At 27.8% G+C, this 144,179-nt stretch overlaps 2 protein-coding genes across 2 annotated transcripts; one reads left to right on the top strand and one right to left on the bottom strand.

Moving 5' to 3' along the window:
* Positions 1-12,719: 12,719 nt before the first annotated feature.
* On the bottom strand, positions 12,720-67,563 carry LOC107438484 (RNA polymerase II-associated protein 1). Its single transcript, XM_087167740.1, has 35 exons — positions 67,321-67,563; positions 61,944-62,109; positions 60,479-60,513; positions 58,385-58,565; positions 55,643-55,677; positions 54,398-54,496; positions 53,457-53,544; positions 51,687-51,818; positions 51,522-51,578; positions 50,230-50,436; positions 47,607-47,737; positions 44,928-45,029; positions 44,285-44,386; positions 43,157-43,324; positions 41,873-42,007; positions 38,932-39,066; positions 36,842-36,911; positions 36,434-36,540; positions 36,299-36,354; positions 35,990-36,091; positions 35,560-35,715; positions 34,426-34,522; positions 34,098-34,166; positions 33,882-33,991; positions 31,819-32,014; positions 30,610-30,747; positions 28,886-29,007; positions 25,037-25,141; positions 23,533-23,655; positions 20,941-21,092; positions 18,945-19,074; positions 18,397-18,562; positions 18,231-18,315; positions 16,815-16,954; positions 12,720-12,900 (listed from the first exon to the last, which is right to left on the bottom strand). Exons 1-35 carry the CDS (start codon positions 67,324-67,326, stop codon positions 12,766-12,768), a joined length of 4,038 nt encoding a protein of 1,345 aa, XP_087023866.1. The 5' UTR covers positions 67,327-67,563; the 3' UTR covers positions 12,720-12,765.
* A 3,406-nt stretch (positions 67,564-70,969) lies between these two features.
* Positions 70,970-106,654, top strand: LOC107438482 (periodic tryptophan protein 2 homolog). The gene is made up of 19 exons (XM_043048880.3): positions 70,970-71,121; positions 72,119-72,231; positions 72,849-72,943; positions 76,792-76,891; positions 78,475-78,621; positions 78,712-78,847; positions 79,761-79,899; positions 81,281-81,356; positions 82,238-82,393; positions 85,995-86,202; positions 86,346-86,494; positions 88,240-88,387; positions 89,237-89,387; positions 91,861-92,041; positions 92,768-92,915; positions 94,212-94,383; positions 96,944-97,162; positions 101,424-101,649; positions 106,438-106,654. Exons 1-19 carry the CDS (start codon positions 71,104-71,106, stop codon positions 106,601-106,603), a joined length of 2,748 nt encoding a protein of 915 aa, XP_042904814.2. The 5' UTR covers positions 70,970-71,103; the 3' UTR covers positions 106,604-106,654.
* Positions 106,655-144,179: the final 37,525 nt, after the last annotated feature.

Below are 144,179 nucleotides of genomic sequence, written 5' to 3' on the forward strand. Positions count from 1 at the left end.
GAATTGATTCACATTTTAATCCCTGTAAAAAAATCTTGCTTAGGCGAGAAAATAATATTTTATAAATAGATGTCTGATGTGTTTCATTTTTGAATCACCGAGTTTAGCGATTCTATAGATGGCCTATAAAGACTGATTACTAGCTTTAAAATATCCGGTGAATCAGCTTCTTATATATAAGTCCAACTTTGGATAAATAGTGACTGAAATATGGGTTGAATGGAACATTCAGTGAAGGGCTTACTTTGGCTATAAAAAAATCAAGTGAGTCTCATAATTCTACATTGGTTCTATTTTGTCTGAATAGTGGCTACAAATATAGGCTAAATGAGACAATTTTCAATAGGTTCTAAATCGTCTCAATAATGGCTGTAAAACATAGGATGAATCTGATAATTCTATGTAGAGCCGATGTCGGCAAAATAATTTCCTCTTAAATCCTTATTTAGCCAAGATTCGTGAATATTTGTTCAATGAGGGTCGTAATTATTTTGCTACTGGCAATGATATTCGAAGAGCATTGTTCATCAAGATTTTAATTTTTCAGTCATGATTTTTTACTAAAAAAATCTGTTTTGTTATGCTTAGTTAGTGGTACTTATATGCATGTCCCAGGAAATTTTACCTAAAATAATCTATGTTCGGTTTTGCATCATCTTTTTAATTTTACTATGGCAATCATTCGTTTTTTACTATTACTTAGTTTATCAAATGATGTTTTATTATGGTTCTCGATATAGTGAATCAATAAATAAAAGGAAGGAAAGAAGAAAAAAATCAGCGAATCAGTTTGCAAACGAATTTCAAAAGTGCAGAGGTAGGAATTTCACATAACTCTTTTGTAATCATTCTATCATCAGTGAATTTGAAACGATTATTAAAATTGCTTGAAGTATAAAATTTCGCTAGCTTACTCTTCGACTAAAAAAAACAAAAAAAAAGGAAAAGAATATCAGTAGTTTTGCTATTTCCCTTTGGTAAAAATGTTAGCAAAAACTGTACAAAAAAATCATGCATATTTACAAGCACTTAGCCAGAAGATTAACAATTTTTATTAGTCTAAAAACAAGAAGAGAAAACTTTCCCGCACTTACTAAACACAGAAAAGAAATTGCAATTGTAATCTGAATAAAAAAACAGAGAAAAAAAACTGAAAACATGCGTCACTTACAAAAAAAATTGTACTATTGTTTTATTCGGACTTCAGGAACAAAAAGCGAAAAGAAGACATCAGAGCAGAAATGTGGCAAACCCACAGGGCAGCAAAAAATAAATAAAAATTAAACATACAGAAAATCGCACTCTCTTCGTTTCGTCCTTATGGGACGGGGATTACTCGCTTTTTGTAATGGGTTTCTTTAGTATGCAAAGAAAAAAACAATTTTAAACACGAAAGACAATAAAGTTTCAATTAAGATGAAAAGTGGAGTAGAAAAGTTTTAGGGAGGAGTTAAATTACTAAATAAAAGCATAACTAAGGTTTTATTTTATAAAATTTGATAAAAAGAAATGAATAAATTGTCATTGGATTTCGAATTTGCATGCAAGTTCCACATTTGACTGTTGTCATTCATTTTTAGACAATTTTGAATGCAAATACGTTTGATAAAATACAAAAAATAATAATAATAAAGAAAAAAAGTTTCCAGCAGTTAACCTAATACATATCCTATTCACAATTGATGTAAACCCAATAATTAGATAAAACAAAATACTAATTCATTTGCGCAACTGAAATTTTTCACTTTGTTCAACTGAAGTTTTTCACATTATTCAACTGAGGATACAGATTTTTAACGGCATTTATAAAACGATGTTGATAAACAGTGTAAGCCATTGATGTTAGATGATTTTTTTAAAAAAACGTCTTCATTTCTTGGACTTTATGGAATTTTATGGACCAAAGGTCTTGAAACTTTATAATAGATTAGAAACAATAACAGAGGTTGATAGCTACTTGATAGAAGAAAAAAAATTTTATTCATGAAAAAGATTTAATAATTGATTTCATAACATTTCGAAAAACTCATTTTTATTAAATTAAGATCTGTCATAAAAACGTACATCCCATCCTGACCTTTACGTTATACATTTTTACAATCCTTAAGAATACCATGAAATAATTTTATCTTCCTTACTAGAATATATTTAAAACGTTAAATATTCATTATAAGAAATTCTACGTCATTGATTTTAGATACTGTCCTGAACTAGAACTCCTCTGTTGAAAAAGTAAACATTTCAAGTTCTAAAAAAAGTAAACAAGTAAAGTAAGAAGATGTTAATTCAGTAAAAAATATGTCGTTTGAATAAGAAATACCGTTGAAAGTAAATGCATTTACTAAAGTAAAGCAAAAAGAAAATTTAATGCATATTTTTTTCTCTTTCTGTAAAAATCAGTGAATTTTATACTTAATTAGAAATAAGATATGTTCTGTATTTTCTGCACTACAAATAATTTTATTTAGTAACTCAAAAGCTCTTTCATGCTTAATCGAACAGATATTTTTTCTCTTTTAATACCGTGACTACCTTTTTCAAAGCAAGTTTATTTCTGTTTTAGCAAACTTCTCAGCTAATTAAATAATTTCAATAAAAATAATGTATATAGTTTACTTATGTGTTATCTGCAATTAAATTTCTTCCATTGTAACTAAATTAAATTCCCATTTTTCACAAAAAAAATATTTTTAAATAAGTGTTCTAAAAGGCATTATTTTAAACAATCCATATTCATCAATAGGTAAAAATTAAATATATTACTTATGAAAGAAAGTTATTTAAAATTATGTTTACAGATAAGTAGCTGATTTCAAAAAGGAACACGGAATATAAACTTTTAAGTTAAGTACTTTTATTTCAGCAATTAAATAAGCAATTAACATTATTTTTAACTTTAACCCATTTAGTTACAACTCAACAGTTGAAAAAGTTTTTCGAGTTCTATCATTTGCAAACAGAAAGTTTTGTGCGAAATACATTTGTCAGTGGTAACAAACTGAAGCCGAAATTTTGAAAACAAATAGAATTTTTATAAGATCTTGATAAAGACTTAGGAACATGACCATTTCTCTATCTGACCTTTAATTTACTGTTAAAATTATTTATAAGCAATGGTGAAAAAAAAGTTCTTTTAATTTTAATTCATTAAAATATTAATACACTATCTTTACTACCATTGGATAAATAGTTTCTGAAATTAGGGCGAACCTGCTGCAGAACTCTTCTTAAAACAGCACAAATGCCTATAATACCAACAGTACAATACCAAAATTAAGCATCATCCGCAATGGCGACTTTCTACGGTCCTCTAAAAGAATTTCCCATCAACCTTTTCTTTATCATTAACATTGCTTTTTAGCACGGAGCTTTTTTTTAATTTTTTATTTCAATTAATACATATCACCTACATTAATTAAGCAATGTTTCAATAATAATATAGTGAATAATAATATCCCCAAAAATGACTAATCATCTTTTCTCTATTTACTTTGCTTTTTAGTAGATTAGATTACTTTTTATTTCAATTAATACTTATTACTAACGTAAGCTAAGTCTCATTGTCGTCAATAATAGTATGGCGATTTTTTACGTCTTCTAAACGAATTAGTACCATAATTTTGCTCTTAAATAAAATAAATTTTAAATTACGGTTGATTTTAAATTGTTTACTTTTAGAGAAACTCATTTTGAAATAACTACTATGAACAAAACATGATGCATCAGATAATTTCAGGAATATTAATTTGGTGACGTAATCACAAATGATACCATGTTAATGTTGTTCATTGAATTTATGTGACATCGCGAATAAAAAAAATAATTAATTATAAAGTATGTGCAATAAACATCTGTTGATCAAATACAGTTGTAAGAAAGAAAATATCACTGATGTTATCTTTAAAACATTTGAAAAACTGAATCACTTATAGAAAAATTTAAAACAATCACTAACTCTCCTCCCGCTCTAATGGGTCGTCGTAGAATATTCTAATGTCAACAGTGACTTTCCTCGTGCTTTGAACTGTCTGTATGCCAAACTTCATAACTTTCAATCGGTTGGTTTTAGGAGTCTATACAGGACGCAAAATTAAAGTACTTTTGAGCACTTTAGGCACGATTTGCATAAACACGACTTACTTCCATATTTTTTTGTTTCATCTATTACATGTCAAAATTGCTTTTTTAAGTACATATAACAAATATAATACAACGATTAAATATTATAATACGGAAATGCCGTGAAACAATTTTAATCTCGTAAGAATGCCGCAATTGAAAAAAAGTTTGCAAACAACCTATATCATTGCCTGCTGTGCATGATTTTTTTTCTTGGCTTGTAGGTTGTGAAAGTCTTGTAGGTTTTCTTATAGGCTGTATATTGCTTCTAATACCCTTCAGAATTTTTGCCTAATGCGCTTGTTACAGATGATATAAAGTTTTCTTCCTTTTATTTATTTTTTTCCCTCTAGACTGTTAGCTTTATGGAAATGTTTCAAATAATAGTCAATTTTTATGAATCTTTGAAATGCTATCCTGTGATTGTTTTTTTTAGAGGGAGAAAGAGAGCGTATGAAAGATGCTCAATAATCTTTTTTTTTTATGCGGTTGCGAGGAAATTTAAATAAAATCTAAAAAAAGATATTAGATTTTTCTTTAACTAGCTTGTTGTTGTTAATTTACGTCGCACTAGAGCTGCACAATAGGCTATTGGCGACGGTCTGGGAAACATCCCGGAGGATGATCCGAAGACATGCCATCACAATTTTGATCCTCTGCGGAGGGGATGGCACCCCCGCTTCGGTAGCCCTACGACCTGCGCGCGAAGTCGAGCACTTTACGGTAGCACAGTTTAACGAGGACCAATACCGCACACCCTCGGTCCCTACGCAGACTGATCCAAGTGGTCACCCACCCGCACACTGACCGTAGCCAGTGATGCTTGACTTCGGTGATCTGCTGGGAACCGTGTCTTAACGATCAGTCCACTGCGGGACCTTTAACTAGCTAACATTTAAGGCTGTTAAAGGTTAGTCATAAATATTTTATTTCCGTTAAGTTTTATCAACCACTAAGCTAAAATTAACTTAGTCCAATTTTATTTGTCTCATTTTTGATGAATTGGCAATTAATGGATATCTGTGATAATTGGCGTCTAATCTCGGATCCTTCGATGTTTTTTTGTTATAAAAAAGAATTTTTTAAAAAAATTAGTTACCAACCATTTATGAACTATCCTCAAAAGATTCCAACCATTCCTAAAATTATATGATCCAGCTATATCTAAAAGTTTTATTGCGATTATTTCATCGCTGATTTCTCAGATAATACTGACGTGCAACAACAAAAAAATATATACATGCTTCATTTATCTTTAGAAATATGCACATAATATATTTTGTGGCAAATAAAAAAAAATTAATTTTGCAATTCTAAGTGTAAGAATACCCGTTTAGGAAAAGCTACATTTTCCCGTTTAAGACATTTGCAGTACACTAAGCTATAGAAAAGAAACGAAGATTAAGATCATGGCGCCAAATCGATGTATCAAGCTTTCATGAGATGTTAACACTAAAAGGCTTCCAATCGCTTTGGTGGTTAAGTATTCATTAATCTTCACTATTGTGAGAAAAGTCCTAGAGCTACGTGGCATTTGTTATTTGGAAAGAAAATCTTTGGTGATCTTCCCTTTCAAGATAATTCCTACAGGGAAAGTTAAATTAAATCTTTTTTCCATCTTCCTCTGTGAAAATATTTGTTTGTGATTTCTTATAAAGAAAAACATTTTTGCAATCCTGTGCGTATGTCCATAAACGCAAGATAGCTGTAAAGATAGTTCAATTTTTATGGCTATATCACTATTTTCCTACCTTGTCATCGATGGAGAAATAGATATCATTCCAAAAAAAGAAATAAATAAACTGCTATTCCGCATAAGTTTGGTTTGATATCTCAACAAACACGGATATTTTTATGGCATTTGTTATTTTGTTTAAATTATTTCGGTACTGTGGGTACTTTTTCATTGAAACTGAAGTTTAAGCTCGGTTATTTTTACTTTTTTTTTACATCCAAATATATAAAAACGAAAAGTATTTAGTGTAAATCAAATCAATTCCATGATAGAAAGTTACAATCAATGTTAAAAAGCTAAATTAAAATAACTGCAGTTTTGCAACTTGTATGAATTTTAGAGTATTATTTTAGGAGCATATCTACAGCTTAGCTTGGCGCTATCCTTTTTTGGGTGATAAAATCTTGTTAAACTTTACTCACATATTGTAGAACATTAGAATTTGAAGGGAAAAGAACTCAAGATTCAGTTCACAGATAGAAATGGCCATTTCATCAAGTACAATTTCAAATTAGAAAGTTGCATTTTTCTGGAATGTAGATCGAACTACGTGGTATTTTTTACTACGTTTAACAGCTAATAATTCTCAAACTAATAATCAAATGTTGAAGTTTTTTATTTCATTGCACTGTTTGCACGTTTTTCCGTACACCTTTCATATTTTCAAGTGTAAGTCTGATATTTTTTGCGCAGCAAAACAAATGTAACGAAAAGTTTAACACTGAAGATAGCAGCAGAATGCGACAGCGCTTAAGATTTTATTATGTAGATTTTATAAATGAAAAAATAGGAAATTAGGATAATTATATCTACCATAAAATTAGTTACGAAAGTTATAGAATGGGTACTAAATGTATATTTTTTTTTACTCGCATTTAAATAATGTTTTTTATTGAACATTTTCTTAATAAGGAATGCTCTTTTTTTACTTAATCTGCAGTAATTTAAGGAATAAGTTTTACTAAATATATTTTTCTATTTACTAAAATTAGAATATTATAAAAAATAGGGAACAAAGAACAGGAAAATATTTTCTCTATAAAAGCTGCATTCTTATGGAAATTTTAATATAAATATCATTAATATATAGTATCATATGTATTTAAATTCGAGCTAAGATTCCAACACCATCGAATTGAACCGAATCTCTGAATATTGTGTCTGTGTTGTTGATTAAGATGTAGTTCAACTTTGTCAGAATTATGCTTAAGACCCGACTCTGCAAATCTTGGTGTGCAAAGTGTCTTTTCCGATTCCTGTTCTTTATATATTAAAAGAGCAATTATTTAAGTAAGCGAATAAATACATATATAATAATTCTACTTCTCAATGACAATTATAATTGACTATGACAAGTCTTTCCTTTTGCTCTTGGCTATGTGATGATGCAAATTCTGAACTTTGCACACAAACATAAAACTTCCGAAAAGAATGTTCAAAATTATAAACTATATATAAACAACACTGATTACAAAGTAACTTATAATAAAAATTACTCTTAAAGAAATTATTATATTATGTAAAATATAAATTGGATATTTTTTTAAACATATTCAACAATGTCATTTCATGTTGAATTCTCATTTGGAATCATTACTTACTAAAGATAAGAAGTGATCTGAGAATTTAATATTCAGTTTAAAATTTTTGAAACGGAATGCAACATTTTTAATTAAAGTTCTCCACAAATTTCAAATAAAACTAAACATTTACTATAAAAAAATTTATTTGTTAGCAACCTTTCTGTTAACCATTTTAAAAGTTCTATGATAATTTAATTAATGTTTGGATTAAAACCTTTTTATATAAATGCACAGAGATCAATTCATATCGTCGGAGTAACTAATCATGAGGCAAGATTTGATTTTATCTTTAAAAAATTGGAAATATGGGAGCCTCAGTTCACCCAGGGCTAAAGAGAGAATAGACTTTCTTCTCTTCAGCCCTGCAGTTCACCTTTATAAAAGTTCATGTTTAGAAAATAAAATATTTTTTGGTTTTAATATTACTTTATTCAGGAGTTCTGAAACAATAAATCGGGTTGAATAAATAAGGCACTTCAATCATTTTGTACAATTTGTGAAAGGTTATCCAGTAAAATGTATTAAACGTTGGTAACTTTGGATTCGTGAATTATTTTAATAGAAATGCGGTGAAAATACAGGAATACCTCGTAACCACGGCTAGTCTATTAACTGTTTGAACAAGTCGTTACCGAGACCGTGAAATTATGAAAGGGGCAAGAAAAGGGATGGTGCCGGCGGCAATGATCTTGTGAAGCAGCAGACAAGAACACTAGATTTCGAGAAATCGATGATGTTTTGAAGATGGTTACCTAGAAATGCCTAATGAAAGCATATATTTTCTCACCTTTTCACTTATTCTAAGAATAATAAATTACTCTGGATCCACTCTTCATTCTTTTTAAATAAATTTCGCACTATTGTTATACCAAATTAGTTTGTAAGCCATGAACGTTCTTTATTTGTTATGAGGGCCAGGAGACCCAGGTACCCTTATAATTCTAGGAGAAGACGTCAAAGTAACTTCTAAGAATAAAGACAATATCTTTGTATGTCCTGCCAAGCAAAATGTTTAAACCCTTCTTTGTTCGTCGTCGCATCTAATGCATTCGATATTTTTGTGCCCGTATGTGCATCGCATGTCATGCGACGAAGAGAAAAATTGCATCATTGAAACTGAATCTGTTACACGTCTCTTAAAATCCCACGATTATTTTCGAATATAGCTAAGAGATGGCGAAACCCACTTTCTTCACTATTTTCGCAGTAAGATTTCCCGCCTTGAATTAAAATCAAAATCACTTTGTACTTTCTGTAATTTCACTTTCAATAGTGCTACCGTTACATGTCAAAAAAGTTATGATGGATTCAAAAAGTGAAGTCGACTACAGTGAATTTATTATCTCTCAGTCTGAAGATGACAGTTCTAATTTATCAAGTGAAAAATATTTTCAAAAATATTTTTTACCTAATATTAATAATTATTTTATGTAGATATTTATCTTAAACACATTAAAGCAATAGAGTTAATAAATATGTTATCACGGTGTATTGTTTTAAAATACTTGAGTGCATTGCAAAAAAAAAAAAAAACTGGAAATCAGTGGACAGGACATCACATATTTCACCACCTGAAAGTCAAGCAAAAAACTGCTTCACAAAACTGTTATGTATCTGTAGAACATATATTAATTTTCAGTAATAAAAAAACTGCTTTTTTTGGGCTGGAAATTTCGGGGAAAAAAATCCGACAGAGAAAGGATTAAACGGTAAAAGAACATTTTTGTAAGCTTCATAAGGTTTCTCTAATTGTCAACTTCCTTTTGCATACTTACTTACACAAAGCGATTTTAGTGGTTTGCTAAACGTATCGTTCAAATGCTATTTTTTTTATTTTTCTGGGTGCTACATGTTTAGTTTATATTACTATTAAATAAATATAGAAAATCATTCAAAGATCCAGCAGCCGCTTATTAAGTTTTAGATGTAAGAATAAATGTGTTATAAATATTTATTATTTGTAGTCTTATTTTTTAAATATTATGTTAAACTAAATTGCATTAACATACCGTTACTTTTTGAATTAAAATATTTTGTCATTCACTGCTTAAAAAATTAGGTACAAGACTTTAAAAGAAAAACAAATATATTAAAATACTTAAGTGCAAAATTTATTTTATTAAAGCACATATAAATTATTTATTTTAAGAATATTTTTGGGCCATATAAAAAGAAATGATTAAAAGAAAAAAGAGCAATTTAAAAATTGCATGTTATTTATTTATGGCTTCATCAGAAGGGCCTTGAAATAAAAAATGATAAGTCGAATTTTAATTCCTACAATTTCTTTTTCTTTTATTTAAATATACATAGTTATGTATTAAGCTTTCAATTTTGTGTTTCAAATAATATATTTTTTAATTGTTTAATTAAAATTATTTCTCATAAATAATATTGAAATAAAATTTCAAAAAATAAATTATTTTATTGTTTGCAATTGTTTTATTGTCTTCAAGATTAGTTCAAACTGTAATTATTCATGAGCAAAAATGTAATAGTGTTCTATTGCTTATTTTATTTAAAATCTGATGTGTTTAAAAATAAAAAAAAGTTTTAGTTTTCTTTTGATTAATATTTTTTTTACTATTTTGTTACTGTATTGATGTATTTGCTTCGAAATTATTGTTTTGTGTACTATCTTTCTGGCCAAAAAAAAGCAGAAAATAGGTTTTTCCATTTTCATAACTTAATTATTAGTAAATAAAAATTTAAAAATTGTAGTGTTATGTAAAAATTCAATTCACACTTTTGTATGAAAAATTAAAGATATTCATTTTTAATACAAAAGTGTGAAGTTTTTGTCTGTTGAACTTACTACTTGATAACATTTGATATTTCGAGAAATAAAGAATGTGTTAACCTAACATAATTATGAAATTTAAATAAATTTCTACAAAAACAATTAATTATCTAAAAAGTAAAAAAAAAAATAATTAGGCTATTTTAGTTCAAAACCAATGTCAAGCATTTTTAAATTTTTCAGGAGAAGCAAAAAAATAACTTGTCAAATATTTAAAGTCACTGGAAAGAAATCCTGCCAAATTTACAGTCAAAGCACATGGTGCGCCTAATTTGTCATTACATTAAAATATCATCTTTAGTTCTCTTGGGGGGAAAATAATTTTTTTCTAATGTATCCGATCTCTTTATAATCCAAACTCATTATTCCTGTCCTAATTTAGTTTAACACTCACTATTTTATTCTTATTTATAAAAGTTATACTAAAAGCTACTCCATATACCTATTACTGCTCACCAAACATTTAATGAAAAATACGGGTCATGACCCCCCCCCCCAAATTGAAAAAGAAATAAAAACAATAATTTTTTTAATGCTTTACAAAAGTAATAAAATATTTTAAGAAATATTTAAGGGGGCATATACACCTAGGTAGGTCGGAAAAATCGTTTCAAAAAATTTTCTCCATCTAATTATGTTCTTCACAAATAACTCTGCCAGTTAGTGCAGCAACAACAGAACGTTCCTTTTCAACTCTTCGACGTCTCAAAGCTTGGCTTAGAGTAACTCAAAATCAAGAATGATTAAATGGACTCGCATTATTAAACATTCATCGAGAAGTCGATTTGGATGTTGAAAAAATCATTGACAGATTTGCCAAAGTTTCTGAAAAACGCATTACATCTATTATTTAAAGATTTTGAATACTTGAATTATTTATGTATTGTTCATTATGGAAAAAATAAATGCGAAGACTAGCATTAAAAACCCCATTTTTTTTTTCAAAAAAAGTATTAAAAAAAACTTTTTTTTATAAAAAAAATAAATTTTGTGGGGGAGGGGGGCAATCTGAGTCTATTACCCCCCCCCCCCCTCAGGAACAATTTCTAGATCCGCCCCTGAGATATATACATATATAAGTTTTGATTCAAATCTACAACAGTTATTATTATTATATATGTATATTTTTGCTTAACTCGGCACCATAAAATACTACTAAATTATATTCATATAGCATAAAAAATATGTTAAAAAACATCTCAAAAAACACCAAACCAAACAAAAAAAAATTCGTTAAAACAATTTAAATTATAATGAATGTAATAGAAAATGCAACATTTTTTAACATTTGAAATAAATATTAGATTTTATTTATTAATAAATAAACGTAAAGTTGCATTTAATGAGCAAATATGAGCATAAAATTGCCATTGATTTTCAAACATAGGCTTAAAAGAAAAAGTCTTCCAACAAAATTTGAATAGTCATATGAGTTAATAAATCACTAAACATTATATTTACCCTCTAAATGAATAAAAGCTGAATTTAAAATAAACACCTTTTAGAACAGAATACTATTCGATTCATTTTAAGTTCAGATGAATTATATAGCTCTTTAAGCTATTTTTTTTACCTGCTAATATTCGAAATAAACACACACACAATTTTTAGATATAAGTATTGTAAAAATATCGAGAAATGTTAAGATCAGTGTCAGACAAATTATTTACCACTAAAAAGTTCCTTGATAATACATAAAGATAATCAAAAGTGGAATAAAAAACATAGCAGTAGTTGTGAATAATACTGAAAAAAAAACTATGTTAGATTACAATAATATTCTCCGAAAACATGAAGAAAAAAAATCAGCCCACACTACAGGCAATTTATGTCTATATCTTGTTGTCAAGGTTAAATTTTTTTTCTTTTATTCTTTTTTTTATTTTTATTTTTAGAAAGACGTTACAACAAGTGGAGCTCTAATCCCGAGCTAAAATAAAATGTGTTTTATAATTTCTAGTTAGTATTGAATATCCATGACTACAAATTTCTCCTAATGCTGTTAAAGCCTTACACACTAATACACGTATGTGCAGTAAAGTTATGACGGCAATAATCGCGTCCAAAATTAAAGCTTTGAAAGAGAACTGTCTCCACCTTTGGCCACAACATAGTTGGATCCATCAGGTTTTACATACTCTATAATGAGTGTAAATAAGAGTAATGAAGACTTTGTTCCTTTATGCATGCCCTCTTCCATAAACAATGACTGAATATTTTGATAAGTAGTTTAATTTTTAGTTTTAAACAGCACAAATAGCATTAAAATAAATAAATGTAATAATATAAAAAATAGTAAAAAATATTTTATTTTTCAAAAAAATAATAAAAAATTTAATTCACAAAAATAAATATGCTAAAATTTTCCAAGCTTTTGTCCATTATTGGCCTCACAATTTAAAAATTTTAAAATATGGATATTCATTAAATTTTAGTTTCTTTTTTTAAAAAAAGTAAACAAAAATCATACATTTCCAGAAAATTAAAAAACAAACATATTTATTTACAAAAATACATTAATTACAGTTTTACAGTTTTATGGTTTGGCCGAGAATTTTATATAAATGCTGTGTTTCATTGTGTGTAAGTTCTTCTTTCAAACAAAAGCCAAATTCAGAAGTAATATCAACATCATGATACAACAATATATGACGTTTCACAATCTAAGGAAAAAATTAAAATGATATTACAACTCAGAACGATATTAGAAACTCAGAAACATCTTAAAATAAATAATTAAAATAAAACTTGTACATTTATTAGATATAATTCACAATGCATTTTAGCTCAGATACATAAAGCTTATTTATAAAATTTAATTCAGGTATCTTAAACTGAAGGGGAAAAAAATGTTTTAAGAAAAGGGAGTAGGAGGAAGGACTTTAAATTTAGGAAGAAAAAATTTAAAAATTTATAAACATGTTAAATATAATTTAGTTCAAATACATAAAAATAAAAAAAAGAAATTAATTTTAAATAAAACTAGGAGAGAAAAAAAGAAATTGCTTATTAGATAGTATTTAAATTGTTAAATTGCATTAGTTCAGCCACAAAAAATTTAAAAAACAAAAATACTACTAATATTTTAATTTCTGATATATATATATATATATATTGATTCCATTTGTAATCAAAACTTGAGCACAAAAGTTTTATATCTTAATTTATACATATGATGAGGTAAATGTTTATATGGCAAAAATTTGAAAAAGAATAAAAAATTATCTTATTTAAAATAAAATAACAATAAAAACTTTTGAATTTTTTCATACATCTATATTTTAACTAAATAAAGCATAATTTTTATATTTTAAAACTTTGATTCAAAAAAATTTATGCGTACAAAAATGTTAGGTTTAGCAACATCAAATAAATTATTGAAATTTAAAAAAATATATAATGTTAAACAAAAATATTTTTTGTCAAAATTAAGTAAATGGAGTAAGGCATTTTTCAGATAAGAAATAATTAGATTGTGTAATATTACATGCCTTCTCTTAAAAAAAATTAAGTCTTTTATGTGTTTTACTCATGTTCTTCATCTCAAACAATCTAAACTATATAATCTGTACAAGAAACCTAAACCTATTAATTTAGGGATTTGCGTTTTAAGTAAACAGCCTAGGGCTTGTGTTAAAAAAACGGTCTTTTTAATAATTTATTTATTTTAATGATTGCAGCATAAGTCAAAATACATCAATATAAGACATCAAAGATACATAGAATTGGTTTCTTGAACAAAATTATTTTCAAAGGGAATAAAAACTTGTGTCCCAAATAGGACTGGGCGATATAAGAAATTTTATATTGTGATGCATCGTTAGTTTTGCATCGCGATATAGCGATGTATCGCGATAGAGTATTTTTGAAATTCATTTACTTGCAAGGCGCAGAAAGTCGGATTTCTATCAAAACTTCATACTCAGATTGATTTAAATCAATTTATGAATTTGATGTATATGTTTTGCTTAAGAATAATATTAATGTTATATTTCCTAAAAATGATCGAAATAACGAAAGATTTCTTAGTTTAAAAATAAATAATAAAAAAATAAATAAAATTGAAATTTATCAATACATTTACCCAACAATATAGAAAGAGAATTTAAAAAATAAGTTCGTTAAAAATTATTTGTATGCTTAAAACAAAGTGCTAAATAAATTAAACAAAAAAAAAACACTTTTAAAACAACACTATTTTTTATCATTATTATTTCACATAAATAATAAAGTTAAATTGAATAATTACCGAATTCTGAACGAAAAAACAAAGTAAGGTTTAAGTTCTTAAAAATAAAAACAAAAGAATTATGATATTCGATAATATATTCAACTGACAATATTGAAAGAATATTAAAAAACACGATTATACTCTTTAATAAAACGAAGTGCTAAATGATTTTAAAAAAAGAAGTCGCAATTGCAAACATTACTAATTTTTTTGAATAAACAAAGTTGATTGACTTATGTCCAAATCCAAAAGAGGAAAAATAAGTTTTGTTATAATTTTATTTATAAAAAAGAAAACAACTAAAGATTTATAAATTCAAAATTAGTAATGAAAACCCAAATTATTATTAATTCATCCAAAAAGTTTTTAATAAATTAAAATAAGGTAAAAAATAGTCTAACAGATTCAATTACTTTTTAACTTAATTCTTTATGGGCACCTTAAATTAGATTTCCGTTTGTAATAAATTCAATAATGTAAAATAATACTTAAACATATAATATCAAAATTAATTTTCACATTTAAAAATAAAAAAGAAAGTTTTGTTTCAAAAAAAAAATTTACCTAATTAATTAAGAAACACTTCTTTTTATATTCTTTCAAATAATAAATTACGTTCATAACAAGGTAACGACAGCGATCACAAATTCAGTCCCACTGAAAATAATCTACAAGAAACGATATCAAGTCGCGACAAAGCAGAAGAAAAAAACTAAGAGGTGCGGAAACGAACATGCGAGATCACGATATATGTTCTCAAAACTGATTCTGATTCTACCGCTCATCAATCAAGGCCGTTTCAATATAACGATACGAACATCGTCTTCCCCAGCGCGAGTTGGCATCGGAACGTAAGAGATCCTTGCTTGTCTTGTATCGCTATATCGTATATTGTTCGTCTTCCTTACTCGACGGCTAATCAGATTTCTGATGCATCGCCTGGACGAAAGTCGCTGTATCGGCCTGTCGATACAGGCGTTAAATCGATATGTCGCGATATATCGATTTATAGCCCAGTCCTAGTCCCAACCAAACGAAAAGTAATACTGCCACTGATTTATCAGCAAGTGCTACTAAAAAATATTTCCAGAAAGAACGTAAGACCGTTTGTGGAAGCGAAACACACATACACACAGAGTTTATTCATATAGGTTTCACAGGGTGTCAAAGTTGATAGTATACTGATGTCAGAATAGTTATAGTCCTTAAATACTTAAAGGTTTTTATGAACAATCTTTATGAAAATAGTGCACATACATTATACTTAGTTTACAAAATTTTTCTTTAGAGCTTTTACAGCTGAACAATTCTCTTTCACTACCACAGGTGTTCACGCTATATATCACGACTGATTCTTTAAAAATAGATTGTGCTTGTTCTAGTGCTACTGGAATAATCTATAATTCAATGACTTGTGCAAAAAAGTCATTGAATATTCGGAAGAGCCGCCATCTCCCTTTCAGAAAATTGCAATCCTTAAAGGTTTTTGAAAAAAGAAGTTGGCTATGAAAGAATATATAATACTTTAACTTTATAAATTTTTTAAAAAATAATTAATTTTTTTTTCTTTTGATACTTTTTCTAAAAATACTTGCTCTTTTCCCCCAAAAAAGTAGCGAAATAATAAGTAAATGCACTAAATACTAGTACTAAAAGTAACAAAACTCAAGTAAAAATATTGCCATGTATGATAAAAAGAAATCATCAAATTATTAAACTGAAATAATCCCCAATGACCACTTTGTTTTATACCAATACAGACATCATCATAAAGAAATACATCAAGAAATTAATAATTACTCTTTCATGAAACAATGATGTGTTTCATGAAAGAGTAATTATTCTACAGTTAGGTAAATGTAGGGTAATTACATGCATATAAGTAAGATGTAAATTTTAAATAAGCTATTAATAAATAAATAATTCTGCAATAAAACAAAATTTAATGCCTGTTTTTTCTTTGTATATTCGTTCAATTTACTTAAACTGAAATACTGGAATGCAAAATGAACTAGATGAACTGGAATGCAAAATAAATGTTATTCAATTTAGTAGATTTATTATGCTAAATAAACATCTCAACAAGTTCAAAATTTAATTTTAATACAATATTAAATAATTAGTGGTTGTTCAGTATTAATTTTAAAATCAGCTATTTTACAGGGTGAATTACTCATAAAATGATAAAACTAGAGACCATTGTATTCAGGTTACATAATTTTAAACCTTGTATATAATGTTTCAGAACTAAAATCTTGACAAAAGAATATGAAATTTCAATAAAAGCAATATAAATAAAAAGAACAAAATATTATTAGTAAAAAGGACTACTGCTTAAAAACTTACTTCATTTCGTGTAAGAGCAATATTTTTAATAATTAGCTTTTGAGGTTTTTGAAATTTTTCATTTTCCATGAAAATAAAATTATGAATATGATGAATAGCCATTAAGTACAGTAGTGGACATCTTTGATGAGTAAGAGTTCCTGCATAAATTTTTTTAATAAACAATATTGCATTATAAATGTTGCACAAATTTATATATATATACAATGCACTAAAATACAAATGAGTAACCTTTAATTCATTGAACAGATTTCACGTATACAACATATATCTATATATATTTTTACCTGAATACAGAAACTTTCCATATTAAATTTCATAATGATTTATGTTACAGGTTATTTATGCTAAATGATCATTGCTAACTATTGATATGAGGTTCATTGTGATACTTACCTTAAAGAATTAAAGATTTGACTAAGATTTTTTGGTCTGATCTAGTAATAGGGATAGAGTGGTAAGGTTACCCCTTTAAACATATTAGAAACACAAAGTAATTGCACCTTAATAAAATTAACTTTGAATGTAAGATGAAATCTAGGGATCACATTTTCATTGCCTAAAAATTAAATATATAACTCAGGAATTCCAACTGCTCTACACACCGAGAAAAAAAAATATGAAGAGGTTGTAAAACTAAATCTTTCATAATTATGTTCAAATTTGCAAATACTTTAAGAGCTTCATCACGATGTAATTGAAACAAAGTAGCATTTTACACAAACATTTGAATTATTTATTAATCAAGGCAAGGTAATGTAAAATTACATTTATTAAATCTTTAATGATACATTGAAACATAAGTTTTGTAGTGATTAGAGATAATTTTACGTTAAAGAGGAGCAAGCTGGCATTTCTGAACTACCTAGGAAAATAAAGCTAATTACGGACATAAAGATAGAAAAAAAGCTGCATTTCTCAATAATTGATGACTTTCAAGTAGGTTTTAAACAGTATTTGTTAAATTCCTTAAAGATATGTTGATAGATTTCAATAAATATATTGTAAAGAGTTCATGAGAAAAATTAATTTTAAGTTATTTGAGTTCAATGTATTGTTAGAATAGAATTATAGAATTGTTAGAATAGAATATTTTTAGAATAGAAACACTATTAATCCTGTTAGTTAGCACTGTGTAATAACTCTTACCTTTTTAAATTATTGTACGATAAACTATACCAATGATTTAGAAATTTGAACAATTTATTATTGAACGTCAACTTTCATTCGAAGATTATAGCAAAATAATGTTTGAAAAAAAGTTAAAAAAACTTATTAAAAAGTTGGATATTATTTAATGAAGTCTTTAGCATATACACATTATTTTAGTTGGGTAGACATGATTTTTATGAATAACTTGTGAAACTAAGAACATTTCTACTGAATGCAAAATAAATAAAAACAAGGAAAATTTACCATTTAATATGAGTTTCAAATATTCTCTTAAAATTTCTGCATTCAATTCACAGGGTTCCAAATAGCTTTTTACTGGTACTAAAAGCTGGAAAAATGAAGAAAATTATTGTAAGTTAAAATGAATGATAATATTATCAGATCTTTCAAGAAAGATAAAAAATTTTACTTTTGAAAGAGGTACTCGGAGAAAAGGTATAGCATGGGAATGATCAGTCAAAAGTATTTTTCGCCACTTATTAGGATAACATTGTTGTATTGGAAACAGAATACAGTTTCCAAAAAGATGATCCCCATATGATACTGCTTCAAACTGATTTAATAAATCCAGATAACTAAAAGAAAGAAAAAAAAGAAACATATTAATCAATTTTAATAAGATCAAAGTTGAGTCAATTGCAAGCATATAACTTTAAAATGTGAAAGAATAATTTACACAAATAAATTAAATATTTTCTACAAGTTACAAGTTATGCTTCATTACACACCAAAAAGTTTAAAACTTCATATAGATCAAAGTTTCTTGTCCAACTTATCAGTTTAAAGTTTTCACAAATTGACATTACATTAAACAACTTTTTTAATTCAATCTAAAATTATTTTACAAAAATTCTGATTTAAAAATTAGAAATAAATTAAAAAAGACGAGCAAACAAATGGTTTTATTAGTAATCTCTTCATACAGAATACAATTAAAAAAATAGTACTTTTACTCACAAGTCATCAAAGCTGCTGATATTACTGCAATTTAATTGTGACAATTCAATGATGCCTCTATCCTTTAATAATTCAATGAAATTTGCCTCATGGAGGGGCTTTATTTTTGGATTTTGAAAATAATCTTCATCTAAAAGAGAGATGAAAATTATGGGATAAAAAGGAATTTTCAAAATTGAACATAAAATTTTAATTATTTAAATAAAAAGCAGGTTATTTTTGAAAAAAGGAGAAATTAAGTTAATAACAATAATTAGTACCACATAACAGAAACAGGCAAAAGTCAAGAAAAATGGATAAAATATAATATTAAAAAAATGCACAATAGATAAATATAACAGTTTTAGGAAGTGGTACTTAACTTAGCAAAAACATAAGTATCAAAAAGAATATCCCTGCTCTCAAGTATAAGAGAAAAATATTATAATAGAGTTTGCATTCAATCCACAGAATGTTTGATAGCAAATAGTATTTGATATAGTGCCTCCACCAAAGCATTCAAAAATAGTTGCTTCAGTATGTAAAGCTCAAAAATAGAAGTCTAAATTTTATCCTTAGAATTAATAAAAAAATATAATTGACTAAATTGATTTTATTGCAAAAAAAAACCCTTAAGAAGGTAAAGATAATACATAATAGGGTTTATTTCAAGCGGATTTTGATGGTGTATCCCTCTGTTTGACCTCTGAATAGAAATTTCTGATATACACACTCTTTAATAATGATGCACGATACATATTAAAAATGAAAGTATTATGTTAGTATGAAATATAATTTTGAATTCTAGAAATCGAAGGAAGTTGCTTTGAAGGGTCGTGATTGATAATTTAATTTAATGTGATTCACTAATTTGGCAATAATAAATTTTTATAATAGTTGCCTTTTCATAAAATTCACCAGTTTCCTGAAGAAAGTCCTTTTTTAGCTGTTTTTTTTTTCTTGTAATAATAGTAGCCAGAATTGTCAGCTTCGATTTTAGTATCAAAGAGGCAAAGAGTCTCCTTTTAATCGCAATAGAGGCCCTGTCTGCAGATAACATAATGAAATTCATTTGAAAAAAATGCAGAAATAATACTAATAATGATTTGAGTTATTGAGGCAGTTTTTACAGTTAAAATGCAATAGTTTAGCAAACAATTGGATGGCATACTATTATTTACAATGCATCAAGAAAATGTAAAATACTTAAAAAAATACACCAAATCTATATTTTAAATCTAGCGATTAGATTTTTACATACTATTTATGCAAATTACATAATTTTGACACATTTTGTCTGTACAGATGTCTATGTAAATATTATGTACCTATTCCATGGAAAAATATTATTGACTTTTTTATACAGATTTTAATTACCATGATTCAGAAAAAAAATCACAAAGTCTGTAAAATTTAAAAATAAATAAAAAAAGGGTTAAAACTGTTTCTTAATTTTTCAAATAATCACAATATCAGCCATAGTGAACCCTCCTCTTTTAAATAATTATTTAATTTGACACATTTAATGAACTATATTTTTGTATTAATATCATGCAAATCATTTAAGAGCATAATTACTATACATTTAGACCATATAAATAAAATTATTAATTTAAATATGAAAGTTTTTGTATCAAAACTGGCCAGACAAACTTCAGGTTTAACTTACAAAACTTTTTTCAAAATGAAGTAGTGTATTATTTCCTAATAAGCTACATTAAAAAATCTAAATACTTACCACCTGGTCTCAATCTTTATTAATTGATGGATTTTAAAATTTTATTTTTATATACCTAATACATAAGATTTTATGTACTTGAAAAGGTGCACAACATAAACTTTTGGACAGTAAGGTTATTTTTTAACATATTTTTTTAAAAAAATAACAACAAATTGGATTACAGCAATAAAAAAAATCGAAAAAAATTAAAATTGAAGAGAAATTGTAGATCCTATAAAAAAATGGAGATTTATTTAAGAATTTCATATTTGATCAGGTGGTAAAATTAATTAATACCTAAAAGAAAAACCATGGAAAAATAGCAAAATTCTTCTGATGCAGGGATGGATTTCAAGAAGCTTAATGACATTTTACGACTAAGTAAAATCCATTGCAGACAACCAGTAATTAGCAAAACATCTTCAGGAGCTAAAGATTCATTAGATTTTCTGAAATTAAAAAAATTTATTATTTTTCAAATTATTTTAAAAGGAAGAATAATATGAGAATTAAATATCATTGAATAAATAATGTAACAGCATTATATCATAGTTAATTGTTCATAGATAATATGCAGTTCCATATAACTTCAGAATTAAAGTATTCAGCAAAGTAAAGAGAATAATAGAAGTTTAAGCCGCAATAGCGCACTGGTTAAGGGACTGAGCTGTCATTTGAGAGGACTAATAATCAATATCTGTGGTTTCTTAAAGTCTGCCCAATTTCATATTGCTGGATACCAGCTTGTCTGTGAAACAAAGCCTGGTGGTATATAATGCTGACCACACTGCCACTATCAAGCTCTAAATCTCGAAATTGTAGAGCCTTATTGGCCAACAAAGAGATATTGCAACAGTGAATTACTTTCCTTTCCTAACCGGCTTGTATGGAGGTCAGGAAGCTGACCTTATGTCAAAAAGGTCCCAGGCTTGAATCCCAGACAAGGCATGGATGTTCTTGGTGCAACCGAAAGAGTGGTCAATAAATCTGTCTTTCTTATACTCGAATGACGGATGTCAATATCCGGGTGGGCATTGAAAGAATATCTTTTTTATAGAAGTTACATTTAATTGTTCCAAAATACCAACAAAAAAATCCCTTCTATTAGATAGGTTATGTACATTAAAATAATGAGACCATCAGTCTCAAACCGCCATCCCACGTCTCCGCTGTGGACACCTGAAATCACTGAGGTACTCTGGAGAAGAAAAGTGTTTTGCCCTCTGTACCAAGTGCTTTTCGGCCCAGGCATCCCCTGAACATCTACTGGAATGCCTCGGTCTTTTAAAACAAGACCTTATAGAAAGATCCTTACTTGTTTTAGACTTTTTGAAGGTGAACAAACTCATGAACCTTGTCTAGCTAGGCTAGATATGGGACTTTGAAATAAGAAGAAGAAGAAGAGAATAATGATAGACTTAGAGGTTGGGCAGCTCTAAGTCTAAGTCTATCATTATTCTCTTCTTCTTCTTCTTTCAAATTCCTGTTTCTAGCCTAGCAAGACAAGGTCAATGAGTTAGGCAAGAAATAATGATACATATCCAATGAAATAATGATACATATCCAACTAAAAAGTTAACTTCTTCAAGAATAGAGAGAAAACAGCAAGGAGAATTGACACCTACTAGAGTGCTGCATATTGTTATAAAATATCTGCAACAGATATGAGTGAACCAATAGAGAACCATCATGCCAAATAAGGGTAGGTAGTAAAAAATTTGAAGAGACAGCCTTGTCTTGTCATAGATTGTAGTGTTCAAGGGGAAGTTTTTTTTTTTTTCAAAATTATTATTGAAGAGAATATACTTTGAGAACTAATAAGCATTGTAACATAACTAACAGACAATAGATAAAAATTAGGTAATTTTCAACACATGCTAATTAGATGGTATCATGAAATAAATTATTGAAGGTTCAAATGATATATTATTAATTTTTTAAAAATATCAAATATAAATTCTTATAAATGTGATAACAGAAAATTAAAACAAATTATTGGATATAGAAGGTGATTTCTACAATAGAAAGTGTTGTTATATTTCCTTTATTAATTCTTTTAGATTATTGTACCCGATCTACTCTCTCATCATTTGGCTAGAGTGTTCTGTTGTTGACTGTTGGTGATATGTTATTCATTATCAGGGAAATTTTTACTTGATTCAACTGGTGATTGTTCTATTTTACTATATATAAATTTTGAAGTATATCAAGGTTTATGTATCATAATATTAAGAACATTAAACCTTAATTCAATTTAAAAAATTAAATATTAAGTTGAATATAAAAGAACATAGGATATGAGACAAATATTACCTATCAATAAATAAGCTTTCTTCCAATTTTGGCAACGCACACAAAATTATCACTAAAAAAACTTTGGTAAGATTAAATAACATTTGCTAGATCAGCATTACCAGTTAGTTACGCTATGTAAACAATTACAAAATAATTCAAAAATAAAAATATATCTAAATCAAGCCAACCTAGTCAGAAATTTCTTTGAAAGTTATGCATCCATGTCTCTTCTATTAAAAACCAAAATCGAATTTATTCTAAAAGATATTGCCTTACTACGCACAAGGAATAATAAGATCTTATGAATTGGAAAAAAAATTGCGCTCATACTCCAATTTACATTTATGTTCTGACGAAGAACCGGAAATTTTTATAACAGATTTCTGCATGATTGTTTTAGCTTTCTTCTTTATTGAAATCATCATCCATATTGCATGCATAGAAATAAACCACCTTTAAATGTCTAATTATGTTAGCATGTAGCCTAGTACTTGTGACAGATGGGATATCAACCAGACTCATTAATATTGTACAAAATAATCATAGAAAGTTGACAATCATAAAAGTGAATAATAAATAATAACTTATCTTAACCTTTTTGAGGTATCATGGTATAAATCAAAAATAGGAGCATAAAACCAATCATGTGGTAAAATGCACTTAGGATTACTTATGCAAGATAATGTGTCCAGTTCTATGCTCCCAAAGTAGAGATTTCTGAAATGAAAGTAAGGAAACCATCACTACATTTTATGGATAAGCAAAGAAAATTACAAAACAATATAACGAGGATTTTTTTGAGTCCAGAAAAAATATATTAATTGTTTGAGACTTTTTCTGCTACACGTTTATGTTCCTCAAAAAGTTAAAATATATAACAAGCTAACTCAATGGGAATAGAATATTTCATTCGTGAATAAACATTACAAAAAATTAATTTATTAAAATGATACAAATATTTTGAAAGGAAGAAATAGTACAACAATTTATATCTTTGCTAAATTTTAGATAAGCAGAAAAGTTTAAAAACCTAATTTTTTAATTTTGAATAACAATATTATAGTTAAAGGGTTATGATTAGAAAAAAATACAGCATAAGAAATAAATACTTTATGTTATGCAAAGATATGATGGGGAAAAAAACATTTGATGATAACATTATTAAAATATCTCCCAAATTCCACACAAGATTTGTGTTTTGCAGTATTTGAGTAATAAAAGTTTGCCAACCAAAAGACTAAAGACAGAAGAATGGCTGTCATTTAAGGGTCTTTATAAATGGAACACTACACAAAAAGTATTAAATTTTCATAGTTGAGCAATAAAAGCATTTTGGTAATGTGAATTCCCATTTTGGTGATCAGAATTGGTGGCCAGATCTCTTTTATGTCTATTGTTAAACAATAAACCTCTCATGCCTTACAGGAGGAAATTGAGAACTGTACTAACAAAATTCAGCCACATTTAAGAAAAATGGTCACTTAATATTTCATTACATTGAATATATAAAAAATGAGAATTAATAACTATGAGTTACCTTAATGTCACTTACATAAGATAACTGTTAAGGTATATGACTGAAAAATTGAACATTATAATTCCTATTTTATTAAAATCAGCAGTAAGTTTTATAATATGCTTCTAGCAACATGAAGCAAACATGAAGAAAGCTAAACAAAAAATAGCACAAATATCAGACATATTCCACTTCTGAAACTTCCTTCAATATTAAAACACAGAGTCAAAGAAGGAAACACAAAGACTGAGAAGAAAATTGTAAACATGTTACATTACATTATTAATTTGATAAATTGCTTATAACTTTCTTTTTGCAGATCAGTATTTCCTCATTTTATTCTGTGTTCGGACACAGACGCAGGTTCTCCATTATAGAATCAATATGATAAGTCAGTTTAAGTGGTACGATCAGGACATTTTTTTCGTAATTTAGCTTTATTGATAGAAAGCACAAATTTAGCCCTTTCTTTATTTGAATAGTTCCAATTAAAAAATATGCTAATGATTTAAATATTAAAAAAAAAATTTAACAGTAAACATTTCAAAAATGCTTGAATAAAAATAATAAAATATTTATTACCTAGAATGAACAACACATTTTTCATCTAAAAAGTATGATATATAACACCTAGCAATCACTGGAAGAATGGAGACTATATTTTGAACACCAGCAACATTCGAAGATCTGAATGAAAAATATTAAAAATCAATTTTTTGTTTTTAAATAATTGGTAGTAAAATAATATAGTTTGTTTTTGAAGTGATAATTAGTTCTCTTTAAAACATTGTATCTGTGGATATTTAGTGATCCAGTTGAAATTTGTGAAAAGCGTTTTTGTGATAATATTTAACATAAAAAAGAATTAAATGATTAGATGTAACAAAACTAATTATTCAAGATTAGATTCAAGCATGACTACTTGTCCAACACTCATGCCATCTACAATAATTCTAAAATGGATAATTAACAACTTTAAGAATTTTACATCCAAAAAAAAATTTGATGTTTTTGACGTCACAAAACTTTATTTGCAAATAGAAAAAGAAGAAAAATTTATTTTATAATTGCTCATTTAAAAGGACTTATCTTTCTTTTCATAATACGTGTTCTTTAAACAATATTTTTAAACAATAATGCCCAAAACTTTTCAGATAAATGGGTTTCAAATACAGGGTGTGCCAAAAAACCAGGAGTAAGTTATTAGAAGTTGATTAATTTCTTTTTAACAAGTGTGTTAATTTCGTTTTGTCTACCATTTTAATTATAAAATATATAATATTATATGCCTCTAAGATAATGTATAGTTTTTTAGATTTCTACTATCTACTCTTTTAGAGTTGTATAAGGTGGGAAAATGAGAGAGTGAATTCCTCTGTACAGAAAAGCTTGTACTCTCTTAAGTAATCGCTTTGGCTGGAAAAGGGTAGATTCAAAGTGAAAGACTCGAGGCCCATTGTTGAAAATATCAAAAAGCATTTAAGTCTCTGCATCGCTGCAAAAGGAGGCCACTTTGAAACAGCTACCGTAAAATAGGGATAAAACGCCCCCAACTCCAGAAAGCGACCCCTTTGTAGTTTTTCACGAATACTGATTGCCAATCAGTACCAAAAAGCGTCCCCTTCCTTACAACACAATTCAAAAGTTCTTATTTTAAAAATTTCTTTCTAAAAAATAGTTATCTTGATGTTTAGCATGTTTAGCATAGAGGATTAATGTATTAATGTTATACCCTAAATGAGCAAGTGCAGGTGTTTGTAAAGTACAGAGGGAAGAGAAGGGGAGAAGCAATCCTCCACACAAGTGGTCAACATTTCCTCCCTGCTGCATGTAGGTCAAGGACGCTTTGAATGGTGCATATGCTGCCTTCAAGAAAGAAGGAAATATTAAGGTGGGGTGGGAGATGAAAGAATTGAATGTAAAAGATTTAGTGAAAGGGAGAGGGCATTACTCTTAGAAGTGTCCAAAGGGGGGGAGAATATGAATAGAAAGGGGTGGAGATGAATGGAAGAAATATGGAGTAAAAGGGAGTGATTCTTTCTTCGAATTTTTCTTAAGGGGAAAGGAAAATTCAAACACTTAAGGAGAGGAAACTAAACACTTTATGTGTTCACGTAGATAAGAATCAGTCATTGAGATTTGCAACAAGCATGATGCCTAAAATAAGTTCTTACACTGTATCTAAAAAATTGAAAGTCATCTGATGGCATAAGGAAAATGGTTCCGTAATACACCAGACTTCATAGCATTTCAGCATTGACAGAAAAAGAATTTGAGAATGGATTACCAAAGCTAACAATCTATTGGTTAACAATCATGGAGAACAAAAAAAAGGGGTAAATTGATCAGTGGCAGAAAAACTTTACTTTAGGAGTCAGATAATACCCTCTTCGAATTTTTAAGAAAATAAAGGGAAAATGACTTTTCATATCTAACAGGATGCTGAAAGAAGAAACTTTAAATTAGCAGCAACTCTTGTGCTTTCAGATTTTAGAGTATTGTGGATGTACATAAAACAATGGGAAAAAAAGGTAAGGAATTTCAATGCAATGAGGAACTAATGAAAGCCAGAAGTTGCAAGCTGATCACGTTGAAGCAGCAGATAGCTTTATTCAAGCTATCTGCTTCTTGAGGATGAAAAATTATTACACGCCATACAATATAAGAAATATGGATCAAACTATGGTGAGGTTTGATGAACCATATGCTGGAACAAATGACATGGTTGAAAAAAGCACCATAACACTATAGCACTAACACCAGATGCAAAAAGAGAGGATTTATGGTTGCACTAAGCACAGCTGAATCTGGATAAAAACTCCCCACATTTCTGATTTAAAAAGAACCGACTGAACACATCTCCCCTTTGTGTGCTGAAGACCTAAAACTACAACACATTGCTAAGGTTCCCTACTCTGTCAATGGATGGATGATGGCTAACCTTATGGAAAGCTGGCTAACTAGGATTTGGGGTCCAAATGAGGATGATGTTCAGAGGTTAATTATCTTGGATCGAGGCTCTATCCATAGAACCTCAAGTCTCTCTGAAAAATTAATAAGCCTGGATACAGATTTAGTTTTTAATCCGGCAGGGTGCACAAGCCATCCGTAGCCAGCAGATGTTTTGTGGATAGCTCCCTTTAAAAGTACATTAACAAAAGAATGAGCGCTCTTCATTAGGAATAAACAAAAGATCCTTGCCGGGAATTTAAAAAGGCTGATTCGGCAAGATGTGATTGCTTTTGTGTCGGTGGCTTGGGGGGCCATCTCCGAAGAGAAGATCTGTAAGTCATTTAAAAGATATGGTATTTCCAAAGCATTAGATGAAAGTGAAGATGGTTTTTTTTATTCCCGATTAGCCGAGGTTAATGTCGGATCTATAGACAATATTACTCATTAACTGAATGAAGAATACGCTGAACTTATTTAGGACGATGACTCTGATGTTTTTTGATGGATTTTCGGATTCTGTTTAATGTAAATAAATAAATTATCATTCATTTTATGAAATATTTTGCCATCTAAATTTTTTTTAATTATTTGCATGTGCCGCAATCGTACTGAAATTTAAAAATAAAGGATTGCTGTAGAAGGTAAGTTGGATTTATCAATTAAAATTTATATTTACTTTCTTTTACTATAATTATTACAACTTCATTTTGTTTATTTCTTTGTGACAAATATTTAATTATGCCCAATGAATTTTGTTGAACTTTTTAAAATGATGCACTACATTTTCTTCAATACCATTTATTTGTTTCCCTTGACTTCACAGAGATTTTCTTCAAAATTAGGGTGACGCTTTATCGGCATTTCATGCTTCAGTTATTCATTAGTAAAAGTCTGCTATTATTCTTATTTGATATATTTTGTTATTTTTTTTAATAAGGTTGAATTAAAAATTGCTTCTCCAGGTTTTTTTGCCCCACCCCGTACATTCCATGTATTTTGCAAAAAGTGAAAAGGCGTAAATCTAAAAAATAAAACAAAACTCGTCCAAAAGCTTTAAGGAATTTAAAAGTTTATATGGTTCAAAATTTTAACAATGTTTTACAACTTGATAACAAAATATACAACTCTGAAAAATTTTGAAAATAGTCTGTGAAAAAAATAAATGGTAGGAAAGCCTTGGTCTAAGTGATAAAACAAATTAAATCCTCTTTTCATCATTACTTAATTTTTTTACTTAATGACTAAGCAAATCATCCACTCCGTCTCTAATAACATGTATATTTCGAGTTTCTGATAGCAATTTAAATGCAACTTTAAAAATAATAATTTGAAAAAGCAATATTAAGAAATTATAAAAATACTTAGATTTCTATAACAACCATTTTCACTTAAGAAATCGGTTTGATTATTAATATTTAAAATGAAAACTTAACTAATAAAATTTTTTAAATTACTTAAAAGTAATTAAGAAATACATACGGTAAGAACTTTTCATTAAAAATGATGTTTTCAAACAAGTCTTCAATTAAGCATTCATCTGAAATTCTTAAAGTAGGCAAAAGAGAAATCGCTGTTTTATGTAACTCCAAACATTTATGGGGCTGAAAATTTGGAGGTAAAATATCAATTAAATGTTACAAAGAAAATGAAAACAATCTTAAAATTATTATAAACATCGAATTGTGAATAATACTACTATACATTTTGAAATTTTAATTAAAGTAAAAAACTTCTTAAAGAAAATAATTTTAATGTAGTTTTGCTTCATTAATTTCATGAACTACAATCTGTTTGAAAGTTTTAAGAAAAGTTATTTCAGTTTACTACTTAAAAGACAGAAATAAAATTACATGAGATTGCAGTATTCATATAATCAATTTCATAAACTTGTTCAACTTTCTATTTTTTCTTTTTAATATTTAAAGTTAATTCTAAAAATAATATCAAAAGATAATTCATTAAATTTATTTTTAATGTGGGCATACAATACTATTTTTAATAATACTGTTTCTTGAATTCTAAAGTAGATCAAAAGTTCATTTTATAACCGTTGTTGAACAGTCAACCCAATTTTCAGGTTTACGACTACCAATGTTCAACACCGTAGCCAGTTCAGAAGACAAGGGAACTCCTGAATCAAGTATTGGGAGAAATTTGCCTTCGTGGAGGACTTTTTGATGGAACTAACCCGCATTTGCTTTACATGGCAAACCTCCCACGGTTAGCCAGGCAGCAAAAGGACTCTAACCAATCATCCATCTACCTCTGAAGATATTTTACGTTAGCACTGTGGTCGGTGCAAGCCGGGTGCGGATTCATATCGATCAGCCATTGCTGGGATTCGAACACGGTTAAACTCATTGAAAGGAGAACATTCTATATCCTGAACCATCGCGGCTCAGACCAGAAGTTTTGAATACATTTCGTTAAAAATTTCATTATTAATAAGTCAGTAAAACTAGAGTTTTGCATTTTCGAAGGTTATGCATCATTGTAACAGCCACCTGATTCTCAAGGCACTTAACTGATTGGTAAATAGAGGTTTATTTACCAAATATCACACTAGTAGTAGCATCACACATACTTATGTAAAGAATTATTTTCTTCAAATAGAAGAACATATATTAGTTTCATTTAAAACATTTCTTTTTTAAAAATGACATAATAACTTGCTTTCAAAGAAATTTGTTGAAAAATAGTTTATACAACAAATTGTACTTTTTTGTCAAATTAGATAAATTAATAAGAAAATATCTTATAAATAATTTTCTTTAGTTGATATATTTTCCAAAACAGATGTTTTTAAATTACTAAAAGTATTGATCAAAACCATATTTCAATTAGATCTTTAAATTCATTAGATTAGATTTGTAAAAAGCAGGTAAGTAAACTTTTACAAATTGTATGGTGGTTTACAAATTCAACTCCTTTTTTGAAACGTCATGTATTAACATACCGACTCCAACTTCTTTTTCAGATTCTTCTGAACCATTATAAAATTTTACATTTGAAATGAAGAGCTAATAAAATAATGAGGAGCTAATTTCAAGAATTGTCAACACAATCCAAAGAAATAAAAACAACCACTATAAAACTAAAAATACAATCCATATAATGAAACATTAATGCATTTATAAACAACTATAAGATTCGAGATCTCTAAGGGTTTCGCAAAATGAATAAATGCTTAATTTACTACTTACTACACAGGTGATTAGCTGGAGAAGCAAGGTAATAAGATGTGACTCATGTCTTACAAACCAGGTACATACGTTCAATTTTGGCAGGTTAATCTTTTGAAGGTATTCCATTAATATGGTGTTATATACCTCTTCATATAGCTAGAAAAACCACGAATAAATCAATATTAGGTTAAGGGTAATAAAAAACTAATAAATTGAAAATTAGCAACATTGAAACTAGAGCAGTCATGAAATAATCAATATTATGTTAAGAGGAATATAAAAATTCAATAAATTGAAAATTAGCAACAATGACTTAAAATGAATTAAAAAAAAGTGTTTCTAGGAAGTGTTTCTATTCAATTTGACATCAGCAGAATGGTATGGTCAGCTTTTTACTACTTCAACAATTTTAATTCTTATTATTTCTAATATAGTGATACAGCCTTGCAGTGGACTTAGGCTTACATAAAGACTTAGACCAATATATAAGACCTAAATTGATATTACTATTATTTTTCATGGGAAAGAATGGTTATACATAGTTTTTTTTTTAAAAAAAAGCAATAAAAATCGAACTTATCCTATCATTTTTTTTTTGCATCAAACTTTCTTCCAGTATTTTTCATAATTCAACACATCATTTAATAATTTCAAAAGATAAAAGTTCATTTAAAAATTTTAACGAAAAATAAACAACTATACTTAGCAATATATATAAATGTTAATTGAAAAAAATAACCTTAACCTTTAACCTTTAACTTATAACCTTTGTAACAACCAAACAAAATCATTTGTACTTGTTGTTGTATTTGTACTAAAATTCAGTTGGTTGTTGCAGTTGGATTGTATAAATATATTTACACAAAGAAGACAAACATATATCAATTAAACATGAGTTTTACTACAAATAAATCATTTAGAATGTGGATTTGATAAGCTTAAAATATTCATCATAAATAATTACAGACAAGAAAATCACAAATTGCAATATACTTAAAGAAAATTTAAATTTAAACTTCTTTTAATTGTTATCTAGAATAATCTGAAAAATACAACTGTTATTTTTAAGAAACATCCTTTTCACTGAACAAAACTTTGCTATTGTACACGTAAAATTCATTTTTGAAACATCATATTTCAATTGAGGGAGTATTTTAAATATAAACAATGCTTTCATTACAATAAAAGTTTTCAGAGAAAATTTACAAATTTTTTTAAACTACTTACACGATTGTCATTATCATCAGACAGATTTCTGTGAATAAGTATGAAATTAAAAATGGACAGTAATAAAGGAATAGGCGAGCCTTCCTTCAAAAGTGGAACAACATCTCCTTCCCATAAAACACTTCCTAAAGACACAAGAGTCTTACCATCACGTTTGTTACCACTTTCATAAGTGCTCAACAGAAGAGAACACGATCTAGGGGAAAAAATTATCTTAAAATACTTAATAATAAGACAATTAAATAATTTTTATTATTAAGAATGGAAAAAACAGCAAAAAACAACTATGCAATTAAATTATAATAATTCAAATCACATTTATGCAATTACTTGCAACCGTTTCTAAGGTTCCATGTTAAGCATTTGCCATCTCACCAAATGTGATAAAATCATAAATTCTGAGGAAAAAAAATGTGTTTTTGTGAATTGAAAAATGATTTTATCTATCGAAAAGAAATATACATATTCCCATCAACCCTAAAAAAAATCAAAGGAATTTTTCTGAAACAATCCAGTATTTTTTATTCGATTTGAGTAATTTTTGTTAGATATGTCACATAACTAATTAGAATTATATTAAGTCCAGCTAATGTAAGCTACAAGCAAGATTATGTAAGCATGAAACAAACAACCGTAAAATAGAGATTACTACGTTCACTGTTGGATCAGTCGATATCCCAAGATGAAAACTTCTTTTACAGTTTGTATATATATATATATATATATATATATATATATATACATATATATATATATATATATATATATATATATATATATATATATATATATATATATATAACAGATTAAGTACATATTATCATCCAACTATTTTTTGCAAAAAATATGCCTCCTCGTGACAATAACATAAATAGTAACACAATATTGCCTATATTTATCCTTATATTACTGTTCTAGTCTAAGAAATTATCAAATAATTAACTCCAGCCTATTGCTGTTTCTTTTTCTTAAAGACAATAAAACATCCACATTTTCTATCCTCTCTCCCGTTAATTGCTCCTTCACTTTAACTCAACTGCAAAATGAATCTATATTTGAAATTGCATTTTATAAAATAATTCAATTTATAGTAAATGTGTATTTCTATTTGAAGTTTTTTATGTGGAAAAAAAACAAAAAATCATAACAAATTGCTAAGATTTGCCTTTGGCTAATCATTTTGAAATTTGGTTAGTTTTTTTATAATTAGTTAATTTACAGACTAATAAGCCCTTAACGGGAGGCCCAGCATTCCCATAAGTATCTAGCAGAAGAGAACAAGGTATGTATGTATCTAAATATGTAGAATACGCTTTAAAGAAAAATTCAATGAAAGTTTGTGGAGTTATAAATAAAGAATATACCAATTGCACCAACTCAATTATTGACAAATATTTAAACTCAAGAAAATATTTAAATTTAATTTGGTGTATAATATCAATTGTATTAGCTTAAAGTAGATTTAAAGTAATAATAGAATTTTAACTAAATTTAACTTAAAGTGTTTTATCAAGTTTAATAGTACTTAATTAGCATTTACTAGTATTTAATTGTTCATATTAGCCTAGTTTGGTTCATTTTAATTATTTCTACATGCTTGTCATTATTGCTGACTTTGAAATCTTTATGTTTTTAATTTGACTTTTCAACAACATTTTTACATGTAGCTGTATACAACTACATTTTTTAAAAATTAATATAAAAAAGAATAATGCTAACGCCATATGAATAATGATTAAAAAATTAATGTAACAAAAGTAATAAATAAATACTTAAAACTTAACAAATATTTATGCATTGATTTATTTGTTTAAACACACATTTATTGAATGAATTATTACTATTATAAGTTATTGTTTAGGTAAATTTAAGGAAATAATTAAATTGTTCTATTTATAAAGACTCATTTCCTTGGAAATTTGAATTTAGAGATGATTTAAAATGTAACATATAATTTGAAAAACATAATGGGTGGTCATAAGGGGTAAACATAATTATTTTTATTAAAAGTAAATGCAAAAAGAATTGAAGATAATAAGAATTAAAATTTACCAAGAACTTACTCGATTTGATCAAGAAGGTTCTTAAATACTTTAGAGTGCAAACAAGGTAGAAGAAAGTTATTGAACATATCTTTAACAGCTGAGCAAGGCATCCAATCATCACAAATTAGCTATTAAAATAACAAAAAAATAGATTATGTAAAGAAATATACAATACTAGGTAAGAATTCTGAAATAAGATAAAAATAATTTTTAAAATAGTAATTCAATACTCACTCCTTTATGAGATTTTTTATAGTACATTGAAACAAAATTCATTGCAGAGGCAAGAAGTGTCAATGCCCTCTGAAAAAAAAAGCAGAAAAAGACATTAAAAGAATTGGACTTCATAAAAAAGAAAGATGTTTTTATTATTTTTTAAAATAAAGAGTGAAAAGATGATTAATCAAATCAATATAAAGATTAAAAAATGTCAAAAATTAACTTTAAAAATAAACTTTTTCATTATAATATTGCACCCCAAATTAAAGACAACTTAATTGAATTTTTATTTTTAAAAAAATTCTAACATTAAATAACTGAAATTATTAAGAAATTCACTTACATCTGTAGGCTTTTCTTGCTTCACTTGATAGAGCCATTTCTCTAAGCATACTAAAGCTTGGTTAAATATAATTCCCACTTCCTTTTTTCGGTGAAAACTAAAAATATTTTTTTGAATATAAACAAAGTTAATTTCAAATCTTTTTGGCTCTTTGTAAAAATGTTAAGTACTTCATAGTACACATATGGATCTAAAAGTTAAAAAGTTGTTTGTTCATATTTTACACTAAAAAAATAATAAAAGAAAATCTATAACTGTTTTGTTTTTAGATTTTAAGAGAGAACAGCATAATAAAAAGGAAGGCATAGGTAATAGCAAACTAATTCCATTAGTACAACCATGACATAAGTTTGATAATTTTCTATTCTTTAATTTTTCAATTTTGATAAAATTCTCACACATACTGATTTTACTTCTGAACATTAAATACATCTCTTAAGCAAGTTAATGCAAACATGATGTCTCAGTTTACTGAGCAATTGATAAAGACATAATTACAAGTTGAAAATGTTTAAAGATTGGTTCAATTTTGTACTTATACATTTACTAATTATAGATAGAATGACTTTCCATAGCTTTTCTCATTCCATCATATTCTCATCCTTTGCTTTCCCTCCCCCTTAAAAAAGAGTAAAGACTAATTTGAAATTATGAATTTTTTACTAACCCAGGAAAGCAGTTGAATTTTATTTTATTGAAAAAATGGTTATTTTTTTCTATGATCAAATTGAAGCTGCAAAACTAGTCAATGATCTAAGAGAACATATATATAAAATACAAAGATCTTTTATCAACTTATGAAAAACTATATGAAGATTACAATTAGCAAAGTGAATTTTTTTCTCGAGACTTTTTAGTAAGAAAAATAGTTCCAGGCACCCAAAAAATTATTTCAAAGTTTACACAAACAGTTTATTGAGAAAAAAATTGGGCTTTTAGGTAACTCAAACAAAAATTAAACCCTTTTCCTTCATTTTCGGATGTTTGCATTAAATTTCCAACTTATACTTATCACTGCACTCTTCAATTTTTCCATTATGAGGTCACTGTGTTATTACAGGTTATAGAAAATAAAGAAAAAAACTTAAAGTTATACATAGCACTTATAAACATAAAATTTAAAAAAAAAATTACCAGTCAGATTGTTCTGTAATAATGATTGCAATGGCTTCAAACATTTTGAAAAGGTGAGAGGCATATTCAAAGTCTTGACAATGCTCTTTTTCATTCGAATTTAAATTTAGACTTAGACAAAACTTCATTTGTCTCAGAAAAATTGAGTATAAATCACTGCAAAACAAGAAATTACTATAGCAATCATGCAATATTTCGAAAAAATATATGTACAACAAAAAATTAATGATATGATATGTCTTTAGAATACATATGAATATTTTTCTCATATAATTCAAATAATATTTTAAAGATAGTTTTTTTCAAAGAAATTAGTCAATTTTTTCTGATAAAATTAATCATTTCAAGTTATTTGAATATAAACACGCATTTAATTACATTTCAAAACTCAACATATAAATTTAGTTTTAACATTTAAATAAAATCTTACAAGTAGACTTGAAACCCATATCCATAGCGAAGTAATGTGTGTAAAGTTTTTAGAGTCTCAATCATAACATTTTGCACCTCCAAAGAAGCCATTTTTCCATCACTAAAGAAAAAGAATAAAAAACTTAAAAAATGAAAAATAAAAAATAAACTTTTATAATGATTTTACCCAATAATAATACACAATAGGCTGTTTATACCTTAAGAATTATTAGAAAACTAATGAATAAATGATTAATTTAATTCTAATTAATTCAAAAAAATCTGTTTAACTTACAAAATAATGTAAAATATCAAAATAATTACTTACTTAGGAGAAAGAGAAAGATATAAAGTCAAGATTTTCTCTAGCTCATATTTTTCTATCTAAAATAAATAAATAATAAATATATTTACCAGAAATTTAAATTTAAGACAATATCTGATATGCAGTGAATTAACATACTAAATACGAAGCATTAACTTTGCTAGATGAAGATAGAATTCTCATAAGTTTCATAGCTGACGACATAGGGCAACAATAATTAGCTGAATCAGTGAGCTTGCTTCCATCTAAAATAAATAAAACTTCAACATTGAAATCAAAATTGTTCAATCAAACTTATCCAATTCTTAGAACAACCATAGGTGTATCATGAAAACAGTACCACAAACACTCATTTTAGTGCTTTCAATCATAAAAGTTTATTTTTAATTTCAATTATATCAAAGTGAAATGAAATAGATGTGAAAGGTGAAAAAAAAAGAAGAAATAAATTTAGTTCCAAATAAAATTGTTTAACATCTTTAGTTAAAAATAAAAAAAATGGAATAATTCTGATTTCAACTATACTTTATCTTATTTATATCTTACCTATAAAGTGCCAGGAAAGAGGTAAAAATTTTTGAAAGATCAACTTCATCAAAGGTTGATATAAGGCAACCTAAAATATTAAATATAATTAAGTAACACTCTTCAAAAAAGCATAATTATGTTCAACACAATGGTTCATTTTTAAATTAATCAAAATAAAAGACCATGCATTCAAATATTTAACAGTCTTGAACAAAAATACAAGTTATAGGTATTGTGATGGCATGTGAAATAATTTTACAGTTTTTATAAGTCGAAAAATAGTTTCCTAGAGTACTCATTTATTTATTTTTTGAACAAAACACATCAAAACCTCATACACTCAAAAACTAGACTCAACTCCTTTTTGATAGTGCTAAAGTGAGGGAAACAATAAATCTTTATACATCTAGAATCAGAATTAAACTCTTTTTGACGAAACTGTAAATAACGTAAGAATATTTATGTCAATTTCAAATGTCATGGAAAATTGCACAGGTTGAAATTATACATGAAGAAGCATGTTTTAAAATAAAACTTTAGGTAAATAAAGTACTATTGAATACATACAAAAAATGTTACTATTTGAACGCACACAAAATATGTACTAAGTTTAGAAAATACAAGTTAGAAACTTAACTCTTTTGTAAATAACAAGTTTTTGAAAATACTTAATATTTCTCAAAATTTAATGACATTGGTAGTTTCATAAGCCAAATTACACCTTTTTTTTATCGTTTAGAATAAATTTGAGCATTTTCTAAAGACCCAAAGAATAATTTTTAACTTTTTTACCACAATTGTTGCAAATTTTATTTCGATTCAAATAACATCATGAGCTAGCATTTTAGGCCCATCAAATTTTTCATGGTACTTTAGATCAAATAGAAATTCTGTCTCCATAGAGATTGCAAAGTAATGATTCAAAACCTCCTTTAAAGAGTATATAATAAAAAATATCCATTACAGCTTGCTTGCAAGTTAATATAAACAATAGAATAAAAAGGTACAAAAACCACATACTCCACAAAAAAGGCAAATATTTTTGTTTACAAGCAAAGATAGTATGAAAGTTGTGATCATATTTAACTACATAGAATAATACAGATAGAATGAACAAAGAAATTTCAAAAATTTAAATTGTATCACTCACAAAGTAATAAGAATTAATAAAGAGGGAATCCTAGAATGCAACCTAAATCTTTTTACTCCAGAGTCATACCCGCTTCGATTATTTTTGAAAGAATTCCCATCAATTGTGCAGAAATTTTACCACCATTTTAAAAAGTGATCTCAGGGATCTGCAAATTTTTGAATTTAGCCAGGGAAATTTCTATTATTTAATAATTCAAGGTAGTAAGTATGCTTGCAAAATATTTATAAATAATTGTATTTTAAACAGATATTGTTGCTAGAACCAGAAATCCAAATAGAAATAAAATTTAAATTTTCAGAAAAATTTACTGATTTAATTTACTTAAAAGTTATTCCTCAACCCCAGTTGGGGATACTTTTTTTAGCTATTTTTGTAAGGATTTTAAAATTTTTTAATTGTAATGGAAAAAAATTTTTGTTTCTTCATTGATTATACTTTTTTACAAATTTGACCAATAGAAAAATTTGTCTCAGGGATCTGCAGATTTTTGAATTTTAGCCAGGGAAATTTCTACTATTTTATAATTCAAGGAAGCAGGTACGCTTGCAAAATATTTACAAATAATTGTATTTTAAGAAGATATTGTTGCTAGAACCAGAAATATAACTAGAAATAAAATTTTAATTTTCAGAAAAATTGAAAACATTAAAAGTTGTGTACTAAAGTGGTAGATAAAATAGCAAATGATTATAATAAGTAGTGGTAGAAATAATATATTTCCACATATTTCTTAAAATAGCAAATGAAATTATGTGAGAAAATGTAATTGAAATCAAAACAGGCAAAAATCAAATGGCAAAACCAATCAAAAATGGATTATTTTGAAGACATATCATCAATATTTGACTTTAAATTTTTAACTGAAAAACATTGAACTAACCAAGAATTTTTTTAGACTTTTACGACAATGATAAAATCATTTAATAAATCATTGTTGTACATAATATTTATTTACCTGATCAGAGGATTCCTTTGAATGTTGAGCAAGGTGACCACAAATTTCCATTACTAGTTTACAAACTAATGGTGGTGGTGGTAACTCTTGAAGAATATAATAAAATCTAGGAAGAATATCCATTCGAAGAAATCCCTAATAATAACACACAATATAATTGACAGATAAGACCATACAATATAAATTTAATAAAAAATAACAACAAAAAAAACATTTTTTTAAGTAGTATGATGAAACTGCTATCCATGAAATGAGTTTAGGGGTATTAATGGAAAGAATCCCAAGAAACAATTATGCTAACCAAACCAACAATATAATTGAAATTACAAGATGAAAAAATAAGGAGAAATATTATATAATTAGGGCTGCAAGTTTGTCGCGGAAAAAAAGACCCCAAATTTGCGGAAAAATCGCGGGAAATTTTGAAAATTACACAAATTCTAAACATAAGAAAATTTATTATATAAATGATGCATAAGACAGAAATTGCTCAAATAATAAAAAAAGCTTAAAAATACACAACAAAAGTATTTCTTTGAATTTCAAGCAAATATTAATATTTTTATTTAAATGAAAAGAATTTTGGTACAAAGTATTGTACATTGTCAGATTATTCTCATTTATCCTTCGTCTTTCATCACTTAATACATTTTTATACTTAGAAAACGATCTTTCTACGCCAACACTATTTTTAGGCACCAACAAACTTCGAATTGCCACTTTCGCCAATTTTGGAGCGTTCGGTCTTTGATTTCCAAAACTCGATCAATTTTCCTTCACCAACTCGCAATTCCTTGACCGTTGCTTTGTAAGAAGTAATTGCTGTGAAAACTCAAACATTTTACATTCAAACTACTAGTTACAAGTCCCTACTAACTACTAGTCCCCCCCCCTTCGTCTAAGAAACTGATTTATATTTAAGAAATCACAAGAAGCCGCCTAGGAAAAATTAATTGGATATTTGGAAAGGCAGTAGAAATTTCATTGCCCAGTGCAATAGCATGTATAACAATTTTTCTGTCAAAGATTTGATTTATAACATTTTCCTTCTTTTGTGATTCCAATTTCTTTTGTACTCTTACTGACTTCAGGAAGGTAATTACCCTCCTTAAGTATAGAAAAACCACCTTAGTTGACAAGATTGTGATTATCTCTTATCTCTGAACTATTTTCATGTCATTTTGCTGTTGATTCACTCCCCTAAATATCTAATCAATTTTACATGTTCAATTTAAGGTTCAGGAAAATAAAAAATTCTGGTTAATAAAAATAATTAATAAAAAATGAAAAAAAATCAAATTTTAAGCAATTTTCGTGCAGGTCAAGACATATTGAGAAATTCGCGGATTTTAGGAAAAAAGATGACAATTTCTTGGAAATTGGCGCCGCGACAAACCTGCAGCCCTAACTATAATTAATTTAAGAATTACACACAAAACTTAAAATAAAATATTTTTTGTAATAATGTTACAAAATTGCTACCAGTAAAATCAATGAAAATAAAAGTTTTAATGGAAATAATTACGCAACTCATGCTCTGGAAATCAAAGAGAGCTATGATTCAGACCTGCCAACCTTACAAAATAAAAATAAAAAGGAGACTCTTTCTTTATCACGACATAGCGCAATATTGAAAATTAAACCTGATTCACATTTCCTACAAGAAGTTTATTTCAAAATATATTATTTACGTTACATAAAATAGACCACAATAAGATTCTGACACTGACTAATAAAGATATGTGTTCTTACTATAAAATATAAGGTTCTATAGAATTATATTAAAACACATCTTGATTTTTTAGAATTTAGGAAGAGGTTCAAAATTAACAAAATATGTCAATAATGATTACAATACTTCATAAATGTATTTCTTCTTATTTTTTTTAAAACTGCTACTGTTTTAAAACTGCAGATGTTGCTGATGTAGCATTATTTAAAAAAACTGCCATCTATAGAAAGTGAAAAAACATTTTGCCTAATGGTATCCAAGATATATTTCCTCTCAAATTTTGCCATTTCATTTGTTATTGCTGTTGTTTTGGTTCGCGCACACCCATAATTTTTAGCGATGTTGCTATAGGGGAACATTTTTCTAAATAAATGCCTAGCATGATCTGAAGCACAAGTTGGGAGGTTATGCCCTATGATAAAAGCAGTAAAAAGGATTCGGCACGAATAACAGAAAAATCATCGTTTCTTTTACTTTTTTTGAAAAATTATTTTTTTGATTTGCTTTGAGAAATTTAGAAGCAGTTTGATGCTTTTCACGATTGATGTGGGCAACAATATCACTTGTAATAGAAAAATCTGTTTGGCACGCATAGCTTAATGCAAACGTATCTCCTTTCCTTGAACTTAGGATACAAGAAAAATCATCAGAATATTTTTTGTTAAAAGCTGTCTGCTACTTTTTTTTTATGTTAGTCAGACATTACTGCTTGCAACCCTCCCTCTTCCACTCTACGTCACACGATGCCATGGTATCATGATAATCACGAATCATGATATCATACAACGTGAAGAGGCAAAGGAAAAACGGGGGTGTATCCTAAGTGCGGATGATCGCTTGTTCTTTTTCCTCTATCGTGCACTAAATAGAAAAAAGCAGGAGAAAACACCCTGAAGGTGAAGATTTGAGGCAAAAGCAGTCTGTTATGATTGAAAAAAAAAACACACACACACTATTCAACCGTATAAAAATTTTGATATTGACTACAAAAATGATAAAGTGGAACTATTTACTCAATAATTGCAGAGAAATATTTAAATTCAAGAAATCAGACCACATACATCAACAACTTTCACCTTTCAAATTCATGATAATTATATTGATGATGTATAATGTACTTGATCCAACTCAAATCATGATAGAACTTGGTAACCATGAAAGAAATAATACTTATTATTCAAAAGAAAAAAATAAGAATTGGTAACTTACTTTAATAACATCCAACTTAATCAAGTCTGCATCAGTTAACTCTTCCATAACAACATTTGTTTCTTCTAAATCAGTAGGTTCCAAGTGAGGCAAAAGACTTCCATTTAACCAACAAAATGTTTTCATAAGACAAGCCTATATTTCAGATTGAAGTGAAGTGATTAAAATGCTTTATGCAGGATAACATTATGGGACAAGCCTATATTTCAGATTGAAGTGAAGTGATTAAAATGCTTTATGCAGGATAACATTATGCGACAAGCCTATATTTCAGATTGAAGTGAAGTGATTAAAATGCTTTATGCAGGATAACATTATGCGTGAAACTCTTATCTCTCAGAGATGAATGATATTATAATTAATTTATAATTATATTGACTTATTTAAATAATGCTAAATTTTTCTGAGTCCCAATTTATTTCCAAATACATTCAACAATTTTTATGGCGGTTTCTTATGTTTGATTTTATTTTATATTAAATAGTTCTTAAGACATTGAACACAGCTGTAATCTTTTCAATTAAGATTCGTAAACATGAAAAACAGTTTATTGTTCTAAGACAATACAAATGCAAAACATATTTTTCAAAATAAATTGTTCATGTTAAATGTAATTTGTAAAATAAAATTTAAAATATATATATAGATATATTAGAAAGACATAAGTCAGTATTCATTACTTAATATACTTGATATTTAAAATAATTAAGGGAAAAACAGTTTTATTTAGTCACATAAAGGATATTAACAACAAACTACATTTTGTCGCTAGCATATGTACCCGTCTTCTGCAGGCGTCGTACATAGAACAAAACCTCCCCCGTAACATCTACTACACATTCCAGTTGTTTAAAATTATTTCCACAGCCTTGACACATCACTGCGGCTGATGTCGAACTCCTTGACAACGTTTGTTATTTTTTGGCTTCTCCAATCTTTCCGATAATACGACTGCTCGTAAAAACATCTAGAAGTATACTTCCTGCGGCCTTATAAAGGATTGACAGATGGTTGTTTACTAAAAGGAATTTAAAATAATTCCCCACTGTAGTACTTTATGATGAAAGTTAAGCAAAGAGACATTTTCTTAGACTTACAAGAACAAGTTATAGTAAATGGAATCTAGAAAGTATAAAAATTTGATGGGTTCCCAATCATTATGATTCCTTAACCTAAAAACAATAGTTAATATTTTCCCTCGAAGGAATACAAATTATATAGTTTTTTAACTGTAGCAGACTAACATTTAAACTAATGTCATGATAAAAAAGAAGATATATATACTTCATCAGGTTTACTAATCAAAAGGCTGTGAATTGCTGTAATAGTAGCAGCAACAGATGTCACAGTGACATCATCTAAAGCCCATCGTAGCAATGGAACAATTCCAGCATCCAAGAGGGTGGGAAGAAGTGGGTTGTCAAAACAGCTATCAAACATTCCATACCAATACTAAAGATTAAATACAAATAGCATTAACTAATAACTAAAAAACAAAATAATAAGTAATTCAAAATATTGCAAATAAATCATAACAAATAAAGCAACATAATGATATTACTATGAACATCTATTAAGGGTTATTTTTAATGCAAGGAATTTTTCATAAAAAAAGCACAAGTCTAACCACCAAAGAGTCCCGACTTACAAATTTGATATTTTTACTATAAATGAAAAAGTAACTGCAAACAGATGAATTTTAATCTGTGACTGCAGTAAGACAATAACATTAGAGTATTTTATTTATTTATTAGAAATTTTTGAATTAAGAATTCAAATTTTATTAAAATTGCAGATTAGAACTAACTTCAAAATCCCTGACTAATTAAATAATAATAATAAAACAACAAATATTCAAACAATACTTACATTACAAAAATTGATCAATATACATAAAGGAAAAAAAAAAGAAATACATAAAAGAACAACTTGTTTGTTTATAGTTTTTAAACCATATTATAAGACAAATCACACAAAAAATTTCCACTAAATTTGTTTTCTTTTTTAATAAATAGATATGTGTTTACTTAATTAATGTATGTTTAAACTTTTACTTAAGAAGAAAAAGAAAAAAAATCACTTAAATACAAACTTAACACTTAAGTTGCAGTAGTTGTTGTAATTAATTTACGTCGCACTAGAGCTGCACGATGGGCTATTGGCACTTAACACTTAAAATAAATAATCATTTACACAAATATTAATTAGTTTAATTGATATTTGTTAAAAAAAAATTTCAAGGAGCAAAATAATACAAATAATTGAAACAGATATTAATTAAATAAGTATGTTAATTAAATAAATACAAATATTAAATAAATAAGTAAAAAATTGATAAATTGAAAAATATATTATAGATGCTTCCATTTAAATATATTAATTGTATCAATTCAAAAATTGAAATTATCTTACATTATCTAGAATGTGAGCTAAAGTATGAAAGGCTGTTATTCTTTGTGACTGCAAAGAACTTCTAGCTAATAAAAATAGTTCTTCCAATGAATACCCAGCAATCTGTATCAAATAAAGATAAAATACACATTTTTTAATTATTAAGAAGCAAAATTATCTAATTAAAACTTCATGTTTCAAAATAAAACAAAATAACTCTTACAAAAAAAATTAATTCTAATTTGGAGATCAAGAAATAAATTTTAAAAATATATAAGATGAAAAAATTTACAGTAATAAAATGAAAAGCAAGTGGGTCTCTTTTACAATTCCAGAACTGTTTGTCACATTGTCCTGAAATTTGGCCAGCATGTGAAAATGGCAATTTTAGACCTTAATCCGAGTTTTTTTTAAAAATTTTCAAAAACTTAAATTATATCCTTCAGGAGAGATATTTAAAAAATTGGAATTTTATTATTAATTGTCATTCTTACCATGCAAACTAGCCATTGTTTTAAACTAAACTATAGATAATTCTATAATATAACATCAGTGACTTCTGTTAGCTAATAACTTTCATTAATAAAAAAGGAAAATTCAGCAAACACAAAAATTTAATTAAAGCTGACAGTTTCTGTTAAATAAAAATTTCACATTTACTTACCTCAGGTTCTTTTCCATGATGATGTAGTCCTTTGTGTACAGGTATATCTGTATCATAAGCCAACAATTTGCCCATAAAATCAAATCGAGCTGTATAACCAGTCTAATGGACAAAGAAATGAATAATAGTCTATAACAGTCATAAATTTAAAGAAAACACCATGTAAGAAAAGGAAAACACCAACATTTTTCAAGGCGCCATTTTATAATATTCTTCAGGAATTTTCTCTTACTTGCAATTTATTGTATGAAAAAAGAAATTTAATTTTAAAAATATGAAGCTTTCTCTTTAGGAAAGGAAATATTTTTGGATGCACAATTTGCATCTTAAAAAAAAGAAGAAAAACACACACTATACGTTTATGTTACGGCCATCTATTTTCAAGCACAACATTTAAAAAGGAAGTAACACAGAGTTCAAATAACTTTTTTTTGTATTACCCTTTTAGCACAAGGAAACAATTTTCTATTAAAATATTTCTTACAGTTTTATAATTACTCCTAAAATATTAAAAGTTTCACATTAACAACAAGAAAAATTTTAACAAACTTAAAATTGTAAAATGATATATATATATAAAAAATCTGTCTTATAAATCAATTGAAATAACAAAGAATTACGCATATCTCTTTGCATGAGAGAGAGTTACAGCATGCTTTTAAAATGTAAAAGCCTTTTAAAGTTTCAGTGCTTTGAAAACACTGAAATATTATAAGGCATACCCAATAATTTCTTTCGCATAAGATTTTATATAATAAAAAGAATAATTTTGCAAAACATGTAATTTTAGCAACAATGAATGATTCTGAAAACTTGAATTAAATATAATGCTTGTTTACATATTGAGGTGTGAAATAGAAGCTTCTAACTAAAATAATAAAAGTAATAACTATGATATTGTTATCCCAATTGATGTAAGAGTCAAAATTGTTGACGACCCACCCATATCTTCTCTATCTCATGATTACTTGTCCTTAAATAAAAATATAAACAGGCAGCAGAGCAAAAGAACTGCAGATATGGGCAATATATGGATTTTTTCAAAAGCTTTTCAAAAAATTAGTTACAGCTTTCTCCAATTTGGTTTAAAGGTATCTTAAAACCACTTTTGTATTTTCTGTTACAAATTTTTTAATTTAGAAGAAACAGTTTGGAACTTTACTATAAAGTTTAATGATCACTTTATTTATTTCTTAATTTTTTTGATAATAAAAAAAATAAGGAAAAAAACGAAGCATTTTACAAGATTTATTTCTTAATAAGATTGTGATAAGAATTAAAATAAATATTTATAAAAGAGTAACAAATTTGAAAATCAATAGTGTATGAATTAGATAGAATAAAAGATTAAGCAACAATTAGTAACATTAGAATATGCTATTATTTGGATTATATATTCACACCATTTTAATAACATACATTGATAGTTGCATTTAGTTAATATAAAGTTATACAGAGAGAATTATACTTGTGTGATTAAAAATTTACATATTATGATTCAAATTCATGTCAAAAATCAAACATCATGAGTCATATTTATATGCTTTAAAAATCAAATGTTGTGACTCATATTCACGCAATTTAGAAAACCAATATTGCCACTCGCATTTACAAGTTTTTAAAATCTAATATTAAAATTAATAGTCCCGTATTATTAAAATTCGAATTCATGATTTGTATTCACAGGACCTATTATAATTAGCTTACAATTCTAATTTTATTGATAAAAAAAGAAATAATAGGTTTTGAAAGAATAATCTGTTTATAAAACAAAACATGTTTGTAATATTTAAATTTTATATGCACGCTAATAATTAAAAAGTAAAAGTAATAATTTCCAAAATTTTTTATCATTTTCTCGAAGTTTTTTATTATTATTCAAGAATGGTCCAAATCTATATTTAGAAATTGAAATTTCAATTAAGAGTTATGTTTTTATTTCTTAAAATGAAATGGCTTGAAATTTTGATGATATTTATTCAGTTATATTTAAACATGTCAGTATTAAAATTTCATGAAATAAGATTAAAAAGAAATATATCATTTTCATTCTCATTTATAAAAATTGCAATTAGAATTTATAATTTTCTAAATTCAAAATAAACATATACTTTGCATATACTTTTTCCCTAATAAAATTTTTAAGTATTTTTTCATGAAGCCCCAATCACCCCTGGATGAATTAATTTTTTAATTTATAAAAAAAGTTCAAAAAAATTTTTTTCACCTTGGTTTAATTTTTACTTTTCATTCTTATAATTCATGTTATATATAAGAAATACTATGATTTTGTAGATAAATTTGGATTATGTACGCAGATAGTTAATTTTACTTTACTCTGAATGGCAAATTAAAAAATCACTTTAAAAACTATATTGATCAAAGTGAAGTGAAAAATAATAAAAAAGTTTTAGAAATATTTAACTAATGAAGAAATAACTACATGTCAGTAAAGCTGAAATTTTAACACATTGTTATAAATAAACAAGTAAATTGTGATGTATAAAATTAGTACTGTCAACACAATAATAAAAAAATTTTAAACCTTTTCTGCAAATCGGAATCATTCATAAAACAGTGAAAGAATTTCAAAGCATTAGGCTGTGAGCTACAGTTAGTAGACAAAGGGCATCATTATTTTTATAATAAAGAGCATCTCAAAAAAATGAAAGTATATACCTTTAAATACAAAGGATTTGGTTTAGGTAAATCTGAAATCCATTCTAGTTTTTCTTTTTCAATTTTATTCATATTTTGCCACTTGCCTTTGTTACTTTCAGCTAATATTTTTTGAGTCGCTCCAGGTATTTCTAGAAAGGAAAAAAAAAAGAAATTTTTAAGCATTTTTAATAATTAGTTTTATGAAATTTTTTGCAATTTCATTACACTAATGTGCTTAAAAAACATAAAAAATTAAAAATTGTTTAAGGAAAAGGTTAGACTTTTAAAACTGTTGTTACTATTCAGGCAGTTTCATTATGATTATTGCAAGTAAAATTTGATATTTCAAACTTAGTTAGGAAATATAACGGAAATATAATCCAAAATATATCTCAAATATAAGCACATTGTAAAGATCTTGCATGCAGTTTAGAGTAATTATGAAAGCTAATGTTTCAGGCAAGTGTTTTTATATTATTATTTTCCTATGATGACTATTTAAAGACTGTTGATCAAAACATTCTTATTACCATATCTTTCAAAGAAGTAAACACTCGATGATTTGTATCCTCAAGTCATAAAAATGGCTACAGTAGAGTTATTGCTATGCTATTTTAAATTTTTTTAAAAAATTTTAACATACAGATTTTATTATTAAAAAATATGAAATATTATTTAAAAATATTATGACAGATTTCATTATTATTAAAATTACAACTTTATGTTATTGGTAAAATAATTCATTTTGTAGTTAAATTACATGCCACCAAGAAATTAACTTCAATTCTATGTGCGATTTTCCCACTTATTCACAAAATTTCCCAAGTTTTTCATTACCAGACAACTATTTATACTTTACAATTCTGAAATTGCTTAAATTTAAAATTATGCATTAGGGGACCATCCACAAAGTATTCAAAGTGAATGGAGTATCTTATCTATTACTTGATATGATGTTTCTGAATTTCAATGGCTCTTAAAAAATATTATATGATGCAAAAATATTTAAACAAAATGTCATGAAGTATATAATGGTGAATTGGAGATGATAAACCTAATTACAATTTTTAAAAGATGAAAACAAATTTCAAGTTGTTTAAAAAATTCCCTTTCCTTATTCTTTAGACAGTTTATTAAAAATGACTTTTATTGAAATAACAATCTTAACAATCAAATGTATAAAGAAAATTTTAAAAAATAGCAAACTAAAGTGACATTCAAAAATTAATTTTTTTACAAAAAAAAAAAAAAAAAAAAAATATTTTATTTACCTTTAGAATTTTTAACCCTATTTTATTATTTACTATTTTTCAAAGATGGAATCAAATCTTTATGACGGAAATTTTTAATCGATGGAAAAATTTGAATTGTTCTCTTTGTTTAGTTTATACAAAATGATATTTTTATGTTTGTTTGCACTCAAAATTCGCTAAACTCTTTATAAGTACTAAACCAAATTGCAGGTGTTAAATCTTAAGATTTTCTCTTAGCACAAAGTTATTCTAATTGAGATTATAATAAGTAATAAGACTTTTCAGCAACTAGCACAAGAATCTGATAATTTGAAGTAAATTAACTCAAAATGCTTACATTGGCTATTTTAAAAATGTTTATATTAACTTTTTTGCAAAATGTTTATATAAACTTTTTTGCAAAATGTTTATATTAGCTATTTTAAAAACCTTAAAGATTTTTGAAATTCATGTAAATGAATTTTAAGCACAAAGACTTAAGGGGGAAAAAAAGAAAAAAAAACTCCACAAATCCTGAAGCGTTTTTGCACCAAATTCTACAGCTTTTGTGAAGAAAATCTAAATGAATCTCCCTTAAGCTTTTTTAAAGGAAAAAAACAGTTAATTTAAGATGATTTTATTTACTTTTATGTTAATTTAAATGCAAAACTAGTGAAATACTTTTAAAAGTATTAGACAAAACTCAAATTATAAAATTGCAAAATTTGCTCACAGTAAGAAATAATACAGATTGAGATTTTTAACAAGTAATAACATTTTTAAGCAACTAATACAAGATTTAAAATAAACTAAAGTAATTTAAAGTGAATAAATTTAAAATGTTTAGATTAACTATTTTTCAAAATGCTTGAATCAACTATTCTTCATAATGTTTATTTTAACTATTTTAAAAATCTTTTGGAATTTTTGAAATTCATGTAACAAAATAATTTAGCTCCAAGATTTAATGAAAAATAAAAACACTAAAAAACCTTAAGCGTATTAACATAAAGTTTCACAGTTTTCATTAAGGCAAACTAAAGGAATTTTCCTAAAGCTTTTTCAAAGGGAAAAAAACTTAACAAAATCTTTACTTTTATTTAATAAAAACTGCAGAATTTTAAAACAAAATGCTTAATGATTTCTAGAATTTTTTTAAAATTTTGTGAAAGCTTTTTTACTTGGGAAGTACAAAATCTTAAATTTAATTTTATTAATAAAATTAGCTAGAAAAATAGGCAAATGTTACTCAGAAAACCGAGTTTCTATTTCATTACTCATATTTTTATTTATAGCTAAGTAATTTGCAAGTTGAAAAAAATAATAGGCACCAGAGATAGATAATACTTTTACTGAAATAATATAACAAAACGTAAAACAAAACAAAAATCGTTAATCGTAATACAAACCAATATCTTTATTTTTAAAGTTTTCAATTATGCCAGAGCTTTCAGGTATAACAGTATCTTTTAAAGCTCGTTCCAAAATTAGACCATCACATTCAGCATTTCCTTCTTCTCTTAGGACTTCATCACAGTTCACATCATGATCAGAAGTAGACTGTTGTACAAAAAACTTTTTTAAAGCAGGTGTTGAGTTTAAAGTGCCAGTGTGCCCTTAAAAATTTAAATTTATTCAAAATGTACATTTTAAAATATAAATACAAATATACATATGAACACAATATAGTTGAGCCCAGATATATGCCAATTAGAGGGTAAATTAATAATAGTAGTTTTATTTGCATTTGTAAATAAATGATCAAGCAGAATATTTTAATACAAATTTAATGGTTTTTGAAACATAATAAAACTAATTTTCATTTCACTGAATTCACAGCTAAATATAGTGATGTGCTTTTTTTTTATTCCCTTAAACAATTTTATATTTAAAAGCAGCATAGCATTACAGTTTAAAATTTTTCAAGCTGTTTTGAACAATAATTATTGCAATACTTACAGTAAAATATGAATTACTACTTTTTTTTTAATGTAGCAAATTCTTTATTAAAATTGCATAAATAAATGAAAAATCCTTCACTTTTATACAAAACTTAACTTTTAAATGGAGTCCAGAGAATTTTGTGAAAAATAAATTCAATCTAAGCATATTATGCAAGGCAGTACAGAAATGTATCATCATCAAAAGTATCAGGAAATATAAGAATGATCTTCCAAAAAAGCTTAGGGCAACATTAAGTATAGCGGCGAAAGATATCTATGCTTTGAAACATTTACAAAATCAGAAAAATCCTTCAACAGTTTCATAATCAATACAGATGTAAGGTTAAAAAAGAAAACAATTATAGAGAAAATGTAGCACAAAAGAAATTTAGTTTTACTATAATACAAATCCTGAATTATGTCATGCAATTGAACGAACAAAAAGCGTAAGTGCCCAAGAGAAAAGCATATCAATTGATCTGATCGAAGGTGAGAATTTCCAGAAAATGTCTCATAAGCAGAACCAAACTAAATGATTGCTGCAGCAACTACTGCAAATGTTTTCAAAATTGTTATACTTTGGCCTTTCATTTTAGTTCCTTAATTTTTGAAGCATTAATCATCTATACATCTGTGTGTGCATAAAACACATTGAAAATTATTAAAATAATAATAATTTTTAAAAAATAGCCAACCGTAGAAAAAAAGATTTAACTGAACAACATTTGAAATATACGGCTTATATTGTAGCAACTTACCTTCAGAAATATTCTTGTGTTTCCCCTTATTTTGAAGAAATTTCAATAGTTTTGGATCTTTTAAAAAACAAATAAAACATTTTAATAATTACAGCAACAGTTCCCGATTTTCATGCAAGCAATCAATAAATGAAATTTTAAAAAAATATGCGTTAGAACTCTTACCATATTGACTTTTAATTTGTTCCACTTTTTTCTTAATTTCTTCAGGTGACATAGCTGATATAATTCCCTGGTTCTCTTTGTCAACTTCCATTTTGATGGCTTTAACATCAACTGTATTTTCTGTTGTGCTGTCTAAGATAAAAATTAAATAAAATACACAAATGGGTCTAATAAATATGTATTGATATATTTTTAGCAGCATTTAAAAAATGGTGCATATTAAAGACCAGTTTCTTTTTTTTGAATATATCACAATCTAAATTATTCTGTCTCCAAGCTCTTACAACCAACATGTTGTTCCAACTGTTCCACAGTTGCAGAGCAATTAAAAAGAGATTAAATTCAAATTTATTAAAAAGAAAAAAATATGAAAGCAACAAGATAATTTTTTTTTAAAACAATAAATATAGCTTTAATCCATTTAGTTACAAAAAGATTAAATTTAGTAGCTGCTTTTTATAAATAATAAAACATGGGTTGTCTCAACATTATATTTTAATAGTTATTATTATTATTCTTTTTTTAAAAAAAATGCAGACCTTTACAATTTTAAAAAAATAATAATAAAAATAATAAAAAAATAAGAATAAAAAAACCAAGATTTGCATTATTCTTATGAAAACTAATTATAAGGTACCCTAAGTTAGAAATCAACTTTAAGAATAAAAAACTTCCGACAATTTCGATGTTGAAAACGAAATGGTTTTTAAGAATATTTATTAGTTGATCAACATCTAACACAATATTTATGACAGCCTTTTTTTTAGTCAAAGTCAAATGACTTTGATAAGTTAAATTTTTGTAATTTCAAAAAATTTTATAAAACAGTTACATGGCATAGGGCAACATAAAAATAATAAGCGATGGAAACGAACAATTTCTTAATTTGAAACCATGGTTTTAAAAATTCTTAATCAAAGGATATTTCATAGAGCAACACTATTGGAATACCTTGCGTAATAATTTATTTATGATCGATCCATAGTGAACTTTACTTTATAAACGTTAAAATAAACTCACTGTTACCTACTTAAAAACATAATATTTAAAAGAAAAATTAACAAGCTTGGTTGGACACGAATTTTAACTATTTTATTTTTGTTATTTTAAGTAATTTCTAATGTTATTTCTTTCCTACTTTCCTTCTGTACTGGTCATGTTTTTATTCTGCTGTATATGCTTCTGTATTTTAATTGTATTTTAAATTGTATTCTACTTTGTTTTGTTTTTTTGTATTTTACACATTCTTTTCCTGGACTATGGCAAAACTTTTGTGGTACAGAGAAAGCAATTTTTTGACTTTTTCTCTTGGCTTTCTCGATAAAAAACGTTTTGCATTTATGACATCCAAAGCTGGTACCCCCTGACGAAGTCAGCTTTGGCTGTCATATTTTTGCAATATTTTTTAACATTTTTTTTCATTGTCTTATTTGTTTAATTCATCTTGGTTTTACTGCTGCTTAGTGCATTTTCCAATTTGGATGTATTATTATTACTCATTTTAATTGCTTTAATATTTTGAATTTTTTCTTAATTTACAGGAAGAAACAAACTTGCGTACGGTCAAACTAATTTTTTTCCCTTATTTTTTACAAGTACAAAAAAGTTTGGCACCTTGAGAATAGTAGTTGGTATGAACGAAAATAGGGAAATAAACTCAGATAAATAACATTAATAAAAAATATTTTAATAATATATATTTAACTACAAACTTAAAACTATAAATGAGAAAAAAAATTATCAGAACCATTTCAATATTTATATACTCACTAAATGAACTAGTTGGTTTTGACACATTTTGTTCTTTTGATGCAATTTCTTTAGAATACATATGTTGTTCTTTTCTTTTAGCTGCAAACTGAAAAAAAAATACACTATGTAATATACAGTGTATACAGTAAGTATACCATATGCAAAATAAGGCTTTTTTAAATGTTGTTGTAGTATATTTAATGTTTGGTGACATTAGAAATAGATGGAAATAATAGCCTACAAATTTTGATATTTTTTATTATCTGCTTATCCTTGAAAAAAAGGAAGGCCCACTTCAATGCTAGATATCTCGACAATTGTGCATCCTAATTTACCAAAATAATAGTTACTGCTAATTTAATTTCAAACTAAATAAAAATCAAACAAAATTACTAATTAAAATTGAATATTTTATATATACATTTAACACTATAATATAATTGAAAAACAAACTATTCGAATATAAAGCTTCCGTAACCTAGTAGATTAAAATTAACATAAAAAGTTCAATGTAGCCATAGTCACGTCAGAGAGAAGAAATCCAAGAAGAAATGGCTAAATGAGTTTTGGCAAAAGTAAAGTACCCATTAATACAAATTTCAAAATTAACTGGAGGAGAAATAAAACACCAAAAGACAAGAATAATTTATTATCATGATTAAAGCAATTAAGGAAAAAGGAGATTTAAAAATAGAATTTGACCTCTAATTATTGAGTGACATTAAATAATAATCTGTTAATTGATCTATTTATTATGAAAAGGTAGAGAGAATTAAATTACAAAAATACAGGATAGATATTTTTTTTCTTTTACGTACTTTAATTTCATAATGACTGCCTGTTATAAGGGTGGTCAACCATCTAATCATTGAATACAATTCAAAAGTTCTATTCATCATAACTTTATTCAGAAAAACAATTTTATAGAGCTCTACAAAAAATTATTCAGAAAAATTTACTTTGCTCAGGCTTGACTTTTTTTCTAATGTGTTAAAAATCTCTTCAGGAGACACAGATGGTAATTGAAAGACAAATGGCTCATTTGATAAAGGACGCTCCTAAAATAAATCAGGAAAAATAAGTTAGTACTTAAAAAGTTAGCAAAAGTCACAGTTAATGGATTACTCAAACATTTCATAATTCTACATACATAATAAACATGAACACTCTTTAATTACTTATCTAGTTATTAGTGTAATTGCCACAAAAATTACAGTATAAAATGAAAATAAGTTTATATAAGATTTCAATGAATATAAGATTTCTCCTCTAGAAAAAAAACTCTAAGTAAAAAAAAAAAATACTCAGTTCTATAAGCATGTGACACAAATTTAATATAAACAATGTTTCAAAAGTAAGCTTTAGAACTTTAGATTATTAACAAAATGTCTACTTTTACACTAAATTGTAGAAAATGCTAAATTATCTTTTTAAATTTTGAATTCTAAATAAATTCTATAAAAGCTTAAAATACCACCGTGTATAGAAGTTTTTTTTCCCATTTTCATACAAACGCAATTAGTATTTACAAGTTACAAATACTAAAATTTCAATTTAGTTTCTGTATTGTTAGTAATTACTAAAAAGTTTTTCCATGCTTGCAGAAGAAATGCCTACAGTGACAACAAAACATTTTATTTTTGATGGATGAAGTACTAAGATTTAGTATAAAATACTGTTGTTCTTCTTAAGATACAAATAGATATAGCAAAGAAATTAAATATTTATGTATCGTTCTTAGATACATCTTAATGTATGAGAACAATTAATTATATGTTACACACTTTTAAAAAATATGTTTATGGGGGAATACACGGTAAAATGTTATTTAATCAAGAATTTAATTAGTAAGGCAATCAGGTTCTGTTTTATAGTTAAATGCATTGTTAAATTTTCCTTCTATAAGCTCACTTTTATTTCTTTTTGATGCTAGAGATACTTTACACAAATTACGCACTAATATTAACAATTTTCAAGAAGAAGAAAAACTTATGGAAACAGAATTTGATCATAATTAAAATATAAATAGCCTCGGCGAACATTAATAGGAACCAATTTATTTATCTGTATACTGATAAAAACTAACTTTTATAAGCATTAAGGCAATTTTTTTTTTAAATGTGTTTAAAGTATAATGCATGAAGAAACAAAATTTTTCTAACAAAAATTATAATTAAATAAAAATATTAAGAAGAAAAACTGACCTGAACATCAAAAATGAATTCTTCTTGATGAACAACTAAAAAAATAAATAAACAAAATTTGAAGAAAGTATAAGCACAAAGCTTTCAAATAACATCCACAAAAAAAAAATCTAAAAATTTAGATGAGTAAAAACATACATTAAAGGAAATGATATGAAAGCAAAGAGATATTTAGTCACATTTCAATAAGTCACAATCATATATCTAATTGATAACATATTGAATTAATAACATGAATTTTAAAAAGATGAAAGAGAATTCATAAAAGTGGTTAATTGTATTAATTTCTTATCATAGACAGTCCTGTACAATATACACGAACATTAGCATTAGCGAAAAATTTGTCAACATCACTTAAATTTTTTTATTATTACAAAAAAATAAATAAATAATGTGCCCCTTCAAAGAAAGTTTGCATTTTTCGAATTACCGAGAAAAAAAATTTGTTTTCATGCTTTTTTTTTCCAATGCAAGCGCGATTTAAAACTACATTCACAATTTCAAATCACACAACAAGATTCCCACTTATGCGATTTAAGATCACTCATTGTGTTTTGTATTTTCACAATTTTATATCAAATACCGCGCTTCATATTCACATGATTTAAAAGCCACAGTTAGGATTCGTGTTCAAGTGACTACAAAATTTTACATCGGAAATTATATTTGCATTATTTTTAAATGAACGACTAAAATTTATATTCACGTGATGTTAAAATCAAACAACGAGATTCATACTCACACATTGCTACAATCAAATATCGGGATTCTTATTTACACGATTTTAAGATCAAACATCGAGAGTTGTATTATCGCTGTTTTTAAATAAAATACTGAGATTCGTATTTAAGCCATTTTAAAATTAAATGTCAAGATTCGCATTCACATGATATAAAAATCACACATTAAGAATTCATATTCACACAATTTAAATAAATTCCTGGATCAATATTTTTATTAACACATTGATAACATTCTGTGGATAAGTGTTTTCTACACACTCTTATTTCAGGCATATTTTAAAAAATTTAAAAGTGTTTTTGCACATAACATTACAAGATTTTTATTACCAAATTCATCTCTGTGGTACGAGTCAATATAGGAGTTCTATAAAACATTTTGTGGATGTTTTTTACATACACTTTTTTCCCCTTGAATTTCAAGTATTTTTTCAATTATTTAAAAAGTGTTTTTGCACATAATATTTTTAGATTTTATATTTTCAGCCTTTTATCTAACTCATCCTTGTGGTATAAATCAATACAGAGTTCGATAAAAACGGAACATTTTTATAAAAATCAGAGATTTTTAAGCAAACTGCGCCAAAATGAGGTGTCAATGAAAGGATCTTAAAAATAGTAGTTACAAGTGTTAATGAATGCACTCAGAAAGTTTTTAATTGAGATTTTGTACTTGCAGAAAGTTTTTCATTTTATATAACTCTGCTCTTAGATAACAGCACTATGCAAAAAATACAAAATTGATTGAACAAGATAATGTGGAACAACTTTTTATTCTTATTTTTTAATTCCAATTTATTATAATAATCACAACAACCAGAATTATTTATTCCCCTATACTGATATTTTTTTTTTCAGTTGCTTCACAGCATTATAATCATTGGACAAAACACTTTCATTTTAGATACATAACTTTTATCTAAACCTCATCAAACAACAGTTAACTAAGGTTAATTCCCAATTATTTAAGCAGTTGCCTTCGTCCTCCTCCTTCAACAATTTGCTGTGATGACTCAGTGCCTCAACTTTCTAGACTTATTCCTCATATTCTCCAAAGTATTTGAATTAGAAAGCAATAAAGGTGCAAAGCCTCCTTTTCGTGACAGACAGAAATTTAATTATTACTAACTTGTTAAACATTGCCCCAAAATTAGTTGTGACCAGACACACATTCTACACCAGTATCACCAGTTTTAAGAAAGTAATAGCGTTTAGATTGCCTTTTTGGTATAGAAATTACTTTTTCTATTTTTATTTTAATCTCACAGAGATATTGTCTTTTTTGTAAACAACAAGGGTTTTCATGATTAGTGTAGCAGTATTTAAAATATAAAAGTGATGTAAAGTAAGTTTTGAAATAAAATATTTCCGCATTTGAAAAGAAAACATAAATAAAAAAGTAAGTCACAGCAATACAGAATATTCAAGAAAAATACAATAGTTAGATTTCTATAATTAGTGAAAGAAAATAGTTCATTCACAGAATTCACTATGATAATCTGAAAATTTCCTATTTTCAGAAATAAATATGAAATAATTCTTCAAAAAATTAAGGTTTCACGGCATATTTTTAAAACAGAATTTACAAAGAATAGAACAAAAATTTATTTGTTGAAAAGAAGAAAAAAAATGTAGCAAAAATATTAAGACAGATGATCACCAAAAGGAAGTGCTGAGGAATACAACAAGAAAGTAGATTAAAGGGACAATATAAAATTACATACTAAGATCACACATATAAATTCTAAAATAGTGTCTTAGTTTCAATATGATTTGGATATTTCATTAAATAATCTATAGTTTACAAAAATAAAGTAGCTTTAACCTTAAAATTTAAAAAAAGGAAAAAACACAACCACTTTATTTTCACTCTTTACACAGAAACTATATAAATATTACTCAATGTTTACAAACATTAAAGCCTTTTATGCATTTAGATAAAAAATAAATAAATTGCAAAACTCTTGATCTACTTTTAATAGAATTATCATTTTAATCTAACCTAAATCAGGTTTCTTTGGAATGCCACTCTTGTTTTCAGACGATATTGAAACATTTTCAGACTGTTTATCTTCACTTTTAGCTCCTTTTTTAAGACAGGGCTCCATTTTATTTTTAAGGAAATCTTTTTGTTGTTTGAGTAAATCTTCATCATGCTCATTCATGGATGATCTTTTCAAATCCTATATATAATAAAAACACACATAAAGTACACAATAGAAAAAAAAGTTATAAAGAATTCTCCAATTTCAAACAGTTTACAACTGTACAACTTGATACATAAGAATACTTTAAAAAATCAATTTTAGTTAATCAATTGTATTTATAATAAATATTTTTTTTTGTTAATATAGTATAAAATGAGAAACTAAAGACAGATAAGATCCAGAAAAACCAGAAAGTACATTATTTCCAAATTTAAAATTACTAATTATTCTAAATTTTCAATTTTATGCATGATTACTTTTTTTTCATAAAATAATAGATATGTCTGAATTAAAAATTAAACTAAGTTTCAAATATGGCTATCACAAAACTTTTTATGTTTGTATGCTTTATTACAATAATATGGATTCCTTTAAAAACTTCTAGAGGTCTGATACACATTACTTTCAGTGTATTTATTTGTTTAGCTTTCATTTTCCATGTAGTAAAAGTATTAGTATATCAATAAGTGGCGGTATTTACAAATAAAAAAATTAGTGTTTTAATAAAAACATGCTTAGTTTAAATATGGAAATCAAAAAAGTTTGTTATTTTTTCTTGTTAAAATTGTAACAAATATTTCATTTTTATGTTTTACAAGTTTAGTAGAAGCTATTAATATATGATTGTTTCAGTGTTGAATACAGTAGTAATAAAGATATATGAATTTTTAAATAAATTGTGTACAAAACAAATACTCTATTAAATATATTTAAAAATATATGATACTTTAAACTAAGATAAAAAAGAAGAAGCTAGATTTGATTACATTGATAAAACTTCATTAATTTTACTTTTATAATGTGAAGAACTCTTTGAAATTTAAGAGGTAACAAGACAGTAGAAGCCTAAAAAAAAGTTTTTTTTAATGAATTTTACAGAGATTTTGATAAACTTTACTTAAAACATTTTTTTTATCTAACTGTACAGATTTTAATCTTTATTTCATTATATTACAAGTACAAAAATTTAAAAAACTATCACTTATATAATACAATGTTTATAGCTTATTTTTTATAATTATCAGTTGAAAAAAAATCATCAAAAATCATTTTTTTCTTAAGTAATTTAAACAAGTTATTTCAATAAAATAGTTAAAATAATAGTATTTTACTAAAATGTTTTAATAGGTGTAAGCAAATCCATCAATTAACTGAATGCACAAGTTCACTTGTTCATTCATGTCCACTTGTCCATTCCAGCATGTCCTGCATCACTCATCACACTCAATATATTGTGACAGGCATACATATGTAGTCAGACATATAAATACTAGAGTACTTCTCTCTTTACCATTGCCTTCTCGCCATTGAGAAATGTCAACTTTGTGTCTGTCTGGAGAACAATATATGATACTTTGATATAAGTTTTGATAAAATCATATGCTGATACATTATCTGAAGACTTTACTAAACCATGAGCTATCATTTTAAAAAGACTACTTTCCAAAGTAAATTGACATAATATTCATTCACTATTGTATATGATTGAAGAAGTGCATGGACTGGACATGCCTTGATCTCTGAACATGAAATTGAGAAACTTTTACAAAAATTAGAATTATCTATGAATTATGTTTTGACCTGAACATGAACTAGTAGTCTATGCATAAGTCTCAGGTTTATCTCAAAAATGGGACAGAATTATTGATTATTAACAGTGGATTTGAAACTTTTAGTGTTTAACAAATTAGTGATTTTGTGACGAAGATTATTAACCGATTTATTTATATATCAGGAATGTCTAATTTACAACATCAATATACAAATAAGTGATAAAGAAAAAAATATTGATTTTGATAGAGGAGGATTGCAGGTTATTCTCCTAGTGCATTAGAGATACATAAAAATAAGTAGTTACTGATGAATAAAATATACAGATAAAAACTGACCTTTACATCAGATATCACTTTCTCATGATGAACATCTAGAAACAAATTAAAAATATATAAAAGCATGTAAAAAGAAATATAGATTAAAAATATTACTTAAAAAAAATACAAAATGAAGAAAAAATCTTGATATATTTAGGAAAAATATATAAAAGCATATTCTTTGTAAAAAGAAATATAGATTTAAAATATTATTAAAAAACAAATACAAAATGAAGAAAAAATCTAAATATATTTTGGTAATATCGGTAGTGATATCTAAGTAGATTGAAAGAATTTCTTTTTCAGATAATGCATGTAAAAGGATCTTGATGTAAGATACCACAGTTCTATTATATGTGCCAGCATAAAGTAATTATTAAATCAACTATTAAATCAACAGATGACCATTTGGAGCATGAAAGCAGAGCAAGATCTTGTGCTGGTGTAGTTGTGGCTCATTATGGCTGGGGAAATATTATAGAAAACTAAATACAAAGATAAAAAAATAAAAAATTCTAATGAGAATAATAAAAAAAAAACATAGCTTGCAAAAGATTTAGTTGTGTTTAACCATGAAGATTTTACCTAAGCATCAATATACACCTTAAAAAAGTTTAATAAATATGAATAAATTAAAATAATAATACACGTTTGTGGCATTTGACAGATGAGTATTTCATTCCGTTAAAATATAGAGTGCTAGTTTTAATAATTACATAAAAGCTATGATCGACAAAGGTAGTTATAGAACAGAACCATTTCTCTCTGGAAATGAAATTTAATTTATTATAATTCACACAAAAGCAAGCATAAAATCACTCAATTCAAAGAATTGAATGATTTTATGCAATCAATTCATAGCAGCCATATTCACCTAAAACAAGGTAAAATTTTTATTTATAGTGACAGTAGTCCGACAATGCACAATTTATTATAAATATTGTTTTTTTAAGTTACAAGGGATAAGAATTAATATGAACTTTTCAAAACAGTTGCATGGCAATTTAATATTTACTGTAAAACTTTACAATTGGGGGCCCCTCTCCTTTTTCGTGATTTGCAAATAAACGAATATGTATTGTAAATAAACCAAAAACCAATCACATAAAAGTAAAAAGTTGCAGTAACCTGAAGGTGACGTCATAGAAAGCAAAGACCGCAAAGTATATCATGGTAACCAGAAATGGGATTACAACAAAACTGAATAAAAGTTATCGCCAAACCAAGGGGCCTCGATTCTACACTAGAGCCATATTTACTTTTAAAAGATTAAGTTTCATGAAATAATGAAGATTATAATGAAATAGTTGCAATTTAAAGGAAAGCTGCAAGAAATAAATTCAAGTGAAAAGCTAGCTCTATGCAGAAAATTTTACCAAACATTTAATTTTATACTACAAAAATTTATTCCCTAAAAAGTATACATTTCTTCTACTCAGTTTTAAATAAGTGTATCATGAATGACATTCAATCCAGTTCTCACCTAAATTAATCTTTTCATCAGAAACACCTTCTAACTCAAAAGATTTTGAACTAAATTCTGGTGGTTTTTTCAAATTTACACAGGACTTAGCTTTTTTCTTAAAGAACTCTTCTTGTTGTTTCAGCAAATCTTCATCAGATTCAGCACATGTTGGTCTTTTCAGATCCTATTCAATATAAGAACACATTTTAAAGTCACCAACAAACAGTAAAAAAAATCTCACTACTAAATAAAATGCTGCTACATTTAGTTTTAATTTATAGTTAGGATGCTATCTAGAGGCTTCAAACATTACGAAAGTTCATGGTTTAGTAACAGAACAGATATAATTCATAATGTATTTTAATACAGTAACTAAAAGTATTTAACAATATATCATGTTCCACACGATATATATATAAATTTCATATATATTTTGAAAATATTTTGTAGTCACATAAGATTGTTTTTTCTTCAAATTGTTATATTCTTTAAATAGGTACTTTCCAGCCATCTCTCTTTGAAACTAATTCTTTTCGACAAGATAATTTATTAAGTATTTATTTATTTATTTTTATGCGATCGATCTAACAAAAATATTACAAACGTATTAAGAATAAAATTCCTGATTTACTATAAGAAATGCATTAAATAATAGAACATGACCTCAAAAATTCATCTATTCAGGGAATTAAAAACTCTATGACCCGGCTTTATACCAGCAGTGTGAGCTATATCTTAACTATTGCCACCAAAACACCAAGAAATTAAAAATTAAAAAAATTTAAAAATCAATTATATAAAAAAATATTACTTCAAAATTCTAGACAAGTATCACATTAATCTAATAGAATAAATTAATAAATAGTATTAGTAAAAAAAAAATTCCTGAATAATAGAAAAAGTTATCTTTTATGATAAGTCACATTTTTTTTAAATTCTTAAAAATTTACATAATTTGCTTTGTAATATAAGCATATTTGTTTAAATTTATCTACATTAATTATTTTTAGTATCTGTACCAAAGAAAAAAAGGAAGAAAACATTTATAACTCTTTCATATTACCAGACTTCTCCCAAGAAATAAAAAACGTCAGGATGCTTCCTTGCAGAAAAGGTCACTTTGAGTTTTGAAAGGGCCCTCACTTATCACCATTGAAATTTATCCAAAATACGTAATATTATATAATGACTGAATTCGATCTTCAATTATTTGAATTACACTCTTATATTATTTTATGTGTATATTTCACAAATTTAAATAAAAAGGTAGAAACCAAAAACAAGCAAAAAAGTTGCTTATTTTTGGTTTTTAACTTTTTATTTAAATTGTTTACGCAAGAAAAATTTGGTTTTAGCAACTTTTAGAGCTTTTCCATTTAGACTTATTATTTAAAAAAAACAAATTTCCTCAAAATTAGCTTAAGTCAATTTTATAATTTGATTGGATTATATTTCACAATCCTTCATTATCAAAATAACAGAAAAATTTGAAGATTTTGAAACATAATTAAAGGCGAGCTAAAAGACAATCTCTGTGAATAAATTTTCTTTAAAATAAATCAACTAAAAAAAAAAGGAAAAAAATGGATGAACAACTTTAAAGCTTTTCATTAAAGCTATTTTAAACTTTAAATTATGAGAAAAAAAACATTTAAAGGTGCATTTTTAAATAAAAAGTATTCGTTTAAAAAAGTAATGGTAAAATTTAAAACTACTAAAATATTCAATCCCTCTCTCCAAATAAAAGATGTGAATACTTCTGGGGCTGAATATCTTGCAAATTTTAACTATATAACTAGACAACACAAGAAAAATCTTACTAACATGAAGGAATGAAATTAAAAAAAAAATAATTATCAATAATATAAAATAAGTTAAATAATTATTCATAACAAAACAAATCAAAAGTGGACTTTTCATGGAAACAGGTACTTAAGAAATCAACCTTTTCCTGTAAGAATAAAATAAGAATGCAATGTTTCTCAGGGAAGGTGACTTATTTTACAAATAGGCAAAGAGGGCGCATTTATAGTGAGCAAAGGGCAGACGGGGCAGGCCGCCCTTCTAAAAGCGCTTAGGGAGAATGATTACATTGAAACAAATACTCTTTGCATTTTTATAATTTCAACATTATGTTAATGTTGGCCCCAAACACTTTACTTGGTAGTTCGTTATCCAAAAATCTTAGTGCATCCTAGGTCCATGTACTCAATAGACAACATGAATTCTTAGAGCAACCAACTTTAAAGCAATGTATTAATGTTCCAAAGCAAAGGTCTAGTAAAAAAAAATTGGACCTAAAAGAAATACTCATCTGCAGTAGACCGGACCATCAACTGATAGAACGCTTGTATCTAAACTAACTGAAAAGGTTACACAGCTTTAAAAAAAATCCAGAGCAATTAAATGTTTATTTCACTCAAAAAAGAAACATTTTATTCAAATCAAAAAATAATCTGCTAAAAATGAATAAAAATATTAATTAGTTAGGGAGTTCTTGAATATTTTTGTTTATCCTGATATATGTTTTCTTGTTTATATTTTTTTCTCTACTTTTTAACAGTTTTAGTAAACAGCAGTTTTATGATTTATATTTAAGTTGCTTCAGCGTGGAATAAAAATTATTACCAAAAAAAAAAAAAAAAAACCTTTTTAACTGAGTTTTAAGATTAATTGATGGTCTGAAAGACCAGAGCTCACATTGATAGAGTTTACATTGAGAGTCAATTTACATTGATAGCTGCTAGATAATTTGTGGTAATAAGTCAGTGTTGTTTTGTGAGAGCTATTTTCATAAAAAAAGAGGATTCAAATAATTACATTGAGTATATTTAGAACCATGAATTAAAAGTTTTGTTAACTATGAACCTTTCCTTAACTAATGGACAGCTGAGAAGATTTCTGCTTCAATACCTGTGCCAAAATAACCTCCAAGTTTAGATGACTTCCTAGCAGTGAGGCACAAGAAACTAAAGAAAAAGAATTACAGAGGGGGAAGGACTCATTGAGTATAACTCAAAGCTGTCCTCCGACTTACTTCTTGCAATATATTTTGTAAAAGTTTCTAACATCAGAATGCCTTGGCTTTTGTAGTGGCATGAACAGATAACAATACAAAAAATATTATTCCAATAGCTAAGTAGGAGTTCTGAAAAGAAAAACTAACAAAAAAACACAAAGAGGGAAAAACTTGTAGTTGCTTTCAGACAAGCTACAGATTCCTACACTATTTTGAGAAAACAATATCCTGACTTTTGCAGGTTTTTCCTGACCTTTTACAATAAAATTCCTGACCCGCCGTTTCCCACTCCAACAAAACTTTTAACATTGCAGTTTCAATTAGTAATAATATGCTACTTAGTCATAAGTATTATAGATTGAATAGGATAAACACTTATATATTAAAGTGGAATAGAGTAATAGCACTTTATATCCCAAATTATATTTTCAGAAAACTTGTGAAACATATTTTTAATTATCATGATTAGATTAAACTTTTAGTGTGTTTTTGAAGTTAGATACGAAAACTATTTAAATAAAAAGATAAAGAAAATCTGTTGGATTATGGAAATATTATTTTATTTAATGTTAAGTGGAACCAAATGCATGAGTGTCGTCAGGATATAAAGGGTTAATCAAATCTGCGAGATATGTATCAGTATCCTCAAATAATATTTACTCTTAAAACATACTAAAACATTTGTTACATTAAAATATTAATTTTAAAAAATCACAATTTCACTTAAAACTGACTTTTCTTTTAAAAGATAATATTGAAATATAAAGGGGAAAAAAGTCAAAAAAAGTTAATTATATACAAATAAAAATTCAGATAGAAAAATTATGCAACTTGTGCGAAAAATAAAATCGAAAATATCTTTTTTTTTTCAGTATTTTTAAATTTATTTCTGTAATACTGTAAGCTTCCGGAGAAACTCGGGGGCTCCTATGTTATATAATATTTCTCAACATATTTTGTTGTTTGACAATTTCTGAATCAAGAACATCCAGTTCTGTTGCAGCAGTTTTCGCCAATTTAGATTTTCTTAATTTCAAATCATCTATCTTTTCTTTTATTTGTTTTCTAGAAATTTCAGCTTTTCTATTCTTTCATTTTTCTTTTATTTTGGCTTCTAATGCATGTCTCCATCTTGTTCTAGATCCTTTTACAGCATCTAGCATTTTTTTCATTAATGTCTATGTTTTTTATTCCATTTATAAATGCAACATAATCATACACACACCTTTGTGAAATAATAAAGTCTTCATTGACATTTTCAACCGGCTGTTGCGTTACCATGAGAGAGAATAAGAAAAAATTTTATAACCTCCCACAAATTTTCAAAATTTTTTTCTCCGTGCAAATATTTCGAAACAAATTATCTAATCTCTTTTGCTGTGGATTAAACTCAAAGAAACTCTTTTGCTCTTCTTTTTTTTTTTAGCAGCATCACAAAACAGTAAAAATTCCTTTTTTGATTTTTTAGCTGTTGTTTCAGCTACTATTGTCTGTAAACCAGTTATTCACACAAAAAGCAATAAACCTAGCAATCTTATCAAAAATTCCTTATCATTGGATAAACCGGAGGAAAATTGCTAACAGGACAGGTTCTACCAGGGAAAGAGGAATGTTATTATGAGGAAATTACATATTTTGAATTATAGATTTTTCCTAGAAACTTTGTTTTTGCCTGTCAGTCTTTGAATGAACTATAGTTTTTTTTTTTATTTTCCTAACTTTATGAATATGTAAGAAAAATCCTGACTTTTTCCTGACTTCATGAATATGAAACAAAATCCTGACTTTTTCCTGACTTCATGAATATGTAAGAAAAATCCTGACTTTTTAGCTTAATTTTAGAATAGCCTGACTTTTGCAGGTAACTATTAAAAAAATTTTTTAAATTGATTGCACAAACAAATATTGAGCTGTGGCACTTGGTGATTTCAGTTGGAATGACCAACTAATGAAATGAAAATATCCTTTAAAAATTATAATGATTATTTTACAACCAACATTCAAATTATTTTCTTTAAATTTAGTAAACTGATTTGAAACATGCAAAATCCAAATATATCAGAAAAAGATGTATATCTATAGTCTTATGGCTTTCTAAGATAACCGAAGGGATTATGGTAACAAAAGAATATTGCTTAGATTTTAAAACACTACATTATGTAAAGCTTTAGTTTGAAAATTAAAGATGTGAGCAGCCTAAAATCATTTGCGACTCTCATTAAATAAATGATTTGAAATAGATTTACTAAGCTGCTATTCCTATAATTATATAATATATGAAACTTAGATTCTGAAATACTGTATGAACTCGTAAAAACAATAGATATATATTAGGAAAATTCTACTTTCACTCTAGAATCAATAAAAGATACTTACTTCCATTATTCAATCGACATAAACTATTCCAAAATCAAAATGTATCGGCACTTTTTTTAATTTCCGATAACACTTTTAAAAGATATATAAGGTTCGGAAAATTTCGTAACTTGTAGCTAATCAAAGTTTGAACAATCCTCTTATTTCAATTATAAACAAAATACACAAAACTCACAAAAATGTTTTTAGTCGCACTCCGCTTTCATGAAGTTTCATATTCTAGATTTAACCTAACTCACTAGTAGAGATGTCCAATATTTTCTGGAACAAGTATTTTGCACCGGTTATTCAATTATACCTGTTATAAAAATAACAGGTTACTTCCAAAGGGCTGTTCCAAAATACTAGGCAAAAATTTTAATTCAATTATGTTGGCAAAAATTTATTTTTCTACTTTTTTAAAATGTTAAACTGTTTTTTGGCAATCTTTATACAGTTTATAATAAGAAAAAAAATCATGTTTTATTTATTATTACAGGGCCGTAGCCAGACATTGCGAGGGTCTTTCTATTTCTATTTGTATTTCTGCAAAATCTCTAAGAAAGTAGATAAGTCAAAAAGAAAGATAGTCAGATTTTTATTTAAATTATTCTAATAGATAATATGTTTTTTCTTTCAATTTAATATCTAAAAATAGACAAAATAAGAATTTTATTCCAGTATTATTATTTTTTTATAGCTGTTTTAAATCTAATAATTTAACGAGTAACTTTGCTAAAATCAAATTAATTATTCTAAAAATGTTTATATATAGCTTATTTTCTCTAGTTCAATAGTTAATATTTCTATATATAGTTTCTCCTTCTTTTTTACCTATCGCTTGGTGTCACTAGAACTGCATTCAAAAACCATGCTTTAGGCAGTCTTGCATAGATTTGGGGGGAAAATTCCACTATAATATTTATAACAAATACCACCTATGAAACGTGAGCCACTCTATGAATCCCCCCCCCCCTCCATCTTCATGTCTTGAAAACTTTGAACTCACCTTTTTCTAAAAAGGGAGATTCACAACCTTTGCTGCGGAAGATTTTTATTTATTATTAGATACTTTAAGGTAAGCAATATGGTACACGCATGTTATGTTGCTATCTGTAATACATATATATATATATATATATATATATATATATATATATATATATATATATATATATATATATGTGTGTGTGTGTGTGTGTGTGTGTATTAAGGTTAACCCTAAACATGCTAATTAGCTATAGCATTAAATATTATACAGAATCGAATCAAACACAAAAACTGTTCTACATGAATAGCAATATCTTTTATTCAACAAATTTTGATTTTGGGGGTGAGCCACGATCAGTAACGTATGGTCCCGATAATTTAAGCAAAAAAGCGGTCGTTTAAATCCTAAGTTTAAGTACAATTAGTATTATTGTTCACTTTTTTCAGTTTATCGCCATATCTCAAGAAATTTTAAAGCTAGTTGGAAATATTGATCACACAATTATAAAATGTATTTATCTAAAGAAAATTGAACGTAAAAATTAATTTTAAGCAATTATCTATTATTGTTTGTTATTTATAATTAGAAGAAAACTAAAATTTGAGCCATGTAAATTTAACACATTTTAACTGTGTAATTTTAAAACGCAAAATTTGAACATTATTGATCAAATCGTTTCTAAGTTAAAAAATTTCAAAAAGAAATTACTTCTTTCGAATTTTGCATTGTGTCATTTAAAATTATATAGTTTACAATGATACATGAGTTAATGTGCCTTGGTATTCAATATTGTTTCAACCATTATTAAACAAATAAGTATAAATTAAGAAATAATTTTAAGGAGATTACATTGTATTTCCCTTAGTTAAACAAATTTTATAATAATGAATAAATTTTTTTTAATTCGCTTAAATTAATTTTTTTTTTTTTTACATGGAATACGTAAAAAGTAAAATTAATACATAGAATTAAAAGGAAAAACAGAAACAAATAACCCAAATTCATCAAACAAAAGATCGGTTTTGTCAAAGAATTTGACTTATTATAGACAGCACTTAAAACGTGAAAATCCGATCAATAGAACAAAATTTTTTCAACAGTCTTTTTTTTCCTCCCTGTAAGTGTAAACATGATATTTCAAATTTAAAAGCAATTTATAGAGTTTAAAAAACTGTTTACTTGTATCAGCAAGAATTAAAAACTTCTCGCGTGGGTAGCATACGTTGTAGTTCATTTACGTCGCACTAGAGTTGCACAATGGGCTATTGGCGACGGTTTGGGAAGCATCTCTGAGGATGATCCGAAGACATGCCATCACAATTTTGATCCTCTGCAGAAGGGATGGCACCCCCGTTTCGGTAGTCCGACAACCTGCTCTCAAATTCGAGCACTTTACGGAAGAACAGTTTAACGAGAACCCATACCGCACACCCTCGATCCCTACTCAGGCTGATCCAAGTGGTCACCCACCCGCGCACTGACAGCAGCCAGTGATGCTTGACTTCGGTGATCTGATGGGAACCATGTCTTAACGATCAGTCCACTGCGGGACGTGAGCAGCATACGATAAGTTTTGTAAGATATGTGAAATTATGGTAAGTCTCAAATTCTGTGTTTTCATAGTGTACGATATCAAAGAACTGTAATAGAAGTCATAAAATTTAGTTCCAATAAAACCAAATGTCGTTCTATAAACTTAAATTTAAATATCAATTCCAACCATAAATTAATAAAAGTACTTAAATTTCATTTCGTTAAAATTATTTTGCGTCGTCCGAAGTAAATCATTAAATGCTTTTTTTTCTTTTTTTTTTTAATTTCACTCCTAAGAAAATGATTTTTCTGCATTACATTGTTAAAATACATATAGGGTGTCTTAAATTTATTAAAGAAAAATAGCCTTTCTAAGGTTTAAAGAAAAAAAAAAAAAGGAAGATTGAAAATGTTTGATATTCCACTTCTAGCCCTCCCCCCTTGTAGCATCACCTCTGTGTCTTAACAATCTATTATTAATAAAACTGCCAAATAATATTTTAAACATGCTATATCGGAACAGCCTACTATTTTTAACACTGGCTAGTATTTTGTTGTTGTAGTTGTAACTAATTTACGTCGCACTAGAGCTGCACTATGGGCTATTGGCGACGGTCTGGGAAACACCCCTTAGGATGATCCGAAGACATAATTTTGATCCTCTGCGGAGGGGATGGCACCCCCGCTTCGGTAGCCCGACGACCTGCACGCGAAGTCGAGCACTTTACTGTAGAACAGTTTATTGAGGACCCATACCGCACACCCTCGGTCCCTACGCAGATTGATCCAAGTGGTCACTCACCCGCACACTGACCGTAGCCAGTGATGCTTGACTTCGGTGATCTGTTGGGTACCGTGTCTTAGGATCCATGGTCTTAACGATCAGTCCACTGCGGGACTAGTATTTCGGAACAGGCAATATTTTGTCACAGGCTAGTATTTTGGAACAGGCGATATTTTGTCACAGCCTAGAAATTTGGAACAGGCGATATTTTGTCACAGCCTAGCATTTTGAAACAGATGGTATTTTGGCACAGGTGAAATAGGTTAGTATTTTTGAATAGGTTAGTATTTTGTATCGTAACAACTGTAACCTGTTACTTGAAAATACCTGTTATTGCCCATCGCTACTCACTAGCAATAGATATTATATTGGGTTTCTAACTGTATTTGTAACGTGTAGCACATGTGCCGTATTGTTATTGTTTACACTTTTTAACAATTAAAATAAAGTTTATATACTATTTTTATATCTAAATTTCACTCAGATTTATGTTAAAATGAAGTTTGCATACAAAGTAATATTTTTAAAATTATTCTATGACTTTAAATTGTATATTCTCCTTTTTTTTAAAATTACTTCTAAATGAAATTTCTAAAAATTTCACTACGATTAAAATTTTTGGATTTAAATTTTCCTGAAATACATTAAAATTCTCCTAAGCTTTCAGAATTTTTTTAAATTAATTAAAAATATTTTGCTGGAGAAAGATAATTGCTGTAATAGAGAAATTCCTATTTACTATATACATGATGAACTACATGTGTATACATTTTTTTTCTGTTATAGAAAGATCTCTGTCTAGTAATGTTAAATTAAAATATTTTTGGTTTGTTTTATGAAAATAAATTAATTTAACTTATTTGGTTATTAAAACCATTTGTTTAGTGGGAAAATGGTAGGAATTTTCAAAATATTAATCACTGTAATGAACTGTCCATAAATTCTGTGTTTATTAATTAACCAAATTTATATTTTATGACGTTATAACTGCAGATAACCTAAATGAGAAATGAAAGAGCACAGTATTGAAAGAGCACATGTTGCACAGTATTAATCCATGATGTGTTATATTTATACACATAATGCACTAATAAAATGCTCTCCCGGGTTTGCTTGTCTTCTTTACCTCACTGACCTTTACTTTTACCCTCATTAAATTAAACAAAGGCACCCTTGATTGTTCGAATTTTTCTGAAATTATCAGCTGACGGTTTCATACATCAAGGTGTGAGACCGTACCATCAGCATTAAAAAATTAATAAAGCTGGTAGTAAGTATGCATAACTCGACGTAATAGAAAATTAAAATGCATAATAGATTTAAAATTTTTGTAATCATATGGTTTTATAAAGTATATTTTTCGTAGAATTTTGCATTCGAAATTATTAATGAATTATATATTTTGTCACATAAAAAATGAATATTTAGAAAAGATAACTCTGTGTCTATATCCCATTCTTAATTATTTGCTTTCTCTTGAATGTATATTATCATGATTTTTTTTCTTATAGTTTTCCAATCTTGTGGGTACTGTTTATCACAAAGGAAATTTGATATTTACTCCTGATGGAACAATTTTAATAAGTCCTGTAGGAAACAGAATCACCGTATATGATTTAAAAAAGTAAGCATATTTTTTAAATATTTCAATATTGGAACTTCTACTATAATTGTCAAAATGCATAAGGGATTTTAAATTTTTCTTTTCTAAAATTTATATATATACAAGGGTGTGCTCAGGCCGAATTTACTACCGTTAGCGGTACCTTCACAAATTCAACTTTAGGAAGAACGACAAATCCATATTTTTGTGTTGATTTTTTAATATAATTTTTAATTTTTCACAAATTAATGTCTAAATTTTCCGAAAATAGTTACCTCTCAGAAAAACCTAGACAGACCCCTGATGTATAAGGGTTTGCCTGGGGATGGCTATGAGTTTACCTTTCAAAATAGTCTTCCATAAAGCTTTTTCTTTCCTTTTTTTAAAATTTTTTTGTAGGCCTGTAAACTTTTTTTTAATTTCAATTCTGGTAAGTTTGTTGTTATTTTATATATTTATTTATATTCTCAGACTAATTCAACTTAAAAAGTTGATAACAACTTAAAAATTATAAATATAGTTATCAATGAATTTCAATTGCTTAGAAAATTTATTCGTTAATTTTTTATCTTATAGTTAAGAAATTCTTTTATGATCTTTATTAAATTTATTTGTTTGCGTTGTTTTCCATCTTTTAGTCATAAATCTGAAACACTGCCTATTGAAAGTCGGTACAATTTTACGACATTAGCTCTCTCACCAAATGGACGGCTTCTTTTAGCAATTAATGAACGTAAGTTTTCTTTATTTTCTGAGGAATTCTGTATATTTAGTTTTAGTTCATTGTACTGTTTTATGTTGCTTTTTCTTAAGGATCTTGGGAAAATATAAATATTGCACTAATGTTGATGTTTTGTTACAATTATAAAGCTATTTTTGATGATTTTTTTTCATTGCCAACCATTTTTGGTTAATTTTTTGGCACCACTTTCTTTAAATGTGAAAATTGTGATGCTATTAAACAAAAAATTCATTTTTATCATGACAATAGCCATTCTTCAACATGAATTATTATCCAAATAAAAAATATGGCAGTTCTATATCAAGTCATAACACATGAGCACCAGATTTGTTAATCACTCTATACCAAATTCGATAAAATATAAACCAATGTACATGCTCCCAACTATTGTTTTACTTTTATTAAATATTCTATTCATAAATAAAAATACTGTAGGTCTTTATCTAATGTTTGCTTATGGGCAAGAGATTTGCTATCTGTCTTTACGAAATTTAAATCAATTTACTTGCTTAAAACCATTCTATTACGTCATTAAATACTTGAAACTAGCCCACCTAAAAGCAGCATATTAAATGCCAATATCTTCTTTTCAGCTGGTTACTTTTGTCTTACATCAATAAATACTTACATAATTAGCCAGTGGACGAGCATTGCCCATGCCAACCTATTTAATTTGACTCAAATAAGAAAATTAATACTCCAGTTCCCATTTTACCAGAATGTGGTACCTATCATCTATTACATTATTCGACCCACAGACAAAAGGTCATACAAAAATTAAATCTTTAACCTAAATTTTGTAATTAAATCGATGCAGAAAGACATCAACAATAAAACCTCATTCGCGGCAGCACTCTTTCTCCTCTTCTCATCAAGTCTATCAACTGCATAATATTAAATCAGCAAGATTCCTGACTATCGTATCAAATGCTCTTTTTAAATAAAACCTTACCTTCGTCAATATTTTCACCACCTAACCTACTTATCATTACATCATATTTTCATTTCTACAATAAGTCCAATCAATGCACTGTATTTACAGATATTATTGCAAATTTGGTGTCAAAAGAAATCATTTAAAAATAACTGAAGAGTAGCAGAGTGGTAACAAATCACTCCCAGGCTTGCAATGTTCTGGACATAACTATACTTGATTAATTGATAAAAAAGAATTTATTCTTGGCACAAGTAAAAATGTTTTTTATTGTTATTGTCGTGAAAGAGATACAAATATATGTTGATAATGTTTTGAAAAATATATATTTGTATTTCTGTTGAGGAAAATAAACTTTTTAAAATTTGCTGTGTTAATTATGTACCATATGTAATATAGATAAATATTCTCCTTAATTAGTAACATTTTGTGAAAAATGTTAATGGAAATGGTTGAATTGCTAATGTGTTTTGAACAGGTGAATTTTAACTGAATTATTTAGTTTTCATTTTGAATATGGTTTCATGTTTTTTTCCTACTTTTATTCATATTATATCTTTATTAAATAATAGTAATATTCTTAATAAATTATTCAGCTACTCATGTGTGACATTAACTTTAAACAACTTCGTGAAAAATGTTCTTATTTTTAAATTTAGGAGAATACTCAAAACTTTAAAAAAAAAAAATAAAAAAAAAAATTCACATTTCATTGTGTTTACGTTTTTTTTTCTTCTTTTAATGTTATAACATTTTATATTCTCCAAGCAGCTACTATATATCTTTTAATATTTGAATTACTAAAATTTAAACATTGGTGTTGCATATTTTGTTTAAAATAAGCAATTCTTTTTTTACCTATTTGTTGTGAAAGGAACTGCATATTTATATTATGCTATAGAAACACTATTAATGCAGTTATTTTCATAAAAATGTAAAAATCACTTATTTTTCTTTTATATATTTCGTACATACTTTTATTATAATTGTTATCATATAGTTGTGAGACTTAATTAAGGCTTTTTTAACTCATATATATATGTATATACTACAGTGAATCCTTCGTTAAGCGGACATTCATGGGACCAAAAAATTTGTCCGTTTATGAGAGTTGTCCGTTTACGGGAAGGGTACCCTAATAACGAAATTTAACACCGTAAATTGTTTTTAGAATATTCTCTAAGATATAGAAATAATTAAATAATATCTACAAGTATACTGTAAATATCTGCAAGAATCTTTATTTAACAATAAGAAAGATAAAAAAGAATTTATAAAGAAGTGTGATATAAATACATAATTCTGGATCTAGCTACAGATAAATAAATAAATAAATATAATTTTCCTATTAGCCTAGATACTCAAGTTAGACATATGATACCAAATAGGAGCGTACTGTCCTCAGTCCGTTTCAATTATTAGGTTCACATCCGCTTACACCTACTTATCATTTGATAGGGAACATGGTTAATACCTTCTTGGAAAATAAACCTCCCATGATTCACAGAAAAAAAAAAGTAATGCATACCTGTAAGTCATGAGGACCTATGGAGATGATTATTTACAATTGATCAGCTATCAAGTGTCTGAATAAATGTTTCATTTATATAAACACCTCAAAGGTTATACGTCTATTCTCTTTTTTTACCCCACTTGTGTCTTCAAATTGATAAGAAAATTAAAGAAATTTTCAATGGGGAAGAAGCATTGAGAGAAGTCATTTCAACTTGAGGGGTCTCATAACCTGTGTGGTCCAGATGAAAAGATCAAAAGATGCCGATGTCAGAATTATTTCAGGAGTGCAGTAACATTTTCTCTCCTTTCTTTACAAAGATAAGGCAAGGTGACAGGAGAAAGATTGGTTTTTCGGTGGTGAAATAGCTTAACAATATTTTTAGTTATGGATAAGGCAAAAATTTTTATTTACATGCTTTAAAAATGGTGAAAAGTTGCATTTTTTAGCTTGCAATTTATTTAGAAAAAGTAGTGTCCGGTTTGTAGAGATGAAAAGCAACTTTTCAGGACCAAAATGACTGTCCGCGTCCGGTTATGGGAGTGTCCGCTTTGCGGAGAATGTACGTAATGGTTTCTTCATGGAAGATTCCCGGGGAATTAAAAATATGTTCATATTGAGAGGCGTCCGTTTTGCAGGAGTGTCCGTAACAGGAGGTTTCACTGTATATATATAACTCAGAATTTCAGCTTTTTTTTATTTTCAATTTCAACAATCTCAAAGTTGTTCACCCTTTGCATAGTTGCATTGCTGAGTTGGAGTAGTGAGAAAACACAAAATTTGTGCAAATTTCTTCAGAGGGAAATTTCATGTTTGTTGCTTTTATTTTCTTTCTTTTTTTTTTCTTATTCATTGTGATTGAAGGTCTTTTAAATAAGTTTATTTTTTTATATAGAAACTACTCTGAGAATTATAATTGTGCAATTTTTTTATCATCTCTGCCTATGCTTATAACCTGAAATGAGTTTTTGTGTAACCTCTGACACAAGTGTCATGGGTTTGTCATTATAGGTCAAGATAGTTGCAAAGGCTAGAGATACCACCTGCAACATTAGCAAAAAATTCTATGGAACACGGAGTTAAAGTGTGACCAAGCAAGAGTTCTGATTTTTTTTCTTATTTCATAAATTTTACTTCACTTAGGTAACAAAAATAATAAGAGTCACTGAAGTATTCTTTGGGGCTATGAACGATTGATAATTATCAATACAACCTATTTATTATACATTTGTATAGTTTTTTTTTTCTTTTACAAAGAAAGGAGATATTGCATTTTGAAACATTATAAAAGCGGGTTTAAAATAATAGTCTACATTTGTTTACTATAATTACTCTAAATGACAGAAATTATTTGGAATGTTTCAAAGATTAATTAGTTAATTTTTTCCATAGCTGGTGAAGCTTTGTTAATAAGTCTATCACACAGAACTGTTATCCATAATTTTCATTTCAAGAGACCCATTGCAAGTGCATGTTTTAGTCCAAATGGAAGGTGAGTATTAATTTTCAAAGTGATGTTAAATTACTATTGAAAACTTATCTGCAAATAAATAAGATGTATTTGTTATCTTTATTTACAAAAATAAATGAATAGGATTCTTATTTCTCTTTTATGGTATGTCCATTAGATATTTTCAGAATATTTCGTAATGACACAATAATTGATTATTTTATAACAAAACTTTCTCAGTTTCTTTTTAATATAGTAAGGAAGGTATATTTCTCATACTGTAAATAATTTTGTCAATTTATTTTATAAAGTCAGGAAACATTAGTGTCCTCAAACTTTTTCTTTAAAAGCAAAATTTGATGTGGGAGTTTTTATATTTTTATCTAATGTATACTTCAGGCGTATTAAAGCTAAATAGGTTAATTCAAAATGAATATTTTAGGAATAAATTAGCTCATAGTACTTTCTTTTTCTTATTTTTATTGGTTTAACAAATATCAACCTTGTTATAAAATATTTCTTCCCTCACTAAAGCATGTAATTTTAATAAAAATTAATTATCATTTGGCAGTATTATAATTATTGTAATTTCATTTAAAAAACAACCTATCAGCTTACACTTCATAATATCATAGGATTCTAATGTTTAGTTTGGCAATCTGCAATTAAATATATCTTTCAATTGTTTAAAAAGTTGATTCACTCAATTTATTAAATCAAGTGTTATTATTCCTCGTTTTGATAAATGCTAATAGAAAAATTGTCATAAGATTTTTCTTTGTTTGTTTATTTGATATTTTAAAAGAAGTGAATTTGTAATTTAATTTAGTATTAATTATAGATATATTGGCAGAGCTCATTCTAGGCAGGGTAAACAGGACGCAGCACCCTGTTGCCCTTTTAGTCAAAAGAATTCACCCTGTTGCCCCTGAAGTAAATTAGTGCCCTGATGTAATAGACTCATACCCTTTTTGCCCTTTCCTTCCTCAACCCTTCTTTACTTTTTCCCCAAACTCTATAATGGATTTCTTAAATTGTTATTTTTAACTCTTTTTATTTAGTTTGTCATTGCTGTCAATACATAGATTTATATGGAAAGGAAAAATAGCCATCACAATCCATTGTTGCACTTGCCTTTGAAAGTTTGCAGCTACTTCCACTATCATTAAATCATAATTATTATTAATCATTTTAATTATTTAATCATAACTACAGACACTTAAAAACATACATTATTTTAATAATATATGCATGCATTTTAAATACATTACTAAGCTAATTAGCTCATTAACTCGATATATATGTTAATTTATTAATGAAAATAAGTAATTAATGATTGCTTTGCTACTTTTAGTTAAGTAAAAAAATAAAAAAAAATCTTTTACTAATTGACAATGTTTTTTAATAGAACGTGTAAAGAATTCATGTTTTTAATAGAACGCAGAATTATTGCCTTTTTAGAATAATAATGCCCTTTTTTTCAAACTTTTGCACCCTGCCCTTTTTTCTGTCTAGAATGAGCTCTGACATTGGCATGTGTGATCATGTTAATCATTTGCCTTTAATTGAAAAAAACTTATGCTTTGAACTTATTTAACTGCTGTAACATTTTTTTTCTTTTTAAGGTATATTGCTGTTACAAAGGAAAGTAATTTATTTATCTACCAAGTACCATGTACTTCTATGAAACAATTTAATGCATTTGTTTTAGAGAAGGTTTTTAATTTCTCATATGATGACACTCTATGCATTGATTGGACATCTGATTCTAGGTATTGATTTGTTTTGTAATTGTCAAGTTTTTGTCAATCAATTATTGATTATTTTAACTTGTTTACTTTTATCTTTTTGAATTTTTACAGAGTTATTGCTGTAGGAGGAGCAGATATGTCTACAAAAATCTATGCTCTCAGCCAGTTTAAAAATTTATCTGCTTATACATTAGGAAGTCATACTGATCATGTAGTTCATTGCTTTTTTGAAAGCAATTCTTTAGATGTATCCTTTTCTTCTTATAAATATTGTATTTTAACCTTTACTAAATTTACACTGTAAGAAGTAATGTTTGATGTATAATTTCTTAGTTATGTAACTAGATATATATTTAGCTTTGAATTATATTTATTTTGATGTTATTATTTCCATTTTTTTAAACTATGTTCTTAAACGTTTGTCCTGTTGCTTTTTTTTCTTGTAAATCTCTATTTAATACACACGAGTAGTTTTCACACCGACAATGGAAATTTAGTGGTCCAAAAAATTTATATGGTAGACAAACTCGAAAAGAAAAAAAATATGGAACTTGACTATTGCATAATTTATGTTATGGTACTCATCAAAAGTTATTTATTGCCCTCTATAACACCCTAAAACTACTCATTTTCCCAGAATGATTTAAGATTACAATTTATTAAAATTAAGTGGAAAAAAAATTCAAATAATATTAGTAAATAGATTCAAATGCTGAGCCCAAATAAGTAAATGAATGAGGAAAACAGAAAAAGTAAAAACTAACAACATATCAAAAATTCTAAATAAAATTCTGCAAGAACAAAAAATGATGTCTTATTGATGAACAATTACACTGTCAGTACATGAATGCAAAGGGCTGCACAATGTGTCAATTTGAAATTTCAAAATTTTAAATTTTTTGAACCAGGCTCTTTCAGTCATTCCATTTGAAAAGTCTTAAAACTGAAATCTAACCTACGCATGAAATAAAATGAGTACATTATTTTTTTCTTCCAAATACATCGATTTCAATGCAAAAAAAATTTAATAGTTACTGTTTTGTAATTTCGAAATATTGTAAAATATTGTTCCAAAATATTTTAAATTTTTGTTTATAAAATACTTCAAAATCTACTAGTATATTAGTACACCTCTTTTTGAAATTCTTAACTACATTTAGTTATATACCATTGGTAAAAATGGTCAGCTTTGTGTATGGGAATGTAGTACTGATTTGGATGGACTAATTCCTAAAGAAAAAAAACCTCAAACTGAAATAGATGAAAATAGTGTAGACGAAGTGGTTGACATTGAAAAAGGTAAATGTTTTAAAAATTTTTTTATGACTTAGGCTAAACAAGCCTGTCTTCAAAGGTCAATGTGCTCTAGAAAAAATGTATTTTCTGGATTGATTATGCTAAAATTTTGGACGATTCACAATTTTTCAATAGTGTATTCCTATATTCTTTTTTTAGATGCTTAATCTTTTATCCTAATTAAAAATACAAAACTTTAGCTGTTGCTCAGGTTTTATAATTTATTTATGCAACTTTTTATATTTTCTTCGGTGGAAAAGCATTTTTTTGCTGGTTTCTTGGAAAGTAGTAGGAATTACTCTAGGTGCAAAATTAAGAGAAGAGGTTTTCTATTAGTAAAGTGAATAAATAAAATAAAATTAAAGAAAAGTAATTACAATGAGGGCAACTAGAAAAAATTGATTTGGAAAATTAAATTGGGGGACAGATTATAACTAACCTACTCTCATAGTATTTGCATGCTTGATTTAATAATTATCTGGTATTTTTATAAAAAATATAAGGGATAGGTTTTGCTGTACAAAACAAGATTATAGCTATTTATAAACATTATGTAAAAGTTGAACTCATAAAAAAATATCCACAGGCATATGATTTTTCAGCTAATAAGCTGAATTCCGTAAATCTCAAGACTGTTGCTTTGCGAACTCTGTGAATCAATAATTTTATCTGACAAAACTTTCTTGGTATTTCGCTAGTCTAATATTGAAATTTTGTTACTACTTACACAAAATCTGGTTAACGGGAAATTTATTCCGCCCTTAACAGCACCTTCCTCTTTTTTTTTTATTAAGCTCCCATTTGCCAGTAATAATTACTTTTTTTACGTCAATTTGTTTGAGAAAAGCGAAATAGAATTCAAGATTGAAAGCAATATTTAAAAGAGTGTTTGTTTGAAAAAAGGAAGTTTTTTCTTTCTCATTCTATATTTTAATAAGGAGCAATTTTGTTGCAAATTCCGATTTGTAACAGAAAAATTATTTCATCAATTTGGTATATTAGCCTCTTTTTTTTTCATTTGGCTACAGTTAGATCGAATTAATTTTTAATATCACAATAGAAAAGGTAATTTTCAAACCATGTATTTCAATAATTACTTTTCAACATGCTCGATACAGTTGTAAATCCATGTTTTGATCTTTTTTTTTTCGACTGCAATTAATACAATTGATTTTCTCATGTTTTTTTTAAAATTCGGATGTTAAGGCGTGTAAAATTTGAATCGCACGTTTGAGTAATCAAAAGAAGTATTTCTTTAGCTATGTCGCTTTGGAATTAGTAGATCTGATTAAACATGCAATAGTTTTCTATTCTCATACTGCGTATTACTTTTGAATATAATACCATTATCATGATTGATCATTATAATTTTTTTTTCTTTTAGAAAGAACAGTAGCAGAAAACAAGCCAGATGCAGAAAATAACACAGATGAAAAGGTTTTTTACAAACGAATTGGAAAGTATGCATAAAGATTGAGTTTTAAATTTATTATAAAATGTTAATGCGCTTTTTAATGTCTGACTTATTTGTGTGATAAACTTTATTTTCCACTGATATGGGTACGCTAAAATTACATTTTGAAAGGGAATAAAGTTTTGTGGAATTATTGTTTGAGGATTGGAAATTCCATTTTATTTAAAATAAATTGAACTACAATTCTTCATGCTTAAAAGAGTTACACATTTTGTTTATGCTTGCAGCTTTATCATGTTGAAATTTAATGTGATTTTGTCAAAACATTTTATTTTTTTATTATCAAAACATTTTATTTTTTTCTGTAGTCAAATATTTTTATCAAGCAAAAAATAAAAAATGGTTGCAACAAAAATGTTCTGAAATAACATTTGCTGAGAAAAGTTCCAAGTTATTTTTTCTTTTATTTTCACCTCCCAGCATTAAATTTTTTTTTTTTTTTTAACATTTAATTTTTTTTCATTTATCATCTTTCATTTTTCTCATTTATTGTTGTCCCTGTTCTTTTTTTATTTTTTTTGTCTCTGTTCTTGATAAAATACGAAATGGTTTTGAAATATTTTTTTGTTGTTTGAAGGTATTACATATCAAAATATTACTTTACATCAGATTTGTAATATATCAGTTTAATGAGATTTATAGTTTATATAAGATTATTGATCAGATAAATAAGATTTCAGTTTAGGATTTTCTAAAGTAAAGTTTAAATCAGAACAGCGCTACTAACCGTTTGCAAAAGCAACACAAATTTTTGTTGCTTTTTTGCTACATTGCCTAGCTTTATTTTCATGTGTAGCACATAATATACCCTTAATTTTTTGGTAGTTGTGGTGTTTATTTTACCGTCTATCTGTTTGCTTTTTGTAGACATTTCTTGAAAGATGCTCTGAATGGCAAAGAGGGTTATGTGGCTCTTACTGCTGCTGCTTATCACCAAAAGACTCATTTGCTAGTGACTGGATTTTCTAATGGCTCATTTCTATTATATGAAATGCCCAATTGCCTGCAAGTGCATTCCTTAACGTAAGTTAAAACAAGTTATGTTCATAAATAATAGCGTGAGTAAAAACAGTTTATAATTGTTTTTTTTCTAATGTAAATCCCTCCCTTATATTATAAGATTTCCTTTTAAATTCTTGTGTTATTAATTTTAAGTTATGATTTTCATCCAGCACATGTTTAAATTTAAAGTATGTAATTTTACCCCTTAGGTCAACTATCATAGTTGTCCTGATTATCCTGATAAAAAATATTTTGTCATCTCTTTTAGCTTTTTATCCTAATAATTCGGACTTTCTGTGTTTCCTACCTACACAAATCTAGATTTAAAAAAAAAAAAAAAAAATCAATTTGAAGAGTAAGAATCATTCACTATTTACATAAATGGTTCAGACCTGTAGCCTTTCTAGCAAGATTGTTTATTTTATTTTTATTTATTTATTTTGGTTTATAATCTTATTCTTATCGTTAAAAAAAAAAAAAAACTCATTGAACAGTCATACATTATTAGATTTTTATGGTCATATTCTTAAAGCATCATTAATTTCAACAAATGCAGTAACAATCCATGTAAGGAGGAATTTGTAGTTTTTAATTGTTAAATTTTTTTTTTCAAGTGGATGTAAGTATAACTGATCTCAATCAACAATACAGTAATCATAAAATTTTTGAATTGAGGGATTGTCCATCTAACTATTTTTGTACTAAAATATTAAGCAGCATATCTGCTGAAATTTCATTTTAAGATTATTGAAGCCCTACTTTATGATCATTTAAATTTATTCATGATATAGATTAAGAATTTTAATTAAATATTGGCATGAGATGAAGGAATATTAACAAATTGATACTGGTTATTTTTTTAATGCAATAATCCTTTATAAATTACCATATTTTAATCTCAAACTGCTATGAGTTTGCTTCATTAATAAAATTATACAGAGAATTGTTAAAGATTTCTTTTCTTACAAAGTTACTTTAAAAAATACTATATTTTCTTATATTTTTTGGATAAATTTTACCTTTATTATGATTAAACAGTGTCTAATGTATGTATAGATATATATTGTATGTATAGATGTATAGTAAAATAAAAACACCTTATATAGAAGAGGTATTGTAGAACCTTTAGGTTTTTTTTAAACAAAACTTAAATTTTTTTGGCGGCGCATTTGCTAACTGCATTTATTTTTATAATTGCCACAATAACACTAGATAATCAGGGACATCATATATCTTGCAGTACTTGAAAAATCTTGAAAGTCTTTAAATTTTCTTGAAAAAAAAAATAAGGGCCTGGAAAAATCCTTGAATTCTGTAATAGGGTCCTTGAAGAGTTTTTGATTTTCTCATAGTAATTTTCAAAATAGTAATAATAGTTTTTTGTACAAAAAAGTATGGGGAAAAATGTATGGGGACATATGAGAACCACATGTAGCATGCCATGCACTAATTTTAAAACTTATTATTTTATTTCCTAATGTGTGAAAATTAAAGTTTTATTCCAAACTGTAGAGAATGGAAGTAGTCTGCCGAAATTCCAATATTTTTTTTTTTCCAGTACAAAAAATCTGGTATTTTCTGATGCATGCATAGTGCTATCAAATCTGAAATAGTAAAGAATTTTGCACTAGCACAATTTTCGAAAACCTCTGATGTATAAATTCTTTAATGTGAAAAGGGAATTCATAATTTTTCCATCCTACTTTTTTTTCTTCGTAGATTATCATTCACTTTGATATTAAGAAAGTTAGAATCTCTAGCGAATAATTTCCGATTTTGTTCATAGTTTCAGTAGTTAATACTTGATATGCAGTATTTCTTCACATTATAAATATAATCATTCTGTTAACTTCATCTAATTTTTTTATCGTTTTTGTTCAGATTTTCGCATTTAATTTTTACCTCCAACATGTAAAATTTAGGTCTTCAGATTCAGTGCATTATGAATCAAACATTGTGATTCACATTAAAGTGATTTGCGAATCACTCATCAGGGTTTGCATTAAAATGCTTTCTGAACCATGCAAAGTACATTTAAATGTTTTCTAAATCATGCAGTGCAATTCTCATTCAAGTTATTTGCGAATCATGCTTTGGGACTTGTGTTAGAAGGATTTAAGGTTTACTGTTTGCAATTCTTATCAAAGTGATTTATGAATCACATATGGAGATTCTAATTTTAGTTACTTATTGAATCTTGTTTTATATTCCAATAATTACCAGATTACGCATCTATTTTTTGATAAAAATAAATTACAAATCATGCATTGAATTTTTCATTAAAGTAATCAAATAATCACTTATGGTGGTTTATGACTTGTTACTTAGTGCATTTTTCAAACTGTATCATTTGCTATTCATATTGTTTTGATTTACGAAGCCTATGTTGCATTTCAATTTGCAAGTGATACATTATGATACCTAATTTACGTAGATCTTAAAGGCTTGCTTCATGTTACATTTAATATGATTTACATGTGACATATTGCAATTTATATAAACACAACATTTTGCAATTTATGATCCACTTTAAAGTAAATAAAGTTTCATAAATCTTAGGTTGTTATCTGTCGTAATATTGTACTACACAAGATTTTATTGTGTCCAAAATACATTACTATTATTCTGAAGTGATAAAAAGATTGTGTTTTTAAAATTAAAACAGATATGCTAAATGTTATTTTTCAATTAATGCTTTATTAAATTTTTCACGAAAGGTTTTACTGGTGCCAATCTATAAAATAAGTTGGCAAGTATGCTAATATCAATTGGAAATTTTTTGTTAATCGTCAAACTGATTTAAATCACAATGTAACTATCAAACTATTTCCATTGGTAGCCGAGGACTACACATATTAAAAAATTGCTTTAATTTGAAATTGATTAATTTAATATATGCTTCAGTGTAATAAAATCTGTTTGGCATGTAATTTATCGTATAATTTATTACTAAGAAGGCCCTTGAAAAAATTGATTTTAGGTCCTTGAAAGCCATTGAAAAGACCTTGAATTGTTTTTGAAAATTGAGTGGGAACCTTGGACATATACAGGTTGATTTTGCTCGTAACAAAAATCATAGTGGAAAAAAAATCTGTCAACATAAATGACTGCAATAATAATTTTAAAAAAATGGAAATTTTTAATTTCTCTCTTGGGTTTTTTCACAAAAAAGAAATAGCTTCTGTGTTAAAAAATTTTTTTCCCTCTAATATTTCATGTTTACTGAGGATTGTGTTGTAATTTACTTTTTGTGCAGCTTAGAAATTTTTGATATAAAATAATCTTTACCATCTCTTGTTTTGTTTAAAAAATATATGTTAGATGAATATACGTTTTGATAAGGTTTAGACAGCTGTAAAAATCTTTTACTGGTATTCAGTCAGCTACCAGGATAAAACTCAACACCCACATTTTTTCAAACCTAATAGGAACGAGTCCATAACAGACTGTTCCGCCATAGTGCCTTTTTTTATTATTTTTAAATGGCTATTGTTCTCAAACTGTGTAGTTTTTAGAAGCCATGAACTATCATTCTTTCTTTTTTTTCTAAAAAAATAATTTTAACACTATAAAATATTTTATATTTTGCAATTGATTTTTATTCCACCTGCTTCTGTTTCAGTTTATCGAATCAACCGATTGCAAGCATTGCTTTCAATTGCTATGGAGACTGGATAGCACTTGGAAGTGCTGGAATTGGACAATTAGTGGTATGGGAATGGCAAAGTGAAGCTTTTGTGTTGAAACAACAAGGGCATTTCAACAATTTGCAGTGTCTCTCTTATTCTCCAGATGGAATGTATATAGCCACTGGTGGCGAGGATGGTAAAGTAAGTTTAAACCAATGGTTAATTTTAATGAAATGCTTTAATTTTCTACCAATATTTTTTTATAGAGGAAAGTTCTTTTAAAATATTAAAAAGATATAAATATTTTTATTTTATTTTTTATCACTATTTTTTCCCCCATCCAGGTTAAACTTTGGGACACATACACTGGTTTTTGTGTTGTTACATTTAGCGAACATTCAAGCTCAATAAAGGGTGTTACATTTTCTCAAAATGGAAAAGTTGTGTTATCTGCTTCAGTTGATGGTACTATTCGAGCTTTTGATTTAAACAGGTTAATATAATTTTTCAATTTCTATTTTTCAAGCTTGTATAATATATAAAAGTTTATGTCTCTTTATATTATGATCTATGTGCATATTTTACAAGTAGCAATCATGTTAAAAACGAAAAATAATAAATTTTAATTTTGTTGAGGAACATACTGAAATTAAGAAACAAGCAAAAAACATATTTTTTGTGATTAATTTACATTACAAGGTTTAATTATGGAAATGATTTGTTATTCTTCTGCCCCTGCTGTTTGTTGTGTTTTTTCTCCCCTCACCTATCACTTTTGGCTTAATTTTATTGCTGCCGCTTTCGTTATTTGACGAAAACAGAATAAAAACTACAGGGTATCTGCGCACCTGGAAAGTCATGAAAAATCATGGAAAGTCATGAATTTGGGTATTGAGCAAAATTTGTCATGAAATGTCATGATTTTAACTATTTTTTAAAAAAATTCATGGAAAGTCATGGATTTTGGTCACGAAATTTTTTTTTTTAAATGGAATCCCCCCAAATTTCATGGTGTTCCAAATATCTGAATTTGTAACAAAATCTCTACTCAGAGTCATATTTTATTAAAATATAAAAAGTTTTTATCATGTTCTTTAAAAATTATGGTGTTCTATCAAAAAATGAGAGAAAAAACATCATTTCTAGAGCGAAGTATCTTTTAAACTTCTGTGATTTCAGAATTAGGAAAAATTTTTATTTTTTATTTATTTATTTTTTTTATTTTATCAATTTAAAATTCTAGCTGAAGCAAGCCAGTCATTTGCAAAGTTTTTTTATTCCGAAATGAGAACAGAAAAATCAGGAGTATCTCTTTCCTTTCTGATGAACAAGAAATGTATCTTTTGAATATACTTCTGCAGAAAAAAAGAAGAAAAAATTATTTGCTCTGCTATTATTTTTTTCAGCTATTTTATTGCTCCAACTCTTTTCTTACTCTGTTTTTTAAATTTAAAATCAATAAATCTGAAGATGCAGAGTATAACATTTTTGGTTATATCTATCATTTTAATTAATGTTATTATAGTGATTTTTAAATTTATTATTCTGTTTTTTTCGGAGAAAATAGTAACTTCGTTAAGTCATGAAAAGTTCTTGGAATTAGTCATAGAAAGTCATGAATTTGAAAATCTAAAATGTAGCAGATACCCTGAAACTAGCTTCTCTAGTAAATTCAATGCTAAGTTGTCTTACAGTTATTTTTTTTAAGCGTAAAACATGCAATTCATGAGTAATTTCAGGTCTATAAAATATGTTGGCCACTGGCAACTGTTTCGTTATCCACTGTGCTCGATGCTAAAAGATGGAGTTTACTTTTATTTCGGTCAATTTTAGGCAATAGTGTAGGGTATGCCTGGCAAATGTATACCAAGCAGTGGCCCTTGATCTTAAAAAATGCATTGCATATATATAATTTATTTTTTAAAATATACTAAACTTATTTATTTTTTTGTATTATTATTATTTAGATAAATATAATTTGCATAGTCAGATACTTTAGTAACTATTTCAGATACTTTTTAAAATCTATTTCTATTCTATTTAAATTTGATTTTCATGAAAGTTTTAACAATATTGACACGAAATTAATTATTTAAGAGTTAAAAATTATTATTTTGTCTTATTAAAATGCAATATTGTTATTATTATCGAAATTTTTTTCACTCTCAAACATTTAAACGAGGAATTTATGAATGTGATTGATTGATCTGTGAGTTTGATTTGATGATTTCTTTAAAGGTATCGGAATTTCCGAACATTTACTTCCCCAAAACCTACCCAATTTTCTTGCCTTGCTATTGATCCTAGTGGTGAAATTATATGTGCAGGATCTGAAGACAGTTTTGAAATTTATGTTTGGGCAGTACCCACTGGGCATCTTTTATCGGTAAGTATATTAATTTACCTATGTTTACAAAAGGATTATTTTCTAATGTTTATTTCAAATCTTATATGAGCACTATGTTAACTTTATCATTCTGTTTATTCTTGCTTATTTTTTAAAAATCGTGTTTACTATATAACTAAGTAATAAATCACTTTTGTTTGTGAATGAATCATTCTACTTATACATTCTAATAAACAAATAGCATGCGATGTTCATATTAGAAAAAAATATATATAAAACTGTATTTATGAAAAAATATTATTTAAAAAATTATTTAAAGAAAATTTTTAAAAAAGCTGAAAATTTTTTGTAAATTTGAGTAAATGTGCTTTTAAGTTTATATGTTGTTTCAATTTGGTAAATTCTATAAATCCTCAACACTCATATAAACAGTTTGCATCATCGCACTTGCATTCTTGGTATTTGAACTGTTGCAAAGGACAGGTTTTCCAAGTTAACTTGTGGACTATTTATTGCCAAATGCTTTTATATCATTCTACCACTCCAAAAGCACTCTTAAGACAATCAGTTGGATCTATCATCCATTGAAATTTTTAGATTTAATTGACTTTGCAGAACAAATTAATATTACACAGTTAAATTAAACAATTAAAACTGATTAATATTGTATAACAATATTGGAAGACTTCTGGGATTATCTTTATTTATTTATTTTTTTCAACAATGTCACTTACACCCTTTATTCACTCAGCTCTAGTTTTTATGTTAACTCATAAAAAGTTCTATAATCAATTGTGAACCTGGCTTTATGTTTTTGACGGTTAACTAAGAGTATTTTTTATTGCATTTTTCAATCAATTCTCATTACATATTTTTTCTCTCACCTAGATATTATCTGGGCATGAAGCTCCAGTAAGTGGAATTAGTTTCAGCCCCGTTGATTTGGTGATTGCTAGTGCATCTTGGGATAAAACTCTTCGACTATGGAATGTTCGTGGAAGCAAAAGTATCCGAGAAACAATAACTTTAAACTCGGATGGTAATTAGTTTAGTTTTTCTTTCCAATTTATCTCATTTGAACCATTTTGAGCATTATATTTCAAGATCAGCTGATAATGTAATGACTTAGTTCTTGGTAGCTATTATAATTTGGGTTTAAAAGTTATCTAGTTACTTAACTTCATAATTTGGTTATTTTGACTGGACCTTTTTTTGTTTTGTTTTATATTTGTCAAAGCATATTTTATAGTTGAGATTTTCAATTTTAAAGAAATGTCTTTATTCGGATAGATAAGAAATTTTTTGAAGAAAATTAAAAAAATTAAAGACAATATTAAAATTTGTAAATAAATATATTTCAGTAGTTTATGATTGAATGCAAGTTTTATTGCTGAATAAGTCTTTATTCAGTATGTTCTCAAATGTTGCACTGAAATTTGCATGCAATTTTAAACTACTGCAATATATTTATTTTTGAATTTTTGTGTTGTCTTTTATCTTTTCTTAATGTCATCATGGTCTGTAACTTGACTAATAAATCTATTTTTAACGTTTAATTTTTAGATTGAAATTGAAACAATTCATTTATGTTAATTAATTATGTTATTTAGTGTTTCATTTATTAATCCTTAATTCAAAATTTTCCAAGTTCTCTGAAAACATTTGAATGGAAATATAATTTTCACAAAAAAAAAAGAGAAGAAAACGTTTTCTTTTCAACAAGAAACTCGTGTAGTTTGAGTTATAAAACCTTCAAAAAGGAAATGGTATTAAAAATGTATGATGTAATTTGAGACGTTAAATCTTTTTTAACCATACTCAGTTTTAAGGTAGGAGTTCAAAGTGTTGAGAGACCTATACAAAAAGTATTATAAATTTTAAGGGGGTGATTGATTTAGACTTTTTGTGTAATATTTGAATGCATAACCTACTTTCTAGTTTTTTTTTTCTTTTTAAAAAGTTTTGATTATTTCACATTTATAAATTACTGGCAGTTTAATAATCTAAATATTGATTGCCTTTCCCCATGTTATAGAACTTTGGGTCTGATTTGTGATTAAGCAGTTTAATTAGTCAATTCTGTTATTATTAAAAAATAGATATTAGATATAGGCTTGAGATTCTTCCCCTTTTTGAACTGAATATTAGTATTCAATTAACTAATATTTTTTTATAAATGTTATTACAGTCTAGTAACATTCTTGTAGTTGTCATTACATTAATTTAATTCAAATCATTGAATTAAAAACTTCTAGTTAAAACACAACCATTTATTAATAATAACTTTTAATTTATCCATTTTAATATGTTACCTTGCGCACATCCATTTCTCAGGCATATCCAAAGCAATTGTCAATCGTTTTTTACTTCAGTATCACTCTTTTAAAAAAATTTTACAACACCTCTCTCACACTATATTTTCGTATTTTGTAATCCATAATTACGAAATCTTCTAATTTTGGCAAAGACTTTCAAATCTCTGGCTTATTTTACAATTTATATAGTTATTTTAGGTGACCATGCTTAAATTTTTTTACGCATAAAATATACACATCGTGTCATCTCTACACTCACTTTTACCCTGTTTTTTATGTATTTTAAGTATATTTTATTTCTAACTGTATCTTTTTTTACTGTGTTATCCCATGTGTATTTCTTGTAATTGGAATTAGTTCCCCAATCACATAATTGCCTCAAAGGAAGGGAATAAACGTAGTTTATATCGTATGTGCAACTCAACTTAGTGTTTTAATTGTTTTTGTTCAAATCACAAAGATGAACAGCATTACTTATAAAATTTATTTTTGATCATTTATTTTGAATCATTTTTTTTTCAAATTTGATAAAAGCAAAGAACAAAATGTCTTATTACCAAACTCTTAATGGAAAATATTCTAAGGATTTTCCGTTTTCAGAACCATCTAGACTTGACTATGGGTGCACATTCTTTGAGATTGGCCACTGTGATTTTACTATTTTTCATCATGTTATTTAAGCACGTGAAATGTGCAGAATGAGTCAACACCAGCTCAAAATTAGCTGCACATGTAAAGAATTATGTTATGGGTGTAATTAACTCTAAAATGTAATTTACATCATTTCTTAACGAGTATAATATTCCATTTACGGCCGCTGATCATGTACGTAATTTGTTTTGTAAAATGTGCCTAACTGTATGGGTATGGAAGAACAAAGATGTCTGCTCTTTTTAATCAAATAGCTACTGATCATGTTGATACAATAGTTAAGTAAATGCAACTTAGTTCGTTTTCAGCCTCTTGTGATGATGTAAGTTGTAATCAGTTGCTTTAATCCTGCTATATATATATATATATATATATATATATATATATATATATATATATATATATATATATATATATATATACACACACACACACACACAATTGTAAACTATCTATCTTCTAAATTTTAGTGGTACTTTTAGTGGTAGTCTGTTAAATGGAACTAATTCTTTTGATATTAAAGAAGCATTAAATTTTTCTTCATAGGTTTAGCTACTATTTATAAGCCTGATGGTGGGGAAATTGCTGTTGCCACTTTAGATGGTCAAATATTATTCTTTGACTCACACACATCTGAGCAAACAGGATGTATTGAAGGTCATCATGACTTATATGTTGGAAGAAGAGAAACTGACAAAATTACTGCCAAAAGTCTTCTAAAATCTCAGTAAGAATTATGGTATTTAAATACTGAAAGTTGTTTCTAATTAAAAAAAAAATACTCAGTACATTGAATTTAATAAGATGATTTCTGTTTCATATGATTCACTTAAAATTCTCTAACATGCAACAAGATGTTTTTTTTTTTTTTTTTTTTTTTGCTTGCAAAATTGCTTTATCTTTCATTATTTTAGTTAAACTTCAAAATAAAATTTTGTTTTCAGAAACTTTCATCAAATCTGATTTAATTTTTCACTTGTCTGAAAATTGACTATTATATTTCACCACACATACTTAATTCCCCCCCCCTTTACTATCATAATTTAATGAGAATTTTTTCTTCCTGTGTAGAGCTGCTGGGCAAAGAATAGACAAAACTACATCAGATAAAGCTTATGTTAGACCGCTGTAATAATGATGTTAGTGAATTTTAAATCAAATATCCTTATACCTGTTTTCAAAAAAAGGTCTTCATTTTTATGGTCATATTAACATTAAATTTAAATTCTTTATAGCAGTGTTATTAAAATATTAATTATTCATGAAATAAAATTAAAAAATATTTACCGTATCTCTCCAATCAGGATATCTTAGTTATCAACTTAGATTTGATTCCATTTACTTTAGATAATTGAGGTCTTCCTATGTATTTAATTCTGTAATAAATTATATTAAAGTCAATATGTATTTACATACTTATTTCGAGTTACTAAGCTTTGCATTGTATTTTCAGAGCATTTCATGCCCTTTGTTATACAGCTGATGGGGAATGCATTCTTGCTGCTGGTCGGTCAAAATATGTATGTATTTACAATGTGGAAGAAAAAATTCTAATGAAGAAGTTTGAAATAACCTGCAATCTTTCATTTGATGCTGTTACTGTAAGTTATAATGTATAATTTGTAACTTGCTATTGTTTTTCTTTTGTTTGACTCTTTTAAATTTTTTTTTTATAATTTATCAATCTATGTTATTGCACTTATTGAAATGAGTTGCATTCGCAAATTGACAACATCAATTTTGCCGATCAGCGTACTTTACAAGTCAGAAATCGTATTTTTTTATTAACATTTGAGGTTTTTGTTTACGCTTGTTTAGGTGAATGTGCAGTCCACCACTAGGGATCAGGGATATTGAATGCAAGATAATATTATGTCTTTGTACGCCATATAGCATGTCATTTTAAATCAGAGATAATCATAATAATTTGCATTCTTCATAAGCTTTGTTGACATCGACATTATGTAAATCATATATGGGTATAAATTAAAAAAATCACTTGTACTTCTGTCCTTCGGCTAGTTGCTTGTTTCTAAAATCTAATGACTAATGGCCAAGTTCTGTTTGTATTTGTGATTGTCTTGCAGTCATCATCATCCTAAGTTTATAAGTTACTTTTTGATGTATTTCATCTTACTTATATAGTATGTGGTATTTATCATTAAAGTAATGTTTAAATCATTATAAGTATCTGAAGCTTTTATTTCTGTAAAGTTAAGCCAGCCTTCTGCAAATGGAATCATGCATAATCTTTATAGTTCGTTCATTGTCGATGTGAAATTTTATTTTTAAACCCAGTTACAATAGCTGGCATGTGATTCTTCCGTTATTTCATGGATTTCTATGAATTTCAGAATCCGCAAATCAATTATCTATGTTCTGGCAAAGTTTTCTAGGAGTTCTGTCCATCAGAAATACATGTCTCGTTAATGAGACATTTATTCCGCCATTACCAGCACCGTCTGTTTTTTTTCTTTTTTTTTCCAAAGCTCTCATTCACGAGTGATAACTTTTGTTTTTTTATGCTCAATTTTAGCATTGAATTACAAGTTGTTTTTTTTTTCGAGAAAAAAAATGACGGATAAAAAGATGATTTTAGGCATTGTAAAAGCTTTCCCCTGGAATCACTTCAAGAAGAAAAGCATGCTAGTTTGTAATGTTGCAATTGTTGTTTTACTTATTCCCTATGGTTTGAAAAGATTTTAAGTTTAGGCTGCAAAATCTTAAAATTACTTATTTTTCTTTCTTTTTTTTAAACAATTTTAGTCCTAAAGTCGCTTTGATGTTAGGTTTGCATTGAAAAAATCAGAAGGAAAAAAGACAGTATTACTGCCTAATTTTTAAAATAAATGAATAACTGTGATATTATCATTTTCTTTATTCTATTTCTATTTTAGGATTTCATCAATCGAAGAAGAATGACTGCTTTTGGGAATAAAGCTTTGATTGAAAAAAGAGCTGATGAAGAAACACTTTCAATTCCCATTCCAGGGAGTAAATTATTGGATAAAAGTTCAAGAGTTTTCAAACCAGAAATTAATGTGACTGCAATTCAGTTTTCACCTACTGGTAATGTCGAAAGACAAGTGATTTTTATGTTTTGTAATTTATTTCTACTAACCAGAATTAGAACATCTAAATCTAACCAAATATCCATACCAATTGTTCTACGAAATTACTGTGTATGCAATCTGATTTTACCTTTTGCAGTATTATTTTTTTATTTTTTTTTCATTCAAAGATGAGAACATATTTGCTACGTAATTTTTATTATTTTAATTTTATTTATTCTTATTTATTTTTCAATGTTATTGGTGATCTCAAAATGTGTATTAAAGAAAAAAAAACAACAACATTCAAAATATGTTAAATACATACAGTGACCTCTCACTTATGCACCTTTTTCATTTATACGACGATTTTTATAGGTCCCATTACATTAGATAGGAAAATAATGATAAACATCCTTCGTTTATGCGTTGCTCTAAAAGTCAATTGTTCAATTATACGTCGAAATTTTAGGATAACATTTAAATTTTTTAATCCTTTAAATATTTTTTCTTATTTAAAAAAATAATTTTAAATTAAAAATGAAGCAAATAAGCAATCCTTGTTACAGATGAAAAGAAATATTTGTTGTTAGATCCTATTGAATTTGCTTCCCCCTGTGACCTTTTCATTTTTGCTGTTTCTGGAAAGACATTCTTTCTAGAATTTTGAATAGGATGTCTTATCTGTTACACCAACAACAATGAAAGCCCATTAATCTTTTAGAAAATGACCATTCCTCTTGTCCGGAGGTTAGTTTTACTCCCATGCTGTTTTCTAGAGAAAAAAAAGACACCTGGAATACGAAAGATGAAAGAGACCGCGATCACTTACTTGCAGTCAGATGGACATTATAAGTAAATAAAAGGTGATCTGTTTAGGGACATTAGTAATCGAACAACTTATTGTGCAGCATATTATGACGTCAAGTACTTTTCTTAGAAATTTATCATGTAATGTTTCACCCCCTCCCATAAAACTCAAATTTTTTGTGAAGAAGTGTTTATTTATATCTAATTAAAACTTGTGGACGATGAGAATGTGGTGGATGATACTGACGAGGATGATAAAGTTCCTCCAAATCACACAACAGTATTGGAAGCTTTAGACACTATTTGTGACTATTTACAATTTAATTTTGCTGCTGAAACTCCCCCTTATCCCATTTATATGAACTGGAGAAAACTGTTTTTGAAATAAGTCGGGAAAAACAAATACAAACATGTATTAAGATTATTTTGTAAGGAAATAAATTGTCTTAAGGTATGTTAAATTTTTTCTTTGTATAATTATATTACTAAATACCAAAACAGTATAAATATTAACATTTAATCTTTAGAAACATATTTATTCATATTGTCACTGCAATTTACGTTGCATTTTACAATTTGGAAGTTTTTCACTTAGGCGCCTCTTTCACTTATGCGCCTTTTTCTCTTGGCCCCTTGCACCAGTGCATAAGTGAGAGTTCACTGTATTTGAATGTAAAGAATGAACTGAACTCAAAATTTATGTTTAAAAAAAATAGCACAGAGCATTTGTTTTAAACTACTCTTATGAGTATTTTCAACTTATGATTTCTATGAAATTCATAATGCATAATGTTTTTTTAATTAAATCTTTTTTCATCCAGACTATAAATGTTCACAAATTTTGTTTTACTGACAAAATGTGTTTTAAGTTTATAATAGCAGCAGTAAATATACTTCAATTCTCATCAGAATTTCATTTTTTGAATATTACTTTATCAGTTAAGAATCTAAATAAGAAGAATAGTTATACTGATGTATTTCGTTGTATGTAGTGGTGGCCAAAAATATATTAAAATATTGATGTTTGTTAAGTTTTTGTCATCACTTTTAAAAATTTATAAGGCCAATTTAAAATCTATTTTTGGATTTCTTTCTGTGGTCTAGATATTCGTAAAATCCATGGCACTGCAGAAGTAAGATTTACATTTCTCGGTTGCGATCTTTCAAGTTTCAGAAAAATGTTTGGGGAAAATAACGATTTCAAAGAAACCAACATTGATTTGCTCTTTAGTATTGTAACTCAATGAGATCATCTGATAAGTTACACTCATAAAAAACTCAGTCACCGGAATTAAAAAGTCTTTTTTTTAATTCTTTTTTTTTTAAAATAAAACTTTAGCAAGTTACCTTCCCCCCTTTTTTTAGTTAAAGTTATTTAAAAAATATGAAGATAGATTTATTTGTGTATATATAATTATGAATAGAAATTTACAGTATCAATTCTTGAGAGATTAGTATTCAAAATATGTGGAAATAAATATTTGAAGATATATATTTTATACGGAATCATCCAAAATCCTCAAATAGGTTGGAGGTTGCGAATAGATCTTCTCTTTTCCTTGAAAGGGAAAGAAGAAGGAAATAGATTATTTTTGGCTATTCGGGAATCATTTTATTTAGCCTTGTTTTATATATTTATATAGCCTTGTTTTATTTTTGTTTTAATTAAAAAAAAAATGCTATAAGGATATTTTTCTTAAATTTAAAACAAGTGAATATAGAAAAGTACTTAATTTTGAGTGATCCTTTCCCTTTTTCAATATCTTTAGGCCGAGCTTGGGCTGCTACAACAACGGAAGGACTTTTAGTTTATTCTTTAGACAACAATTTGGTATTTGATCCCTTTGATCTTGATATTGATGTTACACCTGCAAACATCAGAAAGACTTTACAAAAGGAAGAGTATTCTAAAGCAATTATGATGGCTGTAAAATTAAATGAGAATATTGTCACAAAAGAAGTCATTGAGTCTGTGAAGCCTGGTGACAGTAAGTTTAGATTTTATGTATTTCAACTGTATTGAATATACACTAATGTTAATGTGATAACATAATATTCAACCTATTAATGATGTTACAAATTTATCATATCTAGAATGATGATATCGGAACACATCTCAGCAATATCTTTTCTTAACTTATAAATATTTTGACTGTGTATTTCTGCATTTAATTATTTTATCTACATTTTCTCATAAATCATGCACATTTATACTAATAATAAGTAATGGAATTTAGTTTATAATATAAATGCAAGTTTTTTTTCTTTTTTCCTTTTGAGTAAATCAGCAAGAACTATTAAATCCTAAATATTTATTTGTTACATCAGAAAAATTAAAATTTGTTACCCTATAGAATTTGAATTAATTTCAAGTATGGTTTCATGCAACTGGATGAATCACTTTTCTCACTTAATGTTGCTGTCTTAAGAAATAGTAGTTATTATGTCACACGAATTTCAGTAAGGAGTATTCATGGGTACAAGTCTTCCGTCCCCAGGACGGATTTCCGTCTTTCGAAAATGTCTGCGAACCGAAGTAAGACGGAAACAAGACTGACTCGAAGACGGAAATCGGAATTTTTTTTTTCTGTCCTTAAAAATATTTTTTAGGTCTACTCTCTACTACTTAAAAATATTTTTTAGGTCTACGTTATTGGTCTACTTTCTTATGTCCTGTTGTTATTTTATCAAAAGAGAGATGAATAAATATTATTTGTACAGTATTTAAACTTGATGTATTATGGTAAAGCTTTCTTAGATATTTTGCATATGTCGAGGGGGTATTGTGTATGTTAGGTATTTCAGTCAAAAAATTTTCAGTCTTGGCTTTTTTTCCAACTTGCACCCATGGGACTATTCGTTAGTGCTTCATTTGAAAATCGCTCTTAGGCGTATTTGATTCCATCGGGATTTCTCTGCATCTTACTTTTCAGCAATTACCCTAGGCGCGTGTGTGAATACTTAAATTACATGTGTGAGACGAACTGCACACGCATGCACAAATCAGGGCAGTAAGGAATCTCCATAATTTTTTTATCTTTTGACGTTTTTGATTCACAGAAATCTGTTTCATTGTATGTAAAATTACGATGAAATCTCTGTGAGATTTCATCCTAATTTTACATAATTGAATTACAGTTTTTTTTGTATTTATTTATAAAATTTTTTTGGCCCTTTTCATGTGTATTTTTATTAAAAAGAAAAAAAATGATATTTTTAATTCACTGTTATTACGATATGCATTTTTCACTTTTGAGGTAGCACTTTTTGACACACACGACTCGAGAGGATGCCATCATAAATACATGTCGTTTGCAGATCCCTTTTCATCTCTTTCATTTTTTATTAATATGTTATATCTTAGATTCCTGCCATGATGTAACAATGCACAAATTTTGGTTTTCAGTAGCGACTATTAATGAACGATTTATATAAAAATAATTTTGGATGCGTTTAGTTCTACTGCGATTCCACTTTATTTTTCCCATCATTTTTTTATTATTTCGTTTTTTTTTTTTTTAAATGTGATATTTTTTTATCGATGTTCTTATGACATGCAAATTCGAATTTAACCTTTGTAGGACAGTAAACACTTTCTCTCTTCATGGCCCACTATATTTAGTATGAGGCGGAACCTTAATGACCCAGGCAACTCTAGATCACATATACATGACTTCCGTACAATGTTCTCATACTAGTATGTATAAGTTCAGAGCGTGCAGACCTTGAGTTTTCTCCATACACCAATTCTGAAGTTGTTAGGCTAGTGTTACGTTGGGGCCATGTACAAAGAAAAGAATTAACAGAAAGAGCAAATATTTGTAAAAAAAATACGATGTGCCGCAATTACTAACATAAAATACAACTGGTGAGGTACAATTACTAAAAAAACAATAACAAAAACTTATTTCTTTACATACCCTTTCTCGACCAACCAGGATAAGTAACAATTTATCAGAATGAAGCTGAACGTGTACCTAAAGTAGGAGTCAATGACATCAAATGAAGAGAAACTCTTGAAAAGCACTATAAAATCCTTGTTTATTTATTTTGAAAAAAAAAAGCATCGAGGAGCACGATCAAACACTACATCATCAATACACAGCTGGCACATGATTGAAACAGGGATAGGCATTAGTGGTGGACCTCTTAAAATGGACAGCTTCTTAAAAGCACATTTGAAGTATCAAAAATCCCTCGAGAAAAACAAGGAAAAGGAGGAGAGAACGTAAAAAATCATTTAACACGGGATTGGGGTGCCGCTGGAGTCATACTTCTCAAAATCTACCATCTGCAAATTCATCCATGGCGAAGGAGAATGCTATCACAGTCGGACAGCGAACGCACCCACGGGGGGTGGAAGAAAGAAAAATCCCTGTTAAGGGATCGTAGTGTGGTGTTTTATTTTTGTTATATTTTGGAATGCCACCTGCTCCAAAAATTGGGCAGTATTTATATAATCAGGTTGAAGATTGAAGTTAAAGTACCTAAAATGCCGCAGAATCGTGGCTAAAAGGGGAACCGAAGTGAATTGATGAACCGCTTAAATATAATCACAATTATGCACTAACTGTGACCATAACGTACCAACTCCCATGTGTTCACATCAAAGGCTGCCAAAGGTCAACACCGTGAAGGTCGACAGACAGTAAGGCGTCAAAGGAGAGATGTCAGGGGTCGGCCTAATTTTTAGGTCACAATTTTATTAGAAAGTTGAGATTTAGTGACACAATGTCACAGGTAGTATAATTTTTTGAGGCGCTTTATTCGCAGCAATTACATAATAAGTACTTATTTTTTTTTAGTAGTTATTTGTCGATTTTTAGGCAGTTCCACAGATTTGTTTCCAATTTTTATACTTGTAACACGATATTGTATTTTTGCATTTTAGTAATCACTTTTTTCCACACTCATTTTGAGACAATTCTATTGTAAAACTATGTTGTTTTTGCAATGATAATAATTATTTTACGCTTCTTCAGCTCTCTTCATCGTATTTAGAAACACCTCGCCTTCAGTTCCCTGAAAAAAAGTTCTCTCTGTTAGAAATTTATTTAAAAATAACAATGACAAATGAGAACAATTAATAATTATGTTTTGACAGTATTTTTGTTGCAACAGTATTTTTGTTGTAGCAATAGTCTTCTTGTTGTATACTTTCTCTTTTATTTTAATATGATAATTTAAGCTATAGTAGCTAAAGTTAAGCGTGTAACATTTTTTATTTCTGTTCAGAATAATTAACGAGAATTTGTCATGTAATTTAAAAAAAGAAAAAAATTCAATGACTGTTAATTAAAAAGTAATCTAAAGTTTGTAAACGCCAATAAATGTTTCTAAACCAATTTTTTCTTTAACTTGTATATTTTTAAGGTTATAATGATTTTGCCTGGGTATTAACGCTACTTTGAATTAAGTCATTATCTATCACTTATTAAAAGAAAATTTAGCCACTTTTTTCACTGCGTTTTCTAAAATGACCCGCGCTTAACCCTGTAATTTCAGCCTTCGTGCAAGAAATTTTGTAATTAATGGTATAGGATATAGTTAATATAAAATTTATAATGTTTTATTTATCTTTATTAGGCTCCATGAATTTTTAAATGGTCTTGTTTGAGCCTATAATAAAATAAAAGTTAAATTCTAGTTTTTTTTTTAAAGAATTTCCTTTGGTTTTTGAAAACTGATACATTGGAAGACTATTTTTGAACAGAATAACTTCGGTTATATTTTAGCATTTCTTATATAATGAAAATACATTTTTAAATGAAGTATATCTTCTTTACTTGTTTCCTCCTGTTTATGCTAACTAGATGAACTAAAATAGCAGGAATATTTTAATGGGCGACATACTTTTTTGAAAGGTATATAATTAACAGTAAATTCAGACAAAGTAAATAAATATTAATGACAAAAGTTGTAATGGTAAATATATTGAAATGAAACTGTTGCAGTTTTTTATGGCTAATTTTTAATCTGATTTTAGGTTAAATTATCTTTACATAATTAATAAATTGATCATCTTTCAATGTGATTTGGTAGTGGACACCTGGTTTCATTGACTTGGAACCCAATAGTAGAATACTATACCACTATAGTTATGGTAATCATTGGGTGATAAAAACTTGTCCAAGTTCTGAGTAACTTTTAAGGGTTTTGAAATTACATTATTCAGCAAAATACAAACATTTATTTATTTATTTTTAATATTACTGTTTTGAATAATTTATGATTGCATTTTTCATGTAGTTGAAACTCTGGCTTCTTATCTTCCTGAAATTTATGTGGAAAGGTTGCTGAGGTTCATAGTTGACCAAATAGATAATTCTCCTCATCTTGAATTTTATCTGACTTGGTTACAACATTTATTAACGATACATGGACAAAAAATTAAAAATAGATCAGAATCTAACATGGGCAATTTAAGAGCTCTACAAAAGAATCTATCCCAAAGGCTGACAGCTTTAGACAAAATGTAAGTTGTGACTTGGTTTTATAAAAAGTAATCATATTTTATCAAAGTAGAGTTATTATTTTTGACCTATTTTGCAATGAAATATTCAAACTACTAAATGTTATTTTCTGATTATTTGCACATTTCTTATGTATTAGTCTTTCTTTCTGATTTAATTTTCCACTTTAAAATTTTATTTGATAAGGTGCTTAAAAGTTCAGAAGTATTTCAAAACTATTGGTTTATAAATTATTTCATTGTATGGTTAAAAATTACCCTTTCTATAATAAAAATAAAATTGATCTGATCGGGACAGCCAATAGAGTATACAATGATGCCTGTGTAAATTGACCACTTCTGACTGAACTGACTGTAAGAAACAAGTTGATTATAATGACCACTTAGACAAGTGGGAATTTAATTGTTGCCAGTTTGGTACTTGGTCATTAAAATAAATTTAGACTTGTGGTTTATTTATCAAGTTTTTATCTAGTAGTGTTTTAAATGAAAATCATTGAAAATGGTTATAAAAATAAACTTAGGTGGATTTGAGACCAAACACCTTACTGCCTTCATATTAAAATTGATGAGCCAAGCTGAAAAACATACTTCATTTTCCATGTAAGTTACATACTTGTGTGGGAACATGTGCTTTGATGTCTATATATATATATATATATATATATATATATATATATATATATATATATATATATATATATATATATATATATATATATATATATATATATATATATATATATATATATATATATATATATATATATATATATATATATATATATATATATATATATATATATATATATATATATATATATATATATATATATATATTACAGTGGAATCTCCGTTTAACATGCAGTTTCTTACGCTATTCTGCTTTTTATGTTATTTTCTGCTCTCTTTTACCCATGATCTTAATTTATCTCGTATTTTGCTTCACCCTTTTTAAAAAAATCCTGCTTTATAAATTTTTCTAACGGATCAAGATCATTTCCTCTCTTCAAAGCAGGGTTGGGTTTTTGCCGTCAAAAACTGGTTTTTGCCGTCAAAAACTGGTTTTTGACATGACAGTGGTAAAAACAGTGTTTTTACCGGTAAAAACTGTCAAAAACCTTCTGTTTTCTTTAATTTATGGCATATAGCGGCCAATATATTATTTTCACATAATTGCCTTTATAAATGAATGTTGTAAATGATTGCTGTTGATTTTGCAGCTATATACATGTATTCTTATAGAAGGATATACATTCATACAGAAATATTGAAACTCTAAAAGGATTTCCTAGGCTTTTTCATGTCAGATTTCTGTGTAAAATATTGAAAGCAAAATTGATAAGAAAAGTTTATTTTATGAGACTTTCTTTTTATGTGTACATGTGTTTCTCATAGCAAGATTTTAAGAAAGAAAGTAATCAATCTTGAGATTTTTCAGTAATGTAATATGCCAAACAAAATGATACTTGGAAATGTTGAATTTTTTTTTTAGTATCGTAATATTTTACTTCAAATAGTATGTTTTGATATATTCATGTTGCGAAAATGCAAGAATCTGTTCTTAAATATTTTTTAACAACTTTTTTTCTAATTTAATTGCCCAAAAATGAATTAATTCTAAATTATAAGCAGTTAAACTCAAATAAATATACAGTTTTACCAAAACTATGGGTTTTTGACAGTTTTTGACGCTTTTGACAAGTTTTTTTTTGACATGACGGTAAAAACCATGGTAAAAACCGTCATGTGTCAAAAACTTGCCAACCCTGCTTCAAAGCTATCACGGACGTTTTAAAATTCTTTCTTCTTTCTTTCTTTTTTTAAAAGAAAAAGTAGAGAAACTTGTTTTTTAGCTGACATTCTTTCTATTCTATCTTATTGTCATTTGTTTGTGATATAGGAAAAAATATGCGAGCGAAATTTTTTCCAAACAATTTCAACCTTTGAATCTTGAACTAATCAAGTTATTTAAATAATGTTACGCTGAACAACTGGTTAGATAATAATCTCTTTTTCTTGATTCCAGTAACCTGCAAACTGCTTCTAAAGCAAATATATATGTTCTAGAATCTGATTTTGATTTCTACAGCGCTGGACAATGTTGCTTAAAATGCATTACAAATTTGTGATATAAGCTTCTCGGTATCCATTAGGAACATAGGAACAGAATATAAATTTTGAATTCAAAGCTAACTAAAGTTCTGCTGCTATGAAATAAAACTATATTTTATATTAAAATTGTTGTGACAGCGACTACCATCGTTATTTTTGATGTTCAATTTAACATCCCGTTTTGTTTTGCTGCGTCATAACTATAAAACTTGAAATTACGAAGATGTGTAGAGAAATGTACAAGGAGGATGATGCAATAACACAAAATTAATATTAGGTCATATTTTGAGAATTATCAACTGTTAAATTTGTTGTAAAAAACTGTTTATGTTGATCTGTTGCCTGTTAAAACTTGAATCTTTAGAAATGCTCGCAACTACAGAATTGAAAATTGACGTGCTGAAATGTTCATTTTCATTTTTGAAATTTTTTTTTAAAGTTATTTCAAGTAAATGCTTTTTCACAATTTTTTAAATTTATGCTTTACTTTACTTTTACGCATTGTTAAAGAAAAATTTATTTATTTCTCTTGAAATCTTCATTTTAAAGCTTACCTGTCTTGTCTTGTGTCAAAAGTAACAAGAAAAATAGATAAAATACTGATAACCTTTGTGTCTAAATTTTAAAAAATTTGAAAGCAGAAATTTTCAAAAACTTGAATTTTTAAAAATTTTATTAAAAATGATATTTTTTTTAAAAAATATGAATTTTTGAATGAATTTTGAGCATAAACTAAATTATATAACTGCTAACTACAATCACAATCTAACAAGATAAAACTTGTATTTTGTTTCATTGATATCATTTAGTTCAAATTGCAACAAATTCAAAAAAGTCATTAAAGGCTTTATGATACTGTTTACATAAAAGTGATAATCATAGAATTTGTAAAATTATTTGCAAACTATATATGAATGTTTTAAAACTTTCATTTTTTAAATTAAAATATGTATCTGAGTTTTAAAAAACGAAATAACTCGAAAAAGAATTCTGGAATTTTGGAAAATATTATGGGGACACATACCGTAAACCGGGGCGAGTCTACCCATTTTTTCAGTTTGTCAACTTTCAAGTGGTCAAACTTTTGTAAATATTAAAGAAAAAAGGCTTTTAATAGGTGTTTCGGAATCGCTGTTTATGCCTCTTTAAAGCTGCGAAATCGATTTTAGAAAATATAAACAGTTACGCTGTTACTGTATATTTTTATAGAACTGCTGACAAATCTCTCGTATGGGGCGAGTCTACCCATTCTACTAAAATGAATGTTAACATTGTAAATAATCAAATTTTACTATTAAATTGTTATTTTAGTTACTATATAGGATATTTATGAAGTAAAATTCATAACTTTATTATATATTCCATTTTTTTATTCATAAAATAACACAAATTGAGTATTTGATCGATTATCACATTTTGATCACAGTTTTGTTTTTATAATCATTAGCATTATAAAATAAGATTTTTTTCTGATTATTGTTGATAAAAATAAAAAATAAGATTTTTTTCTGATTATTGTTGATAAAAATAAATTAAAATTAATATAAATTTACAATTAAATAATTAATAAATAATAATAATTAAAGATTATTAACAAAATCGAAATTCAAACATTGGGAATCATGAAAAATCTTTTTCCTATTCTTTTGGGTGGTGTGATTTTTCTTACAATGTTTTCTCGTTGAAATATAATATTAAATAAAAAAAGTTAATTTTGTAATATAAAAATTGAAAAAATAGGTAAAATAAACATATTTTATATTTACATTCATATTTAACCTATAAATTTTCTTATTAATGATAAATTTATCAATGCAGAATTAAAATAATATACTCAAATTCATTTAAAATTACTTAATTTTAATATAAACGAAGTTCTAAATTATATTATTATGCTTTATTAAAACTAAATACGAATGGGTAGACTCGCCCCGCGAATTCTGGCTTTTTGTTTACAACAGCAAAACTTACACTCTTTTTGCTTTTTTTCATATAAAATTAATGTAATCTTAGTCTTAGATAAGTTTATCACTTAACCAAAGTGAAAATAGTAATAATAATAATATACTTACGGAGCACCAACTAAAAGTTTGCTGATTTTCAATACAAATCTCTCAAAAGACGTTTGAACAGGTCGGTTAAAAAGACACAAAATAAATAAAAATGGATCAAACTACTACTGCGCCATCTTCCTTAGAGTCTGAACTAAGTCCTCCGTCGGTAAAATTTTTTTTATTTGCAATTTAAAATAGTGAAAATTAAATAAAACTACAATGGGTAGACTTGCCCCTGGATGGGTAGACTCGCCCCGGTTTACGGTACCCTTATAGTTGTGGAAAAAATTCGTCCCAAAATGTAAATAAAATAAAGATTTCTAAAATAAAAAGGTTAAAATTAAACAATAAAATTTTTTATTGAAAAAAATTAAGTTTACATATTATCTAAAAAAGATGAACATTGCAATGCATCATAGAATTTGCAACAGTCAATTTCTTTAGTTTTCAAATATTGATAAAAATAAAGTATTATAAATAATGTGTTGTTACTTTTTTCTTCTTTTTGTTTGCAATTCATAAAGCATTTTTATTTACTTCCATTGCATAATTAATATTCATAAATTAACACCCACTAATCTGGATTATAAATGTTGTTATAAAAAGTCTTTTTTAATTTCAGATGCTCATTTAACAAATATATGATTCAATATACTTTGAATCTGGGAAATATAAAGAAACGTAAACTAGAATCTGAGCCAGATGAAACAGAAGAATCAATGATTATTGAAAGTAGTGAAATTCAGAAAGAAACTGATTCAGAAGAATCATCTGACGACAGTTCTTGATATCACTTTGTATACAACTTGTAAATAAATTATGTTTTTATTTAGTATTAATTTTACTGCGCTAATAGTTCATTTAAAAAATCTTATTTCTCAATGTCACATCATTTACGTTCAGTAGAAACATTAATTGATTAATTCAATTGCATACTGTAGTGTATCTACCACTACAAAAAGGTAATTCCAATTCACTAGTATATAAAACATGTTAACTCGATTCTATGGAGGGGTACTTTTTCATAGATGAAAGTAGACAGTAACGTAAAGATAGTAGATAGTAAATATATCGCCACATTGGTGACCTGGAGGTGATGTGAACACGCCTACCTTGGCAGAAGCGCCCACTATGATTTGAATGCGCCTACTTCCATGGATGGTCCACATTGAACAGTTGACTTGTGACTGCGGCCTTATCCACCTCCTTGTGCTGCTGCTACTCAGTTTCGATCACACATAACGTACAACGTATTCACTCGACTGCTAATGGTAACATAGGGGCGACCATGAACTTAATATAGTTCTCAAAAAGTATGGTGATCTTAACACAGCTCTCCCAGCTTCTCACAAACAGCAATGGATCAACTAGTGGTATCCGTTCATAGAATTCTGGTGGGGGATAACTAGTGTATCTACTACTACAAAAATGTAATTCCAATTTACTAGTACATACAGGGTATCCGCGCACCTGGAAAGTCATGAAAAATCTTGGAAAGTCATGAATTTCGGTATTGAACAAAATTTGTCATGAAATGTCATGATTTTTACTATTTTTTAAAAAAAAATCATGGAAAATCCTTGATTTAGGTCTCTGAAAAATCTAATTTTTAAAATGGAATCTCCTTCCCCCCAATTTCATCCTGTTCCAAATATCTGAATTTCTAACAAAATCACCACTCAGTCATATTTTATTAGAATATAAAATGATTTTATCATGTTCTTTTAAAAATTATGGTGTTCTTTCAAAAAATGAAAGAAAAAATATCATTTCTAGATCGAATTATCCTTTAAACTCTCTTCTGTGATTTAAGAATTTTTATTATTATTATTTTTTAAATTTTATAAATTTAAAATTCTAGTTGAAGCAAACCAGTTATTGGCGAATTTTTTTTTAATCCTGAAATGAACAGAAAAATCAGGTGTATTTCTTTCCTTTCTGATGAACAAGAAAAGTATCTTTAGAATATAATTCTAAATTATTGCTTTTGTATTTTTTTCAGCTATTTTATTGTTTTAACTCTTTTCTTACTCTGTTTTTTAAGTTTAAAATCTATAAATATGAAGATGAAGAGTATAATAGTTTTGGTTATACCTATTTCCAATAATGTTATTATAATGCTTTTTTTAATTTATTGTTGCGTTTTTGTTGGAGAAAATAGCAACTTTGTTAAGTCATGAAAAATTTTTGGAATTAGTCATGGAAAATCATGAAAAGTCATGAATTTGAATTTCTAAAATGTAGCAGATACCCTGTACATAAGACATGTTAACATGGTGGGATACCTTTTCACAGATGAAAGTTAACATTAAGGATAACTAAATCCCCACACATACAAAAATCATAATTAGTGTAACATGTTAAATGAAATACAGACGATATCTAACAAATGATCTGGCTTCATATTTCCTAAAAGTATTCAATTGAGTTCATAATTTCACAATGGAAATAAAAAATTTTATTTTGTAAAATATTAAACATACTAATTTTGACAATCTTATAAAATGCTTAACAAGTTAATGTGTCTTTTTAACAGCTGTTGTTAACTCATCTGTAAAGATAGGCTTAAAAATTGACATCCAAGAAAGAAAATAAGTTCTTCCTACTGACAAAACACAACTATAATCCCTTGTCTTGGCAGGTTCTAAAAGTACAATTTAGTGCAACTTGGGGTTTTGAAAGAAAGTAAATGAGAGAACAGTTAAATATTATTATCTAGATAAGAAAGGTATTTTTTCCAATTTTTTTTTAATTTTTATATTGAATTGTATGAGATCAACGCTAAGAGGATAAGAACAATATATTGGAAATTATAATGGTTTCAGCTCAAAAAGTGCAATGTTTGATTTGTGCTAATGTACTTACATTAAACTTCTATCTAGATCAATTAGGTATCATTTCCTATGTATTTTTCTTACCCTAGACAAAATAGTTTGAAACTGTTATCAGAGTAGAACATTAGCATTTTATAAACTATCTATAAGAAGGAAAATCCAATTGATTGTTTTTTCTACTGAGTTAAGCATGCCAAAAGGAAATAAAATGTAAATTCAAAATTAGCGTGTTGTAATAGCATTGAAATTAGAAGCACATAGACTCAGACGATATTTTTGTAAACGTATTGAATTTCTTTTTTGGGGGGGGGGGGAGGAAAATGTATTCTGCAGATTTCACTCAAGTGTTTTATTTTGCCATGTTAAATTACTTATTTTAAAATGATGCAAAAAATTGTAATCCTTGCGATTCAAATTTTTTCCGACTATTATTGCTTAAAGTAATAGTTACTGAAATTTATTTTTTGCATAGAATTATCTTTGGATAAAGTAATTTTATAATTGTGTGCAAAAATGTTTAAATTCGCTTAAAAACTTTTTGAGATATGGCGAGATACACAAAAAATAAAGTTAATATTACGAGATCCAAATTTTGGATTGTTCTCCTAAGAAAGCTAGGGGGACAGTAATTTCTACATTGCAGTATTTTGGGGTTCGAAAATTTGAATTCGTCGAAAAAAGGGCATGTTTATTTAGAGAAAGTTCGTATTTGTGTCTGGTTTCATAACGAAAAATCTTGTCTACACTAATTAGTTAGCATAACCCCCTCTAACTATTAAGATGGAGTTCAAGAACTTGAAGATTCGATCATTAGAACAAAAGTTATTTCGGGTGGCCTGTTTTTTGGCCCACCCTGAGCTACCATGCAAATATAATGAGGAATGAAATAAGATCAAACATCTATCAGTTTTACTTTGTGTAACAGAGTCAATGAAACTGATAGTTCAAAGGTTATAATAGTTTTTACTTACAAAAGTGCTATTTTTGACTTGCATTTATTTGCACTTTTAATAAGGCTATTTTTAAGCTGTCTTAGATATCCTTGTTGATAGGATAAATAATTTTGAAGTCAAAGACCAATAAATCCTTTTTTAAGGTGTTCAGAATATTTCTAAAAATTTGATCATCTAACACTAGAAAGACGGAAAATTAGTATATACCTATATTGCCCAAAAGCAGTAAAAATGACTGGATTGTGAATGCGTAAATAAATTCGTTTAAAATCAATTTTTAACATTTTTTATATTATTTACAGTTATATAACAAGTTATTAGTAAATATTAACAATAAAAAAAATTATATATTGTACAAAAAGTCACAAAATTCTAAGAAATTGTGTCATCATTATTTTTCTAATTGAAATTAATAGCAGTCAAAATGACTTCCTAAGGCAATGTAGCGTTAAATTTCCTGTTATTTTCTTTTTTTTTTAGATTGTTTTATTGTAAGTTATGCAGTCTTATTCATTAATTCGATCACTTGCTATCAAAATACTTGCCTTGACTCTGCATTCTTATTTAACTGTCAGATTCTACAAATTTTGTTGTTTAAAATATAATTTTCAAAATTGAAAAGAGAACAAGACTCGTGAATTTTATTTAATCGTTTTCAAAACAGTGAGTGAGAAATCTCATTTTTTGATGATATGAAGACATAAAATGAAACTACAAATTAGAACTTTTCAAAAACATACAAAAAACTATGATTAATTGACAAAATTTTCCTCGTATTGCCATTTACTTTTTTAATTTTCCTTATTAATATTACTAAACAGTATATAGAGTTAATGTTCTTAACCTAAAAAATCTATAATTATATTAACATAAAATCCTTAAATTAACTGAAAAAGAGAAAAATTATTCTCCATATCAACTTAAAAGAAATAAATAACACAAAATTTTAAAAGCTTTTTAATAAGTAGTTGACAGTTTCAGAAGTGAAGTGCCTTCATTACTATCGTCATGAAAATTATCAAATTTCCCATTAACTAAAAGTGTGCCACGCTAAACAAACAAGTGATCTCAGTAAAGTAACAAAATAACTCCAAGCGATTGACAAGTAAGAGCCTATCTAATAATCTATAGTTAAAACGTTGCCATGTCAGTCAATAATCACTAAAACTAAACAAATTACCTTGTTTTGAGTAATTTCTGAAATTTATTGAAATTTTTTTATTTATTTATTGCGACAAATAAAATATTTATTTATTTCTATCTCTTAGTAGTTGCTATACCACAAGCGCTTCGGTGTAGCGTACGTAGCCTGACGCAGAGTTTTCTTAAAAATATGTGTGGCGCTGAACGTGGTCATCACTAGGTTAAATCATTGTGATTTTTTATTTATCAAACTTCCGTCCGGCTTCTTTTGAAATAATTTTGAATTTTAGTGCCATGATAATATCAAGATTTTTTACATTTCGAAATTAATTTATGTCGTACAACAGTAACGTTTCATGAAAACTTTCAAGCTACAAAACTCATTTAATAATGTAAATTAAGTAACTCCAAAACATAATATATCTAAGCAATTTTCATTTCAAATTTACCAATAAATAATTAAAAATCGCTTAAATTTACTGTTTTATTACAGATAGTCAAATGACGAGCTTGATCATCCCTTCACTTTTCTTTTTACTCACTTCTAACGCTATATAGTGGTGCTATAAAATATGACTATGTATGCATATGAGTGGGTTTCAAATTTTAGGGATTTTTGATGCTCGACCAAAAAATATTTTTATTATAAAATTTAATATCCTGCTGGTGTAGATGTTTGTAATTTCCATATATACGTACAATTAAGTGTTATACCTAATATTATAAGAATTTATCAAACGCTTTACTTTCTATAAAGCAATCATGGAAACTAGGCTGTCGAAAACGGCAAAGTCATTTTTCTAATTTATATTTTAGCTATTTCAAATATTTAAAACAATTTCAAGACATTTATGTATTTCAAAAATTCCTGTTATAAATAAGCTAGAAATTAATTTTTTGTTTATTTATTTTTTTAATTTTTGGTTCAAATTGTTTTGTGTTGTCCAAGAGAAGTCTGTTACCAAAGATAATCATTTTCTGTTACAAAAGATAATCATTCAGAAGATTATACTAACACTTTTTATTCTTGCTTTCATAATTCAGCGTTTGGAAATTATCACTTAAAAAAAGAACAATATTGAAATGAAATATTAATTTTGAAGATTATGCTTTATTAACTGCTTGTAGTATACGAAGTAAGTTTGTGAGCTACATTTTAACTATATACTTTTAAGTCTAAAAGGTTAATACGCGGTAATAAAAAAATAATATGTAAAGTTGTCCAGTCTGTTATTTATTAATGTATTTTTCAGTTTAATTACGTCTTATAACATGCCCACTGGTCTAAATTTTAATTCGATCTTGCTGATAACTATATTAAAACATGTACAAGACACATACAGGAATTGATGTTAATTACCAACAATGATCAATTTTATTTTCAAGTTCATCAGTTTCAAAAATGCATCAAATTTGGAAATCACCCATATAAAAGAATAATAAATTAGAATGGATTTCAGATTTAATCAATGTACTCATTCAAAAATTCTAGAATGGACAAAAATTAGTGAAGATTGGTACAAATATTTTTAATCTTATTGACAAATTAACTGCAATTTTTAGCACTATAATGAGAAATAAACATTTATGCTATCTGAATGATCAAATTGTAAATCACATAACTATAAAATTAATCAACTCATGTATTAAGTTTAATTTGAAATTTATTTAATTACTTTAGTGGATCTAAACACAATTTCAATCAACGATCTTAACATCGAAAAAAAAGAATTAAAATACTCCATATGCTTAAAACCTCATTAACATTATAGCATTAAGTCAACCATGTCAAGTAAACAGTGATTGCAGGAAACATTGATCAAGGAAATAAAAATTCGACCCTACTAAATATTTCATATTTAACTTGATTCATTAGAGTATGGAATAATTAAATTGTGAAAAAAAATGCCCAGTATGCATGAAAAAAATTATTAAATAAAACGAATCTGTAAAAATTGAAGTAGTTCATTTGGAATAAATATATTTTTAACCATCACTAGTGCAATCTATATACATGAGTTACAATAATAATAAGCAATTTAAATTAATTTAATTTAATTTTTAAATAAAAAGTCAAAATTAAATTAAGTCAAGTAGAGGAGAAAAAGAATTTTTATACGCATGATTATGGTCTTAAAAATGAAATACAAATGAAAATATTTTCTATAAATGAGTTTAAAAAAATTTCCTTTAATCTTTATTTCACTCGAGGAGTAAAATATTTCATTTGTTAGGATGAGAGGAACAAAAATAACTACTGAATTAATTGATACATTTTTTCATAAATTTAAATCTCCCTATTTGAACAATTATTATTTTCTCTTACAACTAATATAGTCTTTTTTCTTATTCTTAACTTCAGTGCCTAGAACAAAAGCATAGAAATGATTCTTTTTTTCTGTAAATATTTAGCACTAACTAGAATTAAGTTCCCAGTTCTTATCAGAGAAGAAACGAATACAATACATTATCTTTATATCTTATCTTTTTTCGTCCTGAACAACAATGTGGTGACTATTTTAAATAGTCACCACATTAGAGGAGTATTTGTGTTGTCAAAGAGTTCTTTTTGCAAAAAGATTGCAATAACATTAACGAGTTGAAATTTTTTAGACTCAAATAAAGAAAGACTTGATGGTACGAGATAATAAGACAGTGTCGTTTATTTTGGTGAACGGATTCAAAAAATAAATAAAGATAACCATTGACTACCACAATAAAACTCAGAGTTAGTTGCATTATTAAAAGAGAACATATATACGATAATATAAAAATCACTGTTTATGCATATTATTTTAAAATAAAATTATTGCATTTAATAAATTCGGCTGTTGCTCTCTTTTGTAACCAATTACATCGTTCATTCGCTTATTGTTAACTGGTACAAATGATATTAATGTATGCCTGGCTTTATGTTTTATATTTTGTAAAAATTGTTTTTAAATGTATTATTTAAATGGGGGAATGATTCGAGGACTCTTATCTTCTGAAAAAATAGATCTTAAATGTCCTTATACTTTTAGAACAGAATTCTAGCGTATGAGGCTAAGAATATTGTAGTTACATTTTATTTTACATTGAATCTATTAAAACAGAATTGCGTAATGACTTTTGATTTTTTTTCTTTCAAAAATTATAATTCTACCACTTAAGGAAATATATTAGTTTTATGCTTAAAGTTCTTTTGTATTAAAACTATGGTATTTAAAGAGTTTGCAGTGTAGTTTCATGAACTTTATTAATTGCGAAGACAGGGGACTGAACATCTCTCAAAATTAAAAAAGATGATAATGTATATATATATATTTTTTTTCCCTTTTTTTTTAAAGCTTAAACTAATCAATTTCCCTAAATTTCTGTATCTTGTGTAGATAAAATGTCAAATTAGAAAATCTAATTACTTTTTTTATTGCTGTAACAATAGTAACTAAAAAAATATTCGTTTCTTTATTCGAAATTTACTTTCCTTTAAGATTTTCTTATCGTTGTAAAAAAAGTTGATAACGTATAAAAAAATTAGGATTCTGAAAATAAAAGTAACTTTGATACCCTATTTTAATTCATTTCTACCTCTTTGAAGTAAAAACGTGAACTAAAAAAATTCTTTCTGTAAAATTCTTTATGTTATTCATGAAAACAGATTCTATGTTTTCTAATTAAATTATATATGAAAGTCGGTGGAATGTGAAAAGACTAAACTGATTCCTACCTAGATATGAAACATTTTATCTCCCGTATTTCTGTTAATGTTATTACTTCCTTTATTTTCCAGATTCAGATACAAATATAATACTAACCGATTAGCATGATTGTTTTGCATCTAAGTTTAATATGAGTCCTTTAAATTGAAATTTATTTTTGAACATAAATATTACTAACAAAGAATGGAAATAAATAAGGCATTATAATCCATGCTACAAGCAAATGTACATAGCTCCAAAGAGATTAATAAAATATTAATGTTCGAAGATATAGAGATGAAACATTCTCCTTACTTAGTGAAATCTCTTGCAGACGATCTGTTTCTGAAAGGGGAACAAGGTTTAACCAATTATGTGCGGAATTTAATTTTAGAAATCCCCAACCTGGTGCGCAATTAAAATCAAGCGATGACGAGTATACACTTCGAATGCAGATAAAATGATCCTATGGTATTTATAAATTTTATGGAAAATTCATTATATCCTACCAAGATTATTTTAATAGTTAAATCATATGTTATAGAACGTTTTTTTTCCCTACTTAACACTTTACCGACCGGCCGTCGATTAATCGACGTTTTGTTCTCAGCGCATACCGACCGGTCGTCGATTAATCGACTTTTGACCGATCTGTGGTGACTACGTTTTCCACCAATTCAGCATGCCCTGAAAAAAATTCAGCTGTCGTTTTCTCGAGTGCAGCTGGGTGCGACCAGATTTTCCTGCGAAAAGAGTCGGGATTTTTCATCGTGCAGCTGGGTGCGACTAGATTTTCCTGCGAGGAAAGTCGGGATTTTTTCATCGATATGAAGGCAGGGATGCCAACTGCTCCGCTTTCTGGAAAATTTCTAATAAAGTGGTAGCAAAATATTTTGTAAGATTAGTTAAAGAAAGATAGTTACGCCTACTTTTTAATACAGTAACCAGTATATTGATGATTTAACGTTGCATTTTATATCATATTTGTAATTTTTGATATTTAGTGGTGAAGTCCGCGCGTCAGTCTAGGCCGAAACCGAGCCGGTGTCTCGGACGATCTGCAGCTGAACGGGCGGTGAAAGGGCATAGTATGTTCGAACCGCTACCGGTCGGTAAAGTGTTAAGTAAATCGTAAGGAATCCAGTCCATTCTACTGATATCAGAGTTGCATTTCCCCGTACAGACCAGTACATTTTACTGATATCAGTGTTCCATTTCTCCGTATAGATTGTGGTGGTTGGTTGTGTCTAGGAGATGAATACTAGTATTTATTTTACATTTAATTAGTAAGTATAAAAAGGGAAAATATGAAAACAAGAGCAGTCCGTCATTCTACAATGGCGGTTAGGATTCTTCTGGTGAATGACAGAGACAGTTACTGATTGTAACTGTCGTGGTTACGATTAAGTTAAGTTCAGTCACCGCACACTCCCCCACCAGTATCAGGGTACTGATACGTAACGATCGGGGAAGGTAACTCTACGGCCTGATTACGTCCGGGTCACCACTGTGGTGGTTGGTTGTGTCCAGGAGATGAATAGATTGAGTTTACATTTTAACTAGTATTTATTTTACATTTAATTAGTAAGTATAAAAAGGGAAAATATGAAAACAAGAGCAGTCCGTCATTCTGCATTGGCGGTTAGGATTCTTCTGGTGAATGACAGAGACAGTTACTGATCGTAACTGTCGCGGTTACGATTAAGTTAAGTTCAGTCGCCGCAAGATCAATACGTTCTACTGATATCAGTGTTCCATTTCCCCGTACAGACCAGTCCATTCTACTGATATCAGTGTTGCATTTCCCCGTACAGACCAGTTCATTCTACTGATATCAGTGTTCCATTTCCCCGTACAGATCAGTCCATTCTACTGATATCAGTCCATTCTACTGATATCAGTCCATTCTACTGATATAGATCAATGCAATGTACTGATCTACTCTACTGATATCAGTGTTCCATTTCCCCGTACAGACCAATACATTCTACTGATATCAGTCCATTCTACTGACATAGATCAATACAGTGTACTGATCTACTCTACTGATATCAGTGTTCCATTTCCCCCTACAGATCAATAAAATTTTTTTATTGATTTCTATTGATCATTTTTTGCAGGGTAGTTCGTAATTAAAAATAGTAATCGCTATTCTTTTACTCTTTACAACCAGCCTCATGGTTGTGAGGTGTATGGTACCACATATATGTGTTACCCATCACAACAAATTGGTTTTACTAAAAGCTTTTCTTACAGTGTAAAAAATTTTAGGTTTACAATTGCCATCATTTTCGTCATTAAGGTAAACTAAATACATTTTCAAGTACAGAACTGTAGTTATCGTGCAAAAAATTATTTAAAGTTGACAAAATATTCATTCGTTGAAAGAATTAGAGCTCTATAAATGTATTTTTTTTAAAGGAAATGTTTTTTTTTTTGCAATAAAGCGATTAATTTTTATTAATGAGCAGGGAAACACGTGCTGTCTGTAAACAAACAAAAAATAAATAAAAAATACATAATTAATAAATCTAATTTAAGCAATGACCAATTATATACAATTTATTATTTATTCATTTTGTTTATAAATAATGAAAAAGGAATTAATATGTAAATAATACATAAATTAGTATTTGGGGCCACGAGCCCCGCGATCTCACAATATAAAATATGTAGCATTTCTGTGGTAATATAGAAGAAGCGATACAAAAAATGACGAAATAGAGACAACTATACAAAATTTTGAAGAAATATAGCATTTCTGTTGGTAAGTGTAAACTGTACAAAAAATGGCGGAGTAGAGGAAACTATGTGAAATATAGAGAAAACATAAAAAATGGCTGCAACTGTACACAAAATTTTTTAAAAGTGTAGAAAGAGAGAGAGTTAGTATCGAATATTTTCTTGTATTCAATCGAAGAATATGTAGGATTCTGACTCGTTGAGTAAAAGGCTAGAGTTATAGAATTATACTATAGTATTGGTTCTGCTAATTGTTAACGCAAATCAAAGCTGTATTGCCTTCCTATATTTTTTCATATGTAATTGGTTATTGAGCAGCTAACCCCCACGATCCCACAGTGTAAAACAAGTGGCATTTCTGTTGCTAATAAAGAGGAAATTATAACCATACAATATTGTTATTGTATTTGATTGAAATTTCGAGTTTCTATAACCAATGGTAATTTTTAGTTTCGCACGACGAGTATACGCGTCATACGCCCTCCAACAGAGATTTGGTCTGACGTATACACGTCAAGCGCGCTTAACATGTTAAAGATGTCAGAGAAATTAATTCCGAATTGAAGAGCATTCCGAAAAGAATTTTAAAAGTTATTTTTGAAACTTTTAAAGCCAAGTATAGAAGTACATTACATCAAAAGTGAAGGTTGCTTCGAAACGCGTGTATGTTATTTGCATAATATTTTCAATAGTTAATAGACCAGTTACGGAAACATTAATAGCCGCATTTTGTAATTTATATGATTGAAAAATAATAAGTAATAAAATCTGTTTTTATGCAATCCTTATTACAAAATATTAAATTTTTTTTCTTTAATGTATGCATAATTTTCGGAAATTAATGATTAAAGATCTATATATTTTCACCGTTTACTATAAATTTAAAAACTATTTCTGAGTGAAGGAAAGAAATTCGAAAGAAAATCTTTTAATGGAATTTTCTTCATTTAATGGAATTTCTTTAGACTAAAAACGAATTAGTTTCTTGGAAGATAAATTAATTTGCTAATACTGCTGATCTTCTTTTTTATTCTCAAATTTGATTTCATGTAGGAGGTTGTCTTATCATAGAAGTACTAACATTAAAATTTTTAGAAAATTAGTTTGAGAAGAAGAAAAATTCTTTTGATGCAATAGCTCTACCATCCGACAGAATTCGGAAAGAAAGACAATAGAATTCGGTCGTGTAATTATTTTTCTTCTTTTACGAGTACGTCACCATCTGTTGGTGTTCATGCAAACCTTTCTTTCGATACAATTTCGGAGAACTGAAGAAAAAAAAGGCTTTTTCTTCTCTTTACCAAAGCTATCAAGAGTTTCTATATAGCTAGAAAATTAACAACCCCAACCTAGTAATTAATATTATAAAAATTACACTAAAGCTCCACGTTTTGGAAATTTATCCGTCTTCGTTCCATTTGAAAAATTACTGTTCAAGGGACAAAAGACCGGCGGTTAAATCTGTCCAATTAAATTAAAAAAGAATATTGAACTAGAAAAATTCATTTCCTATTTTGCCATTTTTTTTTGTTTCGGTGAGATGGAAATGAATAATTTTGATCGTTAGTAGTTACTCCTTTAATATTCTTTCAACTCATTTCCGCTTGGTGCATTTTCAATCAAGAGAAAAGATTAACCTCCGTTTAATTTGATAGAAAAGTTCGTGGACTCTTAAAAGATTTAAGAAACGGTTTGCTGGAAATTGAATTTCATTTTCGAACGCTATACTTTCTTCACGTTTTTATTACTAAATTGGGTTTTCTGAAATGCTCCAAATCAATACTTTCATATTCATATACTTAATACGCTTTTAAGAAAAATTAATTGCATTTCGATTGCTTGTCTGTTGTAAAAAGCTCTTTTTTTTTAATCGGTTACAATCTATTATTATTGAAAGCAAAAATTCCGTTACATCTACATTTAATTACACTCGCCATACTCGAAATTTATCATATAGACTGGAAAAGTTTGATCACATTAAAAGCGATATATATATATATTTTGAATCATTGTTACTTCACAAGATTTCAAAATAAATGCGAGAACAAAACAGGCATTAGCCCATGGAAAAAATTTGTTTTTGTCAAATTTAACTTCTTGTTACGAAAATTTGAAAATTCTTGTGTTACGAAAATTTGAAAATTCAGCTAATATATTCTTTGCTAATTAGTTTTCTAACATGTTTAATAGTATATTTTGCACAGCAGTTAACATGTTAATGCTGTTATGATGGAGCTATGCTCGAGCCTCTTGAACAATAAGAGCTGCCTGAAAACAGGACGGTATAAAATTTATTGTGAGAATCTCAATAGGTAATGTACCGATAATAGGACTACAAAAAACATGTGAAACTTTTTTTTTTCAGTACTGTAAAAGTAATCATTCCACCAACTCACTAGGAAAATAGATTAAGTGCAAAACATCGTGATATATCAAACAAAACTTTTCTTTTCGACGCTGAAATCGAGTATGTGGTAACGCTGAGAGTATGTGGTAACTTGAATAGTTTCAGAAATATGTAAAGGAAAAACAGGCTTTACAGTCTCATGCAATTGAAACAAAATTCGATCGAACTACTCTTATCTTCTCGATTGTGTCCGTTTCCTGATTCAGTTGAAATATTTCGAACGTTTTTCGTCGCTTGACAGCTCAATAACTTGACTTCGAAGGTAAAGTTAGATAGAAATATTTCTGAACAATCATAAAGCAGTTACTCTCCGTTTAATAACAGTGGTCGCGATAAATCAGGGAGATAGGAAGATAAAAACTTGGTTATATGTTACAAACACTCCTAGATAATTTAATGTAAACAATACGCTGATTCAACTAATTTTAATTAAAAGATGCGAATATTTCAAATTACCTATTTGCATTTATAAAGCAGTTTCGGGATTGAAATTCAAAACTGTGATTCAGTCTTCATCCGTAATTGCTTTCAATTAATATTTGTTATTTATTACTGATAAAAACAAATTGCCAATATTCGGTATTATTTTTACAAGGTAATTGCAATTACATTATTTTCTGACAGTTTTTGATACAGACTAACGTTTTCTGATCTGGTCAGATACATGAGTTTTTGAATGCATAAATATTTTTAAATTGCAAAAAAGAAAAAAAAAAGATTTAAAATTTCAAATTATTTTCTAAGATAAATATAAAAAGCATTTTTATATTATTTCAAAAATTAAAATATATAATCATAAGAGTCTAAAACAAGGAAAATCTTCAGAATGGAACCTCTACATCATTGTACCCAAAATCATTTAAAATGAATTTTCTAAATTAAACAAACTTTATCAATTCTATTTTGAAAATTACATTTTAAAAAATATGTTGTTATAGAAATATTTAAAGAGTTTAAGTAATATTGGCGATCAAATCGAGTGACGTAGTACAATCAGGTGACGTAGTAGGGCAGAACTCTCTACCTATGGAAACAGTTTGCATACATTCACTATTAGCGTGTGGAGAGTCACAGGAGAAGGAACTGCGTTAGTTTCTGTCTTGATTTCCAAAAAGATTAAAAACTTTTAAGTTGGGAAACTGTACGGAACTGAAAGCTACATTGAACATGGTTCTAAAAGAAAGCGTCGCGGAAATTTAAAAATATATTTCTGACAATTGAATGAGATAAATATTAAGAAGGGATAGTACATTCTTATACAACTGAGAAGTGGAGAGAGAAGGAGGAGGGGGCAGGGCCAAAATATGGTATTAGTTTTCTCGCCAGATGAGGCGAATTCGAGCGTTGCAATCACGAATTTCAGATGATTACTGACACAAAATCTATGATAAGATCAAAGCTAGGTGAGCTAACGCTAATTCGAAAGTCACAGTTAAAAATTCTCTCCTAGCCCATAGTTGAGAAAACGCGTATGAATTTTTTTCATTGGTGGAGGAAAAATACAGCATACGTGACCTACAGAAAAAAATAAGCCTTCTTCGACGGGTAATCTTTTTACTTCGATAGTGATCTAATGATACAGTTGAATTAGGAGACCGGTCACTTTCGAATAGCGATCGAACGGGTCAAAATCAAATCGAAGTAGCGCGTTTCAGTTCCATAAGGGTGCTATATACTGCATAACAAGAGAAAAAAGTTACAACCAACGTAATGTTGACGCATTGAGAAGGGTTTAATGGATGCATTCATGGAATGTTACGTTTAAATCTCGAGCCTACTTTCATTGCTTTCTCTCCTTGTGTTCAATTTCCACCAGTTTTCTGATTTAATGCGAGAAACTGGAAACCCGTAGGTTGCAACCAGGAAATGAAAATGTCTCCCCCTTTTTTTTCCTTTCTTTAAACCCTCTGCTATACAAAATTGCAAAAAATCGAATGGTCCCGAGAATTTAGTTTGTCAAAATCTCTTCAGTTTTCTCTAGCAAAATTTAATCTGCAATTTTTTCTTTCTTTTTCTGGACGAAATGATCACGAATCCTGCTACTTTATTTAATAAGTAAATAAAAATAATTGCAATTAACTGCGGTTTTTTAGAGAGTTTTGTGAGCGATTGAGCACTGTGAATATGTTTCGAAATGAGGAATTGTTTTTAAATCAAACTTAGACTTCTCAGTATTCCAAAGACGACGATCCGAATCCAATTTTCAGGTCCAGCTGATGAATGAGAAAGCAACACATAACATACGTCAAACAAGATCCAACGGTGTAACCGTAGGGGGCCCAGGGGAGATAAGGGTCCCCAATTTCGTGACTAAAGCCATGATTATGGACAATCTGGTACCCATCGATCTGAACCTGGTTGAGCTTCAAGTCCTGCACAGTGACGGACCAGTTTTTTAATAGTTGAGCCTTCGCCGCCCTAAATTAATTCATAATGATTTTATATTTTAATCTTGTATTTTTTATTTATTTATTTCTTGTATTTTATTTCTGAAGTCGTGTACTTGTAGCTTACTTGCATTGAAAAAGGCTCATGAATCGAATTTTTCTGGCATAACTTGTAGTGTTTTATCGTACTCCGGTGTATATATATATATATAAAAATATATCTATCTATCTATCTATCTATCTATCTATCTATCTATCTATCTATCTATATATATATATATATATATATATATATATATATGTTCAAAATGAAGAATAAAACAAAGAAAAATAATAGACAAATGAAAAAAAAGGGGGGAAATAATAAGTAAAAAAGTAACAAACAACAGTTTTTTTAAAAAAAAAGTAAAAAAAAAAGAAGGAGTGAAATTTTATTTAAAAAACCGGAAAAAAAAAATCGTTTCTTCAGCCCACACGATTATATCCGCAAAACAGAGGGCGTTCTGATATTGTATCAATAAAGCCGAAGCAAAATATATTAATACAATAGTGTGATGAGCACTCAAAATTTTTTTTATAAAAATAACAACAAATAAAATAGATCACAAAAAGTAAAAATAAGTAACATGTCAAAACAGAAAATAAAATAAAATAAAAAGAAAAAAACATTAAAAAGGGGATTATAAAGCGAATAGCAAAATCAGATCAACTTACATGGACAGAAAAATTTTCAAGAATGATTTAAAAGTGTTTTCGCAGAACGATTGCCAGATTACAAAATATGAAAACAAAAGCGCATATATATATATATATATATATATATATATATATATATATATATATATATATATATATATATATATATATATATATATAATTAATAAAAACATTTTTAATGTATTATTTTTCAAGAGTTCTAAAATAGAGCAAATAATTTTAAGAAAGTCTGAGAGTTTTTTATTTGTATTTAATGCTAATTAAACATAAATGAGAACTTAAAAAACATGTTTCAAAATTATTTATTTAAATGAGCTGGATTATTGTTTAAAACGAAACAGTTTTTAATTAAAGTTTTGTAAGATAAACAATTGAATATATATTAAAATTAAAATAACCAGTTAAACAATGCATACTTTCCAAATTTATCATGAATAATTTTCCGAAAAGTTTGAAAAATGATAAGTCTACTCATAGAATAATGGTCGAGATAATTTTAGTCGGACACGTTTATTCATGCTTGTTAATTAAGTCTCTCAAAGAAAGAGTCCCCTATCCCTTTTCGCTCATCTGTAAAAATTACAGAAACTATCACACCCAAACAATTTTTAAAAGTTTGTAAAAGGGAATTTCCATTTGCAAACTTCATTTATACGAAGATGGTTTTCTGTTCAACAGAGCACGCCTTTCCATTAAGAACATCACCGACACCTATATGACTGTCCAACGATCCGTTAGTAGGAAAAGAGATAGGATTTATCCTACCTATCCTAAGCCTGATTTCTAACCACCTTTGATAGGATTACAGAAATCCTCCTCCTTTTCATGAATATGTAAATGACTAAAAATACTTCAAAATCCCTATTGGGCGAAGGAAAGAGGATGCTTCTCAGAGAATAGGGATAAAAATCTTGATGATACGAATTTTAGATGGTAGATAATGCAATCGATGGTTAGAATATATGAATAAATTCGAATTATAAGTAAGAGCTTATGCATAACTAACATTTCCCTTCCTTTTTTTTATCTCATTATATCAAAAAGAAAAAAGTATCTTAGGGTGCAAATCAAATGACTCTTAGAACGAACGCCATATTCTCTCTTATTTTTTGAAGATAATGCACCAATGACTAGAAATGGCTTTTAAATTTCTAAAATATTTTCATTTATATTTCTTCCCCATAACGATATTCTATCTACGTTTTTTTTAAGGGTTTTTCGTTATGGAAACATTTAACAAAATGTTTGAATATCTCATTTAAATTGCATAAGATCATTTTTCATTGCTTCAATCGTGATTTTTTTAATTTTTATTCAAATTTTATGCAAATGACTTTTAAATATGTTGCAAAGAATAAAAATGATTCTTGAATTACATAAACTTTGATTCTTATGAATTAAATTTAACTAATAATAAATAGAGAAAACTTTCCTTAGCACATGATGTGTGAAAGAACTTAGGTTAAAAAAAAAAAAAAAAAAAAATCTTATGACTTCTGAACTATCAGTCCTATTAATTTGATGCTTGTCTTATTTGATTCAGCGTATAACCTAACGTAATAGAATCCAATGTATCGCTTATCTAAATAGCAACGTCAAACCTATAAGTAGGTATAAGTCCCCTCTGATGAGGATCAAAATTGTGATGGCATGTCTTCGGATCATCCTCATGGATGTTTCCCAGACGGTCGCCAATAGCCCATTGTGCAGCTCTAGTGCGACGTAAATGAGCAAATCAAATCAAATAGGTATAAAAACAGAACTGCACCATGCTTAAAAACTCTCATGACTTAAAAACTTTTAGTTCTATCGATTGGGGCTTTGTTTGATTTGAAGCAGCATATAAAATTCACTAGAAACAATACCTCACTTGTTTAGATAGAAAAAAATAAATTTCCTTCCCTTTACCTTCCTCCTTCTAAATTAATGCAAGGTACCGACTAAAGTTAATTTTTGATGAGAAGTCAACCATCAGCAAGCAGTTGTAGGTCTGAGCCAAAAGTTTTCAACACAATTTACAGCTTACTAAAAGTTGAGTTGCTATTTTTTTAAAAATGGGATAAATCCATTTGGAGTTAAAAAGTCGTTTATTTATTGCTGTTTTTCTTTCCGATTTTAATTATCATTGTTACATCTTGATGTTTCATTAAATCATTAAGTTAAAATTATCACTCAATTGATTAACTTCTGTCGAAATTCTTAAAATTCATCCAAACACAAAATTAGAGCACAATTATTTCCATGTTTAACAACTCGGGAATAGGCCTCAACATTTAAAGCCTTAATATATATAATTTGAAAAAAGTATTGGTGAGAATTTTTTTTTAAGATACTGAAATATTTCATTAATCAAGTTTCATAGAAATCTGAAACATATACAAAATAAATGAAAGTTTAACGTTTCGTGATTTTGTCTTTAATACAAATATTAAAAGCATTTGTAATTTTCTCAGTTTAATATTGTCTGTTTACTGATGCCTAAGGGATTTCACACAAGCACTACAACTTCCATATTGAGCGAGAAAAATGAATTTTAATGAGTTATTGGATTATTTTCTTGAAATATGAAGCATATTCGAATAATGTAGTTTCAAGGAAGTTAATTAAATTTTGCATTTTGTATTTGCACTTCCTAAATCTGAAACATTGCAGTAAAAACTTGTTTTTGAGTGTAAACAGAAAATGCAAAGCTGAAAGAACAAATTGTTGAATCTTCGAAAACTTAAACCGTTTTTCTTCTTCTCTTGGTTTGCTTTTGGTGCTCAAGGGAAGTTTTTCTTGTTTTGAATAGAAGTAAAGAAACTGAATCCAGGAATGTAAATTTGTTCGTAAATAACATTTTTTTAAATTCTAACTTTTCGTTAATTTCATCAAATTTATTTAAAAGAACTTCATTTTTATACCCACAGTGATTATTTTAACTGAAAATACGTAACTAATATTGTTTAGTTTTTAACACATAAATTTTGATTCATTCGTTATAAATTACTTGAATTTTGAAAATAATGAATAATATATTATATCAAATTGAGGAAATTACCTAATTTTCATTGTCAAAAATCTATTCTTTAAGTCCCGTAGTGGACTGATCGTTAAGACACGGTTCCCAGCAGATCACCGAAGTCAAGCATCACTGGCTACGGTCAGTTTGCGGGTGGGTGACCACTTGGATCAGTCTGCGTAGGGACCGAGGGTGTGCGGTATTGGTCCTCGTTAAACTGTGCTACCGTAAAGTGCTCGACTTCGCGCGCAAGTCGTCGGGCTACCGAAGCGGGGGTGCCATTCCCTCCACAGAGGATCAAAATTGTGATGGCATGTCTTCGGATCATCCTCCGGGATGTTTCCCAGACCGTCGCCAATAGCCCATTGTGCAGCTCTAGTTTGACGTAAATTAACAACAACAACTACAACTACTATTATTCTTTAAATGATAATATAATTCAAATGAAAGTAGTAAATTATTAAAATTGGTATTTTGAAGCAAATTTTACTGCATGAAAACTTTAGCTTAACACAAAACTATGTTTATATGCATGAAAGATATTAAATACTTAATGACAATCAATTGCGACGTTTTCAAGACGATTCTCTTAAAGTTTATCGTTAATGAGTGAACCGCAGCGTCCTCTAGCAACACAGAAAGGAAACGTTAGGTTATTATTGTAGATTTGAATAGTTAATTCTCTACAGTTTATAATTTAGTGCTTTTGTCATATTTCTGTGACCATATCATAGCACTTTTACTTTAATCAATAAACAATCTGCATTCGATACGAATGAACTTTATTTTATTTTACAGCCGTCGATGAACAGTAGACCCAATTTTCCTTGTAACTCAGTAGCCTTGTGATTTTCAACCTGATCCAGAAGACCAGGGAATTCCTGGATCAAGTATTGGGATAAATTTGCCTTTGTGGCAGACTTTTTGAATGAATGAACCCGCATTTGCGTTGGAGAGGAAAATCACGAAAACCTCCCACGATTCGCCTGACGGCAAGGGAACCCAAGATCCGTCAACCACTGAGGATATTTTACTTCAGCACTGTGGGCGGTGCGAACCAGGTGCGGAATTCGTCTCGATCAGCCATCTCTGGGATTTGAGCCCGGTTTACCTAATTGGAAGGTCAGCGTTTTATCCCCTGAGCCACCACGACTGCGAATGAACTTTATAAAGTGAACATTTTATATATATTATTCAATATGTTCAGGGATGGATCAAGGATGGTGTTTCGGGGACTGGGGCTGATGGATTAAAGGGGGCCCTATTGTATCTAATATACTTTCGACTTTAAAGAAACTTCAATTAATAATTATAATAATTAACTGGTAAAAAAATATTAATTTGATTAATATTTTATAAATTTAATAAAAATTAATTATTGTCATATCAATTCATATGTGCACAGCGTACAAGTACTCATAAAAATAAATAGTAAGGTAATTTTCTAAAAAAATAGGGTTAAAGTTTAAACTAAGCGTACATATTGTTAAAATAAGTGTAATGGTAATTTTTATAAAGAATAACTATGCATTTGAAATTAATTTTTCGCTCCTCAACATGAAGCATATTTTTCAAGTACATCATCAAAATGTCCTATTCCATTCCAGTGCATAAGTATTAGATTTTGTTGCTTCTGGCTGAATAGATAATAATGTCAAATCATTCAGCCTTCCTTTTTTGACTAATTTTAGTTTTTAATAATATATTTCGGATTCACAGTTTGTTATGAATATGAGATATTTTACACGATATATGTCTTTCAAGTGGTGTATGTTGCAGTGAATGACCGAAATTTTGAAAATGCTGATTTTCATATGAGAATGTCAATAATCACACAGTCGCTTAGTAAATGTCCGAAATATTTGTTGTGTCCTATTTGATATTAATTTATTCGTTGATATTTTAATATTTATTCGATATTTTTAAAGTTGATTAGAATATATTAAGAAAACAAAATCAGTTTTCGGACACCAGGCAAATATATAACGAGGAGAGTCGCACTTGACCTTAAAATACCATCAGTGAAGGGAATACCGGGAAAGAGTAATTTTTAAATAATATCATATATTTCGGACATTTACCAAAGCGACTCGTTAACATTCACCGGAGAAATTCGACAACCACTGATTTCGGCCTTTTATAGTAACGTACACATTAGGGAATATAATATTTTCAACGTTGCGATCTACGAAAATTTCCAGACTATTTTCTACAGGAATATGCTTAACAAAATCATTAATATGAATATTTTGAGCCCCGTGCTTTCATCTATTTTTGCAGGATAAGAAGGAATGCAATTTAAACAGAGGCTCCATCTATATTTTTTGGTAGTTTAATCATTCAAAAATTGGAAAAAAAAACATTAATTTTTCATAGTTCAAAGAACGAGTTTGAAATAAAATGCAGAGTTTATGCAATAATTTCATTACAAAAAATATTTCAATTGTTTTAGTCAGTTCGTATTTAGCGCCTTCTCCCTTTTTACCAAACTGTTTTTCACAAACAGTTTCAGACAAGTATAATGTATTTATTTTGCCTTTATTTCAATGACTATTATTTTAATTTATTTATAAATTATGTAATTTATTTTGAAATTCCTTCCTGAAGCTCTTTACTTAAAAATTTCCGGAGCACCACTGTTATATTCAAGACCTCATGTCAGTGCCAGATGTAAATTGCTTAATTTTTAAAACATTGCATCATTACTTATATTAATGTATCTCGTTACATTACATCAATTATATTGCATAATTTTAAAAGTATTACAAAATTAATAAATTAGTTATTAAAAATTAATATGCCTAGTATGAAAAATAATTTATAGTGAATTTTTTACCTGAGTATGAAGACGCAATTTCACTATTAGGAATCATTTCCGAGAATGCATCGGTCTAATGTAAATAATTGATTTTTTTCCTCTTTATTCTCTTGTTCCTTGTTTAACAAAATTTTCTAAGAAAACAACCCTATAAAAATAAGAAATTTCCGAGCTTTTTCGTAAAATGGCATATTGGAAACGCAAGTTAAAAATTTAATTTATTAATTTTATTTTTTTATTAACCGTTGCTTTCTTCTACCATTGTAATTCATCTTAGTGGCTGACGGTGCCTTGCAATATTACGGGGCCTGGATTAGCTGCCTTAATCCCACCCTGATTAAGTTAACTGTAGATTGAGGACAAATCTGCCTATAAAATACTTATCTGTTAAGCAATTTAATATCTTCAATGTCATTCGCTCGCTTGAGACGTCAGGTCGTCTTGTTTTTTTACCTTTTCTGTTAAAAAATATCATGAAATAAGAGACAAATAATTATATCATTTTTTATAAATTATAAGTTGATTGTCTCAAAATTGAATTTTAAACTTAATTAACTTAACAATTTTTGGAAACTTTGTTAACAATCGTGAATTTACTTTCTAAATTTCCTTGCTTCAGCGAATTTTTCCACTTGAAAGCAAACAGCCGGATATTTTTCACAAGTGTAATAATATTGATATCACAAGTATATCAATATCGACATCTATATTTATTCCATCCATATTCACCAACTGTCATATTTCTTCTAATACTTAGATGCTAAGCCACCTGTTCGCTGTTGCTCTCAAACCCTGATGATTGCTTCACAATAATTGTTGCTTCTTGGTATAAAACCTTTTTTTCTACGAAAGGTTGAAATTTTTCATTTAAGATGCATGTACTGAAAGGAATTCTGTTTGCTTACAATTATGCTTCAACTACCTATAGCCTAGCATTTCTCTAATGATTTCCTATTTAGATCTATTGGCGAACGTAAATAATTTTGCTTGTTATTCATTTTTCAAAATAACATTCAAAATTAAATGTATATTTTTAAAACAAATTTCGTAAGTTCACAACCGTAATTAAATATTTTTGCTTACCAAACAAGGCTAATATAGTAAACACAATTTGTGCATGTATCATATTGTGCATGAAGCCGATAAATTAATAATAATTTAAAGAATCGTTTTGATCGTAATTTATAGTAGTATATTAGTGTAGATTGCACCAAAAATAATAATTATAAAATATTTCATAAGTTTGTACACCAACTTCAATAAGTTTAAATTAAAATGTAGCGTAATAAGGTAATATCTAGGAATTCACTCAACAAATTTAATTTAAGAGACAAATTACAAATTATTGAAGTTTAATCATTTTGAAACTAGTCCTTTGAATGATGAGAAAAAAATCAGTTAAAAAAATAAACTATCTCTTAAAAAAAATTTCCGATCGAGATTTCAAATGTCTTTCTCGTTTTCGAACTACCGATTTGTAATGTCAAGAAAAGAAAAAATTCTTTTAAACGTTTTAAATCTTTTATTTCTAATTTTGGTAAAGCCCTTTAAGAAGAAAATCTCAAAAAGCAGATCAAACCGAGGATAAGAATTCTCTTGTCTCTTGGTGAATAAAGGTGGAAATGTCACTGATGTGAGATAACTCTTGAACGTGATTTTGAACGTCTTGGAGAATTAGAAGGGCGTAAGATCCAAAAAGAACAAAGCAGCATCGGTGCAAATATCGTATTCATAGGCCTCTTGAGAAATTCTCAGTCTAGACCTTCAGAACGAGTGAGTAAATGAAAGGAGAAAGAGGCAATAAAATGATTAGATTAATTGACCATAATATTCCTCAGCAATTGGCTTAAATATTCTTTAGTTGATTGGCGATTTTACGCTGTAGTTTGCCCTTGAATTATGGGTTGATATCCTCTTAATTGTAAGTTACTCTAATCTTTTTACTTCTTAAGTCTATTTTAATGGGACTTACTTTAAAACTTTTATCTTCAGACAGCGTGTGGCATATTGCTCGATAGTAAAATGCTTTTTCTTTTCTGCCAAAATAGTTCCTACCGATTTCGGTTTTATCTGTTTATTTTATGCATGTTTTAGTAAGTACTAATTATCGTATTGATTTTAAACTTATCCATTAGTAAAAATAATAATGTAATTTTCTGAGTTAGAATGGTAATGAATATGCCGAAAAAATTCTATTTATTTTGTGACATTTTATTTGACCTCTTAATCAAAATCTTTTACTTTATTAGAATTTCTTATAATATCTAATAGTTTAGTAAAATGAGAGATTATATTTATATCTTTCATTAAAATCGTAAGAAAAATAAAACTACAAATTATCATAGTACGCTGTAAACTAACTCCGGATCAAATTACGGTTTACCGTCAAATCTATTTGTACTGATGCATGTTATAGAATAAAAAATCTACATTAATAATTACTGTAAAATCCCTCGAATTAAATAAATGTTACTGTAAAACTTACGGTATAATATTTTGCAGTAAAAATGGATTTTACGAATGATGCACCCGAAGTGCCAGTAATTTTACATCGTAATTTGATCCGGAATTTTTTACAGTTCCTCTTTTTTCGTTATTAGAATTTTCATTCAAAATATATAGTAAAATAAACGACAACTGTCTATGTATCCAATTAACCGTAAAGTTTAATGTAAAGAGCTTTTTTTTTTAACCCTTATTGTTTTGAAACCGTTTACAACTAGTATGGCTATAAAACCATGAATACAATATAACTATACGGTTTTTGAACCATTTAAAACTAGCATGGTCTCAAAACCGGAAATTTAACTGGAAATTGGAGCTAGGCTTTTCATTAAGTAATGTTCACTGGAAAGTGCAGAACACCACTTCCTGTTGAAGGGAATGTATGACATATTGTGATGTCAAGGCTAGAACTCGTGACAGATGAGACTGACAGATTAGACCTCTCGGATATAATATGTACCCAGCTGCAAAAAAACTAGTTGCTTTAATAGTGGTGGACCGTAATTAAATATTTTCGCTTATTAAACAGGCTGATATATTAAACACAGTTTGCGCATATACCTCATTGTTCAGGAAGCTAGTTAATTCTTAATAATTCAACGAATCACTTTGATTGTAGTTTATAGTAGTATATAGTAGTATAAACTGCACATAAATAATAGCTATAAAATATTTAATAAGTATGCTCATAACACCGTAAGTTAATCGTAAATTGTAGAAGATAATATAAGGAAAGTGTAAGAAGGTAATATCTAAGAGTTACGTTATAATAAAGGAACAACGCTTTTAGTTTTAAACACTTAATTTCCAAACGTATTGAAATCAAAAACGTAATAATAGTAAATGAGAAAAATAAATGCTACAATTATAAATACGTTTAAATTAGAGACATAAAAATATTTTACAGAAAAACAAAACTTATAACATTTTTTTTCATTTTATATTGATGACAACCAAAAAACATGAAAATGAATGTGGTTAAGCTGGATACTTCCATATGATTTTCCGGAAAAAAGAATGCACCGAAAACTGTGTTGTACTATTAGGATTTTACGCTATATGTAATATTATAACATGAAAACATGAAGTTTTACTTCAAACTCGGTAATTATGATTTATTTTGATTATTGATGACACTTTAATTTTTTTCACTTCAATTCTAAAATGCAATATTAAAGAAGCATAATCTTTTAGTCCCAAGGAAAAATTAAACTCAAAGAATGTATAACAGAAAGGAAAGTTTGTGAGAAAGGACAAATTAAATTAAAGAATTTTAATTATATGCTCTCTAATCAGCTTTATCCTGTCACATACGATAAAGGAAAAAGAAATTTAATCACTTTTCAAGATATTTTCTAAGAACATTAGTTTGTATATAATTCTTTCAAACCAAAATGATTGATGAGAAATTTTTAGCATATTTAATGATGCGTACTTAATCATATTTAAATAGAAGTTATGCGAAAGTTAATGTTCTCCAGGGCAAATGATTGATTTAGTGCTGAAGCTGCAAGAGACGACACACATTTTCGAGTATCATAATTTATTTCAAAATCGATTATTTATTTTTATGATGCGACCTCAGACTTCCAAATAATTCTGAAAAGACCATTGATATCTTGAGCATTCCTGAAATTTTTAATTCTTTTTGGGAATGAGAAGTCAACCATACGGAGTTTTACAGAAATTGTTTGGAATTAAAAATTATTTTAAATTTACTGTGCTCAGTTAAATGCAATGTTTTCTTTTAAGCATCACTTTTAACTAAAATTTTAAATTTTAAATATATCGTCAAAATAAATAAATGATTGAAATGAATGTTTTGTAATGACCATCGTCTGTATATATTTTTAGAAGCTTTGTCGAAACTAAAGTTAGAAACGAAAACATGTCAGTGGTCACAAATTCATATTTAGGCGTAGGAACTAGCTAAAGCACTTTTGAAAATTTTCAAATCACTTACGAAGAAACTTGGATAAAACTGCCTGATGAAACTTGCCTGATGAAACTTGGAGATATTCCTAAAAATCGCCATTCAACACTTTCATGCTTGATCCGGCAATCTTTCAGTTTCTGTTTCATCCAGTAGAGACTTGTAACCATTCATTATTTCGATGGCATTATTCTTTTTACCTTCATATAACTTTAATTTGTGATACATTTTGACAGACTTCAGAAAATAGGCGACTCAGGGTAGTGATTACGCAATACCCTGTTTAAATCTTTATGAGTATCTCTCTCTCTCGGTATATATATATAAATTGTTTTTAAATTTCTAAAGAAATACTTACAAATTTAAAGGTGTTTAGAGGCGTCAACCAGCGGGATAACGTAAAATCGGGGTAAAAGAAATGCAAGTAAATTTTTTAAAAATTGACATTTACGAAATGAACGACTGGAAAAAATGCATTATCTTTAAAGACTTTACATTTTTTAGATGCAATTTCAACAATATCGCTTACTATGCTTACTATCAATGCTATTGTTTGCAAATTTGCGTTACATTCGCAGATGTTTTAGAGTGTTTATGCTTTCAAGCTCTATATCAGTTGTGGATATATCCTCTGATATTTTTACTCATCTTTTTCGTTTTCATCAATATCATAGGGAGCTGGCATTAAATCAGATATTGGAGGAATTGGAAAGTAATGGGATGTGTCTTGCTGTTTGATAAACGAGTCATCGACTTCGGAACATCTGCAGACATGCAATTTTACTCCGATGGTCCAATGTTCCCGTTGAATACAGAGAAGCAATTAATCCCGAGAAACTTTGTTGAAACCATTTATAATGCATTTGAGTCAACACTCTCCAATGCTGTAGAAATCGAATTCAGAGCTTCAAGAATATTTATTTTTTCTTTGGAAGCATCTTGTAGGTCATCGGAATCAAGATAAAGAAATAATTACCTAACCAATTGCTAAGTGTAATGCTCTTTAAATGATTAGATAATAATCACTCCTTCCACTTAATACATAGGGTGATTATAAATAAAGTTACGATATCAAAAACCGATAATTTTAAAGCTATTCGACGGAATGATCCGACATTTTAGCAGAACAATCGTGAGGCAACGGAATTTTGGTTGAAGAAGTAAAAAATAATTCCAAAATCTGCCGATAGATGTCAGGGTTCACATTGCTTGGAGATTTGCAAATTACTTTGCCATCAAAAAGCAGAGCACCAGCTCTTTGCCTGAATGCTTCATCATGACTCTGACTAAGAAGAATTGTTCTTTGCTCTGGAAGCTTTTTTGTAAAAATGAGTGCGCACTTACAGCTAGTTTAGTTAGTTTCGCACTTACAGCTAGTTAAGGAAGTTTTGGACACTAAAATCCATTAAATTGAATCCAATAACCACAAATGGTTGGAGAAAAATGATTGGTAAATTTGAAAAGACCGGTTTATTTAACGTGAAACGGGATGGAGGAAGGAAACCAGTTTCAGCCGCGACAGTAGATGTGGTTACATCATTACAAAAACAGACGAACAGTAATATAGGTATTTGCAGTGCATGGGGAATCAGCGGAATGCTGAATATGCGGACAGCACGGTGTGCAAAGTCCTTAGGACTCGTACATGATAACTCATGTGCAACAGTTTCTACCTGCTGACGTGGAAGGAAATGAATCTAATGCACAACGTTGTTTACCCGGATGAAAGTTGACAACGAATGGCCATGGAGCATTCTCTGGTCTGACGAAGCCCACTTCCATTTGCAAGGTTCTGTAAATACGCACAATTGCAGGATATGGGAGACGGAAAATCCGTTCCAGCTACAGCCATTACCACTTCACTTTAAAAAGGTCATGATATGGAATAACGGAATAATGGTATGGAATAACGGCAGCGTTTATAGTCGGTCCGTTTTTCTTCCAGGAGATCACACTTGTGGGTCCTGTTACCTGCACCGCTACTGACAAGTGATATAAAGCACTCTTGCGTAACCATGTCCTTCCGGCACTTCAGCAGCGTCAGTGTGTGGATCGCCCAATATTCAAGCAGGATGACGCTCCTCCACACATTGATATTCCTGTGAAGCAGCTGCTGAGTGCTCATTTCGGAGATGATAGGATCATTGGCTGCCATTTTCCAACAAAATGGCCGCCACGTTTCTCGCATTAAACCCACGTGATTTGTGACTTTGGGGGTACCTGAAGAATGTTGTTTATTGTGGGCGGATTGAGAATATAGCCGACTGGAAAACTACTGTTCAATGAAGCCCTCTGATTTTTATGTATGCATGATGAAGAAAAAGAATTGCGGTATATCTTAATCAATTTGATGCTTCAACATTTGAAATTTATCTAGTAGGAGCACACTGCCATCGATTTATTTCAAACTTCGGGGACAGTTGAGTTTTCACTGAGAGCTTTTTGATTAATTAATAAAAAACTAAAAATGAAAAGAAGGGAATCAAGTTTATTTTAAATTAAAAGTGCTGAAAATAATTTCTTTTAAATTTTTCTTGTTTTAGTTTTGACGAATTTTCCTAACAGTAACGAATTTTCCTTTTCTTTCTCAAAAGCATGCGCACTTACTATAAGTAGCGTTTAAACTAGTCAACATGTATGGTATGAAACAGTTCATTTCAGTCTGGTTGTTGTTTAAACTATTCAAAGATAATTATAGACTAACGATTTTCTTCCCATAATACATAGATGCAGTCAATAGTGCGATAAATTCTCATTTTCAAAGTAGGAAATCCCTTTTCGAAATGATGAAGGTTTATTAATTCTGACTCTTCTAACGGTGACGGTCGAATCGAAAGAATAGATAATGGAAAAGTGATAGTAAAGAAAAATGGCGGCTCTAAAACTGTCGTAGAAAACAGAGTTTCCTTCCATCGTATTTAGTAGCTGTTAGTCGTTAACAAAATGTGACTTTTATGAAACAATACTTGTTTATTTCTCCCAAGGCGATAAATAAATGCATGATGCAATCCAATGACTTTATTTTCAGTGCAAAATGTAAATAAAATAAGAAAATCACGACAGTAATACTTATATAATTTTCTTTAGATTTTATCTTTATCGTATATAAGTTCAAAATATAGAGAAAACATAAAAAAATTACTGAACAATGAAAAAAGAGATAAAGAAAAATATTAATAAAAATGATAAAAATAAATAAATCCGAAAAAAAATTCCGAAAAAAGGAAGGAAAAAAATTATCAAAAAAATCTATAAAATTTTTAAAAACTTTTTAAATTTATAACATTTTAAAAAATTTATTAAAATTTATAAAAGTTTATATCTATTTACTTTCAGCTTATGCGCAGTAAATGAAATCTTAATTTTCATCGTGATTTTTTTTCTTTTTGTCCTTTTTGTAATTATGCTATATATATATATATATATATATATATATATATATATATATATATATATATATATATATATATATATATATATATATATATATATATATATATATATATATATATATATATATATATATATATATATATATATATATATATATATATATATATATGTATACACAGTCCAATCACATTAATGTGACCACCTGTCAAAAGCCAGAATAACCACCTTTGGCAGAGTGGATCGCTGCGAGACGTGCAGGAAGAGAGTCAGTTAGGTTTCTGAAGGTGTTCACTGGAATGTTGAGCCATGCCGACTCCAGTGCCATAGCCTGCTGCGCTAGATTACGCGGTTGAGGATATGTGGCACGAGCAACCCGATAGAGGTGGTCCAACAGATTCTCGATTGGGTTTAAATCCGGTGTGTTTGCTGGCCAGGGAAGTACGGTAAACTCATCCTTGTGTTCGTCGTACCACGCACATACACTGTGAGTTGTGTGACACCTCGCCTTATCCCGCTGGTAGATGCCATCATTCTAAGGAAAAATCATTCGCATGTAGGGGTGGACATGGTCCGCAAGACCAGATGCGTACTTGTGCTGATTCATCGCTCCTTCCACAATGATGAGTGCACCCAATGAATGCCAGGAAAACATTCCCCAAACCATAATGCTCCCTCCTCCAGCTTGGATCCTTCCGGTAACTGTTGCAGGGTGTTTGCTTTCAGACGTTTCATGCCGTATACACCAACGTCCACCTGTTCGATGGAGCATAAAATGTGATTCATCGGAAAAAGCCACCTGTCACCACTATGTGGACGTCCAGTTGCGGTACTGGCATGCAAATTCCAGCCTTCGTCGCCGATGAACAACAGTCAGCATAGATGCATTAACCAGGCTTCTGAAGCGGAGGCCCATGCACAGCAACATTCACTGAACCGTTGTTGAGGATACACATTTGGTAGCCCCTTGGTTCATCTGGGCTGTCAGTTGCTCAACAGTTACACGTCTATTCACCTGAACGCATCTCCGTAGCTTTCCTACGCCTTTGTCATCTATAGCCCGTGGTGCTTTTGAATAGTGCCATTTTACCACTCACGGTATACTTTCACCACGGTGGCACGCGAACAGTTTACAAAATTAGCCGTTTCCGAAATGCTTCCACACTTGGCCCGAAAGCCAATAATCATGCCCTTTTGAACGTCGGATATATTGCAATGTTTTTGCATTACGCCAACGCTTGAGGTGCTTTCCGATGACCTAGGACATCCTTTATATACACTCTACTGTAATATGCTGCCACCTGCCTTCTGTGATTGGTTATTTCACGTTGACGTCGAAGGTAGGTGGTGGTCACATTAATGTGACTGGACTGTATATATATATATAAAAGACGTAATAAGGGTTCTCTTCAGGATGAAAGTTTTTGCAGAGGTATTTTGAAATAAGGAATTATTTTACTAAGATAAAAGTTACTCATTACAATGCTTCTATGCCTCAAGAAAAAAAACATTAAAAAAAAAACGATAAAATATTGTAATTTTGAAAAAAGTTTAAAAGTCAGCAATACTCTGCAAATTTTAAGTAGCATTATTTTTCCGTGTACAAAACGCAAATTTGTGGAACCTTTTTAAAGGAAGAGGTGAGACGTATGGATTGAAATAGCTAACGAGAAAGTATCGAAAAGTACATTATGGGATGAAAAGGAACACTCTGAATAGCCTTTGATCTAATGATTGGATTATCACGTACTAGAACTCTGTCGTAAAGATTCGAGAGTCTTATTAATTTAAATATGCAAGTTAATTCGAGCAAACGTTAAAAGTTACAAAATCAGATAAACAAAAGAAAAAAAAAGGAAACGAAATCTTAATTTCTCTAAGTAAACGTAATTTTTTGACGGACTTGGATTCCTATTCCTCAAAATATGGTGGTTAGTCTCAATCTGGAAAATATGATCCCAATAGTTTAGGCAGGAGAGAGGGACTACCTAATAATAATTTTATTTTTTGCGTATTTCACCATATCTCGTTAACCTATTTAAAAGGTTAAAAGGAGGTATTGCTACACAAAATTTTAAAATTCGTCTTGCCATAGATAATTTCATTTAAAGAATAATTCTTAATCTATATATACTATATTTTTATTATTTTATTTTATATTAGCCAAGAAATTTTGAACTGTAAGCTTTACAAATTTTTACATCGTTTTATAGAAAGTAATTTTAAAACTCAAAGTACAAAAGTTAAAGGAAATCAATTGAATAGTTTCTGAGTTATTTATTATTTTTTTCTATGTATTATTAATAATAATAATAATTCTTATTATATATATTTTATTTTTATTATTTTATTTAATATTAGTCAAAAAATTTTGAACTGTAAGTTTTACAAATTTTTACATGGCTTTAAAGAAAGTAATTTTAAAACTCGAAGTACGAAAGTTAAAGGAAATCAATTGAATAGCTTCAGAGTTATTTATTATTTTTTTCTATATATTATTAATAATAATAATTGATTTATTAAAAACAATTCGGCCAATTTCGTTCAATGCAGTTGAACTTATAAGATTGAAAAAAAGTAACTAAATGTAAAATTGTTCCGTATTAATCGACAGAAAACCAAACAATTTTAAGATGCTTATAAATTCTTAGAATAGAAAGATATTTCTGTAATCATACTAATTAGTTAATTCCATTAAATATTTATATATTCTAGAAAAACTTTAAAAGTGAAATCATATTTATTCTATATCTGTTTAAACTCAAATATTGGAGTTTTAATTTTTAAGATTTCTAAAATACAAATTACTTCAAAATAAAATATTAATTAATAAATCATAAGTTTTGTGCTTGAAGTAGTAATCTACTTAAAAAGATCGTCTGCATTGGGTAAAATTTCAAAAATGTATTTTAAAATTCAGACGATTGCACACCAGTATTTGAAATTTCAATTATTAAATCAAAAGTAATTTAATATGTTCTCTCTCAATTCCCAAATTGCACACGAAAATATGATTAAGAATTTTCTTTAAAATATTTTCTACTTATATTATTCTGAAATAAAGTTAATTAATTCTTTTTTTTTTCAGTTTGAGAGCAATCACCAGTGTTGTCAACATCAATCTACGAAGTTGGCTTTATTTCACTACCTAACACACATAATGTCCTCTGATTAGAAAAATACGTTAAAAAAATGAATAAAAGAACAATAATAAAACTAAAAATATTTTATAATATTTTCTAGAAGAAAAATTAAACGTTAGAGAATTATTGTCATTCTTTATTAATTTGAAAGCATTTTGTTTTCTTAATTTAGTTTAAAAAATAGTAATAAAAATGATAAATCTTGTAACATTTAAAATGAGCAGCAAAAATATTCATTCTTAATTAAATTTTCTCCATCTGACAGCACAAACGGTGCATTTATTAATTAAATTATTTGTATTAATCATAAATAAACGTATATGCACTGCTTTTAGATGAACTAATAAAACTGATTAGCATTCTACGAGATGTATAATGATTGTTGAAAGAAGGGGAAGAGCTTTAAAAAATATCTCATGAAAGGGTGAATAAAAGGGAAAACTTATGAAAAGAGGGAAAATAAATTTAATATGGCCTTGTAGCTAATTTGTTATCTCTTTCGAAACATTTCTCTGTCTGAAAGCGTTTTTCATTCTTTTTTCGTAAAATAAAAACTAACATTTAAACTTTTTTTTTTCAAAAATAAAATAACTTTTTGAATAAGATAAATGAATTAAGTGATACGACGATGTGGAGAATTTTTGAAAGTCTTGTTTTAAGATAATTAATTTGGAAATAGTCTACAATAATAAAAATGGCAACAATGAACTGTTGTTAAATTTTGATTCCTTTTTTTATCGCACAAGCTCCAAAGAAGTTTTTAATCTAACAAACTTGAGTTTAAAGTTTTTATTTTCTTAAATAATTTTAAGTACTTAAGAAAATTTTAGCAAGAAATTGAATTAACATTTTTCTATAAACACACATTTATTTTAAAGAAGTTTATTTTTAGTTTTTAGTTTGTTTGCACTTTTCATTTGTAAGAACTTTATCTCACAAATTTTGTAAAATTCAAGTAACTATATTTACGAACTTTGAAAAAAACAGCTTACAGCTTAAAGAACTAATGTATAAAATGTAAAAAACTTTGATTCATTATTAGCTTTAAAGTTTCTTTTTTAGCTTTTTCTTGTAAAAAATGTTCCTTCGAAATATATAAAAAAGGTTATTATTTACTTTAAAAATTATCTTATAATTATCTTATTATTAAATGAGGAAATTATTTAGTGACTAAATATTGAATACTTTTATTACGAATAGTAGTATTTCGTTAAAAAATGCTCAAATCTTAATGTTACTAAAAACACAAAACTGAAATAATCAAAGAAAATATTTATTCAATAGAAGCAATTTTTTTAAAAAAAATTCGGCTTTTAATATTTTTGAAAGACACAAATTTGATGATTTTTCTTAAATGCTTGAATTTTTATATTAAAATTTTGATGAAAGGCAAGCTCCGGAATGCTAAATGAAACTGTTTAATTACTTATCTGTTATAGATCAGTCCAAATTGAGATTTCTCCAACATTCTTTTAATTTAATTAATAACTTTTAGAACTGTATTACGGCATGGTGGTTAGTGCTCTATATTGCTCTATCTCTCCATGTGTACAAATTCACTGATTAGAAAGTCACGGCAATAATACTCGCCAAATTTAATCTAACCATCAAATTTAAAATTATTAAAATTTTATCATTTTGAAACAGTTCCTTCGAATGGTGAGAAAAAAATCAGTTAAAAATAATATTAAACTATCTCTTTAAAAATAAAAATTTCCGAGCGAAACTTCAAATGCCTTTCTCCTTTTCAAACCATCGATTCGTAATCTCAAAAAGGAAAAAAAAAATCGTTTAAACGTTTTAAATCTTTTATTTCTAATTTTGGTAAAGCCCTTTACGAACAAAATCTCAAAAAGCAGATCAAACTGAGGATAGGAATTCTCTTGGTGATTAAAGGTGGAAATGTCACTGATGTGCGATAACTCTTGAACGTGATTTTGAACGTCTTGGAGAATTAGAAGGGCGTAAGATCCAAAAAGAACAAAGCAGCATCGGTGCAAATATGGTATTCATAGGCCTCTTGGGAAATTCTCAGTCTAGATCTTCAGAACGAGCGAATAAATGAAAGGAGAAAGAGGCAATAAAATGACTAGAGTAATTGACCATAATATTCCTCAGCAATTGGCTTAAATATTCTTTAGTTGATTGGTGATTTTACGCTGTAGTTTGTCCTATGAGCTATGGGTTGATAGCGTCTTAATTGGCAGTTACTTTAATCTTTTTTACTTCTTAAGTCTATTTTAATGGGACTTACTTTGAAACTTTTCTTTTCAGACAGTGACTGGTATATTGCTCTATACTAAAATGCTTTATTTTTCTTCCAAAAGAACTCCAACCGATTTTGGTGTTTCTGTTTATTTCATGCTAGATGTAGTAAGTACTAATAATCGTAATGACTTTAAACGCATCCATTAGTAAAAATAAAGATATCATATCACATCCTGAGTTCGAATGCTAATCATTATTTTGAAAAAATTCGGTTTATTTTGAGTTATTTCATTTGCTCTCTTAATCAGAAATTTTATTCATTATAATTTCTTATAATATCTAATAGTTTGGTACATGCAAAAATGAGAGATTACGATTTTATCATTCATTTAAATCATAAGAAAAATCATATTACATTATAAAAATATCATATTACATAATATAATATCATATTACATTATAAAAAGAATTTCGGATCGAAATACAGTTTATTGTAAAATCCATTTTCACCGATACCTGGTATAAAGGAAAGCTTTTTAATTGATTAACATTTAAATTATCAGTGGTGCTGGGCTCTCGAAAGTCTAATTAAACATAGGCAATGGGAAAATTTTTCAATTGCTATATCCTACTTGTTACGACTGTCCATAAAAGTGTTATTAAATTAAAAACTGTTTTGCAGAATTAAATGAAAAATCATGAAATATAGAAATGGATACAAGTCAAACTAACAGAAAACTTCATTTTAATATGTTTGGGATTTTCTTGTTATTAACAATACCTTTTCATTAGAATTTAGCATAAAAATGGCTATGTGATGTACTTTGTTGATTTTATTCATTTTTTATTGGTTTTAAATCAACTGTGTTTGGTTTTATATACTAAATGAATTTAAACGTTATTGGCCAATGCAGAGATTTCATTAAGAATTTCTGTTAAATCAATTTTTTTATTTTTACAAAATTCGAGAGTAAGGGTAGGAGTAAACATAAACCTTAAAATGTTCAACAGAAACAGAAAGATAAGATACTATAAGATACATATATAAAGAAAGATAAGAAACGTGTATATAAGATATATATATACACGTTTTGCTTTAATCCGCGTAAAATTGAAATAAGCATCTGTAAATTTCAATCGTTATTTTTTCTCTCACAAACAGCGTATTTTGATGCTTTTGGTAATGATTGCTGCTTTAATTTTTTCTGTCTCATTTAAATATATCACAGCTTGATAACTGATGTAGTTTCTGTTTCATGATGTATTTTTTCTGCATAATTTGCTTAAAAAAATTTCACATAAAAATATCGGATTAAAGAAAAGAAGCAACATTTAATGCCAATTTAGATACTAAATTCTGATGCAATTTGGATTAAAAATAATGCAGTTATTGCATCTGTTTTCAGATATTTGTAAAATAAAGTATAATGTTATCGGCTGTGAAAGTATTTTGATTCATATATCTTATTTTACAATAGACCTCGCAACATTTAAAATTAGATATACATATTCTTAACCCCATAATAATTCTATTATTTCAAGAAAACGGTCATAAAAGGAGCAATTTTTTTCACGAAAATTATATGAAAAAAGGTGTAAGTATAATGTATTTATTCATTTTTGATTTTCGTTATTTTTTTTAGCTAGAAATTTAAAACCTTATATGTACTCTATACGTTCAAGTAACTCCTTAACGTACACATTATTAAAAAATATTTTATAACAGAACACAAACCTAGTTATCACAGAACACAAACCAAATCGCAAAGAGCATGGTAGCTGAGCTAAGAGTACGAAATACATATCACAAATGCTTGAATAAAGCTGGCTCCATCTAGTGGGTAAGATAGGAAATAAAAAAAATCCAGGCACAAGAGATGGGCATATTACCATTTTTGTGCATCACTTTTGAACGCTCTAGCCCGGAAATATCACGGGAGAAGAAATTGGAGATGAAAGCTTACCTCGTGCTTCTGACGGGACCGAGAATGAAGAGGTTAATTATTCTACGATTCTGAAACAAGCTGGTCTGTTAATGTCCTGTTGTTAAATAGAATAACGCTTTTAAGTAGATTATATGCAATTTTTCAAAACTAATGTGAGTTCTCAAAATTTATTTATGACTGGTAGGTTAAAATTTGTCCATCTTTAGGTAGCATCTTGTATGACGATTTAGAAAATTACTGGAAATGTCAATATGAGGTAGAGTCACGGAATCCTTAAAATTAAAAAGCGTTTGTGATATAGTTTTTCAATTTTAAAAAAAAAATTACTTTAGTGCTTCTCTGTTTAAGAGCATAATATATGAGAAAATTGAAAACTATAAATGCATATTAACTTTTAATTAATCACAAAAGACTCCCAAACTTGATGTTAATTTTTATAACTTTTTCAAATTTTAATTTATTTCTTCTCAATAACATTGTATTTAGTACATTGTGCATTGTACATCCATTGTACATTGTACATCCTGAGTAACTTTTTATTTAATGATCGAAAGATC

Source organism: Parasteatoda tepidariorum, chromosome 7 (genome assembly GCF_982258835.1).
Source record: "Parasteatoda tepidariorum strain Cologne lab strain chromosome 7, Ptep-v5.0, whole genome shotgun sequence".
NCBI lineage: Eukaryota > Metazoa > Arthropoda > Arachnida > Araneae > Theridiidae > Parasteatoda > Parasteatoda tepidariorum.

Coding starts and splice junctions, on each gene's coding strand:
- LOC107438484 (XM_087167740.1), bottom strand. Junction 60,514..61,943: donor TGATGAAAAGATTAATTTAG/GTGAGAACTGGA, acceptor ATTTGTTTCTAG/ATGTTCATCATGAGAAAGTG. Junction 21,093..23,532: donor TACCATGATACCTCAAAAAG/GTTAAGATAAGT, acceptor TTTTAATTTCAG/AAAATCTAATGAATCTTTAG.
- LOC107438482 (XM_043048880.3), top strand. Junction 72,944..76,791: donor TCTTTTAGCAATTAATGAAC/GTAAGTTTTCTT, acceptor TTTTTTCCATAG/CTGGTGAAGCTTTGTTAATA. Junction 81,357..82,237: donor TTTTACAAACGAATTGGAAA/GTATGCATAAAG, acceptor TGCTTTTTGTAG/ACATTTCTTGAAAGATGCTC.